The following is a 144,179-nucleotide window of genomic DNA, read 5'->3' on the forward strand; positions in this document are numbered from 1 at the left end:
GGAAGAAGATTATAAGTCCCTGTACTCTTCTGTCTGATAAAGGTCAGACCGTTTAAGCAGACCAGAGACATACTTATAAATAAGAACAGTGTCTGTGTTTGGACGAAGATGACCATCCAACACATGCATCCAACTAACAGATGGAATCTGAGCGATGACTTCAGAGAGTGCGGAGCATGTAAGCTTTGAGACAAGGTGTGCACGTATCACCAGGATCCAGAACTCCAGTCTCTGCATGTTGCTCATTGTCTTAAAGAACTAACAGATAAATATCAGGCATGGTCCCATCAGCGCTTATGTTTCTCCAAACACAAAGAAATCTCAGCACCACTAAGCAGAGACACAGTCGGACAGTGAAGAGGTGCATTTAGCAGATTACAGGTCAAACTAACTATTGGACTCACTTTCAAAAAGGTGTAATGTGGATATTATGTGTTTGCATAGAGGTGTAGAAGAATAAAGCTTCTGTTGATATACAGTAACTGTAACATGTATTATGTAACATAGATCAACACAAGAAAAACATGACAATCAGTCTGCCTGAAACTTGGTTGAATTAAATATTTTATGTTCCTGTTGCCGGGCAGACTCCAGCGACCCAGCGTACCTCCACATGAAAGATAATTTCCACCTGGTGGACGCCGGCTTACTGTTGAATGTCGCTTACCCATCATTTCTTGGAAACAAGAGAGATATTGACCTCATCATCGTTCCCGAGTTCAGGGCAGGGAACATCTTCGAGGTACTGTGTGTGTGTGCGTGTGTGCCTGCCTTTCTATTTATCAAGCAGCATCCTCTGGTGTTGAAAAAGTATCCTGCAGTTCCTGGAGTGTCCACTAGAGGCTGGCTGCAGAAGCACATGAAGTCACATCCACACCCATTCAAAAAGCCTGTTTTTACAGCAGACATGAACATGTTTACAGCCTGCTTCAAAAAACCAAATAGTTCTGATTCGCTCATGTCTCGACTCACAGAGTCTGATAGTGGCCAGAGATCATGCAGCTGAGCTGAGGAAGCCTTTCCCAGAGATAGACGAGAAGATCCTGAAGGAGAAAAACTGGCCGAGGGACTGCTACGTGTTCGAGGGGAAGAAGAAGACGAAGGAGCCCACCATCGTGTTCATGCCGCTCTTCAACAGAAAAAACTGCAAAGGTCTCACATGACAACACTTTAATCAGCAGAATTTTAAACACTCAAAAACGTCCTTGTGATCATCTTTGGTTTTATTCTGCTCCAGATGCAGAGGAGGTGAAAGTACAGATTGCCACGTTCTGCACCTTCCATTTGCCATACAGTCCAGAGATGATCGAGTCTTTGATGGAGATGCGAAAGAGAACATGAAAAGACACAAAGAAACTCTGCTGAGAGAGATCAGCAATGCAGCTGAACGCAGACACAGCAAGTGTTTCATCCTCTCCCTTTTCAAATCTGTCCTGCAGAGAATCTCTCTGATCATGCGATCCATTCTGATTATAAATAAAAGTCATTGTGAGACTTTGTTGAAATATCAGAAAGAGATAGAGTGCGATTGTTGAATTAGTTTGGACAATATTTGTTTCTTTTATTGCACATTGAGAGACTGGAATATTTGCCCATTCCTCCTTGCAAAACAGCTCGAGCTCAGTGACGTTGGATGGACAGCGTTTGTGACAGCAGTTTTCATCGGCTCCATCACTGAGTGCAGACGCACACACCAACACACACGCTGACACTGACACACACACCAAACTTTCCCCTCTGCCAATGCTCCTTATCACGCAATTAAACATATCATCTTCCTCCTTTCCCTTCCCGTTCCATAGCGCGACCATGGGTGTCATACATTTATCAACTTTCATCACACTCACCATTCAGGGCGTTGGATGCACGCGCCGTGGCGTCCCGTTCTGATACAAACAGAGGCGGTACATTTCCGCCAGGTAAATAGGCGGACGTGGCGCCGAATCACAATCACGTGACATTATTGATTGCTTGTGTGACAGGGCGGGCGTGGGGATTTTATGGATTTTCTCTAAAACAATAAAATAGACTACGGACAACGCCACCTGGGGACTTGCACCCCAGGAGATACACAAATATTAGAACCAAAACAGGAAAATTAAAGACACATAAGTTCGAAAAAACTGAAGAGGCAGAGTCGTTTTACCAAAATATAAAAAAAAAAAAAAAAAAGGTCTTTATTGTAATAAATCAAAAGGAAACAAAATGTAGGTTGAACCGAAGCTGCAGGGAATGAAAATTAAACAAGGACCAAATACTAATAAGTGAATTAAAATAATTGTTTATTTTAATACAAACTAAAATAGTCAAAATCAAATTTACTAGATACATCAAAACACTAATAAAAAAAAAGGAACAAACCAAAACTGAGCTTAAGCCACTTAGTTAAGAGGCAGACTACGCTGAGGAAGGTGCGGGGGTGCTACCACATACTCACCGTTGTGCAGCACAGCAAACCTCACAGCAAACCAAAAACGTCAGTGCCTTGTAATAGTGACCCAGTGCTCTTAACTCTCATGCGAAGTGGAGGAACCTCACCCTGGGTGACTAGCCTCTAAACATAGTGGCTCAGTGGCTGAAAGAAAAGCACAACAAATTAAACCAAACAGAGTAGAAAAAGAACAACTTCAGATGGTGGCAAAACTAAAGCAAACTAATATCAAAACTGAGGCAAAACTAGGCAAAACAGGGGCAAAACAGGGCAAAACAACAGCAGTTAAAACACCTAAAAAAGAAGAAAGACACCATTAATAAAAACACTGGTAAAGTGTAAAGTAAAACCAAGCCACCCTACTCACCAGGAACCCTTCCAAACAAATGCCAGGCTGATCTCAGGCACTCAGGTGCATTAAATATGCCGACCTGATTGATGAGCAAAGGGGGGAGGGGCAGGTGAGAGGCTGCGTTTCAGAGCAGCATGGTTGGATACCACAATCGTTTGTTTGTTTTAAATATATTGACAGAAATGTGGCTGTCTGGGGATTAAAAGGTTCAGGTAAAAAAAAAGGGTAAGTTAGTGGTGAGGCATCCACAGGGAGTTACATGTGGAAACTCCATTTATTTATTAGAAAATGTAAACGGTTTAGAAATTATGCAAATCATAATGCCCGGTGGGAGGGGCTTTTTCTTTAAAAGGAAGGCTGTTTGAGACCTTCTGGGTGGGAAGTCAAGTTACAGAGGAGGTAACAGCTAGAGGAAGAAAAGTTTGTTTGCTCACTATTCATGTTGGAGTTTTGTTCTGTAAATATTTTTTGGAAACATTTTTTTTCTATTTTTTTTTTGTTTTGGATTTTTCACATTTTTGTAAATATTGTGCACTTGTGGAGGCCGGTGAAAAATAAATCCACCAATCACAGTCTTCGACTACGCCCGTGTGTTTTTCAAACTGTTTTTTTGGGTGTTTAATAAGAGAACCCCGCCACACAGTTGTTTCCACAAATTCTCGATAGGATTCAGGTCTGGACTTTGACTTGGCCATTCTAACACCTGGATATGTTTATTTGTGAACCACTCCATTGTAGATTTTGCTTTATGTTTTGGATCATTGTCTTGTTGGAAGACAAATCTCCATCCCAGTCTAGGTCTTTTGCAGACTCCATCAGGTTTTCTTCCAGAATGGTCCTGTATTTGGCTCCATCCATCTTCCCATCAATTTTAACCAGCTTCCCTGACCCTGCTGAAGAAAAGCAGGCCCAAACCATGATGCTGCCACCACCATGTTTGACAGTGGGGATGGTGTGTTCATGGTGATGAGCTGTGTTGCGTTTACGCCAAACATAACGTTTTGCATTGTTGCCAAAAAGTTCAATTTTGGTTTCGTCTGACCAGAGCACCTTCTTCCACATGTTTGGTGTGTGTCCCAGGTGGCTTGTGGCAAACTTTAAACACTTTTATGGATATCTTTAAGAAATGGCTTTCTTCTTTCCACTCTTCCATAAAGGCCAGAGTTGTGCAGTATACGACTGATTGTTGTCCTGTGGACAGAGTCTCCCACCGCAGCTGTACATTTCTGCAGTTCATCCAGAGTGATCATGGGCCTCTTGGCAGCATCTCTGATCAGTTTTCTCCTTGTATGAGCTGAAAGTTTAGAGGGACGGCCGGGTCTTTGTAGATTTGCAGTGGTGTGATACTCCTTCCATTTCAATATTATCGCTTGCACAGTGCTCCTTGGGATGTTTAAAGCTTGGGAAATCTTTTTGTATCCAAATCCAGCTTTAAACTTCTCCGCAACATTATCTCGGACGTGCCTGGTGTGTTCCTTGTTCTTCATGATGCTCTCTGCGCTTTAAACTGACCTCTGAGACTATCACAGAGCAGGTGCATTTATACAGAGACTTGATTACACACAGGTGGATTCTATTTATCATCATTAGTCATTTAGGTCAACATTGGATCATTCAGAGATCCTCACTGAACTTTTGGAGAGAGTTTGCTGCACTGAAAGTAAAGGGGCTGAATAATTTTGCACGCCCAATTTTCAGTTCTTTATTTGTTAATACAGTTTGAAATATCCAATAAATTTTGGGCTTCCGGTGACGTCATGATAGGAACAACAGGTTAGAGACGAAGCTCCGTCAGAAAAAAAATAGAAAACTGTGACAACTATAGATATTTAAGGTCTTCAGATTGGAAATCAATATTTGAATAAGATGTCCTCCTCCTCGAGGAACAAAGGATCCGGAAAACAGGGGACTTTGAAAGAAACAAGCGATAAAATACCGAGTTCAGACAGCGCTAGCTTAAATGCTACTAGCCACAAGGTGTGCGATGTCGAGTCGCTGATGATAGAGGAAGTGAGAAAACTTCGCGAAGAAAATACTCAGGGGCATAAACAAACTGCACAGACCCTTGAACGCCTGGAAAAGGCCGTGGCCGATATGAAAGGGCAGCTTGGTGACCATCAGCAGAGGATTTGAGAGCTGGAAGGGAGAGTGAGCGGAGTGGAAGATGCGGGGGCAAGACAGCACCGCCTGCTACAGTACCTGCTTCAACGTGACAAACAACTCACGGATGTATGTGACGACCTACAAAATAGGTTGAGAAGAAACAACCTTCGAATATTCCAAATACCAGAGATGAGTGAGCAAGGTAGTGTGGCTGAGTTTGTGAAAGACTTGCTACCTGACCTGGACATTAAAATTGAAAGAGCGCACCGCTCGCTCCAGATCAGACCGACAAACCCAGCTGCACCCCCCAGATCAATCATCGTGAGATTCCTGGACGCTGCAGTGAAGGACATTGTTTTGCAGCAAGCATGGAGACAAGGACAGGTGATGTTTCAAGATAAGAGGATATTCTTCGATCAAGATTATTCTCCTGAGCTACAAAGCCACAAGCGAGTTAAGGTACACGCAGTCATCAAGCAGTTAAAGCAAAACGGCATACAGGCCAAGTGCCTATATCCAGCGCGACTGAAGCTCAAGATGGACTCAGGAGAAAAAGTTTTCCCCACGCTGATGAGCGCCGTGGACACTTTGAGAGAGTTGGGAGTCCAGGTGCAGTGTGGAGAGAAGGAGCGCATCAAAGAGAGACTGACTGAAGGATGGAACATCACCGCAAAGAGGAAGAGAAGCAGCATGCTGGCAGCATCGGATCTGAAGGCCATGATGGAGGAAGAGGAGGAGGGCGAATAGTTTAAACAAGGTATATGACACTTAAAACTATCTTAATGTGACTTGAGGCTGAGGTTACTAAACCTATAGAACTGAACTGAATGTATGGACCATGACTGAAGGCTATTAAAACATGATATAAAACCTCAAGGTGTCACAAAGTGTTAAAACAAAAGATAATATGTTCTGACGGAGGACTCTATGTTTACATGAGTGATTCACACTCACTAAGACCTTTTTTACACGTTAATGTAATATTGGTCATTATTGCACATTGTGTGCTATTTACCACAGAGGGGTCAGGTCACCACTCTCTGCCCCATTGTCACCGGGGGTCAGACATAGTTACAGTTTATGTTCTGTGTCTGGCTGGAAATGTGGAAGTTCTGTTCTGTGTTCTTAATGTTCTTATTCTGTTGTACCTGAGACAAGTGGTGAATTTCAGTTTGTTTAGTTTTATACACTGGGAGATGTATATATTTTTCTTTCTAACAGATGCTAATGAATGGACAGGCCTGTGTTACATGAAACAATATGTACAACGATGACATTACTTAATTTAATTACTTACAATATAAAGGGAATAAACAGCCCAATTAAAAGAAAAAAGTTACTGGGACAGCTGAAGAAAATGCACTGCTCCATAGCCTTACTTCAAGAGACACACCTTACAGAAATAGAACACAAAAAATTAAAAAGGGAATGGGTGGATCAAGTTTATAGTAGTTCTTATGGGAAACGCAAAAAGAGAGGGGTAGCTATACTGTTTAGTAGATCCGTGTATTTTCATTGTGAAAAGGTCTGTCAGGATACAGAGGGCCGCTATGTTATGGCTATAGGGACAATTGCTGGACTTAAAATAACGATTTTGAATGCTTATGCACCTAATGAAGACTGCCCTTATTTTTTCAAAAAGCTCGCACATCTAGTAGCAGACAATAGGGAAGGCATTTTTATAATGGGCGGGGACTTGAACTGTGTACTGAATAATAAATTAGATAAACTACCAATATCCTCAAAACCTCAAACCAGAATGTCTAAAAGTCTATTAAATATGTTGAAAGAACTAGGGTTAGTAGATGCATGGCGCCATCTTCACCCAAACGAGAGAGATTTCACCTTTATGTCACAAGTGCATGGAAGTTACTCACGGTTAGATCACATTTTAATTTAAAAAAAAGACATATATAGGGTTAAGAACTGTGCGATTGAATCAATGACCATTTCAGACCATAGCCCAGTTGTAATGGCACTAGACTTGGGATTGGAGCAGTGTATGAAGTACTGGAGAATTAATGTTTCATTACTGACAGATGTTAGAACCAGAGAAGAAATAAGGTCAGCTATACTTGAATATTTTGCTCTGAATGATAATGGAACAGTCTCACCCTCCATCTTGTGGGACGCAGGAAAAGCCACAATAAGGGGAAAAATAATATCAATAGGATCAAGGTTGAAGAAAGACAGACTTAAAAAACAAGTGGAATTAGAAACTGAAATTAAGAAATTAGAAGGTGAACATAAACAACACGGGAAACAGGAAGTGCTTGATAAACTTAAAGCAAATAGAACCAAGTTAGATGAGATATTAACATATAAGGCAGAGGGCGCCCTCAGGTTCATTGATAGAAAATACTACGAACTGGGAAATAAGGCCAGCAGGTTATTATCATTTCAATTACAGAAGGCACAAGCTAGCCCCATAGTTCCTAAAATTAAACAACCTTATTCTGATGATGTTGAAACAAGCCCAAATACTATATCAGATGCCTTTGCTAAATATTATGAACAACTATATAAGGGTCACTTAGAAGAATCAAAAGAAGAAAACATTTATTATTTCTTTAAAAATCTTAAGTTGGCCAAACTGACTGCTGATGAATCCTCTGCATTAGTAGAACCAATTAGAGAAAAAGAGATTAAAGAAACAATAATTAAATTAAAAAATAATAAGTCACCTGGAACAGAGTATATTACAAAGTATTTGTTAATGATCTCACTCCTGTATTATGCAAGCTATATAATTATGTTTTAAACTCGGGAAAACCTCCAGAATCATGGTCAGAGGCTATCATCACTGTCTTACATAAGGAAGGGCATCGTGTATATGGAGAACACTGAAGACAAAGAAGACCTTCAGGGATTTCTGGGTCTTTTGATCCTTTCTGGGGTCTACCGCTCCAGCAAAAATGCTCAGTCTGGGCGTGCAATCTTTTGGGCCACCATGCCTTTGAGGACATTCCACATCATCTCTAGAGTTATCTGTTTTGATGATTGCGACACCAGACCACTACATCTTGCTAGAGAGAAACTGGCTGCAAACGGACATGTGGGATAAGTGGGTGTGCCGCCTGCAGCTCATGTATAGCTGACGTGACAGTGGATGAACGCCTGATCCCATTCAGGGGTCGATATGCCTATCTTTAAATGTGCAGGTAGAGTCAAAAAACAACGTCACAAAAAAGGACATATCCTTCAGGTGCAGAAAAAAGAAAGTGGAAGAGGAGAAAAAAATGCCAAGATAAAAGTATGTTTGCATGACCTGGTAATGAAATGTTCATCAAAGAGATTTGTGTGTCCGTAATTAGCAAATTAGCTAGCTAGTTTAAAAACGGCAGGAATTTTCTCAGGTTGCTGGTGGTGCAGTGGAACTGCTCGTTTCTCTATTCAGTACATATGCTTCGCGCGGGCGGCCCGGGTTCACATCTGGCTTGTGGTGGTCCTTCCAGCATGTTTCTGGGTTCACATCTGGCTCGTGGTGGTCCTTCCTGCATGTTTCTGGGTTCACGTCTGGCTCGTGGTGGTCCTTCCAGCATGTTTCTGGGTTCACATCTGGCTCGTGGTGGTCCTTCCTGCATGTTTCTGGGTTCACGTCTGGCTCGTGGTGGTCCTTCCTGCATGTTTCTCCCCACTTTTTGACCCTATCCACAATCCTTTTCTGCAATAAAGGCTGTAATATGCGACAAAATAAATCTGAAATAAATAAATTTAAAAAAAAAGAAAAGCTAAATGTATCTTTTAACTGCCTGTTCAAATAGCAAAATATTCATGCCAAAGGAATTTAAATTTGGTAGACTGTGCTCTCTTTGTACAAAGTGAACATTAAATAATAACAATTCGGTGCAAAAGCGCCTAACGAATGCAGGCATGATGAATGGTTCATGTACAGTGCCTTGCGAAAGTATTCGGCCCCCTTGAACTTTTCGACCTTTTGCCACATTTCAGGCATCAAACATAAAGATATAAAACTGTAATTTTTTGTGAAGAATCAACAATAAGTGGGACACAATCATGAAGTGGAACAAAATTTATTGGATATTTCTTTTTTTTGAACTCTTTATTTAGACTTTTTCAGTTTAACATAGAACATTATCTGAGACACGATCAGTGGTGCGAGAAGAAAAAAAAACAAAAAAAAACAAACATGTTGCATACATAAATATTGCTAGATATGATGCAAATATACATCAAACATACATTACACATTGCAGTAATAAAGAAAAACAAACAGAAAAACATACAGACAGAAAAAATAAAAAATAAAAAATACAATAAATCAATTAAATAAATAAATAGATTCACTCCATATCAGGGCCCGTTTTTATTACTTAAGAAACCACCTCAACAACCCAAATAGTTCACAATATCAGGTATTTTCTGACCATGCTCCACCTCCGATCAAAAAGCTCCATTTTCAGCTGTAGTGATGCAGTCATTCTTTCCATAAGATACACCTGTCTCAACCTTTGCTTCCATTCAGCCACAGTTGGTGATTTAACCTTCTTCCAGTTTGCTGTTATATTTTTCTTGGCAACCAATAATAAAATATGCAGAACATATCTTTGTTCAGCAGTGAAAAGGTCGACCAGTATGACACCAAGTAAGTAAAACAGTACATTTGAAGGGATTTCTCTTTTCATAATTTTCTCAATTTCGTCTTTAATATTTTTCCAGTATTCAAAAATAACTGGACAGTCCCAGAATATGTGCGTATGATCTCCTGTTTTACCACATTGTCTCCAGCACAGAGCTGCTGAGGGATCTTTAACAAAATTTGAAATAGCCAAAGGAGTATGAAAAAATCTGGTTTTGAGTTTCCAGTCGAATTCCCTCCACTGCTGACTGTTGATACCTTTATGACTGCTGTTACAAAGTTTGTCCCAAAGTTCATCTTCTATTATTGTATTAGATTCCAATTCCCACTTTACCTTAATATTATAAGTATTCTCACAAAAGTCTGATGAAAGTCTTTTGTAGAGATGGGAGACATGTTTACTTAATGGAAGACGTTTTTCCAAGATTGTAATAAAATATAGTTCTATACTATTTGGGGTTTTGCCAATTCGTTCTTTTTCTTTATGATTTGTAATGTAGTGCCTAATTTGCAAATATCTATAGAAATCATTTGAGGGAAGGTCAAATTGTTCCTGAAGTTGGGTAAAGGACTTTAAGTGTGTTTCCTCAAATAACTGGTTAAAAATAATGAGACCTTTAGCTGCCCATCTCCTAAAGCCATGATCTGAAATGGAAGGTGGGAAATCAACATTGCCCACTATGGGCATAGCTCGAGACATTGATCCACTGTCTTTAAGCATCTTTTTAACTTCTGCCCAAACCTTTATAGTATGTTTTTTCCATTCATTTCCAATCCTCTTTTTATTGACATGTTTCAAATCCAAAAAAGGCAGGACAGATAACGGTGCACCTTTAACTTCACCTTGTTCTATTTGGGTCCACTTTGCTTCCTCGTCTCCGCTGATCCAGGTCACAATCGCTGCGAGCTGAGCTGCCCAGTAATAAAATTTCAAATTCGGCAATGCCAGACCTCCTTTAATTTTAGCCAAATAAAGTATTTTCAGTCTAATTCTGGGTCTCTTGTGTTGCCATATAAATTGAGATATTAATTTGTTTAACATGGTAAAAATGAAAACTGGAACTCTTATGGGCAGCAATTGGAATAAAAACAGGAGACGAGGAAGCAGATTCATCCTTATGGTTTCGACTCTGCCAAACAGAGACAGGGGGAGGACTTCCCAGCGGTTCAGATCGCTCCTTATTTGTTTAATTAGCTTATTATAGTTTGCTTCAAATAGTTTTGTGTTTTGAGGTGTTATAATAATTCCTAGGTACCTAAATCCTTGTTTAGACCAGTGAAATGACACTATGTTGTTAAGTTGATTTGGCCACACTCCTGATATCATCATTGCCTCTGATTTATTCTGATTAATTCTATATCCGGAAATGTCTCCATACTCTTTTAAACACTGCATGAGTCGAGGTATTGAAGTAAGAGGATGTTTCATAAAGAGCAAGATGTCGTCCGCAAATAAAGACATTTTATGAATTCTCCCCCCACCGTCCTCAACCCCCTCAATCTGAACGTCCTGCCGTATGGCCTCCGCCAGAGGCTCGATGCTAAGAGCAAAGAGGACGGGGGACAGAGAATCTCCCTGTCTTACTCCTCTCTCTATGTCGAAAAAATCTGAACAATGCCCATTTACTCTAATTTTCGATTTGGGATTCTTGTATAGCAACCGAAACCAACTAGCAAATTTTTGACCAAATCCCATCTCAATAAGTGTTTGTTCTAGAAATCTACCTGGTCAAATGCTTTCTCAGCATCTAAGCTGAGAAGCATTGACGCTTGTGTATCTTTTACCATAAGTGACTGCAGGTTTAATGCTCTCCTGATATTATTTGTCCCATGACGGCCTGATATGAACCCTGTTTGATCTGGATTTATTAGTTTCTTAATGTATTTTTGTATTCTAGTTGCCAAAATGGATGTTAATATTTTGTAGTCCACACATAAGAGACTAGGGCGATAACTAGAACACAGCAGCGGATTTTTCCCTTCCTTATTGGTCATTTCCAGCACTATCTTTAATATGTCATCTGACATAAACAACTTGAAAGCAGACTTTATGCTATCAGCTTGAGAAGCGGCATATCTTGTTGGCCCTCTGGGGCTCCCCTCCTTCTCTGCACCCAACATATGATGTCAATCGATTGACGGAACGGAGGACCAAAGAACATTTCCATCCTTGGACATGAAATGATCCTCAACTTCGTCAGGATCCTCTTCATCACTAGAAGTCCTTTCCGTTTCATAAAGATCTTCCTCATTTTCTGTAAGGTTTTCTTTTTGTGAAACCTCCTCTTCTTCTGAACATTCTTCATCGTCTTTCTCCTCCTCAAAAAGGGCTAAAAATTAGTGTATGTCCAATGTACTGGAAAGCGCAATAGTGTGACCCATTGCAGCACTACATGTCTTGAATTTCCCTCGGGATCAATAAAGTATCTATCTATCTATCTATCTATCTATCTATCTATCTATCTATCTATCTATCTATCTATCTATCTACAGTTGTGCTCATAAGTATTCATACCCATACTAAAATTAACTAATTCTCAATTCTTTTCTACAATTAAGCTTGGATGTTGCGGATACACCTATACTAAGGGAGACACAGTTGTTACACAACAATCCAGAACACATTTTAATTGGGCTGATGAGGATTATGTCATTTGTTATAGTATTTCTATTTTCACCCCTGTTCAAATGTATTCATACCCTTGTCCTTCTGAAGTACTAAGGTAAATATTTTTCCTGGTTCAGGTACTTTTTCACTCCATAGGTGTGTCCAATTAATTAATTAACAATTGAAAGTGAATATTGGTTGCCAGAAAGTTCACTGGCCCTATAAATTAAGGAGTATTGGTGAGTCCACTGTCAGTTCATCATCAATGCCAGACTCAACACCATGGTCAAGCAGAAAGAACTGAGTGAGGACCTAAGATCCCGTATTGTGGAGGCGCACAAGGAAGGTTTGGGTTATAAAAGCAATATCCAAGTGTTTTCAAGTCCATGCAGCCACAGTCCAGAGTATTGTTAAGAATTTTAAGGCATTCAACACAGTGAAGAGCCTTAAAAGACCTGGAAGGAAGCCCAAAGTGTCAGACAGACTTGCCAGAAAATTGGTTCGGGCCGCCACCATCAACCCACGAATCACCACCAAGGAGATGTTGCAGGGTATCAGTGACAAAGGAACCAGTATCTCCAGACAAACACTCCAGAGGACGTTGAACAGGGCAGGACTCCATGGACGCCGACCACGGAAGACTCCATTGCTCAAGCCTAACCATACAATATCGCGTCTTGACTTCGCCAAAGGTCACCTGAATGAAGAAGAGGCCTTTTGGTTGTCGGTTCTGTGGTCAGATGAGGTAAAGATAGAGCACTTTGGGCACAGAGATGTCGCTTTTGTTTGGCGAAAGAAGGGTGAAGCTTTCAAACCAAACAACACAGTGCCAACTGTCAAGCATGGAGGAGGAAGCATAATGCTGTGGGGCTGTTTCTCAGCGAGTGGGACCGGTAACCTCGTTAAGGTGGATGGCATCATGAGGAAGGAACAGTACATCAGTACCCTCCAAGAGAACATCCGACAGTCAGCGGCAAAGCTTGGTCTGGGGCCACAGTGGATCTTCTAACTGGATAATGACCCCAAACATACCGCCAAAATGGTCAAGAAATGGTTTGAGGACAACACAATCAATGTTTTGAAATGGCCAAGCCAAAGCCCCGACCTCAACCCTATCGAAAATCTGTGGAGGCAACTCAAGATGAAGGTCAAAGCAAGAAAACCAACCAATTTTCAGGACCTGGAGAGAATTTCAAAGGAGGAGTGGGCCAAAATCCCAGTGGACCTCGTAGTAAACTACAGGAGACGTCTTGAATCTGTAATAGCAAATAAAGGCTATGCCATTAAGTATTAAATCATGTTAGAAACAGGGGTATGAATACTTCTGAACATGACATTTTTTGCCAATTTGTTAAATAAAGCTGAAATAAGAATGAAATTTGTCAGCAAGACATATGTCATATTTGTGAAAGCCTATTTCAACCTTTTTATGTAATTAGTTGGAGAATAAATGAATTTAGCAAAGAAATACACAAGCAATAGCAAAACGATGCAAGGGGTATGAATACTTATGAGCACAACTGTATGTCCTATGACCCAGGAAGGCAACAGGTGCTATACATTTTTGATAAAACACAAATAATTTGTCATAATTTATTTTACTTGCTAAGACCATAGTAGGGGACCGTCCATGTAATTTTCAGGCAATTATCTTTAAGAAAACCGAAATTTAGACAATGTAACTTTTGATAACTGGTCAAATTGACCCGGGGACAATAGGTAGGGGTGATCGTGCCACTTCGCGCCGTTGTATGTATAGATAGGCAGGCTGCATGGTGATCCATGGCACCGCGCACGCATACACTTGCGAGCGGACCGCTGAGCCGCACGCTTACACGTGCTAGCGGCGCGCTGAGCCGAACCATGTTTTCTTTTTCTGATGTCTATATTAGACATCAGATTTTCAGCACAAAAAGCCCATTACAATAAATTCAATGTGACAATTACAAATATATGGACTCAAAGATGCATAAGCGTTTCTCTTATGAAGATTTGAACATGGTGGTTGAAATCAGAGTTCCTGAGTGGAGATATAAATGATTATCTTTTGTCAGGTCAGTTCTTGGTTACAGCTTCAACTCAACTCAACTTTAACTTCATTTGTCCCCGGAGGGCGATTTGTTGTATGGCAAAGAGAAGCAAATAGTTAGTCCTGTTGATTGTCTATCCAAGGTTTACGAGTTAATAATATACTCTCCCCAACACTTGTCAGAGAGGGAGAGACTTTTAAATCTTTAATTCGTTTCTTTGATCTTGATTGAAGGTATGTTTAATCAACCGACTGTTTTCTGAGTGTGGATTAAGAGCGTCTTTAAAGCTTTTTTTTAATTGGAGAGATCAGCACAATACAGACATTACAGAAGGAGGTCCATTTTAGAACATTTAACTCCCATTCTCACCCCACCCCCCATTACCAGGCCCACCAACCATGAAACAGACCAGCTGGACAGAGTGAACAAAGTCAGCTGATCTTCAGTCAGCAGTGTTTCTCAGACCGACACATCACACAGAGACACTGAAGAACCAGGAGACCAGAACCAGAGCCTAAACCCAGGATAGAGAGGTTCAGTGAATGTGGTGTTGAAGGTGTGGAGGTGGATCAGTGTGTCAGAGGAGACTCTGTAAAAGGACAGAGAGCCAGCAGGACAGTCCACATACACCGCTACTCTGTGAGAGACAGACGAGGAGGAGGAGGAGGAGATCTTTGTATCTCTGTTGTTGTGCCTGACAGAGTAACCTTCATCAGAGCAGATCAGACTCCAGGACTTATCATTATCTCCAAACAAACATTCAGCACTGGTTCCTTTTCTTCTGATTCCTCTGTAACTCACTGATACAGAAACCTTTCCTATCCACTCGACCTCCCAGTAACAGCGACCAGTCAGACCAGTCCTACACAGCAGCTGAGTCCAGAAGTTAAATCTGTCTGGATGATCAGGATATGGCTGATGCTCCTCCACACGTATCACCTTCCTGTTGTTGTCAGACAGTTTCAGGTCTCTGCTCACTGTGTTTGTGTCCAGTTTCAGCTCACAGGCATCTGATGGAGAATAAAGACACAACACAGCTGCAGGTTATCATCTGTTCATTCATCAAGAACTTTACAGACACCTACTGAGAAGAAAAATCCAGACCCTCAACAGGCAGTTCAAAAGAGCAAGTGGAGAAGAAAAGGGGCATAAAAGATCTAACCAATAGACTTTGAGGTCAACTGTGTGGACTTTGAAGAGCTGAAAGGTCAAGACTTCTGAGGAGGAAGAAGGAACTCAAGCGAGCTCAGTTCAGAAAGGTCCCATACAGGTTCACAAAACCCTGTTGGATGAAGAAAGTTCTGGGAAACGGAGCTGCTCCAAAGTTGACAAGGAGTTCCTCAAAGAGAGCCACAACGACCCTCTCTGGGGCCAGGCTTTAAGTATGTATAGGCAGCATTGCGACCCCAGTGGAGTTTGACACAAGGAAGGAAGTAAGTCATATCATATATTTCTAACTGCTTTCATTGCTTTTTATTTGTACAATCATGCATGCATTTTTTTATATAAACTCGTAATGTGATAAAGCCTGTGACCCTGCAGTGTTATGTTAAGGTGGTAATCGTATCACTCTGCCTAACTGCATGGCAGCTTCATAGCTGGAAGGTCAAGGAGAGATCACCATATCTTGAGCAAAAACCACATAAGAACTTGTGTGAGTGTATAATGCCTCTGCAAATTCTGAAAGCAATGCAACTGCAGTAATTTTGAGAGTTCTGATGCGGATGCAGCTGCATTGTTGACATTTTTCAAAGCTCTGGACGAAGACCCAGTTTGGCTATAAAAGGGCTGTGAAAAGTTGATTCTTGCTAAAGGCTTCATGCTATTCTGATTCTTAAAATTTGCTTTTTGGTTCTCTGAGACCGAATCTTTAAAAAACCCCAAGTGTCTACACACTAAACCTCGGGATGTAAGTATAAGCAGCCACACCACGGCACACATACAGTGGTATGCAAAAGTTTGGCCACACCTGTAAATTTCACGATTTTTCTTTTATAAGTCATTGGTTGTTTTGATAAGAAATGTCAGTTAAATATATCATATAGGAGACAAACACAGTGATATTTGAGAAGTGAAATAAAGTGTATATTATTTACTGAAAGTAATAATCAATCAATCAATCAATCAATCTTTATTTATATAGCGTCAATTCATAACAGGCACTATCTCAAGACACTTTACAAAAGCAGGTAAATGACCTTACAGTTTGTCTGTTAACATTAACAAAAGAGCAGGTAACAAGACCATGCTCATTGTTATGTTTACAAAAAGCAGGTAAAGGCCATCCTCACCAACAGTCCCAAGGAACCTAAGAGAGCTCAGGAGCTCCCAGAAAAAGGAGAGGTTAGAATATAAAGATAGTGACAAGCAGTAATAAGATATGAAAGCTGGGAGAGAAAGAGGGAGAGAGAGATAAGAGATCCTGGTTCCAGTTCCCCTGGTAGTCTAGGCCTATAGCAGCATAACTATGAGCTGGTCCTAAGCCAGCCCTAACTATAAGATTTATCACAAAGAAAAGTTTGAAGTCTATTCAAGTCCAATAGTGACATGAAAGCCGTGCTAAGACTGTCATTAACAACATCCACATGGATATTGAAATCACCTACAACAATTATTCTATCACTGCTAAGAACTATGTTTGATAGAAATTCTGCAAATTCAGATAGAAATTCTGAATATGGGCCAGGAGGGCGGTAAATTATGTAAACAAAATTAGGCATGTGCATAAATTTAGGCACCCTTGACATTTCATTGATTTCAATACCTTTAGCATTAATTATTGGAACTCAAAATTGGTTTGGTAGCCTCAGTGAGCCTTCAGCTCCATACACAAGTTAAACTAATCACGAGAAAGGGTATTTAAGTGTTTCTCCTCTTTGCATGTTCTCTGAATAGTCAAATTACCTGAAACAATGATTGCTCAACATCATGGTTTGGAGAAGGATACAGAAAACTACTTAAAAAATTTAAGCTCTCAGTTTGTGTGAGAAACATTGTGAGGAATTGGAAGAGCACAGGCACAGGTCTAGTTAAGGCCCTAAGTGGCAGACCTAGAAAAATCTCAGATAAGCACAGGCGAAGGATGGTGAGAACAGTCACCCAACAGACCAGCTCCACAGACCTGCAACATCATCTTGCTGCAGATGGTATCATTGTGCATCGTTCAACTATTCAGCAGCGCACATTACACAAGGAGATGCTGTATGGAAGTAAGTAATGCAGAAAAAGCCTTTTCTCTTAAACCACCACAAACACACTTGAGGTGTGCTAAAGCACATTTGAACAAGCCAACTTCATTTTGGAATAAGGTGCTGTGGACTGATGAAACTAAAATATCATAATTTGGGCAAACCAAGGGATGTTATTCATGGCGGAAAAAGAACACAGCAAGAAAAACACTTGCTACCTACAGTAAAATTTGGTGGCAGTTCCATCATGCTGTGGGTCTGTGTGGTCAGTGTAGGGACTGGGCATCTTGTTGAAGTTGAGGGATTCCACTCAATATTAGCAGATTCTTGAGAACAATATCCAGGAATCAGGGACAAAGTAGAAGTTGCGCCAGGGCTGGATCTTTAAATAAGACACCAACCCTAAACATTGCTTGAAATCGACTCAGGCATTCATGCAAAGAAATAAAATGGTCTGGAATGGCCATCTCAGTCCCCAGACCTGAATATCATTGAAAATTTCTGGTGTGATTTAAAACGGCTGTCCATGCTTAGAAACCATCAAACCTGACTGAACTGGAGATGTTTTGTAAAGAATAATGGTCTAAAATACCTTCCACAAGAATCCAGACTCTAATTGAAAGCATTTAGAGATTTTTCTGTAAAAGGAGGATGCACAAAATATTTAATTTAATTTTTCTTTTGGGGTGTTTACATTTATGCACATGCCTAATTTTGTTTACATAATTATTGCACACTTTCAGTAAACCATATACACTTGATTTCACTTCTCAAATATCACTGAGTTTGTCTCCTATATGATATATTTAACTGACATTTCTTATCAAAACAACCAATGACTTATAAAAGGAAAATTTACAGGGGTGCCTAAACTTTTACATACTAACTTTGACTTTACAAATGATACACACCTGGCATCCGAGTGAGGAGGGTTGCAGTAAATCCCTCTCTAGGGCCCCCAAACCTCCAGGGGCTAACAGGGTCCTAATTTAAGGGCTATACTTAAATCTAACTATTCTAGAAATTAATGTTAGGTATTTAATCCCAGGACCATGTGGTTTTATAAGTCTTTAGGTTTTATAAACCTTCTTGACTGGGTGCTAGAGGAGTAACTTTCCATAGCTCTAGTACTAAGACATAGTAGATGAGCAGCTGGTAGGGAGCGAGCCCGCTCATAGTTCTAGATAACAGTAGACTAGTGGGCAATGAACTTCTTTTCGCTAAAGGTAAAGTTATTCAGGACATGCAACAGTCCCAAAGGAGATAGATTTTGCCAACATCAGTGTTGAAGGGAAGATCGTTTTCACTGTCCTGGCTAAATGAATGACTACCTAAATGTTGGAAAAACAACTTAATCGACACAATGATTTAGAGGGGAGGTATACCACGTTAATCTGGTTGCTTATAACACACAGGTCCTCAACCAGCTGATGAGAGAGGCAAAAGTAAGTAAAGGCAACCAAACGGTTGTCTGGCTTGACTTGGTCAATGCATATGAGTCAATCCCTCATGACCTCATCAACACTGCGATGGACCATTACTATCCCCGATCACATCAGGAGTATGATCCCTGGTTATTTTGATGGCTTCAGCTTAAGGTTCAAGGCTGCCCATTTCACAACCCAGTAACAGGAGCTGAAAAAAGGGCTTTACATCAGATCTGGGCAGTTACAGCTTCCTCCATCATCAGTGGTCGAGGAGTACAAGGTGGCAAAGTGCTGGGTGGTGATGGTGTTCAGAGACTCTAGCGATGATAAGACCAGAAGCGCTGGCATCACCATAAGATTTGGACGCAAATAGGCTGCTGACTCTGTGGAGAAACTGACCCAAGGCAAAGAATAGACTTGGTACAAGATCAGGTCCGAGACCTGGAGTTCAGATTGCAAAGAGGCTGGACGAGGTGGAATCGGCCCAAATGGACGGTGACATGGCCTGAACTCTAGAGACTGGAGCCCTTCTACATCTCTTTCCTGCTTCGATCAGTGTATGACACCCTTCCAACTCCAACAAACCTGCACAGATGGGGAATGAGGGAGGACCCACTGTGCAAGTTATGTGGAAGGAGAGAGGAACACTGGCACACATACAGGCTGGGTGCAAGACTGCACCAAACCAGGGAGGATACACGTGGCCACAACAAGGTCCTCAGGGTCATGCCGAGATCTTAGACTGGGAGAGGAAAAAGGAAACACCAAACTCATAAGAGAGCAATAACCATGGCATTAATAAAGTTCATGAGGGAGGGTGAGAAGCCAGCCTCCTCCAAGAAGACCAGGAAGAGCCTCCTGCAGATGGCCAAAGAATGGCAGATGAGCGTGGACCTTGGAAAAAAGCTTCACTTCGCTGAATGCATCCAAATATCCCTGATACCTGATGTGGTCCTATAGCCCGGAGGGAGGGAAAGGTTCATACTGATTGAACTCACAGGAAGATGGCTAGGATCAAAGCGACCAAATACTCTGAATTGGTCCAGCACTGTTGTGTCAGCAGGCTAGCAGTGTCTGTATGGAACACACTTAAAAATACAAAAACAGAAACTCCATTTAGACTGAAATGTATCTTTTGACATGAGTTCAAAAGTGATGAGTCATGTCAACAAAAAGAAACCCCCTTTCATGAGGTTCAGGTGGATTTGATCCACATGATTTGATGGAAATAACTCAATGTAATCATTCTCATTGTCTGCCATTCACCATTGATCATTGTCAATGCAAACTGTTTCTGTTCTCATTGAAGGAAAGGAGCCTCGAGGGTGGAAGTCATGGAAAGTGATGGGAAGAAAGGAGGAGATGAAAACTTGTGATGTGAAATATGAAGCATTCCAAATGTTTGTGTGTCTATCTCTATCTGAAGTGTTGAAACGATTGTAAAGTGAAATTCAAAGTGATAATCAAGTGCTAAGATAATCACCATCAATCACAACCAATAGAATTGTATGGTTTACAGCACACACTTATTGTTACTTGAGCTCAACCATGAGCAGCTGCCCAGCAGACAACATCAAAACCAAAAATGTGCACAAAAAGTGCATGTTGTAAATCCTACATTTGTAATCTCTACAGTTATTCTAATCCCTGGATTATCACTTTTATTTCAGTTTACACCTTTATTTTGTAATATTTCAACTCTCTTCATCACCTTCACTTTTATCATCACTTTGTGTTACTTCCATCATCCAACATGTGCTGCTTTGTTCTGATGAAGAGAAATGAAAACACACTCACACTTCCTCAGACCAGGATCCAGTCTGTGCAGTCCACCATGATCCAATCTGGAGGAAGAAACCAGATCAGAATCTACTTCATCCACCTTCATTTAAATCACCATCAGACAAGAAGCAGAGTTCATCATCTTATTTTCACCTTGGTAATATCTCTAAGATCAGGCAGATCGCAAAATGATGCTGAAAAACTAGTTCATGCATTTGTTACCTTCAGATTGGATTACCGTATTTTCCGCCCTATAAGGCGCACCGTATTATTCCCACAATGACATTCTTGTGGCTATGGACAAAAAAAGCTCAGTGGTTGTAGTGCTACTGGACTTGACTGCTGCATTTGACACCGTGGATCATGCCATTCTCATCTCCCGACTTCAACACACTGTCGGTCTCCAGGGGGCGGTGCTCAAATGGTTCTCATCATATCTCACAAACAGGACTTTTTCAGTAATGCTGAATGACCTTACATTGTCGCCAACCCCTCTGTCAACTGGAGTACCCCAAGGTTCCATTCTGGGACCTATTCTGTTTGCACTGTACATGCTGCCACTTGGACAACTCATCACCAGACATAATATCCAGTTCCATTTCTACGCCTACGACCTTCAGATCTACCTTCCAGTGATCCTGAGCAACCGTTCTGCACTGGAACCTCTTCAAAACTGTCTTCAGGACATCAAAGAATGGCTTGCACAGAACTTCCTTCATTTAAATAAAGGGAAAACTGAGTATATTCTGTTCAGCCCTGACTCACCACAAAATTCACCCTGTTTTGACCCTGTAACACCTGAATTTGCTCTGTGAGAAACCTGGGTGTGATATTAGGCAATAGACCTGGCACCAGGATCTCTTATCTCTCTCTCCCTCTTTCTCTCCCAGCTTTCATATCTTATTACTGCTTGTCTCTATCTTTATATTCTAACCTCTCGTTTTTTCTGGGAGCTCCTGAGCTCTCTTAGGTTCCTTGGGACTGTTGGTGAGGATGGCCTGCCCAAACAACCCCCCGCCCCCCCCCCCAGGATGGCCTTCCCAGACCCCCCGCCCCCAAACCTATCCTATCCTATCCTATCCTTCTTTCTGCATCTTGTCCCATCTCCCCCATCACATTTTCAAGGCCAGCCCAGTTTAGCAGATGGCTGTTGACGGATGACGGATTCAGCTGAGCTCTTGTAATATAGCCATAAATAAGGTCCTTTACCTGCTTTTTGTAAACATAACAATGAGCATGGTCTCGTTACCTGCTCTTTCGTTAATGTTAACAGACAAACGGTAAGGTCCTTTACCTGCTTTTGTAAAGTGTCTCGAGATAACGCTTATGAATTGACGCTATATAAATAAAGATTGATTGATAAATAAAGATTGAATAGACTGAAATATGACAAACAAATATGTGCAGTGGTAAAGGTGAGTTTTTTCCACTAAGACTCCTTGCGAAGGTCAAACCATTCTTGTCCCGAGCTGACCTCGAAAAGGCCATTCACGCCTTCATCAGCTCGCGGTTAGACTACTGCAATGCCTTTTACGCTGGACTCAACCACTCTCTCCTCCAAAAGCTCCAACTGGTACAGAATGCAGCAGCACGCCTCCTCTCAGGCACCTCCAAACACTCACACATGACTCCAGTCCTCTGTTCCCTTCACTGGCTCCCGGTGTGGTACAGGGTGGACTTCAAAGTCCTTTTATTTGTCTTTAAAGCCCCGGCCACCTCAGTGAACTTTTAACCCTCTATAACCCAGTCAGGAATCTGAGCTCTGCAGATCTCACCACCTTGGTCATCCAAGGGGGGGTTGCTGTTTTAGGCCCTAAACTGTGGAACGCTCTCCCAGCTCACATCCAATCTGCCACCGAGCTCACAACTTTTAGGTCAGCGTTAAAAACCCATTTATTCAGGCTAACATTTCAAACATAGCCACTAATTGGACTGTTGCATTTTAATTTTAATTTTACTGTTGTGTTTTAATTATGTTTTAGTAGAATTGCTTTTGTTCTTGTTTTTACCCTGGAAAGCACCTTGTGCACCATTTGGTACTGGAAGGTGCTCTACAAATAAAATTTGATTGATTGATTGATTGATTTTAAGAATAGACTTAAAACTTTTCTTTTTCTTTGTTATATTCAGCAATGTCTATCACGTCACGTCGTGCATCTACTGCCCCTTTAGTCTATCATTCTCTGCGCAGATGGGCTCAAGTGCGTAAGCACTTCGGCTGGCAGGCTGGCTCTCTTTGTGCTCCAATTGTGGCAAACCATCCATTTCCCCCCTCACTCGATCATAACTCTTTCTTAGCCTGGCGAGAGAAAGGTATTATCTCATTTAAAGATCTGTATATAGCAGATACTCTTGCTTCATTTGACCAGCTTCGAGTGAAATTTGATTTAAAGAAATCACATTTTTTTAGATTTCTGCAGGTCCAGGATTGGATTCGCAACCACACGCCTTCATATCCTGCGCTCCCTGAACAGCAACCTATAAATACTCTTTTTCCAACAGCTCCATCTAACAAAGGCATAATATCCGCCATATATATGAAACTCTCCTCTTTACAGTTGGCATCTCTTGATACATTGAGAGCTGCATGGCAGGCTGATCTGAATTTACAAATTACAGATACTGAATGGGCAGACATTTTTTCAAGGATACACTCCTCGTCCATTTGTGCCAGGCACGGCCTAATTCAATTCAAAGTTGTACACAGATTTCACTTGTCCAAAGCCAGACTTGAAAGGATGTATCCAGCACTGGATGACTCGTGCAATAGATTTCGTGCAGTAGTTTCTCACCTGCAACTTTAGCCCATACATTCTGGTCCTGTCCGATGCTTTCGGGTTATTGGTCTTCTATATTCGATGCTCTATCCAAGATATTTAAAAAACCAATAAACCTAAATCCGCAATCGGCCATATTCGGGATTCAGCGTGAAGGTGATCATCTTCCGAGGACACAGTTCGATTGCATTGCTTTTGTTACCCTCTTGGCGAAGAGAATAATTTTACTTAATTGGAAACAGGCCTCCCCGCCCTCCTACAAATACTGGGTTAGAAATACATTACAACTTCTGAAACTTGAAAAGATTAGATTGGCTTTACGACGTCCTAATGATAATTTCAGCAGGATATGTTAGCCTTTTATTACTTTTCTGCTTGAACAAATGTGAGGTTTTTGCCCTTTAGGTCAGTTATGTATACTACCACTCACTGTCCTTGGAAGCCACATGTAATGTCTTTCTTTCTTTCTTTGTTGTTGTTTGTTTGTTTGTTTTTTTCTCTTTCTGCCTGTCTACAGGAGTGGGTTGTGGGAGCTGGGATAAAAAGGGGCTTGAAAAAAAAAGCTTGATGAGCCCTAACCCAAAAAATACCTTTTCTTTTTGATAAATCTTATAGTTAGGGCTGGATCAGGTATAGACCAGCTCAGAATTATGCTGCTATAGGTCTAGACTACCGGGGTCTGTCTGTACCTCAGCGTCTCCAGTCTGCAGTGTGGATCTTCCAGTCCAGCAGACAGCAGCTTCTCTCCTAGTTCTCCTGGATGATTGTAGCTCAGGTCCAGCTCTCTCAGGGGGGAGGAGCTTAGAGCTGAGGCCAGAGAAGCACAACCTTCTTCTGTAATCAGACAACCTGACAGACTACACACACACAAACGCACGCACACCCACATAAACAGAGCAATCAGAGCAATACCCCCTTCTTTTAAAATACATGGGAGCTATAGAACGAGCTCAGAGCTTTAATGTAGTAAGATATAGTAAAACTTTAAAGCAGTCATCAGCTGTACACTAACCTGAGAGTGTCCAGTCTACAGAGAGGACTCTTCAGTCCAGCAGACAGCAGCTTCACTCCTGAATCCTGCAGGTTGTTGTTGCTCAGGTCCAGCTCTCTCAGACTAGAGGACTGGGAGCTGAGGACTGAGGACAGAGCTTCACAGCTTCTCTCTGAGAGGTTACAGCCACTCAGCCTGAAGAGGATTCAAAAGAACACAAAGCATTACAAACCATAGTTGTTATTTCTGAATAAAGAGAACTACATTTAACCTGGATAGTTATGTGAGCACGTACAGAGCTTTGTTTGAAGCTTTGATCACAGGCAGCAGCCTCAGAAGAGCCTCCTCTGAAGCAGAGTATTTCTTCAGGTCAAACACATCCAGAGGTTTTTTGGATAACAGTAAGATGAAGACCAGAGCTGACCACTGAGCAGGAGACAGTTTATCTGTGGAGAGACGTCCTGATCTCAGGGACTGTTGGATCTCCTCCACTAGAGAACGATCATTCAGTTCGTTCAGACAGTGGAACAGATTGATGCTTTTCTCTGCAGACAGATCCTCACTGATCTTCTTCTTGATGTACTCGACTGTTTTCTGATTGGTCTGTGAGCCACTTCCTAGCTGCATCAGCAGATCTCGTATGTGACTCTGATTGGTCTGTGAGCCACTTCCTGTGTGTGTCAGCAGATCTCGTATGTGATTCTGATTGATCTCTAGAGAAAGACCGAGGAGGAAGCGGAGGAACAAGTCCAGGTGTCCATTTGGACTCTGTAAGGCCTGGTCCACAGCACTCTGATATAAAAGTGTTGGGTCAGGTTTTTCTCTGAATACTTTAGACCACCTGGATGTTGTTTGTTTCTCTGACATCAGATTGACTCCAGACTTGATGAAGGTCAGGTGGACATGAAGAGCAGCCAGAAACTCCTGAACACTCAGATGGATGAAGCAGAACACCGTGCCCTGGTACAGTCCTCTCTCCTCTTTAAAGATCTGTGTGAACACTCCTGAGTACACTGAGGCTGCTCTGATATCGATGCCACACTCTGTCAGGTCTGACTCATAGAAGATCAGGTTTCCTTTCTGCAGCTGCTCAAAAGCCAGTTTTCCCAGAGACTCAATCATCTTCCTGCTCTCTGGACTCCAGTGTGGATCTGTCTCAGCTCCTCCATCATACTTGATGTTCTTCAGTTTGGACTGAACCACCAGGAAATGGATGTACATCTCAGTCAGGGTCTTGGGCAGCTCTCCTCCCGCTCTGGTTTTCAGCACATCCTCCAGAACTGTAGCAGTGATCCAGCAGAAGACTGGGATGTGGCACATGATGTGGAGGCTTCGGGATGTCTTGATGTGGGAGATGATCCTGCTGGCCTGCTTCTCATCTCTGAATCTTCTCTTGAAGTATTCAACCTTCTGTAGATCAGTGAACCCTCTGACCTCTGTCACCATGTCAACACACTCAGGAGGGATCTGATTGGCTGCTGCAGGTCGTGTGGTTATCCAGAGGCGAGCAGAGGGAAGCAGTTTCCCCCTGATGAGGTTTGTCAGCAGCACATCCACTGAGGTGGACTCTGTGACATCAGTCAGGGTCTGGTTGTTTTTAAAGTCCAGAGGAAGTCGACACTCATCCAGACCGTCAAAGATGAACACAACCTGGAACTCTTCAAATCTGCAGATTTCTGCTTCTTTAGTTTCAGGAAAGAAGTGATGAACAAGTTCCACCAAGCTGAACTTTTTCTCTTTCAGCAAATTCAGCTCTCTGAAAGTGAATGGAAATGTGAAGTGTATGTCCTGGTTGGCTTTGTCTTCAGCCCAGTCCAGAGTGAACTTCTGTGTTAAGACTGTTTTCCCGATGCCAGCCACTCCCTTTGTCATCACTCTTCTGATTGGTTCATCTCTTCCAGGTGGGGCTTTAAAGATGTCTTCTTGTCTGATGGTTGTTTCTGCTCTGTCTGATTTCCTGGATGCTGTTTCAATCTGTCTGACCTCGTGTTCCTCGTTGACCTCTCCAGTCCCTCCCTCTGTGATGAAGAGCTCTGTGTAGATCTGGTTCAGAAGGGTTGGGTTTCCTGCTTTAGCGATCCCCTCAAACACCCACTGGAACTTCTCCTTCAGGTTAGATTTCAGTTTACAGTTGCAATCTGCAGTGACAGTTCCTGAATAAAGAAAGAAGTGAAATGAATGAACAGATCCTGATACAGATCACATGACCATCTGAGTTTGAACTTTAAACCTCTTTGTCCTTTTTCTAAAATATGAAATCTGTTCAGATGTTCTTACTGCTCTGCAGACAGTCAGCCAGCTCCTCCTGCTTCATTCTCCTCAGGAAGTGGAGAGTGATCTTCAAAAATGCCTCTTTACAGCTTCTCCTCTGCTCTTCATCCTCACTCTGACTCTCTAAGCATTCTGGGTAATCTGGACTCAGAACCCTCTGGACTCTCTTCAGCTCGTTCTTCACAAAGGTGACGATGTTCTCCTCCAGCAGCTGGAACAGAAGGAGACACTGGATATTTAATATATAAATAAAAAAACATTGTTTCTGTAGCTGCTTTTAAAAATGTGTTGTACACACCATAAATATAGAGTTCAGGTCTGCTTGATGCTGCTGGTTGGACAGATCACTCTGACCTTCAGAGCTCTGCTGAACTCTACAGAGAAAACTTTAAAATCAAGTATAATTAATGACAGCTTACTAAAGGTGTTTTGACAACAAAATGACAGGTCATGAATGGGGGTGATTTAACAGCAACATTACATCGACATGAACAACTGTGTAATCCTGCTATCAGAGAAATGACACCATGTTTGAACTGATGAACCTTCAGAAGAACAGAATGAAGAGTTCAACAACACATAAACACATAAAACAACAAGTTAAGATAAAGAATTCAAAGTCAGTGTGAGTCCAAGTTCATAAAAACATTTTCTTTTTTATCCACCACTTGCGTGTTTATCGTGTATGATTTTATTGATGTCTCTGGAACTCTGGAACAAAACACCAACTTGGATGCTCGGTGTGTATCAGTCTCTGGAACTGAGGAGGTAAGTGACAATCATGTGAAATAACTCTTTATCATATATATATACACACACACACACACACACACACACACACACAACTGGGCTGCAGCTAGACGTGCCCGGGCTGTAGTGGATGCAAAAACTCGGGCCTGGGAAGAGTTCAGGGAGGCCATGGAGAACTACTTTTGGATGGCCTTGAGGATATTCTGGCAAACCGTCCATCACCTCAGGATGGGGAAGCAGTGCTTTACCAACAGTGGAGTTGGAGAGCTGCTCCACTGCTGTATACAGTGAAGTTGGAGAGCTGCTGACCTCAAACTACTCTGTAGTTTTCTCTGAGCCCCTCCCAAATTTGACCAGTGATGACATGTATAGCCGCATGTCTTCAATCAACCGCTGGCTATCGAGGTGGTGTCCAGCAAACGATGTGGGCTTCATAGATAACTGGCAGTCCTTTTGGGGAAAGCCTGGTCTGCTAGCTAGAGATGGCATCCATCCTACTCTTGTTGGTGCAGCTCTATTATCTAGAAACGTAGCAGAGTTTATTAGTCCCAAACCCTGACAACTCATCAGAGTTCAGACCAGGATGCAGAGCTGCAGTCTTACACAATTCTCTGCGCTTCCTTTAGATCTGTTTACCTGCCACTATAGCTGTCCTTGTGACTGTAAATCTAACTGTAACTCAGTTAGATCCTCTTATAGCTGTAACCCTACTTCATAATCATAATCATAATGACTTAATCAAAATCAAAACTACGAATGCGATTTTGCAAACAAGTCTGACAATTAAATGTGGCCGACTAAACATTAGATCCCTAGCATCTAAATCTCTCCTAGTAAATGCTCTAATATCAGAGAATCATATTGATCTACTTTGCTTAACAGAAACCTGGCTTTCTCAGGATGAATATGTTAGTTTAAATGAATCCACCCCTCCCAGTCAATTAAATACTCATATAGCTCGAGACACTGGTCGAGGTGGTGGAGTAGCAGCTATTTTTAATTCTGGTCTTATAATTAATCCTCGACCAAAGCTGAATTATACCTCTTTTGAAAGTCTTGCACTCAGTCTTTCACATCCAGTCTCTAGAACTTTTCAGCCAGTTCTAATTGTTATAGTTTACCGCCCTCCTGGCCCATATTCACAATTTCTATCAAACATAGTTCTTAGCAGTGATAGAATAATTGTTGTAGGTGATTTCAATATCCATGTGGATGTTGTTGATGACAGTCTTAGCACGGCTTTCATGCCACTATTGGACTCTATTGGCTTAACCCAGGGTGTAAATAAACCTACTCATCGATTTAACCACACCCTGGATCTTGTTTTAGCTTATGGTATTAAAATTAATAACTTTTCTGGAAAATCCTCTGATCTCAGATCATTTCCTAGTAACCTTTGACTTCTTCTTACCAACCTTAACTCCTCTTAATAAAAAAGTGCTCTCTAGAAATTTAAATGATAATGCTGTAGCTAAATTTAAGGAAGCTATTTCAGCTGCTTTTGTTTCAGTACCATCCTGTAACCCAGTTGAAAAGTCCTATAATCCCTTTAGTCCCTCTCAGCTGGATCAGTTTGTAGATAGTGCGGTGGATTCACTTAGAGTTACTCTGGATTCAATCGCCCCCCTAAAACAGAAGCCAATCAAACGACAGAGATCAGCTCCATGGTACAACTTAGAAACCCGTACTCTAAAACTAATGTCACGTAAATTTAAAAGAATGTGACGCTCCACCAAAACGAAAGAATCTCGTTTCATTTGGCAAGATAGTCATAATAGATATATGAAAGCTCTACGGCAGGCCCGCACTGCCTATTACTCGTCTCTTATTGAAGAAAATAAAAACAATCCTAGATACCTCTTCAGCACTGTAGCCAGGCTGACAGAGAGTCATAGTTCATTTGAGCCATCTATTCCTTTAGCCCTTAGCAGTAATGATTTCATCAGCTTTTTTAATGATAAAATTCTAAACAGAGACAAAATTAGCAACTTACTACCTTTACTTAGTGCAGATTCCTCCTATAATTCAGATACAGCAGAAACGGTTCCAAATTCTGATACTAACCTCGACTGTTTTTTCCAATTAACCTCTCAGAACTAAACTCGATTATTTCTGCGTCTAATCCGTCAACCTGTCTTTTAGATCCAATCCCAACCAAGCTGTTTAAGGAAGTCTTTCCCCTAGTTGGCAGCTCCATACTAAATATTATCAATATATCTTTAGTGGCAGGTTATGTACCCCAGTCATTTAAAGTAGCTGTAATTAAACCGCTCCTTAAAAAGCCTACTCTTGATTCAGGAACTCTAGCTAACTATAGACCTATATCTAACCTTCCTTTTATCTCCAAGATCTTAGAGAAAGTGGTAGCTAATCAGTTGTATGATTTTCTCCACAACAACAGCTTGTTTGAGGAGTTTCAGTCTGGATTTAGAGTTTACCATAGCACTGAGACTAGTTAGAGTAACACATGATCTTCTGTTAGCCTCAGACAGGGGACTTCTATCTGTGCTCGTCCTGTTAGATCTTAGTGCTGCTTTTGACACCATCGACCATCAGATCCTGTTACAGAGACTAGAACAATGACTTGGAGTTACAGAGACTAGAATACTGACTTGGAGTTACAGGGACTGCCTTAAGTTGGTTTAGATCCTATTTATCAGACAGATCTCAGTTTGTGCATGTTCATGATGAGTCACCTATGTACACCAAAGTTAGCCATGGAGTGCCTCAAGGATCAGTGCTTGGTCCGATTCTATATACATTATATATGCTTCCTCTTGGTAGTATTATGAGAAAACACTCCATAAACTTTCATTGCTATGCAGACGATACTCAGCTCTACATAGCAATGAAGCCAGATGACACCAACCAGCTTCGTAAACTAGAAGCCTGCCTCAAGGACATCAGGACCTGGATGACCAGAAACTTCTTACTGCTCAACTCAGACAAGACTGAAGTTATAGTGATTGGACCTAAGAACCTCAGAGAGGCTTTTTCTGATGATATAACGGGCCTTAATGGTATCAGCCTGTCCTCGAGTACCACTGTTGAGAACTTTGGAGTTCTCTTTGATCAGGATATGTCCTTTGATTCCCACATTAAACACATTTCAAGGACAGCTTATTTTCACCTTGGTAATATCTCTAAGATCAGGCAGATCCTGTCACAAAACCATGCTGAAAAACTAGTTCATGCATTCGTTACCTCCAGGTTGGATTACTGTAATTCTATTTTAGCAGGTTGCTATGGTAAATCTCTAAAGACCCTTCAGCTAGTCCAAAACGCTGCAGCTCATGTTCTGACGAGAACTAGGAAAAGGGACCACATGACTCCTGTATTGGCTTCTCTCCATTGGCTCCCTATAAAATCTAGAATAGAATTTAAAATCCTACAAAGCTCTAAACGGTCAGACACCATCCTATCTTAAAGAGTTAATTGTACCGTACTATCCATCAAGAACATTACGTTCCCAAAATGCAGGCCTGCTGGTACCTACAGTCTCTAAATGTACTACAGGAGGTAGAGTCTGCAGTTATCAGACCTGCTGGTACCTACAGTCTCTAAATGTACTACAGGAGGTAGAGTCTGCAGTTATCAGACCTGCTGGTACCTACAGTCTCTAAATGTCCTACAGGAGGTAGAGTCTTCAGTTATCAGACCTGCTGGTACCTACAGTCTCTAAATGTACTACAGGAGGTAGAGTCTTCAGTTATCAGGCTCCTTTGGAATTGTCTACCAATCGGGGTCCGGGAGGCAGACACACTAGGTACTTTTAAGAATAGACTTAAAACTTTTCTTTTTGATATATCTTATAGTTAGTGCTGGATTAGGTCTAGACCAGCTCATAGCTATGCTGCTATAGGTCTAGACTACCAGGGGAACTGGCACCAGGATCTCTTATCTCTCTCTGCTTTCATATCTTATTACTGCTTGTAACTATCTTTATATTGATTACTAACCTCTCCTTTTTCTGGGACCTCCTGAGCTCTCTTAGGTTCCTCGGGACTGTTGATGAGGATGGCCTGCCCAAACACGACGCTATACAAATAAAGATTAAAGATTGAGAACTGGGGATGTAGTCGAGCGGTGGAAGGAATATGAGGAATCGAGGATCTCCACAATCCCACCGTGATCCTCGAAGTATTCCTTCCACTGAGGAAGGAGAGGCTGAGTTCTCAGAGGTAGACTCGTCCACCACCCAAGCCGAAGACACCGAGGTGGTTTGCAAGCTCCTCGGTGGCAAGACACTGGGGGTGGATGAGATTCGCCCTGAGTATCTTAAGTCTCTGGAGGTGCAGGGGCTGTCATGGTTGACACGCCTCTGGACTGGCAGACCAGGGTGGTGGTTCCTCTTTTCAAGAAGAGGGATCAGAGGGTGTGTTCCAACATTCTCCATCAGGTGCTCAAGGGTTCACAGGTGATCACCCTACCAGTCCACATGTGCTTTGTGGATCTGTAGAAGGCGTTTGACGGTGTCCCCACATAGCGTCCTTTGGGGGGTCCTCCGAGAGTATGGATCTGGTCCTTGTATGACTGGAGCAGGAGTCTAGTCCGCATTGCCGGCAATAAGTTGGACCTGTTACCGGTGCACGTTGGCCTCCGGCAGGACTGCCCTTTGTCACCGGTTCTGTTCAGTGCAGCCAGGTGCCAGAGGGGGTCCGGTTTGGGGACCATGGGATCTCGTCTCTGCTTTTAATGATGAATAGAGTATAGATATAAAGATAAAAATACAATAAGAATAAATATATAAATGTGGATACGATTTAATAGCAATAGAATGATAACAGTATATCAATGTTATATACTACTATACTAGCATAAGTACAAGAGTATCATATAATATAAATATAGATATGATATAATAACAGCATGATAACAGTGTAATATTATATACTACAGTGCAATGTATAGAGTATGGATGAAAATGTTTTAGTATAATAGCAGTAGCAACGATATGATAGCAGGATATACTGTATATTTACGTCAATCGTAGATAATACTGGTATGAATAACGTGGTCTGGCATGATGGGCTCCTGCTGTTGTACAGTCTGATGGCTGTGGGAACAAAGGAGCTTCTGAAGCATTCTGTTTTGCTCCTGGGGGGGATGAGGTGTTGGCTGAAGGAGCTGCTCATCTGCTACAGCTAGTCATGAAGATAGTTCGGTTGTTGATGGGGGGGGGGGGGGGACCCAGACCCACCGTCTGAGCACACCAGGATGGGGGTTGTGTCAAACCTATTAAAAAATAGGTTCAACTCAGCAGCAAAAACTGGGTCTCCTTCAGCTATGGACGCAGGCTTGCTACAACCAGTCATCTGCTTCATGCCATTCCACAAGTCCTTTGAATTGTTCTGACCCATCTTGGCCTCAATCTTCTCCTTGTAGCTGTTCTTAGCCTCCTTCAGCTTCTTCTTTAGAGTCTTTTGGATAGCCCTGAGCTCCTCCTGGTCTTCAGCCATGAAGGCCCTCTTCTTGCTGTTAAGAAGCCCTTTGATATCTTTATTGATCCATGGTTTGTTATTGGAGAAGCAGCAAACCTTTTTAGTAGGGACTATGGTATCCTCACAAAACCGGATATAGTCTGTAATGCAGTGAGTGAGTCCTTCAATGTCATCACTGTGTTCCTCCTGAAACATTTCCCAGTCTGCAGGGCCTCCTCTGTGTCTTTGGACCAAACCTTCACTGTCCTTTTTCTGGCCACCTGTTGTTTCACCAGGGGTCTGTAGGTGGTATCAAGGTGGATGAGGTTGTGGTCTGATTTCCCGAGGGGTGGGAGGGAAGAAGAGCTGTATGCTCCCTTCATATTGGCATAGTTAACATACTGTTGTTGGGGTTTTCAGGAGTGAATACCTGACCAACAGTTAGGTTGGGTTTTATGATGTAAAATTTAGTTGTCAAATTAAATTTAATAAGTTTATTTAATTATTAATATAAATCAATAATTGTTATTAAACTGAGTTTAATAAAACCTCGGAGCACCACCCTGTAAACAGGGAACAACCAAAATATTACAAATATCAGTCTCAAATTAATTAAATACCAATATCATTAATAATTAAACCGAAAGGTGTGTGTGTGCGTAAAGGGAGAGAGCCAGAGAGAGGGAGAGAGAACAGAGCGCACCTCGAAAGCTCAATCTCAGCCTGGAACTCACGCACAACTCAGAGCATAGTTAACTTCACTACCAGAAGCCAGTGGCCGAATTTGTATCAGACGGCGTTCACACTAGTCTTTCTGATAATGAGTCTATTACCCGGTTATGACGCGAGAGTTCACAGAGAAACACACGGGACGCAGCGTCACAAATAAAGAAAACAAAAGAGGTTTTACTCTCATAAAACCTAAGACACAGTGGTCAAACACCAAGCAAATATTATCACAGTTTCACAATAATAATCTGCACTCTGTTTATATTGTTAATACTTTAATTTATCCACATACTACCTCCATGGTGAAATACTCACAAGTGCCATTGTCTGTCGATTGTCTGTTGTTCGTTATTTGTTGTCCCAAATGTCATTAGTTAAGTTATTTGTTTTATAGTATCGTTTTTTATTGCTAGTTTTCTTAGTGCTCTTTTTATGCACTGCAGGTTTGCACTGGGGGTTGGGGGGATTGCAATTTCATCTGTGCTGTATGTTTAACATGGAGCATATTTGACAAATAAAGAACCTTGAACCTTGAACCTTGATAATAACTCAGTTATTAAACACACTCTCTATATCTAACTGCCCAGACCTAGCTAAGCCTCACTTGTAACCGTCTGTCCGCGGTTGATGAAGAAAGCAAACGGGGTCCTTGGGATGGTCTCCAGCCATCTCCCTGCAGTTGTATGGTGATGGCGGGGCGTCCAAGGGGTTGAGCAGGGCCGTGGTGTCCTCCTTCGATCGAAGTGATCTCCGTGGATGTCCTTTCTTCACAGGACGGAACAAGACGTAGTCCTTACGATCTCTCTCAATACCGTTTTAATACGGGAGAAATAAGACGCTCTTCTTGGCGATGCGTTCAAATGGATGATCTGAGCTCGGAATTCAGGGTGTCGGTATGCTTCAAGGCCTTGGGTTAGCTGCGCGCCAAAACTTTTAAACAAAGAGAAGTGTGCTGTGAAACAGGATGCAGAGAGTATCCCCGGACGTCGCCAGACGACGTCTGAAAGAGAGTGAACAATGGGAGGCAACCGGTTTTATCCCTCCCAAACTTCACAACCTATGTGTTAGGTGTGGCAAAGCATTCTCGGAGTGCTTGCAAGGCCTGCTGGGATAAAGAGTCTTTTGTCATGGTTCTCCAAAGGGACATCGTGAACTTTGTCATCCTGGCTGGACCCAACACTGTTTAAAGTTTGTGAGGACAGAGGGACCAAATTAAAGTTCCCGCTGATTAGTATGAGGGTACTGGGATGCTGAGTCTGTAGTCCTGTGATCACAGTGTGTATGACGTCACTCACGTTCGCAGCTACAGCTGATGACGGAGGAAAAGATTTAAATTTCCTGTCTCTCTCGATCCTCTCCCTAACTTTAGTACCGGCTTTCATCCCCCGGCAAATCCCTCTCCATTACTCCTCAGGGATGCGTGAAGTAGGAACACCGGTTCCATGCCTGAGGCACAGTAATTCCTCACGATTGTATGTGATCATTCCGGCAAGAAAAGAAAAGTCCCGGAAAAAAGTACCAAACTCCATTGAGTTATACTGCAACTAAAACGCTGCAGTAGTGCAGACAATTTTCCCAAAAAATGTCCAAAAAAATAACTCTTTATAACAAATAAGGAAAGAAGAGAGTCGGAGCTGCTGCAACAGGCTGCCGACTCTCAGCGCCCAGAAGAAGAAGATGCCTGGAAAAGACTGTGTTTAGATCAAAAGGGTAAATGGAAAATACAAGTCATCTCTTGTCTCTATTGCATAAGACATAGTGCTTGTAAATAAGATAGGATGTTGAGTGATCACTTAAATGTATTGAATTCATATAAATGAGTGACTAAAACACTAAAAAAGATACTACCCTCTCTTATATTGAATATTTGGGTGTGAACTTTACTGGGTCCAAATCTATTTGTAAACCATAACAGAATAATCTGGACAAGAATGGGCCCAGCCGACCGAGAAGTAGAAGCTAATGTTAACTCCCTGCGTTACGCTATCTCCTCCCAGGAAATCATGCTCGGACAACATGATCAGACTCTCCGTGGTCTCATGGATTCACTTCAAGTGATTTCCGCTAGCCTCATGAGTTAGGCTGGGGCGATCAGGCTTTGCAAGGTATATTTTTGAAGGGATTAAACAGGGCAGTTAAAGATAGCATGGTGTGGCGTCCTGAGACTGGCAGCCTTCAGGAGCTTATTACACTCGCTATAAAGATTGATAATCGCATTCATGAGAGGCGACGTGAACATTCTCGTTAGTGCTAGTTTTTCTTTTGTGGCTAGAATGGACCAGGTCCAGGACGATACCAAACGCCAGAATGCCATCCCATTCTCAGTGACCCAACCTGAGGTTACCATGCAGTTGGGACGTAATCGGTTGACTCCCGCCGAGAGAAATAGATGATTTTTGTTCAAACTTTGTATCTATTGTGGCGAAGAGGGGCACCATTTGTTTAATTGTACCAACCGGTTAAACTAGTCCCATTCGCAGCAGGGGTTCTGGTGAGTAGAGCGGAACTTCTTAATTCCCCTTGTAAATGCCTTAATTTGGAGGCGAGCATCCTAATTAATGGTAAACCTCTTACAATTTTGGCTCTTGTGGACTCAGGGCGAACTCCAATTTTATCGATTGGGAGTGAGTTCGTCAAGCAAGCATCCCTAGTCTACCCTCTTCTCAACCTCTCAAAGTTGACACCTTAAATGGCCAACAGCTGGCCCGGGTAGAGACTGAAACTTCTCGTTTTAGCTGGTAATCATCAGGAACAACTGCTTATCACATCATGCCATCCTCTCATGCACCTATAGTTTTAGGTCTACCGGGGTTTCAACGTCATAATCCTCTCAGCAGGTAGGATAACTGGTTGGAGTAATTTCTGTCACGCTAACTGTCTCACCTCAGCGTCTCCTTTGTGTAAATCTTCTTTGCGTCCTTCTCCCTCGGTACCGCCAGATCTGTCCCCAGTACCCTCTGTTTACCACAATCTGAGGTTTTCAGTAAAGAGAGAGCTCTATCACTTCCTCCTCACAAACTGTACAACTGTGCCATTAATTTGGGTCTCCGTTACCTACCAGTCATCTGTTCAATCTGTCAGCTCCTGAGAGAGAAGTGATTACATCACTGAGTCTCTCAACTCAGGTATCATTTGGCCTTCTTCATCTCGGTGCGGGTTTCTTCTTCGTGGACAAGAAGGATAAGTCTCTCTGTCCGTGATTTGATTTCAGGGGTCTGAATAACATTACCATTAAAAAAAAGTGTCCATTACCCCTCATTAGTTCCGCTGTTGAACCCCTTCACGATGCCACCATTTTCACAAAACTCGATCTCCACAACGCCTACCATCTTGTCCGCATCAGAGAGGGGGATGAATGGAAGAAGTCGTTCAATACTCCACTTGGTCACTTTGAGTATCTCGTGATGCCCTTTGGGTTAACCAATGCCCCCGCCGTGTTCCAGGCTATGGTTAATGAGATTCTCAGGGACTTCTTGAATCATTCGGTTTTCATTTACCTGGATGATATTTTAATTTTTTCACAGACTCTTGAGGAACACATTGTTCAGGTTCAGAAGGTTCTTCAAAGACTATTGGACAACAGGCTGTTTGTTAAACTGAGAAATGTGTTACGGATCCTCTGTTTTCTTTCTGGGATATATTTTAGAGAGCGGGCAGGTGAAGACCGATCCTGCAAAGATAACAGCGGTGATGGAATGGGACACTCCGAATTCACGCAAGCAACTACAGAGATTCCTGGGCTTCGCTAATTTCTACCGCAGATTCATCAGGAACTACTGTCAGGTTGTCCCACCTCTTACAAAACTCACTACCCTCACTGTTCCCTTTGTTTGGTCTCCTGCAGCGGAGAAGGCATTCCTGGACCTCAAGAGGAGGTTTTTGTGCAACCGGATCCTAAGAGACAATTCATCGTGGAAGTAGATGCTTCATTGGTTTGGGTGTGGTATTTTCCCAAAGAGCTTCTGGTGACCAGAAGCTACCCTCGTGTGCATTTTTCTCCCGTAAACTGTCACCTGCAGAGAGAAATTATGACTTCGGTAACCGGGAGTTGTTGGCGGTCAAGCTGGCATTGGAGGAGTGGCATCACTAGTTGGAGGGAACAGAGACATCTTTTGTGGTTTGGTCAGACCATAAAAACCTATCCTACATACAGACCGCCAAGAGACTGAACTCCCGACCAGCTCGTTGGGCGTTGTTTTTCACCTGGTTTCAGTTCACTGTCAAGTACAGACCAGGTAGCAAAAATATAAAACCCGACACATTCTCCAGACAGTTCACTAAGGACAATGAGACTTTAAGTTTACCTGACACCATTTTACCCCCGTCATGCCTGGTGGCTTTGGTAACTTGGGAGATTGAGTCAGTAGTAAAGAATGCTTAGAGGTCTCGCCCTGATGATGGTGGGGGCCCTGTTAACTGCCTGTTAGTCTCAGATTCTGTTCGCTCCCAGGTTCTCCAATGGAGACGTTCGTCCAGGTTTGCTTGCCACGAGGGAGTTTCTAGAACTACAGACTTGATTAAAAGACATTTCTGGTGGCCATCGATGAACATGGACATTAAAGAGTTTGTGCTAGCCTGTTCGGTATGTGCGTGGAACAAGGCTTCTCATCGTCGTCCGGTTGGTCTCCTCCATCCACTCCCAGTGCTAAGCCGTCCGTGCTCACACATCGCTCTGGACTTCATCACAGGTTTACCTGACTCCGAAGGTAACACAGTTGTACTCACCATTGTTGATCGTTTCTTTAAGTAGGCTCATTTTGTTGCTCTCCCCATATTGCCATCTGCCACTGAAACCGCTGAACTTCTCACAGTTCATGTCTTCAGGTTGTATGGTATTCCCATTGACATTGTTTCAGACCGAGGTCCACAGTTTATGTCTAAAGTCTGGAGAGCATTCTGCCAGGCACTGGGAGCTATGGTCAGTCCTTCATCGGGTTATCATCCTCAGTCTAATGGCCAGATGGAGAGGGCCAATCAGGACCTGGAGGCCATGCTTTGGTGCATCTGCGCACGAAGACCCAAGACCTGGAGTCAGCATCTGGCATGGGTGGAATACGCCCACAACTCCCTCACCTCCTCAGCATCAGGTATGGCACCGTTTCAATGCACCTTGGGTTACTTACTTCCGTTGTATCCCAGTCAGGAGCAAAACACTGCTGTTCCTTCTGTCCAAAGCAACCTGCGGCAGATTCGCAGGATTTGGAGGGAGGCTCGAGCCGCTTTATTAAGGACTAAGGAGCGCAATCAGAGGTTGGCGGCTCGTCGCAGGGTTCCGGCTCCTAAGTATACCCCAGGACAGAAGGCCCTGCTAGTTTGGGCCCCAGATGGGAGAAACCTGGGTTGCCCATGTGGGTCTAAGCTAGGGCCCATGTAATGCCCACCTTGAGCCCATCTGGGTTTGCCCACATTCAAAACGACACCAAAACTACAAATTAAAATAATATATTATTTTATTTTTTGTTGCTGTTTGATATGGGCCTGATTTAATAAAGGTTTGCATGTCTTGTGTGTGCAATCTGACCTACTAACAGTGTGCAGTGAGGATTTGGTCTTTCATACAAGCAAAACATATATTGTCTCTTTAGTACGTTTGCCTTAATGAATATGCAATATGGAGCGTTTGCAGTGATTGTGAGTGTGTCGCAAATAGCTTTGTTGGATGGTCGATATAGTTTTTACTGTCACCAAATTCTAGTTTGTGACAGGTGAATTTTGCCAGGTGAGTTTCTTGTAGAAGGCATATATCTGGTTTTAATTATTTAGTTGATTGAATACTTTAATCCCTCTTGCTTGGAAGCCACTCCAACAGATTTTCCAGTTTAGGAATTTAAGTGGAGTCATGATTTAGATTTATGGTAAGAATGTGGAGGGTTTCTTAGCGTATGCGTGTTTGTACGTGTGTATGCGTCTATGTGTGAGGAGTGTGTGTGTGATAGAGAGAGAGTGTGTGGGTGTTCAGTTAGAATATGTTTGTAATATGTTTTATCGACCCTCCGTTACCAAATGAAAAGATCATGGGACCAAATGTTCAGTACACCCCCATGACACCATCCCTGATGGAGTCAACATAACTCAGTCCCTGGTTCTCCTTCCCAGAACCCCATGAAGAGCTCTGTTCTGCAGAACGAGGTCATCAAAAATTCCCACACCTCTCCATGGCTCTGCGCACCAAAGACCCTGACTGCCCTGGGCGCTGAATGGACTGTGTGCACAGTCTGATTTTCTGTGCCTCATTCAACACAGCCTCAGCTGCTGGCCCAAACACTTCCGTAGGAGCTATGGCAGCTTCCAATACAGCACCCCAGTCTACATCTGCTAACCCTGGTTGGCTCAACCAGATGTGACGCCACACCATGGTCAGCTGTGCCAAGGAGTTCCCAAGCACCCTGGCCTGCGAGCTAGCATCACCGTATCCACCACCCTTTCCATCTCTGGAAGGAGGTTATATGGGCTCCTGGACTCCAGGTCCCGTATCAGGCCCTCCAGATAAACCAGCAGAAGGGCAATAGTGTTTGCTTGTCCAGACGCCATGGCTACGGACTGGAAAGCCTTCAGCACCAGCCCATCCATTGTGCGGCACTTGATATTTGGGTGACGGGCCACTCTGCTACCTGTGGTTGGGGCCCCAGCCAACAGTGCAAAAGTTGGCCCCACCTTCGACACCCCATCCAGGCAGTGCTCTGCGGCCTGGCTCAGGACGCTAAGGGCCAAGCGGGGTGCTATAGCCTCCCTTGGGTGGGCCCATGACCTCTGCATGTGTTGCAAAAAATCCTTGTACACAGGCAGGGGAGCCTGTCTCTGGCTCCTAGGGTCCCTGGCCAGAGCAGAGGTTTTCGATGGAGAACACGGTGGAGGATGCCCTGCAGCCACGGCCTCCCGTGAGAGCAGAGCCTCAACTGAAAGATCACAGGACCCTGGACAGTCCACGCCACCCTGGGCATTAGCCCCCACATAGTTGACCCCCGCGTAAGCCTCTATCTGCCCAGAGAAGCCACAGTCAGAGCTGTTGGTCTTATCAAGATTGTCTGAGGTAGCAAGGGACACAGCATCAGGATGCGGATGCATGGAGGAATCTGCCGGAGCAGATCAAAAAGGTGTTGTTGATTTGCAGCCATGCATTCGATGGTCCTACGCATATCCTCCAATTGCCTCTGCATGAGGTCAACCCATGAGGGTCTACGAAGAAAAGCACACCCGCAGCAATTAAACATGTAAAAGAAAAACCAACATGCAATTACACACTTGATCTATTAAATTCAAAGGAGAAATTACCTTCATTAGCTTTGAAGCATGAAAACATTTTAACCTTCCAAATAAAATGTTTTAGTTTTCTGGCGCACAAGCAACTGACTTATCATACAGTGCAAACCTCAATCCACGTTACTCTTATGTAAAGCCTTTAATGCAACAGAAGCCGAGGGGCTGCTCAAACATGCACCCAGAAGCACGAGCATTTCTTTTTACAAGGCTGGCGTTCTAACCAGCACGCAATGATAATTAGCCCGGAAAAACTCCAAGGGGGTGCCAGTAAAAAAAAAACTTTAATTTCCCTTGGGATCAATAAAGTATCTATCTATCTAGTACATGGCAGCCCAACAATCAGCTGATCGTAAGGTTTTAACAAGCCGGTATAAACTGTCCCGAACAGGAGGATAGAAAGAGGACGAGTGTGTGGGTGCACATCATACATGTATGGCGGGTGACGTTGCACCTACAGGTGTGATTAATTTGGTATAATGCTTCTGATTCGAGGTGGATAGAGTTACAGGTTCACTGAAATAAAATAAAACAAGAAGAACCAAATAACAGAAGGTAAGGGATCTGTTTTGGGGGCAGATTTTCCAGAATTTCTCAGTTTGGGATCAATAAAGTATATCTATCTATCTAGATCATTCTTAATGTGTAATGTTGGACCATCTTTACCTCTGAGCAGAGGAGATGACTCATATTTTCAGAACTCTCCAAAGTCAAACCCCTTTGCTGCAAGTCACTGGTACCACTCTCAGTCACAACTCTTTGCTGCATATCATGTCACAGTCTCTTCTCCCCACATTCGTCGTCTCTCCTCAGCTAAAATAACAATTCAAAAACTGGGTTTCAGCTTCCAAACCTCATCTTCCTCTGAGAAACCACTGAAACGCTTTGAAGATCTTTGTCTGCAGTCTTCATGATGCATCTGTTCAGTGGTGTCCTCACAAGATCACAGGACCAAATGTTCAGTACACCACCCTGACATCCTCCCTGATGGACTCAATGTTCCTCAGCTGGACTCAAGAACCATTTATTAAAATCATGATGCAGGTATTAAAGTCTGATCTGTGCAGAGAGCTTTAGGATGGGATCAGATCATTGTTCATGTTCACAGTTCATTTGTTCTCTCAGTGTTGAATGGTAAAGTGTCCAACATGATGAGCAGCAGCTTCAGTCTGTGAAGTCAGCTGCTGCTCTCATTACTGGATGTGATATTGTCAAAGACTCAAACACACTGACATGGTTTATCATGTTCACTTCAGCTGACTGTTGTACAGGTGAACAATGGGCTGCCACCTCCACCATTAGATACTGATGACAGACTACAAAGTGCTGGACCACCACATGAATCTTCAAACAAAGTCAGGAGATAAACTTCACTTTTCAGAGCTCACCTTCCATCAGCACCACGTCCATCTTTAAAGTCAAAAAAATTTTCTATGGAGCGGTCACTCTTCATGGACACACAGCTGGGTCCAGGACAGTCGGCTCTCTGTTCCTGCATCCTGATACAACAAACAACATTATTAATTACTGTGAGCAGCAGGAGTCTTAAGACAACAAGAAGAAACGAATAATAGAAGGTAAGAGATCAATAAAGTAGATCTATCGATCTAGATCATTCTTAATGAGTAACCTCTAAACAGAAAAGATGCCTAATACTTTCAGGAATTTCATCATCATCATCACCTCACTGTCGTTCTACAAACATCAGATCTACCTGCTTTACCTTCATCATTATCATTATCATCTACTTGGTTCACCTGGTATTCTGATATTCTGTTCTCTGATAGTCAATGGTATATTCCTCTCAGATATTTTGTCCTTGTTAGCCTGATTTCCCAGCTGAAGTACTAAACTAGTTTTAGGTTCTGTGTGTATTCAGTCTGTAAACTGGACATGAATAACTCTTCTTTAAAGTCGGTCATCATCTTGTTCTAATTTGATGAAATGTTATAAATGTTTTTACTTGAACTCTTTTCTGTCTTTGTTCTGCTGAAACATTTGAATTAATCCTCCAGAGTAGGCTTCACTGCAGGAGTTATAAAAAAACCCTTCAAACAGGTCAAACGAGTCATTCATGAAACACAAACACAGTCCGCTGATTGAAAGCATTACAACAACTTCTTATGAATTTGTTCAGATTGAGTTTCACACACACACACACTGATTGGTTTGAATTCAAATATTTAAATCACAGAAGATAAAGTGATGAACTCAATGAAAGAGACTTACTGAGTGAGCTCGCTTTCAATCGACCTGTTAGCATGTTAGCACAGCCTGCGTGCTGACTAAGGATCATTGCGTTTCCTTCACTTCTACTGTAGTCAGAGCAGCTAATGAACCTGGTGGCTAACAGTAATTAAACTGTCTCTAACCTTCAAAAAGGAGAACAGATCTGCGTCACAAACAGACTTCAAAGTCACAAGGAAATCCCAAAGTCTAATAATCGCAACAGAGAATCAAAGATCACAGCTTTATACATTTTTATTGAAGGAAGCAAGTTTATTTTCTCAGAGGATTTACAAAGATTGATCCTTTACTGCTTTGATATCGATGCTGTATGGGATCAATTGCCTGTTAATAAGATTTTGAATTTGTAGAGAGGTTCTGTACCTGTACAAGTATTTTGTGCACACAGGTAAGGTTTACACGTGCAGAAAACATTTGTAGCTGTAGAAATATTCTGTACATTCAGTACTGATGAAAATCTTAAGACCAGTTAGAAAATTGCAAGAATGTGCATTTTGCAATGTTGGATCTTTACAAAGTTCCAAGTAGAGATTCAAGATACAAAAAGAAGAAATGGGAGCAAGAAACCAAAAGTTTTGAGCAGGCAATTTATTGAAAAGAACAATTTAACTGAAATAGGCTGTTCAAACCCTGAAAACCCCCTCAAAACAGAGAAACAGAAAAAGTAAGAAAAGGACTAGTAATGAGGAGCTCCACCATTATTGTGGATCACTTCAAAAATTAATTTTGGCAGCCTTGATGTGAGTTTTTCCCAGAAGGCTAGTGGGGACGTTGCTCCAAGTGGTGATGATGGCTTCACAGGGCATCCAATGTCTGGAACTGATGTCCATTTTTGTAAACTTCCCTCGCCATCCATCCCCAAATGTTCTCAATTGGATTTAGATCAGGGGAACATGCAGGATGGTCCAAAAGAGTGACCTTATTCTCCTGGAAGAAGTCCTTTGTCAGGCAACATTGTGAACTGCAGCATTTTCCTGTTGAGAAACCCGGTCATTCCCACACAGACGAGGGTCCTCAGACATGAGGGATGCCTGTCGCAACATGTCCACATAAGCAGCTGCTGTTTGACGCCCCTGCACAACCTGAAGCTCCATTGAAGGAAAAGGCACCCCAGATCATGATGGCACCCCCTCCACTGTGCCGCGTAGGAAACATTTCAGGAGGCATCTCCTTGTCATGCCAGTACTGTTGGAAGCCATCCAGATTAAATTTTTTCTTGTCAGAGAATAAAACTTTCTTCCATCTTTGAATGTCCTGTGTTTGGTGCCTCCATTTTTTTTTTCTCACTCCTCATCTGCACTGCTGACCTCAGAGTCAGCCTCCAGTTGGACACTTTAATGCATATTGATAGTAACCTTACTGAGCACTGGTCACTTTAATGATAATCACCCTAATCATGTCTGGTTTCATCCTACTGTTGTGTTATGCTACATCTGTAATGGTTGACATGATCACTCTAACTAGGTCAAGTTTCACTCTATTGTCTTCAACACTTAATGCTAATCTGCTACTCAATAGTTGGGTACTTTAATGGCAATCACCCTAATCACTCCTGGTTTCAGCTTATTGTTCTGGACACTTAATGCTAATCACTGCTCCTTTATGCTGCTGAGCACTTTAATGGCCCAATTTGCATTCCTGCATTGACTGTTTAATGACTGTACTCACACCGCTGGCACTACCTCAAACAACTCTGTACATGCACATGTAACTAGTTTCTAGAAGCTCAGCACTTTGTTTCTAAGGCTCTTTAACTGTTTACAGGTCTCTTTTAACCAGCACATGTTTTTCTCTCCTTCACAGGTTATGTACATTATGCTATATAAGTTTAAGTCTAATGCTAATGCTAACTGCACAGGTTTAACCTGTAATTAGGTTTACTCAGTCACGTAGAGGCTGCTAAATCTTGTTTGGGGGATTATTGTATGCAGTGGGGAGGGGGGACAGCGGGTGTGTATTGTAACTATTGTCTTATGTCCTGCCTGTCTGTATACTGCTACTGGATGCCTTGAATTTCCCTCGGGATCAATAAAGTATCTATCTATCTATCCTTTGAAGCCCTTCTCTTGCAGATGCCGTCTGATGGTAACTGGGCTGCTGTCAGCACCAGTAATGGCCTTAATTTGGGACGAGGAGCGTCCTGTGTCTTGATGGACAGCCAATCTGATCCTCCGTCTCAGCGACGGTGAGATTTTTTTGGGTCTACCACTTCACTTTTTAGTTCCATAACCAGATCTTGTAAGAAATGCAAAATGACTGTCTTACTGCACACAACCTCAGTAGCGATGGCACATTGTGAGAGGCCTTGCTTATGCAGCTCAGCAATCCTAAGACGTTCAAAGGCAATGAGCTTTTTTTCTTTTGCAATCAAGAGATCTTGACAGTTTTATCATTTCACAGAAAATAGAACAGAATAAAAGATTTTGCCTTTTAAAAGCTGTGGTCTTAAACTTTTGATCAACTGATGAACAGCCTATGTCACCTAAATTGTTCTTTTCAATAAATTGCCTGTTCAAAACTTTTGGTTTCTTGCTCCCATTTCTTCTTTTTGCATCTTGAATCTCTACTTGGAACTTTCTAAAGATCCAACATTGCAAAATGCAAATTCTTGCAATTTTGTAACTGGTCTTAAGATTTCGATCAGGACTGTATGTAAAACAATTTTATTGTGACTACATGGCTTTAACCTTGAAAAGACGTTTTCTGCTGCAGGTGAGCAGAGAGAGAGAGAAAGAGTGATGTCTACTGTTAAAACTTGTGGTTGTTGAATTAATCTGTGCATATATTATTTTACTTCTACTCTAAATGTTCGTTTTTCAAATTAACTTAATTGAGTTTTTTTTACAATACAATTGTGACTAAACACAAACATTTTTCTGTGGGAGAGACCTGTCACAGAATGGCAGGCAGAATACAGGGGAGGAGGGTCCAAATGCGGTAAACAAAATCGAAAATCAAAATCAAAAGGCAAAAACACAAAACAAAAACTTACTCAAAACTAAATCCAGAAAGGCAGGGAACGACAGACTACAACTACTCAAGACAAACTGACTATCAGAGACAAAGACAATGAACCGACAAGAGGATCAGAACACACAGAGACTATATAGACAGGGGTAATCAGACACAGGTGAGACTAACGAGACAGGTGAGGAACATCAGGGTAATCACAAAGGCGGGAAACACAAGGAACAAAGAACACAAGACCAGAACACTGAAGACAAGTACAAAGTAAAACCCAACACTGACACCACCACCTAAACCAGATATACAAAATAAAACAGGAAACACTAAAAACTAGACTTAAATCACAAGACAGAAAATAAACTTTCAGGTAACATAGGAGGACACAGGGAAACACACTAAAGACTAAAAAGTAAACACAAGACTAGGAAACATTAAAATACACAAGCTAAACAATCAACACCAGGAAACAAACAGAACACTAAGGACAGAATGAAAACCAAAACAAGATTAAATAGAACCAAACCATGACAAGACCTTTCAGAAGGAAGGGAGAAAAGTAAAGAATGAAACAGAACAATAATAGATATAATATCTCACATTACTGTACAACACTGGCTGTAGGTTCCCTGAACATTGATCATTTGGACATTCATGACTCTTCTATCATTTCTGTCATTATACGTTCATATTTTGATTTGGTTGAATTCCAACATTTATATTCTCCTGTAACTCTTCTGTCAGCCAGGCCAGCAGGGGGCCCTCCAGACAAACTCTGAATCACAGCAGTGGCTCAAAGTTTTCAATGACAGTAAGAAACCTCTCTTAGTACCCGATCACACAGACGTTTTCCTTTGGTACAGTACGCTCTTCTTTGCTGCTGCAAGATGCATTTTTCCTGCAATTTTTGGTCTCAGTGCATCATTTTCACTCAAAGCAGCCAATCAAATCCAGTAAGAGGTTTGACCACCACTATTTATGACACTATTTTTCCCCTCCTGGTGCAGAAGCATCTTTTCCACATATTTTGTTTGGTCGCCTGTTTGCACACGCAGCCCTGCTCCAAAGGTGCACCCTGCTGTGATTTTTGAGGTGCAACGTGTCTCTGTGATCAGGTCCTAAGAGGGCCATATCTGACTCTCATTGCTCTGCTAAGAGTCACATGACTCCTCTGAAAAGTTTGTCAATGAAAGTCAGTGAAGGAAAAGGAAAACAAATCCATGTGAGAGTGAAAACAGAGGAGCAGTAGTGGAGCAGATAGAGACAATGAACTGTAACAGTAAATAGCTGAATCCTGCAAGTCTAGTCTAAACTATTGGGAAGAGATGTTCTTTAGATGTTGAAAATAAGACTTCTGTTATCTCTGAAAATAAATGTTCATATGGAGCACTTTTTTGTAGGTGTCAGATTTTTGATCATATAATGATGAATAGTTGGAGGACCCCTGAATTATTGCTTCGGGGTCCTAGTGACTGAAGCCTCCCCATTGGTTAGGTCAATGTGACACAGCTGATTAGAAGGAGACATTCAGTAAGAGCTGATAACTACAGCAAAGTGTGTCTTTATAAATCTATCTACTAGAATCACACAGCACACCCTGGTGTCACTGCTGTGATTCAAACATAGTTATAGATATGCAGAAGAAGCTCTCTGCTCTGGGTGCAGACAGACCAGTGTTTGTGTTGCTTGGCAACCGTCCAGTTTCAGAGAAGTAGTGGAACCAGTTGATCTGATGGAGTGATTTTTTTTAGTTCTGACTCCACACCCTCCCTCTGCTGTGTAACACTGTACTGTTAGCATGTTAGCATAGCCTGCATGCTAACTGAGGATCATTGTGTTTCCTGCACTTCTACTGTAGTCAGAGCAGCTAATGAACCTGGTGGCTAACTGTTAGCTTACAGCTCTTTAGACACTCAAACAGAGAGTCTTGAAAACAGGTAAAAGTGTCTCTTACCTTCAACAGAGAACAGATCTGCGTCAGAACAGGAAAGAGTCAGAGTCCAAACTACTGAGAGCAGGAAACAGCAGAGCTGGTTCATCAAGTCAAGTCATGACAAGTTTTTTTCAATCGCACATTTAAAAACAGTATCAGCAAAAGAAAAAGCTTCACAGGTAATTCTTTAAAAAAGAAGGAATAATGGAGAAAGACATTAAAGATAAGAAGAGGAAAACAACTGTTTGGGTTTTGCAGGAGCTAATACGTAGTCAACATTTATGTTGGGTTTATAAGTAAAATTTGGTTAACAAATTAACATGAATAATTATCTTTACTTAATTATCAATAAAAATCAATATTTTTTATTAAATTGAGTTTAATAAACCTAGAGGGCACTACTCTGAGAAAACAATATTAATAATATTACAATATCAGTCTCTAATTAATTAATTAAATTTCAATATTATTAATGATTAAGAATCTGTATTTAATTGAAGGCATGAACTCCGAACACAAAGCCCTTTCAATGTCTGTCAATGTAAACACACAGTAATCACAAACAACTGCTCTTAAAATTATAACAGAATGTTTTAACAAAGAAACATCAAGTTAATCAATGAAACTCAATCAAACAAATAACTATTATAAACTAAAAAACAGACAACAAAGGATAACAAAAAACATAGCGTGTGTGTGTGTGTGTGTGTATGTGTGCAAGAGAGAGAGAGGAAACCAAGATGGTGGAGAGGGACAAAGCACCATGTAGTCACATCACATGGTCAAGATGGTGGACAACAAAGGGAGCCATGTGGTCACCCCATGAAATAGCTGACGCTCCCTGAGCTGAGTTCAGTAACTATAACTTAAACACCAGAAAGCCAGTGGCCGGACTTTGATTCAATGGTACACTGGTCTTTTTGATGGTGGAAGCAGTTAACTGAAAGTAAACTATCATAGCATTGAATAAAAACACAGCGGTGAACACAGTGGTTCCACACAATAAAACAAATGCAGCAGCTTACAACAGATAATAAACAGAATTTGATGCCAACAATAATACACAATTAGTGGTTCAGTTGTTACTAAAGAAACCTATTTTTAAAAGCTATTTCTGGCCAGACCAAAATCTCTTACTGTGGATCACTCCTCGTGAGTGTTGCAAGGCTCGATTGGTCTCCACTTTGTTGAATGTTCAGCAAATCAGCAACTTCAGGCAGGTTTCCTTCGTGGCAGATGTAGGAGTAGGTAGCAGGATTCAGATATTGGACTTGAGCTTTGCTCTAACCCTCGCACTGTCCTCTGGGTCATTTTGACCCGGGTGGATATCTTGCAGTTTTTATTTATTTAATTATTTGTCACTCTCCCCCGCCCCACATCAATCAAACAATAATAATAATAATAATAATAACAATCATAATAATTCAATAATTTCATCAGAGTGGAGGCATCGTCGTCTCCCTCGTCGTCTCCCTCGTCGTCTCCTTTGTCCTCTCCCTCATCCTCTCCATCTTCTCCCTCGTCTTCTTCCCCCTTGTCCTCTTCTTCTTCATCTCCCTCGTCCTCCTTGCATCCGGTGCCGTCAGGGGCTCAACCATATTCTCCTTCCCCCCAAGGGCCAGAAGGTACCTGTCGCAAGTTCAGGCCATGCTGGCGGTCTCGTGGCGTGATGCGTTGCTTATGCGTCACAACGTTATTTGTTGTATTGTTTTTGGGGATTTCTTATTTTTTTTATTCCCTTCATTTCATTGGATTTATTAGTATTTTTTGTAGGAGAGGAGAGGGAAAAGCTAAGCTCCGGGAAGAGCCAGGAAAGAATGACACAGAAAACAGTTAAGAATGCGTCACATTACATTGCCTGGCAGTGCAAGTTTGATACCTAACTAATGGAACCATCTTTGTTAGCAGAGCAAAATAAAACCTCCTCCACATATTTCATCATTCAACATTAAACTTAGTTTGAACTGTTGTGTATAAGCAATATCACACTCAAGGTTAAGATGTTGTACTGAATATTGTCATGGCTATGACTGTCTTTGGCACTTGGCCTGTAACTTAACCACAGCTGTGACAATATCCCATGTAACATTGTTACCTTTCATGTGATAATGCTTTTTTGTCCAGAGTCCTCCTCTCTACCACTGTCACCAGTGAGTCCAGCTCTGAGCCCACCACAGAGCCGGCCCTCCTCACCAGTCTGTCCAGGCGTGCTGCGTCCCTCTTCTTGCAGCTTCCTCCCCAGCACACCACGGCGTAGAAGAGGACGCTGGACACCACAGACTGGTAGAACATCTGCAGCAGCTTTTTGCAGATGTTGAAGGACCCCAGCCTTCTCAGGAAGTACAGACGGCTCTGTCCCTTCCTGCAGGTAGTGTCCATGTTAGGCGACCAGTCCAGCTTGTCATCCAGCTGCAGCCCCAGATACCCGTAGGTCCTGACCACCTCCACGTCAACCCCCCCGATGGAAACAGGTTCTAGATGTGGTTTATTCCTTCGGAAGTCCACCACCATCTCCTTGGTCTTGGAGGTGTTTAGCTGCAGATGGTTGGCACTGCACCACGTCACAAAGTCCTCGATCAGGCTCCTGTACTCCTCCTCCTGTCCATCCCTGACACAAGCAACTATCGCAGTGTCGTCCGAGTATTTCTGTATGTGGCAGAGCTCAGAGTTATTCTGGAAGTCAGAGGTGTACAGGGTGAACAGGACAGGGGAGAGTACAGTCCCCTGTGGTGCTCTGGTGCTGCTGACCACAGTGTCAGATGTGCAGTCCTTCAGTCTGACGTACTGTGGTCTCTCTGTGAGGTAGTCCGTGATCCACCTCACCAGGTGCGAGTCCACCCTCATCTCGGTCAGCTTGTCTCTCAGTAGGAGGGGATGGATGGTGTCAAAGGCGCTTGAGCAATCAAAGAACATGATTCTGATCACGCTGCTCCCTTTGTCCAGATGAGAGTAAGCCCTGTGTAGAAGATAGAGGATGGCATCGTCCCCGCCCACCTTTGACTGGTATGCAAACTGCAGGGGATCCTGTGCGTGTTGGACCTGGGGTCTGAGGTGTTGGAGCAGCAGCCGTTCGAAGGTCTTCATAACGTGGGATGTCAGAGCGATTGGTCTGAAGTCGCCTGGCTCACTGGGGTTTTTCTTCTTGGGGACAGGGGTGAGGCACGAGGTCTTCCAGAGCACAGGAACCTTCCCGAGCCGCAGGCTCATGTTGAAGATGTGCTGAAGTGGCTCCCCCAGCTCAGCAGAGCAGGCCTTTAGCATCCTGGAACACACCTTGTCCGGGCCTGCTGCCTTCCTGGGGCGGAGTCTCTTCAGCTCCTTGCTCACCTGGTCTCTGGTGATGGTGGGGTGGAGGGGGGATAGATTGTCTCTGGAGGTTGTATCTGTTCTGGTGGAGGTGTTGGGGGGAGTGAGAGGGGGGGGGGGGTGTGTAGAGGGGTGCTGGGGGGACAGGCACTGGCTGCAGCGACGGGGCTGTCGAACCTGTTCAAAAACAAGTTGAGCTGGTTTGCTCTCTCAGGGTCCCCGTCTTCTGCGTTGTTATTTTTCTTCTTGCAGCCTGTGATGGTTTTCATGCCCTCCCAGACCTCCCTCATGTTGTTCTGCTGCAGCTTCTGTTCTACTTTCCTTCTGTACTCCTCCTTTGCCTCTCGGAGTCTGACCTTGAGTTTCCCCTGCACACGCTTCAGCTCTGCCTGGTCTCCCTCCTTGAATGCCCTTTTCTTCCTGTTAAGGATCTCCTTGACATCGCTGGTGATCCAGGGCTTGTTATTCGGGAAGCAGCGCACAGTTTTAGTGGGAACCACAACGTCCATACAGAAGTTCATGTAGTCAGTTGTGCAGTGTGTGACCCCCTCAATGTCATCACCATGGGTCTCTTGCAGGGCACTCCAGTCAGTGGTCTCAAAACAGTCTCTGAGAGCGTCCTCTGCCTCAGGAGACCACTTTCTGAAGGTGCGAGTAGTTATCGGTTGTCTCTGGATCATAGTTTTGTACTGTGGCTTTAGTAGGACCAGGTTGTGGTCGGACTTACCCAGAGGTGGTCTATTGTCCTGTTCTTCCTGGTGGGACAGCTTACAAACTGGTGAAAGTCCGGTAGTGTGAAGTTCAATGTAACATGGTTAAAGTCCGGGTGCAGCGTTTGTAATCTTGAGGTGGTCGCGTGGATGACGTCACACGCAGTCTCGGCGTACGCACGGGGTGGAACGTAAACAGCAACCACAATCGCGTGAGAGAACTCCCTGGGCATGTAGTAAGGACGGAGACCCACCGCCAGCAGCTCGATGTCTTTGCTGCACGTTGTCTCCTTCACCATAATATGTCCATGGTGGCACCATCTGTTGTTAATAAAAAGCGCGAGTCCTCCTCCTTTCCGTTTGCCGCTGCGTTTCGTGTCTCTGTCCGCTCGCACTGTAGTAAAGCCTGGTAGATCCACATTAGCGTCCGGGGTGTTTTGAGTCAGCCAGGTTTCTGTGAGGCACATTAAACTGCACTCTCTAAATGTCCGGTTGTTCCTCACGAGAGCAGCCAGCTCGTCTGTCTTGTTGGTTAGACAGTTTACGTTCCCCATAACTATCACCGGAACCGAGGGCTTGTACCTCCATCGCTTAGCCGCTAGCTTAGCCCTTACCAGAGCCCCGGCTCGACAGCCTCTGTACCGCCGCCTCAGCTCCTCTGGTATCGGGTGAACGATGCCGGCTTGTCCCGCTGACCGGAGCGAGAGCAGCGTTTCCCTTGAATAAGAAAGTTTTCCGCTGCTGTTTCCACGAAAGCACGAAAAAGTATCCATAGGATACATAAAGTTATACACTGAAGGTGTACTATAAAAACTATATAGTATAGTACTATAAAAACTAAAAAAGTAGAAGTTGGCACAGAGCCACAACAAACGAAAAACATATCAGACGAGTTTGACAGGGACGGAGCTACTGAATGTGCGGCCACTCACGTCGGCGCACAGGTGAGAATGGAAAATATTAGGGTGGATTCATTTCCTTCTTTTTTAATATAGCTTTTAATGTTTTTTAGAAATACTAACCTCCCAGGGCCTCTCCTACAGGTTTTTTTTTTAAAAGATTTTTGGCCTTTATTATAGAGGAAAGTGGAAATCAGGGAGAGACATGCGGGAAGGGAGTCACAGGCCGGACGCGACCCCGGGCCGCCCGCGTGAGGACAGAGCCTCAATACTTGGGTACGCGCGCAGTGCCGCTGCAGGTCGACCCTCTGTGGGCTGGGCTACCCTCCTTCTTTTAACTGCGACTTTAAATCTTTTAAAATATTTATTTCATACCCTACTCCTCCTCTATGGGATTGTAATTTATTTATGTTTTACTATCAATGTGTCTCATGCATGTTCTTAAACCTCCCTCCCCTTTTTTACATTTTATAGAATTATTGATTTTAAAATGTATTTAGCACTTTTTGTCTTGCATAATGTTTTAGCACTTCTAGACCCCTATGAGGATTTGGACCTTTTAAATCTAATTTAACTTACATTTTATTTTTAATGAATTTATGAGGAGGTACCTGACTGCAGAGGGCGCGCTCTAAAACACCTTTAACAAGTAATAAAAACATCCTTTTTAGAGAAACCTTGTTCTGCTTTATGAAATTTTATTGGAACCCCAATCCCCCTCCCCCTTTCTTCATTCGACTTATTTTACTTTCTTATCCTTTTAAAATGAAATTAAAAAAGATCTTTTTTATTTTATGAACTGGATCCTAATGTTTTAACAGCTGTAATATATGTTTTTACAATTTTACTAACCCATGTGTTTTTTTATGAGTGTGGTTTTCGATTTATGTGATTTCAAGCACTTATTTTACTTTTCCTCTTTTTAACATTTTTAGCACTTATTCTTTTATTTTGTAGAAACATTTAAATTTGATTTGTATCAGGGCTTTTAATTCAGTTCAGGGCACTTACAAATAGGATCTTTATTTGATCTGTTTTAAATTATTTATTTATCTATTTTATCTATTTATATTTTAATTTCCACCCTTTGTAGGACAATAAAATCATAAAATTTTATCAGAGTCCCTGGGACATGGCAGGTTTTTAACCAGATACAGAGGTCCGCCGACCTCTCCTGCACGCTGGTGTGGTTACCCTTTTTATCTGAAACCAAATTTTAAGATTGTCTTAAAAGGGTTTTAGTAAAGCCTTAATGGTTTTTAAGCAGGTTTTTTATTTTTTTGAACCAATATGTCTCTTAGTATTTCAAGCTTCACAGTACAAATACATAAACAGAGTTCCGCTTTCAAAAAGCTTTATATTTATCCATTGTATAGAAAAAAAAAGAAAGATAAAAAACGCACAAAAACAGAAATGAACATGAAACCTCTTGGCAAGTCCTATGCTTACGCATAAAATGACAATAGAGGACCATAATCAGATCAACATTGGGTATATGTGCAGAAATATCCCCTATTCACCTTTTTAAATCAAACATCTCATTACCCTATAGAGAAAGTCCAAAATAGGGGATCGCTGGAGACCACCTTCTTTCAATTAAGTCCATAGACAAGTTGAGCTTCGCTGTTATTTTTTCCATAGTGTATACCTTGATGAGTCGTTCTTTCCATTGCTCATTAGTAGCGGGTAGTGGCTTAAGCTAAGACATCGTCATCAGCTTTTTTGCTACCACTGCAAGGATTCTGAACAGATAGTTTGTCTTTACACCCAGAGTCGTAAGGAAGCACACTTAAAACAAAGATCAGTCCCTCCTTAGATTTACCTGCAAAATTTTACAAATTTCTGCTCTAATCCCATCCCAAAATCCTACTAATTTAGGACAATCCCAAAAAATGTGTGTCTGATCATCTATTTGCCCACATTTCCTCCAACAAAGGTCGTAGTCGTAGTCTTATCAAATTTGGAAATAATTGATGGGGTTTTAAAAAATCGGAGATTGACTTTCCAGATAAATTCTTTCCATGTTGGGCTACTGGTCAATTTATGTCCATCTTCACATATTTGTTCCCAGATATAATCTTCAATCACAATATTCATTTCCAGTTACCACTTCTCCTTCATCTCAAGAGTGCCCACAGAAATTTTTCATGATCTTCATGAAAAAAAGTTCTAAGTCCGAGGGCTGGGATGTAAGAAGAGACCATTCTTTATGAGCCGTTAGATACCACCTCAACTGCAAAAACCTAAAGAAATCTGACGAAATCAAGTTATTAAGTTATTAAATTTGATCTGCAGTTGACTAAATGACTTTAAAGTTTCCCCCTCGAATAAATCGTTAATGAAAATAAGATTTTTATTTCCCCATTCCTTAAATCTCAAGTCAAGTTGTCTAGGTAAGAAATCTATCAACTCCGAAATTTTCATTGCCCTAGATATAGATTGAGGGGTGCTGATCTTCTTTCTAATGGCATCTAAAACCCTATGTGTGCATTTCATCCAGACATTTGAGATTTTGTTCTTTATCCAGACCTCCTTTGAGCAAAGTGCAAATGTTTGCAAAGAAACTCCAGGCCAAGAACTCTGTTCTAAAGTCAGCCACGTTGTTTCTTCATTTTGTTTAAGCCATTCAACCGCCCCACAAAACTGCGCTGCCCAGTAGTATAATTTAAAACTAGGAACATTCAGACCACCATGTGCCTTACCACTGGTCAAGCGTATAAATTTGATTCTGGGTTTCTTTTTCTGTCAAATAAAAGAACAAATAATTTTTTGTATCATTTTAAATTTAGAAGCTGAAATCCAAGTGGGAAAGGACATAAATAAATATAATAACCTGGGTAAAATGTTCATTCTGATTGTCTCAATCCTACCAAAAAGGGATAATGGCAAAATATCCCATCTTTCCACGTCCTTTCATATTTGTTCAATTAATTTGCCATAATTTAAATCATATAGTTGAGAAATGTCCGTGGAAATAGTTATCCCTAAGTATCGAAACCGTTGTAATGACCACTTAAACCTGACCTTATCATTAAGTTCTGTTGGCCAACACCCCTTCAGCATCATGGCTTCAGATTTTGACTCATTGACTTTATAGCCTGAGACCTCACTAAATTTTGTCAAACATTTTAGAAGTTCAGGAACAGAAACATATCCTTGACGATTTCCTCTTTTTAAAGGGAAACTATCTGAAATATGACCATTGACACACCTCTAGAGGTGGGATTTTTGTATAGTACTATAGTAGGCAAACTAGCCCATTGCCTTTAAGACGTACTTCAAAAACTGCCAGTCCACCCGATCGAACGCCTTCTCAGCGTTAAGGCCGAGAAGCATTGATGATGATGATTGTGACCGGGAGGTTGAAATTATGTTTAGAGTCCGTCTTATGTTGTTTATGCCCAACCTTTTAGGAATTAACCCCGTCTGATCTGCTTTAATTAACTTATTAATGATCTGTCTCCTCGCCAGCACAGCACTTAAGATCTTAACATCATTACATAGTAAGCTTATTGGTCAATACGAAGCACATTGTGTAGGATCCTTCCCTTCTTTATATATGACTGAAATGATCGCCTATGCCCATGTTTTTGGAGGATCCTTAGCATTTAAAGCATAGTTATAAACTCTTTGTAAAAGCGGGGTAATTACAGCTTGAAAATGTTTATAAAACTCCGCCGGGAACCTATCGGGCCTGGAGATTTATTGTTCTTAAGTTTCCCAATAACAAATTTTATTTCTTCTTCCGTAATGGGTTCAACTATAGTTCTAGATTCTTTCGGGTCTAGTTTAGTAAGATTGATTTGGTGAAGAAATTGTTGAATCTTCTCAGATTTGCTGGAGGGGGATGTTGAATCGTACAGTTGTTCATAATATTTAGAAAATGCATTTGTTACTGCCTTAGGATGAGACACTAAAGTCTTTGAGTTTGGAGATGCAATTTTCTGTACTGTTCTACTTGCTTGTGATTTTCTTAATTGAAAAGCAAGCAACCTACTAGCTTTATTTCCCTGCTCACAATACTTTTGATTAGTGAAGCGCAAAGCTCCTTCTGCCTTATATGTAAGTAAATCATTTAGCTGTTGTCTGTAATTGCATAGATCCGTAAGAATGTTGTTGCTGTTTGGTTTTTTTGTGTTCATTTCTCTAATTTTTTAATTTGTTTGTCTTATGATTTCTGGTTCTTCTCACACTCTTTTTTTTAGTTTTGAGGACAATGATATAATTTTGCCTCTCAACACTGCTTTCGCTGTGTCCCATAAAATAGAAGGGGAAATCTCATTATTATCATTGACGTCCATAAATTTCTTAAATTCGTCTTTTATATATTGAGCCGCTTCTGTATTATTTAAGAGCGACACATTTAATCTCCATAATCTAAAAGGTTTATCTTCACCCACCCTGAATGACAATACCACTGGACCATGATCTGAAAGAGTTTGAGATTCAATATGAATGTTTTCCACTTTGTGCGCCTCTTGTTTGGAAATACAAAAAAGTCAATTCTGGAGTGACTCCTGTGAACTCTTGAATAATGAGTGTAATCTCTGACCTTGGGGTTCTTAACACGCCATATGTCAATAAATCCAAATTCTTCTAGCATATTACATAGTGCTTTAGATTTTGATGTTTTGATATTTTTGTCCAAGTGGAAACTAATCTAAATGACTGTTTACCACACAATTGAAGTCCCCTCCCATTATAATCATTCCTTTTGAATCTCCTGCTAAACGTTGAGCCACCTCCTTGAAGAATCCTGGATCCTCCTCGTTAGGCGCATAAACATTCATGAGTGTCAATACTATCTCAATATGTCAATATTCAATGTTAATTTGAACAGACAGAGAGGAAGTTGCTTTACCTGCTTTTTGTAAAGTGTCTCAAGATAACACCTGTTATGAATTGACACTATACAAATATTGATTGATTGAATGAATACGGTTTCACGCATAGAACCTATAACCATAATCCAGCGACCTTTTTTATCTTGGAGAATCTTTTCTGGAGTGAAACATAAAGATTTATGACAGAGAATCACCACTCCCCTTTTTTTAAGTTTTCATATGAAGCGCTAAAGACTTGTCCCACCCACTCCCTTTTCAATTTAGCATGTTCTTTTTCATTCAAGTGCGTTTCCTGCAAAAACCCTATTGAGCAGCTCAGCCTCTTCAATTGTGCCAATATTTTTTTCCTCTTTATAGGGTGATTCAAACAGTTCACATTGTAATTAACACATTTCAAGGTGGTCATATTGTCTTGAAAACAAAATCAGCCATAACTCCATCCTATCCGTCTTGGTACCATTATCACAAAAAATTATAATTACATTCACTTTGCAGAGAGTTAAGGAACATAACAGTTTCCAAAACCAATCTGTAACACAGTAGAACTTCCAAAGACACTGTGGGTTAGCCTCATAAAGAGAACATATGATTAACAACTTATAGGTAATCCACCCCGGATACATCATGAACAGGGAGACGACTAGAATCTCTGTCATGAACACACATAATGTAACCTATGTTCCCTGAACGGCTCACAAAGCACCTGCAGCCTCCCGCCACACGCTGTGATAAAAGTGCTTGACGGCCGTCACTTCCGGGTCAGTAACCTCTGCTCCGCTGTGACCGACTGCACACTGCTGCATGAGCCAAATGATTTTTATAAAACTTGCTACTTTTCGTTAGCCGCGATAGTCGCGTTAGCCGCAATAGCCGCGATAGTCGCGTTAGCCGCGATAGTCGCGTTAGCCGCGTTAGCATCGAACAACGCATCGAGTATGCTAACAGAAAGCTAACAGCCATTGAAATACATATGACCCTGTTAGCTCACTGAATGAATGAAGCTATTGATTTATTTTGATTGTTGCGCAACTGTTTTGATAACTGATGATTAAGGTTGGAAAGAGTCTGTTTTTTGTAAAGACTCAGTACTGATGAAATGTTACTAGTAACTGATTGATGATATTGATTGAATTTCTGCTTATATTCAATGTGTTCACTGCAATAAAGTGTTGTTGAATAAATCTGATCTGATCATCTGATCATCACCTAGTCCAAAGGAAAGGTTTGATATTTGCAGTATGAATGATTTCTGCTTACATTTACATCATACCAGTTATTTTATCATGTTTTATTCCAGGTTTGTGTGTGTTAATAAAATTGTCTGACTTTTCAGCATAAAAAGGTGTTTTGTGTGAAGAGGGCTTGAGTGAGTGCACATTCCAGCATGTGTTTGGTGTGGCCTTTCAAAGTGAATCACTCACTAACTCAAACATAGGTTTAGTTTAAAGCCCTGAACAGTTAAGTACTCACCTACTTTTATATAGGTTGAGTGAGCCTTGATTCTTAATCACCTAAATTGTATTCTCCTTAAAAAGAATTGGTTACTAGACTAGATGTCAGTTTGTTATAAGAAACAGGCCAGGTGTCTTCCCCTACAGATTGGACAAAGGATTCTGGAGTATGATGCACCAATGAGAAAACCACACATCAAGAGACGCATTTGGAAAGATGCCCCTATTGGACAAAGGAAACCGCACATTCTTGAATGCATAATTTGGTTAGATAATCTCTGTCTAATGTATAAAAGGGTTCAGAGAAAGATAGTCGGGGCTCAGACTTCATAAACTGACCAGGTATCTGTCTGTGGTCAGGGACACGTAGTGTTGAACCCAGAGACTCTGTAACTTGTATTCTTGATTCATCGGGTTAATAAACTCTGATAACCTAAAAGAGACGTCTCCAGTCATTCCTCTCATCCCATCAAAAGAATGCGCAGAGATTTGAGGTAATTATTTAGAGGAGTCAGATTTCTATTAACAACATTTAGGAAAAGGATTAAATAGGGCAACTTTTATCCTTCAATGTGATGATTTGATAATGATTTATGTGAAACTTATGGGTTTTCCTGACCTTGTTTTCAGATCAGGTTTTTTTCCCCCCCTGCTCCATGATTCCTCTTCTAGAGATGGCGAGCTGAACTGGTAGGACTTTATTTATTCTTTTTTTTTTTTTTAAACTCTACAAATTCCACCAGGAGCCATGCTCTTCTCAGTGGATATTGATGCTCTCTATACAAACATAGACACACAACTAGGTCTGATATCAATTAGACAGGTCTTCAAAAAATATCCTGATTCGAATAGATCAGACGAGGCCCTTCTCCAGCTTTTGAACCTTGGTCTGACGAGGAATGATTTTGAGTTTAACTCCAGGTCTTATTTACAGGTCCACGGGACAGCCATGGGGAAGAAGTTCGCCCCAGCCTATGCAAACCTATATATGGCAGACTGGGAAGAAACTGTCTTCCCCAAGTGCTCAAAACTCCTTATATTTTATGGCAGATACCTGGACGATATATTTGGAGTCTGGATTCGCACAGAATCACAAGTCCATCAAGGTTAAATATAATCTACAGGGTGAACAGATTAAATTTTTGGACACACAAGTTTTTATCATGAAGGACTCTACAGAAAAGTGGAAACTAGGAACCAGAGTGTCCTTTAAGCCAACAGACACTCACGCTTTACTGCACAAGTGCAGCTTCCATCCTAAACATACCTTCAAAGGAATTTTTAAATCCCAATTTATAAGGTTTAACAGGATTTGTACAAAACCTGAGGACACGGAGGTGGCCACACAAACACTTTTTAAGGCACTCTTAGTTAGAGGCTACAGTAGGTCCTTCCTGCGTTTAATTAAAAGTGAGGTGCAGCAGAACTTTGGGGGAGAACAGGGGACCACCCCTGTTCAAAATAAAAGAATGATCCCTCTGGTGTCCACCTTCTCTACAGTAGCACTAAAGCTGAATACCATCCATCCATCCATTTTCTACCGCTTATCCGGGGCCGGGTCGCGGGGTCAGCAGTCTAAGCAGAGACACCCAGACTTCCCTCACCCCAGACTCCTCCTCCAGCTCTTCCGGTGGGACCCCGAAGCGTTCCCAAGCCAGCTGAGAGACACAAAGCACATGTGGACTGGTTGGGCAAACTCCCATGAACCCTCGAGCACCCGCTGGAGAGTCTAGAGCTGGTCCAGTGTTCCACGGCCAGGACGAAAACCGCATTGTTCCTCTTGAATCCAAGGTTCGACTAACAGCCGGAACCTCCTCTCCAGTACCCTGGAATAGACTTTCCTAGGGAGGCTGATTCCCCGGTAGTTGGAACACACCCTCCGGTCCCCCTTCTTGAAAAGAGGGACCACCACCCCGGTCTGCCAGTCCAGAGGCACTGTCCCCGACCTCCACGCGATGTTACAGAGGCGTGTCAACCATGACAGCCCCTGCACATCCAGAGACTTCGGATACTCAGGGCGAATCTCATCCACCTCTGGTGCCATGCCACCAAGGAGCTTGCCAACTATCTCGGTGACTTCGGCTTGGGTGATGGACGAATCCACCTCTGAGCACTCAGCCTCTGCTTCCTCAGTGGAAGACGTGAAGGTGGGATTGAGGAGATCCTCGAAGTATTTCTTCCACCATCCGACTACATCCCCAGTTGAGGTCAGCAGCTCCCCACCTCCACTGTAAACAGTGTTGGTGAAGCACTGCTTCCCCCTCCTGAGGCGATGGACGGTTTGCCAGAATTTCCTCGAGACCAACCGAAAGTCCTCCTCCATGACCTCCCCGAACTCCTCCCAGGCCTGAGTTTTTGCCTCCACGACCGCCCGGGCTGCGGAACGCCTGGCCTGCCGGTACCCGTCAGCTGCCTCAGGAGTCCTATGCGCTAGCAACGCCCGATAGGACTCCTTCTTCAGCTTGACGGCCTCCCTTACTTCCGGTGTCCACCACCGGGTTCGGGGATTACCGCCACGACAGGCACCAGAGACCCTGCGACCACAGCTCAGAGCAGCTGCTTTGACAATGGAGGTGGAGAACATGGTCCACTCGGACTCAATGCCCCCAGCCTCCCCCGGGATCTGTGAAAAGCTCGTCCGGAGGTGGGAGTTGAAGACCTCGCTAACAGAGGGACCCTCACTACACGTTTGGGCCTGCCGAGTCTGACTGGCTTCCTCCCCTGCCAGCACATCCAACTCACCACCAGGTGGTGATCAGTTGACAGCTCAGCCCCTATCTTCACCCGAGTGTCCGAGACACACGGCCGGAGGTCAGATGACACGACCACAAAGTCTATCATCGACCTCCGGCCTAGGGAGTCCTGGTGCCATGTGCACTTATAGACATCCCTGTGCTCGAACATGGTGTTTGTTATAGACAGACTGTGACTAGCACAGATGTCCAATAACAGAACACCACTCTGGTTCAGATCAGGGAGGCCTGATTCCTCCCAATCACCCCACTCCAGATCTCACTGTCGTTGCCCACGTGAGCATTGAAGTCCCCCAGTAGAACAATGGAGTCCCCAGTCGGAGCACTGTCCAGCAACCCTCCCAGGGACTCCAAGAAGGCCGGGTACTCCGCACTGCCGTTCGGGTCGTAGGCCAAAACGACTGTTTAGAGACCTGTCCCCTACCCGAAGGCGTAGGGACACGACCCTCTCGTTCACCGGGGTGAACTCCAACACCTGGCAGCTGAGCTGTGGGGCTACGAGCAAGCCCACACCAGCCCGCCGCCTCTCACCGCTCACCCCTCTCAAGGAGCTGGGTTCCAGAGCCCAAGCAGTGCGTGGAGGTGAGCCCGACTATATCTAGCCGGTACCTCTCAACCTCCTGCACAAGCTCAGGCTCCTTCCCCCCCAGTGAGGTGACGTTCCACGTCCCAAACGCCAGAAGCTGCATCCGGGGATCGGGTCACCGAGGCCCCCGTTGTCGACTGCCGCCCGATCCACACTGCACTTCCTCTGTGGATGGTGGGTCCACAGGAGGACGGGCCCGCGTCGTCCTTTCGGGCTGAACCCGGCCGGGCCCCACGGACAAAGTCCCGGCCACCAGGCGCTCTCCTGCGGGCCCCAACCCCAGGCCTGGCTCCAGGGTGGGGCCCCGGCTCCGCCATGCCGGGCGACGTCACGGTCCTATTTATGTTTTTCATCATAGGGGTTTTATGAACAGCATTTAGTCTGACCCGTCGCCTAGGACCTGTTTGCCTTGGGTGACCCTGCTGGGGGCTCAAAGCCCCCGACAACATAGCTCCTAGGGTCATTCGAGTGCTCAAACTCCCCCACCATGATAAGGTAGCAGTTCAGGGGGGAGTAAAGCTGAATACATCGGTGAAAACTCACTTTGAAAAATTAAAACTTGTGGTTCAGCCTTTCTCTGATTATAGGATTATATCAGTCTTTAGACACAATAAGACTTTCAAAGATCTGCTAATTCATGCCTCCTTGGAGAGCGAGAAAAAAGTTGTGGGCAACACTCATTTCAAAACGATCAAAAATGTGACTAACAAATTCACGGAGCTGGGTGCTCCAGTGTGGAAGACTTTCCAGCAGAACTCTTCAAACCTCGTGTATTTGATTGAAAGTAGAAGTTGTGAGAAACTGTACGTGGGACAGACACAAAACAAGCTGCTACAACGATTTAAACAGCACTTGTACCATGTTGATGGAGATATTGAGATGACTGAGCTCTACATGCATTTTCATGAACACGGGGCAGAGAATTTATTGATCTCAGGCCTAGAATCAGGGACGGGTTATTCGGTAGCTCAGAGAATAATAGCAGAAAGACGTTGGATCACAAAACTAAAAACAGTGGTGCCAAACGGTCTGGATGAGATGAAATAAAATCACACTCTGTTTTCTGACTCTGGACTGGAGACTATGTGTCGTTTAAAGTCATGCTGATATGGCCCAGCCTACCATCAATGGTATTCTGGGCCTGAGATCTTTTCATTTCTCATCTTCTGTACTCTTTTGTGTTTGAGTGAGTTAATGATTAAAAGTTATCAAAGTGGTTGGACCATGTGAGCCCGTGGCTTGTGTACGTTCGTATGAACGACATGCAGCCTCCTAAGGAGGCCTCTCTTTCCTTTACATAACCCTACAGAGAGCTGTGATCATTTATAAAGATGTTAAACATGTGACTATATCAGATTGTCTCTCAGACAGAGAGCTGTGATCTATTTATAAAGATTTCAGGAAGAACATTAAATTCTGCTTCTTCTGCTTTCTGAAAGTGAAAGCTTTTTATTTTCAAACTTTGTTTTTTGACTTTATCAGAGAGAGAGAGAGATTAGTTTAAAAAACCTTTATTTACTTTTCCAAGAGAAGTCAGATTACTTTCTCACCAACAGCAAACAGACAAAAATCAACACCAAGAATCAAACATGACCTAAAGAAACACATCAGATGTCAACCAGAGACCCTTAGAAACAGATCCATAAAGTTTAATCCAGATTAAAGGGATCAGATGATCCAGGATCAGGTGATCCGGCTCACTTTGATCCTGTTTGGATCACCCTGATCCAGGTTCAGATTTAAGGATCATCAAATCCAGATGATCTTTTTTCATCACTTCTTTTTGATTGGTGAGATCAGCACAATACAGACATTACAGAAGGAGGTCCATTATCCCCCCCCCCCCATTACCATGCCCCCCAACCATGAAACAGAGTGAACAGAGTCAACTGATCTTCAGTCAGCAGTGTTTCTCAGACCGACACATCACACAGAGACACTGAAGAACCACGAGACCAGAGACTAAACCCTGGATAGAGAGGTTCAGTGAATGTGGTGTTGAAGGTGTGGAGGTGGATCAGTGTGTCAGAGGAGACTCTGTAGAAGGACAGAGAGCCAGCAGGACAGTCCACATACACTGCTACTCTGTGAGAGACAGACGAGGAAGAGGAGGAGGAGGAGGAGGAGATGTATGTTCTTCTTTTATTGTGCCAGACATAGTTACCTTCATCAGTGCAGTTCAGACTCCAGGACTGATCATTATATCCAAACAGACATTCATCACCTCCTCTCCTTCTGATTCCTCTGTAACTCACTGATACAGAGACCCCTCCTCTCAACTCGACCTCCCAGTAACAGCGACCAGTCAGACCAGTCCTACACAGCAGCTGAGGACACCAGTATTTAAATCTGTCTGGATGATCAGGATATGACTGAAGCTCCTTCACACCTGTCACCTTCCTGTTGTTGTCAGACAGTTTCAGTCTTCTGCTCACTGTGTTTGTGTCCAGTTCCAGCTCACAGGCGTCTGATGGAGAGAAGGAGACACAACACAGCTGCAGGTTATCATCTGTTCATTCATCAACAACTTTACTGAGAGTCCATCAAACAGTTTGTATTCAGCACTGAATGATGTTTGACACCACTGAAATGTAATCATCCACTTCTTTTTTTTTTAGACTTTATTTTGCAGTTTTCCATGAACAAACATACAATTGTCGAACATAGACACAAAGACAATAAATAAAATTAAAAAAAATAAAATGTATATATATATATACCCACCCCCCACCCCTCAAGGCTCGTAAATGGAAATAAAATCAAATAAACAAAAAAATACAAGAGCAAATACAAAAATAGTCGGACAGGGACCTCTCATCATATGTTGAGTGGATTGATACTTCAAGCACGTTACAAAACCTTTTTAATTATTCAGTACAACTGACGTTAAGTATGTTATTGAAAGGGGAAACCTTCTACAAATTCTATAAAGGGACTCCAGGTCAACGTGAAGTTTCTGTAGGCTTTACATATCTTATATCTCAGTTTCTCCAAAGGTAGAAAAGATAGTACATCCCTCATCCACTGCAGGAACGACGGGGCTGAACTTGATTTCCAATTAAGAAGTATAAGTCTACGTGCGAGCAGGGAGGCAAATGCCAAAGCATTTGCTTGTAAATGTGATATTTTGTGACCTGGGGGTGACACGCCAAAGATGGCTGTGTGATAGTCTGGTGTTATGGTCTGACCGCAGATTTTGGAAAGTACATCAAATATCTGTCTCCAATAGTCATTGAGGGAGGTACATGACCAGAACATGTGTCCTATTGTGGCGGGTACATAACTGCATCTCGGGCAGCCAGGGTCTGCAGTGGGAAAGAGTTTGGATAGTTTATCTCTTGAGTAGTGCAGGCGGTGGAGTACTTTAAATTGAATTAAACCATGGCGTATACACAATGACGAGGTATGAATACGTTTTAGACTACAATGCCACATATCATCAGAAAGCTCAATCCCCAAATCTTTTTCCCATGCCTTTTTAGTTTTATCCCATGATATTGGTTTCAAGTCTCCTGTCATTTTGTAAATTACAGATACACGTTTCTTCTCATAAGGATCCAGCTCTAGAATTGCATCTAATTCATTCTTAGGTGGTGGGAAAGGAAATGAGGGAAACTCTTTTCTGGTAAAGCTGCGTATTTGAAGAAATCTAAAGTAGTGTGATCTGGGTATATTGTGGTCATTTTCGAGTATTACAAAAGAAATAAACACATCATTAGGGTATAAATCACCAAAGAATATCAAACCATTTCTGTGCCAGTATTGGAAGGCATTGTCGAACCCAGATGGAAGAAAGAAGTGGTTAGCTGCTACTGGAAAATACCTGCTATACTGCTTTAAATCAAAATGTCTCCTAAACTGTAACCATATCCTAAGTGAAGTTTTGACAACCGGGTTTGTGAATTGTGTACTACAGTTATGTGGCAGCGACGATGTGAGTGTTGGTAAAGGGTCAGATAGTAGTTCCATATGAACCCAGTCCGGGCCCTGCTTATTCTCATATGTGTAGATCCAATGAGTTAATTTTACTATGTAAGCAGCCCAGTAATACCAAAGAAAGTTAGGTAGTCCCAGCCCACCAGCATCTTTAGGAACTTCCAGATACATCTTTTTCAGCCTCGGATTAGATTTGTTGCAAATAAATGAAGAAATTATTCTATCTAACTGTTTAAATGTTTCCATAGGGATAAATATGGGGATCATCTGAAACACATATAGAAATCTAGGTAGGACTGTCATTTTGACTATATTAATACGACCTGCTAATGAAAGTGGTAAAGTTGACCATTTCCCGAGGTCTCTTTTTGTTTGCTCTAATAATGTCTTAAAGTTGTGTTTCTCCAAGTTCTCTATCTTATGAGTAACTTTAATGCCTAGATAAATTAACATATTGCACTCTAATTTGAATGGGAATTTGGAATAATCTCCATCTGTGTGGTCAATTGGAAAAAGCAGGCTCTTTGAATAGTTCAGTTTATAGCCTGAGAGGTGTCTGAAATTTTCTAACAACGACACTAATTTCGGAATTGATGCTGTTGGGTTAGATATGTACAGAAGCAGGTCGTCTGCGCATAGCGCCACCTTATGGACTTTGCTGCCACGGGAGATACCGGTGATACCCTCTTCTGCTCTAAGGGCTATAGCAAGGGGCTCAACTGCCAGGTTGAACAAATATGGAGAGAGACCGCAGCCCTGTCTGCAGGACCTGTGAAGGGAGAAGTAGTCAGAGATATTGTTGTTGGTTCGCACAGCCGCCGTGGGTGCGTCATATATTATTCTAATCCATGTTAAAAATGATGATCCAAAACCAAATTTTTCCAAGACAGCAAACAAGTACTGCCATTCAACGCGATCAAATGCTTTTTCAGCATCCAAGGAGATCACCACTTCTGGGGCCCCCTCAGGTGCCGAGTGTGGGGTGTACAGAATATTAAATAATCTACGCATATTATAAAATGACTGTCTACCCGGAATGAAGCCCGTCTGATCCGGGTCAATGATTATTGGAATCACTCTGTCTATACGGGTGGTTAATATTTTTGTGAGAATTTTATAGTCACAGTTTAAAAGGCTTATTGGGCGGTACGAGCTGCATAGTAAAGGGTCTTTGTCTTTTTTGAGTAGTACTGAAATTATGGCCTGAGTCATGGTTTGGGGCAATTTCTGCTGATCAAAAATGTCCTGGTAGAGCTGACTAAGTATCGGTGCTAGTTTATCTACAAATTCCTTGTACATCTCAATTGGAAACCCATCAGGGCCCCCAGCCTTTCCGCTCTGCATTGATTTAATTGCCTGCATTACTTCGTCTGTTGTGATCCGTCTGTAGGCTGTCTTCTGGGGTAATTGTTGGGATGGTCAGTCCCTCTAGGAGTGTAATAATATCAGATGGGTCGTCTGGTGGTTCCGATTTGTAAAGATTCACGTAGAATTGTTTGAACTCATGGTTTATTGTTTCAGGGTTGGTGGTATTCTCCCCCTGCTTTGTTCGGATTTCAGGAATAATGTTTACCGCTGCGGACTGTCTAATTTGGTGGGCTAGAAGTTTTCCAGCCTTCTCCCCGTGTTCATAGAATTTTTGTTTTGATTTGAAAAACAACTGTTCTGTTTGTTTGATAGAAAGGTTATCAAATTCAGTTTTTAACAGCAGCTTTTCTCTATAGAGCTCGGGCGTTGGTGCATCAGCGTATTTACGGTCCATCTCTGCTATGCTGTGTGACAGGTCACTAAGGCGCTGTTTGCGCTTCTTTCTTTCATAAGCTGTATAGGATATTATCTGGCCCCTGAGGTAGGCCTTAAGGGCCTCCCACACTGTGGTTAATGGCATATCTGGTGTCAGATTGAATTCCAAAAAACAGCCGATTTGTTGGGAGATGAATTTCTTGAAGATTGATGAAGAGTCCTTAGATAACAACAAAGGATCAAGCCGCCACGTGCGGCGTGGTCTGGTGTACTCTGGGAAGCATATACCCAGCTGCACTGGGCTGTGGTCAGAAATTACGATTCTATTTACTGGCAATCCTTGACCATAGGGAGAGTTCTGCTATCTACAAGAAAAAAGTCGATCCTGGAGAAAGTATGGTGAACTGGGGAGAAAAAGGAATATTGCCTAGTGGTTGGGTTGTTTCTCCGCCAGGGGTCAAAAAGTGTGTATGCATCTATAAATGACTGGATAACCGCACCGGAATTTGAGATCTTACTGTTAGGTCTAGGGTTCGATTTGTCTAATTTGGGGTGTAAAACACAGATAAAATCGCCCCCCATTATCAGTTGATTGTTATTAAGATCTGGTAATGTTGCTATAAAGTTAGTGAAAAAAAGTGGGTCATCCCAGTTGGGTCCGTGTACACTAGCTAGTGTGATTTGGATACCATACAGTTTGCCAGTCGCTATGACATATCTACCCCTGGAGTCACACACAGTCTGTGATGGATTGAATGGGATGCCTTTTCTAATCAGGATCGCAGCGCCTCGTGTTCTTTCATCGTTTTTGGAACAGAATAATTGCCCTACCCAAGCTTTTTTTAGTTTTGTGTATTCACTTGATCTTAGGTGGGTCTCCTGTAAAAATATGATATCACTTCTTAATGCTTTTATATGGGCAAACACCCTACTTCGCTTCACCGGGTTATGGATTCCCCTTATGTTCCAACTCAGAAAACGGATGTGACCTGGTTTACATGTATCAGACATTGCGTTTTTGCGGCAAATAAGAAAAGTAAGAAAGCGGGAGTAAGTCCCTGTCTAACTACAAAACTAAAACTAAAACTGAGCCTTAAATCCCTATGCTGATCTACTAAACCTGTCCAGATCGCACTTCTCTTTTCTAGCATTGTGCTGCAGATAACAATCTAACCTATCCTCCTAACAGGTCCCAACTGAGGCGAACTATGATTATGTAAATTGGATCGCGATAAAAATAAATAAATAAATTTAAAAAAAAAACAAACAAAAAAACATTTGTATATCTTCAACAACAGAGAACAAACCAAGGTACCCTGTATGGCCCTCCCCTCCTATTAAATAGTTCTCCTGGTACTTTGTTAACACACATCCCTCTATTATATCTGTATGTCCAAAAAAAAAATGTCTTCTGTGCATTTGCCCAAAATGTCAAACATACCATTCCGACATACTTAAGAAGTGAAAAAGCCACTCTATGGCGAACATTGTGCTTCGGATAACAGTAAATCAAAAATAATAAATACGCAAGTGGCTATAAATAAAAACTACTCAAGAGGTTCATGTCAGTAGTTATTATGGTGTTTACATTTTACTCAATAGGGCACTATATTCAAATTGTATGCGCAAGTATGCACACATACCTGCACAGGCTACATACTTAAACAGAAAAATTAAATAAGATAGGAGAGGAGTAGAGTCTGTATATTGTATCTTAAGCACCAGGCTCTAAGCGTCCACAAAATATGCCAGTATTACCTGGGGGCCTCAAGTGTCTTTGGGCTTCAAGCTCTGTTTAATATATTCCACCGCCGGCGCTGGATCCTCAAACCGCCTCTCCTGGCCAGTGGAGTCGGTGATGTGGAGAACCGCGGGGAACCGGACGCCAAACTTGACATTCTGGCAGCTCCGGAGTAGGCATTTAGCTTCGGCAAATGCAGCTCTCTTCTTCGCCACTGTCGCCGTGTAGTCTGGGAATATTCTCACTCTCTTCTCGCGCAGGGTCAGCGGAGCTAGGCGGGTCGCTGCACGGAAGATTTCTTCTCGTTCCCACAGATAGTGAAATCTGATCATGATGACTCTTGGAGGCTCCCCCTCGTTAGAGCGTCGGGTACTGCGGTATGCTGCATCCAAGGTTGGGGTGAATTTGAGGCCCAACAGCTCCTGCAGTAGCTTAACGATACTCGCAGTGGGCCGCTGTCCCTCACACGATTCAAGACCTTCTTTCATCCCAACCAGACGCGCACAGAATCGGCGCTGCCTCCCGTCCATTTCTTCCAGGTTCTGGTGGAGTGAGTTGACTTCCGCTCTTAGCATGGTGACCTCGTTTTCCATCGTAGCCGCTCTGTTTGTATATATATTCAGGCCAGACTCCAATTCGCTCAGGAGGGTCTCTTGTTTCGTCACGTCTTCCTGAAGCGCGTTAATCTTAGTGTTCAACTCGGCTGTACTTGAGTCTATCCGTGCTAAAATCCTGCTTTCGCTCTTTGCAATGGCAGCCATGACCGCAGTTAGGTCTAAAGCGTCCTCTTCTGAAGAATCTTCATTCGCAGACGTGGTTTCGGCTGGATTCGAAGCTTTAGCCGAGGCCTCTCTCTGGTGGCGTTTTCCTTTCGGCATTTTATCATTTAGTTGTATATTATAAAAAGATGGAGCCACCAGTATGATACACTGATGTCATTCAGTCGCCAGAGACAGCCGTTGTTCTCTGAGGTTGTTTTTTTTTTAAAGCGTTATTTTTGAAAAAGGTTCGCCCGGTCGGGAGCTCTGTGCAAACACGTCCTTACATATCGCTGCTCGCTAGCGCCCCCTAATCATCCACTTCTAATCAACTTCACATGGAGTTACCATGCTGTAATCAAATCCTCATTTTACACTCAATAACTCCATTTAAAAAGTCCTCTTCTGTTTTTAAATCCACTAAACTGTCAGATTACAGACATGATGTGTAAATGAACAAGCTCCTTTATTTGATTGTTTTTAATAAGCTTTATTTGACTCTGTTTTCAAACATCACATCCAAATTAGTGTAAAAATACAAACTTTATTCAGTGTGTTTGAAGATAGATAGATAGATAGATAGATAGATAGATAGATAGATAGATAGATAGATAGATAGATAGATAGATAGATAGATAGATAGATAGATAGATAGATAGATAGATAGATAGATAGATAGATAGATAGATAGATAGATAGATAGATAGATAGATAGATAGATAGATAGATAGATAGATAGATAGATAGATAGATAGATAGATAGATAGATACTTTATTGATCCCGAGGGAAATTCAGGCCATCCAGTAGCAGTATACAGACAGGCAGGACACAAGACATTGGTTACAATACACACCCGCTGTCCCCCCTCCCCTCTCTATACAATAATCCCCCAAACAAGATTTAACAGCCCCTATGTGACTAAGAGTAAAGGTTAAACCTGTGCAGTTGGCATTAGCATTAGACTTAAAACTTATATAGCATAATGTGCATAACCTGTGAGGAGAGAGAAACATGTGTGCTGGTTAAAGAGACCTGTAGACAGTTAAAGAGCCTTGGAAACAAGGGCTGACCTTCTAGAAACTAGTTACATGTGCATGTACAGAGGTCTTTGAGGTAGTGCCAGAGGTGTGAGTACAGTCGTTAAACAGTCAATGCAGGGATGCAATTGGGCTCAGCAACATAAAGGAGCAGTGATTTGCGTTAAGTGTCCAAAACAATAAGGTGAAACCAGGAGTTATTAGGGTGATTGCCAATTAAAGTACCCAACTATTGAGGAGCAGATTAGCATTAAGTGTTGAAGACAATAGAGTGAAACTTGACCTAGTTAGGGTGATCATGTCAACCAGTACAGATGTAGCATAACAATACAGTAGGATGAAACCAGACATGATTAGAGTGATTATCATTAAAGTGACCAGTGCTCAGTAAGGTGACTATCAATATGCATTAAAGTGTCCAACTGGAGGCTGACTCTGGGTCAGCAGTGCAGATGAGGAGTGGGAAAAAAAGTGAAAAAAGAATCCAGAGTTCACCGTGTGCTTCTTCCCTGCCGTGACAGTGAAGTGTTGTACAGTCTTATGGCCAGGGGGACAAAAGAGTTCTTGAGTCTGTCCGTGGAGCACGACTGTGACAGCAGTCTGTCACTGAACATGCTCCTCTGACCGGTGAAGGTGCTGTGCAGAGGGTGGTGTGTGTTGTCCATGATGGAGAGCATTTTGTCCAGAGACCTCCTCTCTGCCACTGTCACCAGTGAGTCCAGCTCTGTACCCACCACAGAGCTGGCCCTCCTCACCAGTCTGTCCAGGCGTGCTGCGTCCCTCTTCTTGCAGCTTCCTCCCCAGCACACCACTGCGTAGAAGAGGACGCTGGACACCACAGACTGGTAGAACATCTGCAGCAGCTTTTTGCAGATGTTGAAGGACCCCAGCCTTCTCAGGAAGTACAGACGACTCTGTCCCTTCCTGCAGGTAGTGTCCATGTTAGGCAACCAGTCCAGCTTGTCATCCAGCTGCAGCCCCAGATACCCGTAGGTCCTGACCACCTCCACGTCGACCCCCCTGATGGAAACAGGTTCTAGATGTGGTTTGTTCCTTCGGAAGTCCACCACCATCTCCTTGGTCTTGGAGGTGTTTAGCTGCAGATGGTTGTCACTGCACCACGTCACAAAGTCCTCGATCAGGCTCCTGTACTCCTTTATTGAAGGTGCACAGGTGATAAGCATTGTCCTCGAGAAAATCCTCAGGCAAGCATGGATTGTTTTATAATGCCTGCACGTACCAGGGAGGCCCGTTGCCTATTCTTTGCTGCAAAACGGGCTGGCTCCCCTCTTTCCGCCCCTTTGCAGGGAAAGCAGAGAGAGGTAACTGCTTCCACTATGGGAAAAGGGGAATGTTTAGGTGCCTGGCAGGTGCCCTGGCCCTCCCCTGTTGGGACACCCTCTGTGCTTTAGTCCACTTTTGGTCCCAACTCTTCTCCCACTCTGGGGCTCAAAGTAGAGCATCTCAGTATATTTTGTTCTGAGGACGATGGCTTGTCGAGTGGGCAGAAACCGCCGCTAGCACCTCTAGGGGTGAACTTTTGATGAGGTCATTGGCAGGGCAGCCAGGGCTCTGAATATCGCCCTACCTCAAGACACTGTATCCACCATTTCCAGGTTCGACCTGGACCTGTTGTGCCAGAAATTTTGCACTCCGGCAACAACACATAAATGGTCGCCTGCATGTTGAAGGCTTTCAGACATGCATGACAAGGATCAGGTCGCCTGTGGAGCTCTCCCCCAGGTAGATCTGGCTATCTCCCCGTTAATTTCCCCTTCCACCTCACTCCTTGGCAAAGCTACCTGCTCTAGCAGGAATTGCAGAGTAATGGATGGTTTGCTGGCTAAGCTCCACAGGGCCATGGCTAATTAGACCCGTCTGGCTAACACTGGATCCATTGTGTTCCTTTATCTTCATCAGTTGTCGGCTCAACTGCAAGACGGTTCGGGGGAACCCAGCATTGCCGGCGAGATTCAATTAGCCTCTCAGTGCCTCTCCTCTGTAATGACAGAACAGGCAGAAGCAGCAGGCTGCTCTATGGCTTCCTTTTGGATTGTGTAAAGCCATCTTTGGCTATCCAATCTCAGCTCAAGCAGGGAGATAGGGATTGCTTGCTTAAAGTGCCGGTGGATCCCTTAGCAATGTTTGGACCTCAGGCATCTGCATTGCTCCAGCAGGCATGGTAGGGTCGCCGCTGTGCGCAGGAAATTTCAAGGGACCTGACTAGGCACTTCAGGGGCTCTAGACAGACAAGGCCTCCACTCTGGACGCCTTCCGTCGGCGTAGTAATTGCCAACGGGGGAAAACTGGAAGGCTGTTTGCGAAGGCTCAGGGGCCATCTCGGTGCCCCCCTCCTTCCTGACGGTTCCAGAGCAATGGCATGCCAGACAACAATCGGGGAGCCTGGTTAACCTTGGGGGCGGATCAGTGAGTGGTGTCTACAATGACCCGCAGCTACCGCCTTTAGTTTTATCACAAACCTACCGTGACAAGATTGCCAACCTTCACCACTGTAACCGATCTTCAGCATGCGCAGATACTGCGGGAAGAACTGTCCACTCTTTTAGAGAAAAGGGCCATAAGAGAAGTGGAGCCAGAGAACCAACAAGCCAGGTTTTTCTCCTGTTAATTTTTGGTTCTGATGCGAGACGGGGGTCTTTGACCAATTCTGGACCTCCGGAGGCTCAACCAGTTTCTTTGGCCCCTGAGGTGCAGGGTTAGGGTTAGGTTCCCAGGGTGAGTTAGGCCATCACTGCCGGAGATTGGTTTCCACCATAGATCTCACGGATTACTTCCAGATTCCCATCTGGAAGTGCCATTGGCGCTTCCTGAGGTTCAGCTTCGACAGCAGAGTGTTCAAGTTCTGTGTCCTGCTTTTCAGAATATCTCTTGCTCCCCGAACGTTTGCCAGATGCATGGATGCAGTACTGGCCCCCATGAGGCAGCAAGGGCTCAGGGTCCTGAATTATCTGGACGACTGGCTTATTTGTGCCTCCTCGGAGGAACAATGTGGCCTCCATGTGACTCCTCTCCTGAACCACATTCAGGAGTTGGGTTTTCGACTGAAATGCATGAAAAGCACTCTGCAGCCTTCTCAGGTTGCCATGGTTCTGGACTCCAGGAGGGTGACAGTTTCACTAACACCAGAGAGAGTACAGTGCTTCAGACATTGCCTCAGTCACTTCAGGCTTCATTCCCAGGTCACTTGGGGGCTCTGGCTTCGTCTAATGGGTCTCATGGCTGCCATGGTGCAGGTGGTTCCTCTTGCCCTCTTGAATATGCGACCGGTACAGAGGTGTCTGCTAGGTCAGGGATTGCATCCACAGAGATATCACCAGACAAGGGTGATATCTCATGTCCTGCAATTCTTGCAGTCTCAGCTCGAGGCTCGAAAATCAGCTGTTACGCTATCCCTGTAGCAAGTAAGGCAGTTGAACTTGGTGAATATGCGCTTACTGAAGACGGCTGTTTCTTAATTTCACATTTCCTCAGGGGTGCCCGGAGGCTTTACAATCCACAGGAGGGGACTCCCAGTTCCACCTAGGGACCTGGATCTAGTCCTCAGTTCCTCGGGATCAATAAAGTATCTATCTATCTATCTATCTATCTATCTATCTATCTATCTATCTATCTATCTATCTATCTATCTATCTATCTATCTATCTATCTATCTATCTATCCATCCATCCATCCATCCATCCATCCATCCATCCATCCATCCATCCATCCATCCATCCATCCATCCATCCATCCATCCATCCATCCATCTTCTACTGGCTGTAACCTCTGCCAGAAGAATAAGTGAGCTCCATGCACATGTAAATACCCCACTTCCTGATATCACTGTTTCACAATAAAAGTCTGTCATCGACATTTAAACGTGGAACTTTTGTTGTGAAGACCTTGCCGGATATAGAATGTGTTATTATCGATTGGGAGACGTTTCAGCGGTTCGCATATTTGGGAGGCGTTGCCGAAGTGGGAAATGATTTAACAATTTGAGGTGACTTTTTCACGTTAACCTAAATATTGGTGTGGACATTTCAGCCATCGTTTGAGATTGGTATGGACATGTCCATATGGTCCATACGCAAATCTACGCCTATGCCTCCGACCCAACACAGCATTTCTGCCTAAGGTCTTGTCTGAGTTCCATCTGTCCATCTGTGGTCGAGTTGCGGTCACTCTCCTCTTGCAAAGATGGTCAGGAGGGAGAGCAGAACCAGTCTGTCTTGTGTCCGGTCAGGGCCCTGGCTCAGTACATCTGATGGACACAAGCTTTCAGGACGTCTGACCAACTCTTCATTTGCTTTGACCATGGACATTTGGGCCAGCTCTAGTCAAAACCTCAACTATCTCACTGGGTTGTGGAGACTATCCAGCATACTTATGTCCTCTCGGGTGTGCCTGCTCCATCTGGGATTTGGGCACACTCGACATGCAGTGTGGCTACCTTGTAGGCCTTGTGGCGTGGTGCCTCACTCGCTGGCATTTGCTTCGGCCACATGTTCATCAAAATCAACATTTTCCAGATTCTACTGGCTCAATGTGGCAGCCAGTCCCTCCTTTGGGGAGCGGGTGCTGGGTGTAACTTCTCGGTAGACAACGGGGTCCCTTGGTCAACCTAGCGGTTGTAGGCTGACCTGAGTGGCCTCTGTTCACGGGCTTGGTGGGGTCTTGCCCATGTTCTAAGTCAGTCTTGCGTCTTGCAGACTGGCTCATTCAGCCCCTCTGCCTCCTAGGCTTGGCCTTTGCATCTTGCGGCGCCTTGTCCTGGTTGGCATGTAAATAGTGTATATTTGTAAAAAGTTCATTCTTTGCACACTGATGTATGGGATTGAGTTGCACGGTCTCCTAGCGGGGTGTTTTATAGAGTTACCCTGTACATAGAATGTAACAGGGTGGAGAGATAGTCTCCACTGCTCTCTGGATAAATCATGAAAAGGTTCTGATCAGTACATCACATGCAGCACACGTCTGGAGAAGACATTGGATAAATGCTATGGTTCAGCAGCTGACACACACAGATCTGTCCCCCTCTCCCCTCCGGTTTCTGCTGATCACCATACCATCCTGCTTGATCCAGCAGACACTCCTGTTATAAGGAGCATCAAGCAGTGGACCAACGAAAGCATCCTCACACTCCAAGGATGCTTTGAATCCACTGACTGGGATAACCTCTTGGCCCCCTCTGATGACATTAATGAACACATGGACACTGTTTCATCGTCCTTCTGTGTTGACAACATCATAAGATAAGATAAGATAATCATTTATTCATCTCACGAGCGGAGAAATTTACAGTATTACAGCAGCAAAGCAGGATAGCAGAAGAAAATCACATCCAAATGCAAAGAAAATTAAAATAGATAAAAATATAAGTGTAGAAAAAACATGCATCAAAAACAGTAATCAAGAGCTTGTACGAAAACGAGATGTGCATCAATTAAAGAGCTATTATAAAACGTGCCTCAGAAAGGAACAGTTGAAATGCCAGTAACTTAAAGATGTAAGTCTGTATAAACAGTATGGACACTAACATGCACACAGTGCATATAAGGAGGGAATGTTATTGCACAAATTGTCCCATAAATAAATATTGCAATGCAATAAAAATACAGATACGATCAGGTGACATCTTATAACATTATTATTGCACAAGAAGAAGTAGTAAATTGTCCAGTTTGGTGTGTTTTATGATCTACTGGGAGCAGGCTTGGTTAAACAGTCTGACTGCAGCAGGAAGGAAGAACCTGCGGTATCTCTCCTTCAGACACCGCGGGGGGCGGAGCCTGTCACTGAAGGACCTGCGGTATCTCTCCTTCAGACACCGCGGGTGGCGGAGCCTGTCACTGAAGGAGCTGCCCAGTGCTGTTACAGGACCATGCAGGGGGTGGGAGACGTTCTCCATCAGGGATGAGAGCTTCTTCATCATCCGCCTATCTCCCACCACCTCCACAGGGTCCAGGGGGCAGCCCAGGACCTCCACAGGGTTCAGGGGGCAACCCAGGACAGAGCTGGCCTTCTTCACCAGTTTGTTCAGTCTGTTCCTTTCTGCAGCCGTGGTGCTGCTGCTCCAGCAGTCCACTCCGTAAAAGATGGCTGATGCTACCACTGAGTCATAAAAAGTCTTCAGGAGTGCTCCCTGCACTCCGAATGACCTGAGTCTCCTCAGCAGGTGAAGTCTGCTCTGTGTTGTCAGTCCAGTTTATAGTTCAGGTGAACACCCAGGTACTTATAAGAGTTCACTATCTCAATGTCCTTTCCCTGGATGTTCACCGGTGTGGGGGAAGTGGGTCTGCGTCTGCGAAAGTCCACCACCAGTTCTTTGGTTTTAGCCGCGTTGATCTGGAGGCAGTTCTGCTGGCACCAGTCCACAAAGTCCCTGTTGAGTTCTCTGTATACCCCCTCGTCCCCATTGGGAATTATCCCCTCCATAACAGTCACAATCTACCCAAAAACAAACCATGGATCAGCCCTTGCCCTTAACCCTTACCCTAACTCTTGTGTAATATTTCAACTCTTGTGAGTTCCCATCACCTTCACCTTTCTCATCATCTTTGTGTTACTTCCAGCCCTCATCTAGCATTTGCTGCTTTTTTCTGATGAAGAGAAATAAAAACACACTCACACTTCCTCAGACCAGGTTTCAGTCTGTCTAGTCCACCATGATCCAACCTGGAGGAAGAAAACAGATGACAATCTACTTCATCCATCTTCATTTAAATCACCATCAGACAAGAAGCAGAGTTCATCATTCAGAAACAGTGAGACAGCTTCTGTGTGTCTGTCTGTACCTCAGTGTCTCCAGTCTGCAGTGCGGATCCTCCAGTCCAGCAGACAGCAGCTTCTGTCCTCCTCCTGGATGATTGTAGCTCAGGTCCAGCTCTCTCAGGGGGGAGGAGCATAGAGCTGAGGCCAGAGACGCACAACCTTCTTCTGTGATCAGACAGCCTGACAGACTACACACACAGACACACATGCAATAGATCAATAAGCAAGTTCTCTTACCTGCTTTTTGTAAACATATCTGTGAGCATGGTCTTTTTTACATGGTCTTTTGTAAAAAAAATAAATAAAATAAATTAAGATTTATTTTTGTGCTTTTTGTGCCTTCATTGAAGAGATAGGACAGTGTATAGAGATGTTAATCAGGGAGAGAGAGTGGGGATTGACATGCGGGAAAGGAGCCACAGGATAGAGTCGAACCCAGGCTGCCTGCAATGAGGACTAAAGCCTCCATATATGGGGACGTGTGCAGTACCAACTGCACCACCAGTGCCCCTCTTTTGTAATGTTTACCTTTACCTTTCTTTTCGTGAAGTGTCTTTAGATAACGCATGTTATGAATTGATACTATACAAATAAAGATTGACATGCACACACATACACATTAGGCTTCACATCCATTGGTCCATTCTCAGTTGTTTTACCAGTAACATCTAGTCATAACCATGCAGATGAACAGAAACAACTTTATAATCTGATCAGCTGTACACTAACCTGAGAGTGTCCAGTCTACAGAGAGGACTCTTCAGTCCAGCAGACAGCAGCTTCACTCCTGAATCCTGCAGGTTGTTGTTGCTCAGGTCCAGCTCTCTGAGACTAGAGGACAGGGAGCTGAGGACTGAGGACAGAGCTTCACAGCTTCTCTCTGAGAGCTGACAGCCACTTAGCCTGAAGAGGATTCAGAAGAACTCAAATGAAAACAATTACAAACCATAGTTGTTATTTCTGAATAAAGAGAACTACATTTAACCTGGATAGTTATGCGAGCACGTACAGAGCTTTGTTTGAAGCTTTGATCACAGGCAGCAGCCTCAGAAGAGCCTCCACTGAAGCAGAGTATTTCTTCAGGTCAAACACGTCCAGATCTTTTTCTGAGGACAGTAAGATGAAGACCAGAGCTGACCACTGAGCAGGAGACAGTTTATCAGTGGAGAGACGTCCTGATCTCAGGGACTGTTGGATCTCCTTCACTAGAGAACGATCATTCAGTTCATTCAGACAGTGGAACAGATTGATGCTTTTCTCTGCAGACAGATCCTCACTGATCTTCTTCTTGATGTACTTGACTGTTTTCTGATTGGTCTGTGAGCCACTTCCTAGATGCATCAGCAGATCTCGTATGTGACTCTGATTGGTCTGTGAGCCACTTCCTGTGTGTGTCAGCAGACCTGTTGTGTGACTCTGATTGGTCTGTGAGCCACTTCCTGTGTGTGTCAGCAGACCTCGTATGTGATTCTGATTGGTCTCTAGAGAAAGACCAAGGAGGAAGCGGAGGAACAAGTCCAGGTGTCCATGTGGACTCTGTAAGGCCTGGTCCACAGCGCTCTGATATAAAAGAGTTGGGTCAGGTTTTTCTCTGATTACTTTAGACCACCTGGCTGTTGTTAGTTTTTCTGACATCAGATTGACTCCAGAGTTGATGAAGGTCAGGTGGACATGAAGTGCAGCCAGAAACTCCTGAACACTCAGATGGATGAAGCAGAACACCTTGTCCTGGTACAGTCCTCTCTCCTCTATAAAGATCTGTGTGAACACTCCTGAGTACACTGAGGCTGCTCTGATATCGATGCCACACTCTGTCAGGTCTGACTCATAGAAGATCAGGTTTCCTTTCTGCAGCTGCTCAAAAGCCAGTTTTCCCAGAGACTTAATCATCTTCCTGCTCTCTGGACTCCAGTGTGGATCTGTCTCAGCTCCTCCATCATACTTGATGTTCTTCAGTTTGGACTGAACCACCAGGAAGTGGATGTACATCTCAGTCAGGGTCTTGGGCAGCTCTCCTCCCTCTCTGGTCTTCAGCACATCCTCCAGAACTGTAGCAGTGATCCAGCAGAAGACTGGGATGTGGCACGTGATGTGGAGGCTTCTGGATGTCTTGATGTGGGAGATGATCCTGCTGGCCTGCTCTACATTTCTGAATCTCTTCTTGAAGTATTCAACCTTCTGTAGATCAGTGAACCCTCTGACCTCTGTCACCATGTCAACACACTCAGGAGGGATCTGATTGGCTGCCGCAGGTCGTGTGGTTATCCAGAGGCGAGCAGAGGGAAGCAGTTTCCCCCTGATGAGGTTTGTCAGCAGCACATCCACTGAGGTGGACTCTGTGACATCAGTCAGGGTCTGGTTGTTTTTAAAGTCCAGAGGAAGTCGACACTCATCCAGACCGTCAAAGATGAACACAACCTGGAACTCTTCAAACCTGCAGATTCCTGCTTCTTTGGTTTCAGGAAAGAAGTGATGAACAAGTTCCACCAAGCTGAACTTTTTCTCTTTCAGCACATTCAGCTCTCTAAAAGTGAATGGAAATGTGAAGTGTATGTCCTGGTTGGCTTTGTCTTCAGCCCAGTCCAGAGTGAACTTCTGTGTTAAGACTGTTTTCCCGATGCCAGCCACTCCCTTTGTCATCACTCTTCTGATTGGTCCATCTCTTCCAGGTGGGGCTTTAAAGATGTCTTCTTGTCTGATGCTTGTTTCTGCTCTGTCTGGTTTCCTGGATGCTGTTTCAATCTGTCTGACCTCGTGTTCCCCGTTGACCTCTTCAGTCCCTCCCTCTGTGATGAAGAGCTCTGTGTAGATCTGGTTCAGAAGGGTTGGGTTTCCTGCTTTAGTGATCCCCCCAAACACACACTGGAACTTCTTCTTCAGGTTAGATTTCAGTTTACGCCGGCACTCTGCAGCAAATGTATCTGAATGACGAAAGAAGTTAAATCAATGAACAGATCCTGATATAGATCACATGACCATCTGAGTTTAAACCTCTTTGTCCTTTTTCTAAAATATGAAATCTGTTCAGATGTTCTTACTGCTCTGCAGACAGTCAGCCAGCTCCTCCTGCTTCATTCTCTTCAGGAAGTGGAGAGTGATTTTCAAAAATGCCTCTTTACAGCTTCTCCTCTGCTCTTCATCCTCACTCTGATTCTCTAAGCATTCTGGGTAATCTGGACTCAGAGCCTTCTGGACTCTCTTCAGCTCGTTCTTCACAAAGGTGACGATGTTCTCCTCCAGCAGCTGGAACAGAAGGAGACACTGGATATTTCCTATAAAGTGGTAGAACTCAACATGTGGTTCATGTGTCAGTCTGAAGGTCAGCTGCTCTAAACACAACAATAACTTAGCATTACATTCTTCTAATGGTAGTTTATGAAATAACACACCATAAAGATGGAGTCCAGGTCTGTTAGATCCTGCTGGTCTGATGGATCTCTGTGAACCTGGGAGCTTTCCTGTTGAACTCTGTGACAGGACATATTACACAAGAAAACAATGGGTCATAAATGATGAAGCTCTGAGCCAAGATATGAGTCTTTGAACCACAGAGTCAGAACATTCACTGGATTTTTAATTCTTACCCTCCATCAGCATCACGTCCATCTTTAAAGTTCATAAGACGACCCTTAGACCAGTCACTCTTCATGGACACACAGCTGGGTCCAGGAGAGTCTGGTCTCTGGTCCTGCATCCTGATACAAACAAACAGCTGCTTCATGAACAAAGATCATCTTTAATCAGATTGTTCCAGTTCAAACTAGCAGATGGATCATCAGTAATCAGGAGGCAGAGCTAAAGTTCTCCACAGTTCTGTTTCTATTAGAACAGTATCTCACTCAGAATACAGCCAACACTGTGTCTGTCCTCACATTCTTCAGACTGATGAAATCAAAGTTCACAGAAGACGACTCAAACAGAAACACAGCTCAGAAAGATGCCAGCAGGAACAATAAAGGTTAGAAGTCCAACCTGCATTTTCAGAGAGAAAGAACTCAGGCTAGCTACAGACAGATGAAGATACTGCCATTGACCACCAGGGGGGGGACAGAAGGAAAACCTCAACATGATGATCCACAGGACAAAGATTTATAAAAGAATGATTACAGATCAAATGAATCCTCAATAAGGCCCACAACTGAGACTCAGAAGTAGATTAAGATGACCATGAATATCATGAATACAGAGCTTACTGTAAGTCCACAAGCTGCCCTAAACTACTATCAGGATACAGAACTGATCCAGATCCAGGACCTGTCCTTTTACAAGTTCAGCGACCTCAGCCTGGAACTCTCTTTTGGGACAAAGTCTTCAGACTGACACCACTTCAGAGGGCAATAACTGCTGCTTGCACTGTGGGAAATTACCTAGACTCTCAGGAGACATCTCTGAACAGAGGTGTCAGAGAGCCACAGGAGGGCCTCCTCCTTCGCAGACAGCACCATACGAATGTCAATGTTATTTGATTATCACAGAGTCACTGTCTCCAGACAGACAGAATACACTAAACTTTAAACAACCATTGTAATGTAAGATCACCATTTGTTAAGTGTAAGGTCACCTCCCCATATCTCTCTGTATTGTATAAAAGGACTTGTAATGTAAAGGTTCGGGAGAAGATGCTCTGGCCTCTCCTCCATGCTGCACGTATTAAAAGAGATCTGATTCAAGCGCCACCGTGAATTTTCTTCTTGAGAATTAGCAACTCTCCACCTCGTAAAAGGAGAATTTTCCACGACAGCACCATCACAGTAGTTTATATCTTGTGATGATGTTGATCAAGACAGCAGAGTCAGTCCAGTATCTGGATCCAACTGGGTTTGTAAAAACCAGAGGTGGGACAAAGTCATTGTCTTACAAGTCCCGACTAATAACAAGTCAGAAATCCTAACCTTTGAATTTCAAGTCCTTAACAAGTCATTCGCTCTCTTCACCAATTTAAATGTCATTTTATACAACACGAATATCTGTTACGTTAACAAAAAATGATTATTTATCCTATTTCTTCAAATCAAATAAAAAGATCAGTGTGACGGAGTGTGACTCTCTGTTTGTATCAGAAAGCGTCTGTGTGGAGAAGTTCACAGACTACAGCGGGCTGTGAGATAACGTCACAATCGTTTAGGTTGTGATTGCTGATCAATGTAGACACGGTGAACGGAGAAAAGTCCAAACAACCATTTCACTGGATCACATGTGTTTCTGACCTTAAAGACTCAACCTGTATGGATCATGTATGTTCCATTGTGCGAAAACTTACAGCTGGCTTTCCTGTGTGTGTATGTGTGTGAGAGAGAGAGAGTGTGTGTGTGTGTGTGTGTATGTGTGTGTGTGTGAGAGAGAGAGTGTGAGTGTGTGTGTGTGTGTGTGTGTGTGTGTGTGTGAGAGAGAGAGAGTGTGAGTGTGTGTGTGTGTGTGAGAGAGAGAGAGTGTGTGTGTGTGTGTGAGAGAGAGAGTGTGAGTGTGTGTGTGTGTGTGAGAGAGAGAGAGAGAGAGAGAGAGAGAGAGAGAGAGAGAGAGAGAGAGAGAGAGAGAGAGTGTGTGTGTGTTTGTGTGTGTGTGAGTCTGTCTGCCATACAGCGGCTGTGGCTCAGTTGGTAGAGTCGTCGTCCCTCAATCGGAAGGTCGAGGGTTTGATCCCCAGCTCCTGCTAGGTGTCCGATGTGTCCTTGGGCAAGACACTTAACCTCAAATTGCTCCCCCTGCTGCATCTGGGGCGTATGAATGTGCGTGAATGGAATTAATTACTATTAATTATTATTATTTACTGGATGGTCCACATAACCAGCCATCAGTGGGAATGGGTGTGAATGGGTAGGTGTGATCTGCGGTGTAAAAAGCACTTTGAGTAGTCGGAAGACTAGAAAAGCGCTATACAAGCTCAAGTCCATTTACCATCTAAAGTAACACCTTCAAACCTCAAGTATTTTCAAGTTGTTGAATGAGTCATTGGTGTTATAGTCCAAGTGAGGTCACGAGTCATTGGTGTTATAGTCCAAGTGAAGTCACGAGTCATTGGTGTTATAGTCCAAGTGAGGTCACGAGTCATTGGTGTTATAGTCCAAGTGAGGTAACGAGTCATTGGTGTTATAGTCCAAGTGAGGTCACGAGTCATTGGTGTTATAGTCCAAGTGAAGTCACGAGTCATTGATGTTATAGTCCAAGTGAAGTCACGAGTCATTGGTGTTATAGTCCAAGTGAGGTCACGAGTCATTGATGTTATAGTCCAAGTGAAGTCACGAGTCATTGGTGTTATAGTCCAAGTGAAGTCACGAGTCATTGGTGTTATAGTCCAAGCGAAGTCACGAGTCATTGGTGTTATAGTCCAAGTGAGGTAACGAGTCATTGGTGTTATAGTCCAAGTGAGGTAACGAGTCATTGGTGTTATAGTCCAAGTGAGATCACGAGTCATTGGTGTTATAGTCCAAGTGAAGTCACGAGTCATTGGTGTTATAGTCCAAGTGAAGTCACAAGTCATTGGTGTTATAGTCCAAGTGAGGTCACGAGTCATTGGTGTTATAGTCCAAGTGAAGTCACGAGTCATTGGTGTTATAGTCTAAGTGAAGTCACGAGTCATTGGTGTTATAGTCCAAGTGAAGTCACGAGTCATTGGTGTTATAGTCCAAGTGAAGTCACAAGTCATTGGTGTTGAACTCCAAGTCACGTCGCAAGTCTTTCATGATTTTGTACAGTCCAGTCCAAAGTCATCAAACCTGCGAGTGGAGTCTGACTTCAGTCCAAGTCCTATGACTCGAGTCCACACCTCTGGTATAACCAGTGAGGAGCTTTAAAGATCTTTGTCTGCAGTCTTCATGATCTGCTCACCAGAGTCCTGCCAAGATCACTGGACCAAATGTTCAGCACCATGACATCATCCCTGATGGAGTCAACGGGCCTCAGCTGGACTCAGGTAGCCTTCACTAAAACATGACTAATGAATGGTAAACAACATGATGAGCAGCAGCTTCAGTCTGTGAGGTCAGCTGCTGCTCTCATTGCTGGATGTGATGTTGTCAAAGACTCACAAACACACTGACATGGTTTATCATGTTCACTTCAGCTGACTGTTGTACAGGTGAACAATGGGCTGCCACCTCCACCATTAGATACTGATGACAGACTACAAAGTGCTGGACCACCACATGAATCTTCAAACAAAGTCAGGACATAAACTTCACTTTTCAGAGCTCACCTTCCATCAGCACCACGTCCATCTTTAAAGTCAAAAAAATGTTCTATGGAGCGGTCACTCTTCATGGACACACAGCTGGGTCCAGGACAGTCGGCTCTCTGTTCCTGCATCCTGATACAAACAAACAACATTATTAGTTACTGTGAGCAGCAGGTGAGACACTGATGATGATGATGATGATGAAGGTGGAGTGATGCTGTGACATGGAGAAGAGTCATAGGCTGGATCCCAAGTCCCTTATTTGCACCGAGTGTCCTCCGAGTTGTCTCCTCCACTTGCGCCTTAGCCCCGCCCACCAGAGATGCACGGAGGAAACGAAGCCGAGGTGAAAGGACCGAGGAAATCAGCTTTAAGACACATGAGACGTTGTTTCCTCGACAGCGTCACATGACGCGACATCAGCTGATTACGTTCAGCTGTCAATCAGCTGAACAGCTGTTTATGTCCACACACACAAACACACACTGTATTATTTCTAATCAAACACACATAGTTACAGTGTTTCGTCTCTTTACCTGATAAAAAAGGACAGTTTCTACCGACTAAAAGATTTCATTTTGAATTGTCTATAATTATTGATTATTATTAAACAGTTTGGACTTAACCTAGCCTGTATTTAGACAACGAACTCTATATTTTATAAACACAGATATTTATGTGTCAGGATACTGAAAATGATTGATTAGAATCTAAATGATGAAACTTTGTGAAGATAAATAAGTGAGAATATAAAACGGACTCCCTCTTCATCAAACTGTCATCCTCATCATCATCAGACATTCAAACAGTCTGAGGGATGATGAACAGAACATGAAGGATGTATTGACTTGATAGAAGTTCTCGAGCTTCATATTTGGCTGTTAATCTTCATGTCAGACTCTTTTTAATCCCAGCTCATCACAGAGCGACTCTTTACAAACTCAATGATGTTCATCATCTGTTTAAATGTCCGACGCTCCGTTTAGCCTCTTTTTAATGTCCGTCTTTTCTTCCGTATTAAACTCCGCTCATGTTGAGAAGTTTCACTGAAGTCTGATCCGCTGCAGCGTCCAATCAGTGAGTGATATACGAGAAGGGGGCGTGTTTGTCAGTGAAAAGACTTCCGTGAAGTCAGCTCTCGTGTCTCCTCGGTCATCGCTCCTCGGATCAGCCTCCTCTCTCCTCGATCCTCTCTCTTCCGTTCGCTATAAGAGCTTTGGGACGATCCTCAACATGGCGGCTTTGGAACTACTTCCTGTTCGGCCGAGGACCGAGGACCGAGGAGACTTGGGATCCACGCATGGACAGTTAGAGATGGTGATCTCACCACAGAGCTTCCTGTTCCTCACACAGAGAGGTTTTAGAGGAAGGGACTCCCTCCTCTGTGTCCTCACACTAATTCATAGCAGAGCGCCCCCTGCTGGAAGAGCTGACCTCTGTGAAGAACCATCATTAAACAGTTAGTACATCTTTAAATCTAAATCTTCACAGTTAAACTGGTCATCCGTGGAGCTTGACTGGGACAAAAATACAACAAACAGACAAAAGCACCCTGACATGCACACACTGCAGGATTCCCAAAAACCACCGTGAAACTCAACAGTTAGCACCATGGACTAGAGGAGACCTGGTTACTCTCCCTCTCTCTTCTGACTGACTTCCTGCTGATTACACACTTTTCCCCCTCCACCTGTGGCTGCATGTTAGAAGATACTGCTGCAGAAGAAAATGTTCCAACTAGGGAGGCATCGATTATGGATTTAGACATCCTGATTATAGTCTGAGAAAGAATCCGGATTTCACCATTATCATGATTATTTAGCATGAATTTCTCAACATGACTAATGTATGAAATCACATGAACAGGCTTTGTGACATTTGACTTTTTAAAAATAAAAATAATAAAGTAATCAAATAATCCAGAATGAAATAATAAAGGTAGATAAAAAGTCTCTCCCTTTGAATTGGAAGCATTGTGGAACATTTCTCTACTTAAATAATTTTAATATATTTTTTTCATGATTTATATTCAAACGATTAAAAATAGATGTCATTGAATAAATAACTGAAAAAAAAAACTAAACCGCTATAAAATAAAAAAGCCAATTTCAATATATAAAGAAAGAAGCCAAGGCTTGTCAAGACCTACTGTCATTCTTCAACATTAACAAATGCAAAGTCCAATAAAATAAACTAAATGGACAGTGCAAAAAAAAAAAATCCAATCAAGCTATTAAGAAAAACAGAACAAAACAAAAAGGGTAACCCTTACCCTAACCCTACTCTAAACAATGGATATACACTCAACAAAAATATAAACGCAACACTTTTGTTTTTGCTCCCATTTGTCATGAGATGGACTCAAAGATCTAAAATTCATTCCAGATACACAATATTACCATTTCTCTCAAACATTGTTCATAAATCTGTCTAAATGTGTGATAGTGAGCACTTTTGCTTTGCTGAGACAATCCATCCCACCTCACAGGTGTGCCACATCAAGATGCTCATCAGACACCATGATTAGTGCATAGGTGTACCTTAGACTGTCCACAATAAAAGGCCACCCTGAAATGTGCAGTTTTTGCTTTATTGAGGGTCTGGGGACTCAGAACCAGTCAGTATCTGGTGTGACCACCATTTGCCTCATGCAGTGCAACACATCTTCTTCGCATAGAGTTTATCAGATTGTCAATTGTGGCCTGTGGAATGTTGGTCCACTCCTCTTCAATGGCTGTGCGAAGTTGCTGGATATTAGTGGGAACTGGTACGCGCTGTCGTATACGCCGGTCAAGCACATCCCAAACATGCTCAATGGGTGACATGTCCGGTGAGTATGCTGGCCATGCAAGAACTGGGACATTTTCAGCTTCCAAGAATTGTGTACAGATCCTTGCAACATGGGGCCGTGCATTATCTTGCTGAAACATGAGGTGATGTTCATGGATGTATGGCACAACAATGGGCCTCAGGATCTCATCACGGTATCTCTGTGCATTCAAAATGCCATCAATAAAATGCACCTGTGTTCTTCGTCCATAACAGATGCCTGCCCATACCATAACCCCACCACCACCATGGGCCACTCGATCCACAACATTGACATCAGCAAAGCGCTCACCCACACGACGCCACACACGCTGTCTGCCATCTGCCCTGAACAATGTAAACCGAGATTCATCCGTGAAGAGAACACCTCTCCAACGTGCCAGACGCCATCGAATGTGAGCATTTGCCCACTCAAGTCTGTTACGGCGACGATCTGGAGTCAGGTTAAGACCCCGATGAGGACGACGAGCATGCAGTTGAGCTTCCCTGAGACGGTTTCTGACAGTTTGTGCAGAAATTCTTTGGTTATGCAAACCAATTGTTTCAGCAGCTGTCTGAGTAGCTGGTCTCAGACGATCTTGGAGGTGAACCTGCTGGATGTGGAGGTCCTGGGCTGGTGTGGTTACACGTGGTCTGCGGTTGTGAGGCCGGTTGGATGTACTGCCATATTCTCTGAAACGCCTTTGGAGACGGCTTATGGTGGAGAAATGAACATTCAATGCCCGAGCAACAGATCTGGTTGACATTCCTGCTGTCAGCATGCCAATTGCACGCTCCCTCAATGCTTGCGCCATCTGTGGCATTTTGCTGTGAGACAAAACTGCACATTTCAGAGTGGCCTTTTATTGTGGGCAGTATAAGGTACACCTGTGCACTAATCATGGTGTCTGATGAGCATCTTGATGTGGCACACCTGTGAGGTGGGATGGATTGTCTCAGCAAAGCAAAAGTGCTCACTATCACACATTTAGACAGATTTATGAACAATGTTTGAGAGAAATGGTAATATTGTGTATCTGGAATGAATTTTAGATCTTTGAGTCCATCTCATGACAAATGGGAGCAAAAACAAAAGTGTTGCGTTTATATTTTTGTTGAGTATATATTTTGTAAATTTTAAAAAATTGAATCATATTCAAACTTTGCTTAATTGTTTCGTCATCATCATCCCACAAATGGAAATACATATACTTTTTAAATTGGTCCAAGTATATTGTTGTTTTAAGTTTAGTTTCCCTCTAAAGTTTTAACCCCCCCGTCTGTCTTTGAACAGTGTTTGTTTGTTTACAGGTAGCAGTTTATGATTTACGTTATACATTATTTGTGTAGTCTTAAATTCTACTAGATCCTCAAACTTTAAGGTGTGATTTTAAAAACAGTATTATGGTGTGTTCATAACTGTTGAGACCTTTTGCTCAAGAAAAAAAGAGTCTCAAGAAAATGAGTCTGATGTGTTTTATTAAAATAGAAAACAACTTTAAGTTTCATTCATGCTCAGACATGTTATGCTGTGTGCACATGCGCAGCTGCGGTAAAACACTTTAATTATGGCACCTGGTAGTCACTTTCACTCAGTCCATCAGCACATAGCCCGTTGGTATGCAATTGCTACTACTCACACTGCCTAATAACCTGTTAAAGTCACTTACATGTGTGTGCACTGTACATCAATGTGTCTGTTAGCTGGCAGAGAGTAGCTTGTTAGCCTGGAGCTCACAAGACGCGATCGCTCGGCGACGCGGAAGCTGTATAGCATTAGGCTATCATTATTAGCCAGTTGTGGGAGTCTGATTGTTTAGAGTAATTTGCTGGTTTCTGGTGGTGGTGGTCATGGTGGTGGTTTGGTGATTCATGGTGTAGCGCCACGTCATTATGTTGCGTTTGTGCGTGTAAATCACTTGGAAGAAGCACGGGTGACATGGGTTCGGTGACAGCGTCCATAACAACGGAGTCCATAGCAACCAGTGATGGTTGCTGTGCGCATGCTCCTCTGGTTGCTAGGCATTCTGGGAAATGTAGTTTATATTGTTTAAACCAGATTTACTACATTTTTTAAATTTCATTATTATAGTATATTATTTGAATAATATTTTTGAAAAATATTTGTTATTGTTTGTTGTATTTCAGGTTGATGACCTGTGGTCATTTAATTAAAAATAAAATTAAGGATAAAACACAAGTTATGACATTGTGTGCTTCCTGATAAGCCTTTATGGAGGGTTAAGGAATGGATAAGTCCGAACAATAACATTGTTTACTATATGAATGGCTCTTTTTTAGGCTGATTGACAGCTGAACGTGATCAGCTGATGTCTTGTCATGTGTCGCTGTCGAGGAAAGGATGTCTCATGTCTCTTAAAACTGATTTCCTGGGTCCTCTCTCCTCGGCTTCGTTTCCTCCGTGCATGTCTGTTGGGCGGGACTAAGACGCAAGTGAAGGAGACAACTTGGAGGACACTTGGTGCAAATAAGAGAACTGAGACACAGAGATTGTCAGTGTAGAAGTGGTTTCATGACAATGACTCACTTCCTCTTAACCAGAGGGGAGGGGGGCTGACACTGTACAGACGTGACAGGACTAGCCTTCTGTCAATTTAACTCAACCAACCAATGAATAGCTGTCTCTGATTTATGGGTTACAATTGTTGGACTGTTACAGTCCAACAGTCACACTGTGAAGAGGAACTTCTAATATGTGAACAACAGAAGTCAAAGTGATTCAACTTTACTGTGAGAAATGTCTCCAAGCAGAACTGAGACGTAAAACACTTCCTAAACCTCTCACTGACTCTTTCAGGATTCCTGTGTTTGAACGATCAAAGTGTACAGTCTCTCACTTGTTCTCATGTTTCACAGATTCAACATTACTCTTACGTTTGTTTACCTGAACTCAGTCAGAGAGCCTCAGTCCTATTTATTTATTTGTTCGTTTAAAAGAGCAGTTGTAATTCTGCTCAAAAGGAGTGGGCCGAAGCAGAAGCTTATCAGCGCCCACCCCCGAAATCATTACAAAAAGAATTTACATCAAAATGGTGCAAAAAACCAAAGTTTCAAAGTGCGAAGCATTAGAGCACAGGAACACCGAGTGGGGAAGAAAAAAATAAAAATAAAAATAGAGCAGCATGCACACTTACACACAATGTACCCGTTTGAGCTTTAATTTTACATCAATGCAAATTGATTCAACTGCTCCCCCAAGAGGCAACGCGTTTCTTCTTCTCTATACTTATCAAAAGTCTTTTGTTTGTATTTATATCTGAACAGTATAAATATATGTTATATATATATATATATGCTCTTATATGTGAACATTGTTTCAAATCCCTCTTCAAATTATTCCACAATTGTACCCCAATAACTGTCGGGCTAAAACTTTTCAGGGTTGTGCTATGTTTCTGAATCCTATAGTTTAATTCATCTCATCATTCATAACGACCCTTACGTTCTTGGAACCTTCTATTTGGCTTGGTAGCAGTTTGTAACTTTCTTTGTATAACATCTGTACAGTTTGGAACTCAAAAATGTCACAAAACTTCATAATCTTTGATTTTAAAAATAATGAGTTTGTTTGGTCCAAAAACCCACCTTTATGAATTAATTGAACAGCTCTTTTTTGTAGCATTACTAGTGGTTTTAATGTGCTTTTATAAGTACTGCCCCAAAGCACAGTACAATAATTTAAATCGGGTAGTATGAGAGAACAGTATAAGGTATGTAGAGCTTTGATGTTTAAAATGTGCTTTGCTCTTGCTATTACTGCAATGCTTCTTGATATTTTGGAAGATATGAAGCTTAGCGAAAGTTCAGTAAGGAAGACTTTAAGTGATCCACAATCAGGTTTCTCAGCCACCCTTTTTTCACGCTATCTCAACGCAAGCAATGTTCATGCTGGCAACGCATCTTTCACAGGCATATCTCTTTTGGCGGCAACGGATATTTACAGTGCATAGAGGACTCTGTTGGAAAATATGTTCTAATCCATCTCACTATTCAAGCTTTTCATTCAGAATAGAAAATGCATCCTCCGCAACTTCTATCATCGAAGCGCAAACTTCTCTGAAACCTTGTCATGTAAACTAACGTAAATACCTGGTGGCAGTGGTCTTTAGAATTCTACCATCCGTTTGTTTGCTTTTGAAAAATTCTACTTCTTGTTCTGATCAAATATTCTGAATTTAGGATATTTTGTACTACTCGCTTAAATGCAAGGAGGACCCTAAGTATCAAATGTTTAGCGGCTTAATTATTTCTAACCAACAGTTTTTCTTTTTTCTGTCATAAAAGGTCTAATTTTCTCTTGTTATTTATCTTTGCAGTGAATCACTATAAGTTGGGGTTTTCATCGACATTGAAGGAAGGCATGGCAGTCCCTTAAACAAGCAGCAGCATCTAGTCCTCCGCAAATTCAATGTATGGCAAAGGTTGGCAAAGCATCAGTCACAGCCATATCGTTGGCAAATCACCTTTCACAAGTATATTACGTGGTATAGCTTATTTAATGGGTATAGAGGTATTTGTAGTAACATCTTTCACGAGCACAATCTCAATGCTTGGCTCACAGGTGTAATTCTTCTGTGGCAAAGAATCTTTAAATGGGCATAATGGATTCTGTTGGAAATCTCAACGCTAGATATCTTTCAGTTTGCAAACCATCAGTGCCTGCAGTGAATCACTATAAGTTGGGGTTTCGTCTACATTCAAGGAGGGCATGGCAGTCCCTTAAACAAGCAGCAGCATCAAGTCCTCCGCAAATTCAATGCATCAGTCACAGCCTAATTGTTAACAAAGCATCAGTCACAGCCGTAGCATTGGCAAAGCATCAGTCACAGCCATATAGTTGGCAAAGCATCAGTCACAGCCATATCGTTAGCAAAACATCATGATCAGCCATATCGGTGGCAAATCTCCTTTCACAAGTATATTATGTGGTATAGCTTATTTAATGGAAATAGAGGTCTCTGTTGTAACATCTTTCACGAGCATAATTTCAACGCTTGGCTCACAGGTGTAATTCTTCTGCGGCAAAGCATCTTTAAATGGGCATAGTGGATTCTGTTGGAAATCTCAATGCCAGATATCTTTCAGTTTGCAAACCATCAGTGCCTGCCATATCGTTGGCAAATCATCTTTATCAGATCAAATGTTTAGTGGCTTAACTATTTCTAACCGTTTCTTTTTCTTTTTCTGTGAGACATATCCTTGGAAAATCATCAGGCCAGCCATATCATTGGCAAATCACCATTAGTGACATATTGTTGGCAAAACATCAGGTCAACCTTATGTCGGCAAATCATCAGGTCAGCCATATCATTGGCAAATTATCATTAGCGGCCATATTGTTGGCAAATCAGCATTAGCAGCCATATCGTTGGCAATGCATCCCAACTTTATCATCCCAATAAAGCATCTATCTATCTATCTATCTATCTATCTATCTATCTATCTATCTATCTATCTATCTATCTATCTATCTATCTATCTATCTATCTATCTATCTATCTATCTATCTATCTATCTATCTATCTATCTATCTATCTATCTATCTAAAGGGTCCGCCCCTTTTCTTTTGGGGGATCTATCCTACTGACGAGCAGATCATCATCACTAAATCGCATCTTCCACCACATAGAGTCCAAGCGCCAAACTTTTCTGTCAGATCTCATTTTGTCAATCACACTTTCACTGTAATAAATTCATTCTTAATATCACTTGTCTCTCCTGATTAAAACTAAGCTTGGTGAAAGTTCAGTAAGGAAGACTTTAAGTGATCCACAATCAGGTTTCTCAGCCACCCTTTTTTCACGCTATCTCATTTCCGCTGTCATTCTCGAGCTGTCAGTTTGGGCCGTCCGTGGGTTAATCAGCTGTTCTGTCCCGGACCTCATCTAACCAATGGCACAGCGTTCGTTCTTTGTTTTCGGCCTATCATCGTTCAGCTCTCCTTTTAAAAATGATCCTTTTTCTTCCCTAGTTCTTTCAAGCTGGCTTTGTGCGCCCCTCCACCTCCCCATCACCATCATCTTCAGAAGCAGAGTCAACTCCCATCAATTCTTCTCCCACTCGGTCTCATCAAACCATCAGTCCTCCACCACCAGGGTCTGGACTCCATGGGGGGATCTATCCTAATGACGAGCAGAACTTCATCACTACATCGCATCTTCAACCTCATAGAGTCCAAGTGCCAAACTTTTCTGTCAAATCTCATTCTGTCAATCACACTTTCACTGTAATAAATTAATTCTTAATATCACTTGTCTCTCCTGATTGAAATATATTTAATGCGAGCTTTCCAAGTAATTCTATCGTCTATAATCACTCCAAGGAATTTAATTTCATGCACCCGCTCGATAATAACACCCTCTATCTGAATTGCTTCCTGAGTATTGAAATTACAGTTACCAAATGTCATTATTTTGCTTTTACTCAGATTCAAAGATAGTTTGTTTTGTTTGAACCACTTATCAACACTCTTGAGTTCCAAGTTAACAATCTGACAGTCATTGTAAATCATCTCCTGAAGCAAAGATATTTGTATCGTCTGCAAACAAGATGAATCTAAGAATTTGAGATGTCTTACACATGTCGTTTATGTACATGATAGATAGATAGATAGATAGATAGATAGATAGATAGATAGATAGATAGATAGATAGATAGATAGATAGATAGATAGATAGATAGATAGATAGATAGATAGATAGATAGATAGATAGATAGATAGATAGATAGATAGATAGATAGATAGATAGATAGATAGATAGATAGATAGATAGATAGATAGATAGATAGATAGATAGATAGATACTTTATTGATCCCGAGGGAAATTCAAGGCATCCAGTAGCAGTATACAGACAGGCAGGACACAAGACATTAGTTACAATACACACCCGCTGTCCCCCCTCCCCTCTGTATACAATAATCCCCCAAACAAGATTTAACAGCCCCTATGTGACTAAGAGTAAACATAATTATATGTTAGACCTGTGCAGTTAGCATTAGCAATTAGACTTAAAACTTATATAGCATAATGTACATAACCTGTGAGGAGAGAAAAACATGTGTTGGTTAAGAGAGACCTGTAAACAGTTAAAGAGCCTTAGAAAACAAAGTGCTGGCCTTCTAGAAACTAGTTACATGTGCATGTACAGAGGTGTTTGAGCTTATGCCAGAGGTGTGAGTACAGTCGTTAAACAGTCAATGCAGGAATGTAAATTGGCTCACCAACTTAAAGGAGCAGTGATTTGCATTAAGTGTCCTAGACAATAAGCTGAAACCAGGAGTGATTTGGGTGATTATCGTTAAGTACCCAACTATTGAGGAGCAGATTAGCATTAAGTGTTGAAGACAATAGAGTGAAACTTGACCTAATTAGGGTGATCATGTCAACCATTACAGATGTAGCTAAACACAACAGTAGGATGAAACCAGACATGATTAGGGTGATTATCTTTAGAGTGACCAGTGCTCAGTAGGGTGACTATCAATATGTATTAAAGTGTCCAACTGGGGGCTGACTCTGAGGTCAGCAGTGCAGATGAGGAATGAGAAAAAAGTGAAAAGAAAAAAAGAGTTCAGGGTTCACCGTGTGCTTCTTCCCTGCCGTGACAGTGAGGTGTTGTACAATCTGATGGCCAGGGGGACAAAAGAGTTCTTGAGCCTGTCCGTGGAGCACGGCTGTGACAGCAGTCTGTCGCTGAACATGCTCCTCTGCCCGGTGAAGGTGCTGTGCAGAGGGTGGTGTGTGTTGTCCATGATGGAGAGCATTTTGTCCAGAGACCTCCTCTCTACCACTGTCACCAGTGAGTCCAGCTCTGTGCCCACCACAGAGCTGGCCCTCCTCACCAGTCTGTCCAGGCGTGCTGCGTCCCTCTTCTTGCAGCTTCCTCCCCAGCACACCACTGCGTAGAAGAGGACGCTGGACACCACAGACTGGTAGAACATCTGCAGCAGCTTTTTGCAGATGTTGAAGGACCCCAGCCTTCTCAGGAAGTACAGACGACTCTGTCCCTTCCTGCAGGTAGTGTCCATGTTAGGCGACCAGTCCAGCTTGTCATCCAGCTGCAGCCCCAAGTACCCGTAGGTCCTGACCACCTCCACGTCGACCCCGCCGATGGAAACAGGTTCTAGATGTGGTTTGTTCCTTCGGATGTGCACCACCATCTCCTTGGTCTTGGAGGTGTTTAGCTGCAGATGGTTGTCACTGCACCACGTCGCAAAGTCCTCGATCAGGCTCCTGTACTCCTCCTCCTGTCCATCCCTGACACAAGCAACTATCGCAGTGTCGTCCGAGTATTTCTGCATGTGGCAGAGCTCAGAATTATACTGGAAGTCAGAGGTGTACAGGGTGAACAGGACAGGGGAGAGCACGGTCCCCTGTGGTGCTCCGGTGCTACTGACCACAGTCTCAGATGTGCAGTCCTTCAGTCTGACGTACTGTGGTCTCTCTGTGAGGTAGTCCGTGATCCACCTCACCAGGTGCGAGTCCACCCTCATCTCGGTCAGCTTGTCTCTCAGTAGGAGGGGATGGATGGTGTCGAAAGCGCTTGAGAAATCAAAGAACATGATTCTCATCACGCTGCTCCCTTTGTCCAGATGAGAGTAAGCCCTGTGTAGAAGATAGAGGATGGCATCGTCCACGCCCACCTTTGCCTGGTATGCAAACTGCAGGGGATCCTGTGCGTGTTGTACCTGGGGTCTGAGGTGTTGGAGCAGCAGCCGTTCGAAGGTCTTCATAACGTGGGATGTCAGAGCGATTGGTCTGAAGTCGCCTGGCTCACTGGGGTTTTTCTTCTTGGGGACAGGGGTGAGGCACGAGGTCTTCCAGAGCACAGGAACCTTCCCGAGCCGCAGGCGCATGTTGAAGATATGCTGAAGTGGCTCCCCCAGCTCAGCAGAGCAGGCCTTTAGCATCCTGGGACACACCTTGTCTGGGCCTGCTGCCTTCCTGGGGCGGAGTCTCTTCAGCTCCTTGCTCACCTGGTCTCTGGTGATGGTGGGGTGGAGGGGGGATAGATTGTCTCTGGAGGTTGTATCTGTTCTGGTGGAGGTGTTGGGGGGAGTGAGAGGGGGGGGGGGGGGGGTGTGTAGAGGGGTGCTGGGGGGACAGGCCCTGGCTGCAGTGACGGGGCTGTCGAACCTGTTAAAAAACAAGTTGAGCTGGTTTGCTCTCTCAGGGTCCCCGTCTTCTGCGTTGTTGTTTTTCTTTTTGCAGCCTGTGATGGTCTTCATGCCCTCCCAGACCTCCCTCATGTTGTTCTGCTGCAGCTTCTGTTCTACTTTCCTTCTGTACTCCTCCTTTGCCTCTCGGAGTCTGACCTTGAGTTCCCCCTGCACACGCTTCAGCTCTGCCTGGTCTCCCTCCTTGATTGCCCTTTTCTTCCTGTTAAGGATCTCCTTGACATCGCTGGTGATCCAGGGCTTGTTATTCGGGAAGCAGCGCACAGTTTTAGTGGGAACCACAACGTCCATGCAGAAGTTCATGTAGTCAGTTGTGCAGTGTGTGACCCCCTCAATGTCTTCACCATGAGTCTCTTGCAGGGCACTCCAGTCAGTGGTCTCAAAACTGTCTCTGAGCGCCTCCTCTGCCTCAGGAGACCACTTTCTGAAGGTGCGAGTAGTTATCGGTTGTCTCTGGATCATAGTTTTGTACTGTGGCTTTAGTAGGACCAGGTTGTGGTCGGACTTACCCAGAGGTGGTAGGGGGTGGCAGTGTAGGCGTCCTTCACGTTTGCATACAGGAGGTCTATTGTCCTGTTCTTCCTGGTGGGACAGCTTACAAACTGGTGAAAGTCCGGTAGTGTGGAGTTCAATGTAACATGGTTAAAGTCCCCTGAGATGGCGATGAGAGCATCCGGGTGCAGCGTTTGTAATCTTGAGGTGGTCGCGTGGATGACATCACACGCAGTTTCGCCGTGTGCCCGGGGAGGAATGTAAACACAGACCACGATCGCGTGAGAAAATTCCCTCGGCATGTAGTAAGGACGGAGACCCACCGCCAGCAGCTCGATGTCTTTGCTGCACGTTGCCTCCTTCACAGTAACATGTCCATGGTGGCACCATCTGTTGTTAATAAACAGCGCGAGTCCTCCTCCTTTCCGTTTGCCGCTGCGTTTCATGTCTCTGTCCGCTCTCACTGTAGTGAAGCCCGGTAGATCCACGTTAGCGTCCGGGGTGTTTTGAGTCAGCCAGGTTTCTGTGAGGCACATTAAACTGCACTCTCTAAATGTCCGGTTGTTCCTCACAAGAGCAGCCAGCTCGTCTGTCTTGTTGGTTAGACAGTTTACGTTCCCCATAACTATCACCGGAACCGAGGGCTTGTACCTCCATCGCTTAGCCGCGAGCTTAGCCCTAACCAGAGCCCCGGCTCTACAGCCTCTATACCGCCGCCTCTGCTCCTCTGGTATTGGGTGAACGATGCCGGCTTGTCCCGCTGACCGGAGCGAGAGCAGCGTCTCCCTTGAATAAGAAAGTTTTCCGCTGCTATTTCCACGAAGGCACGAAAAAGTATCCATAGGATACATAAAGTTATACACTGAAGGTGTACTATAAAAACTTTATAGTATAGTACTATAAAAATATAAAAGTAGAAGTTGGCACAGAGCCACAACAAACGAATAACATATCAGACGGGTACGACAGGGACGGAGCTACTGAAAGTGCGGCCACTCACGTCGGCGCACAGGTGATTAAACAATTTTGGGCCCAGAATGGACCCTTGAGGTAAACCACACACTATTTTTTGACAACTCGACTGATAATCACCTAATTTCACATATTGTTTTCTATTTTTTAAATAACTGGTCACCCACTGTAAAGCTACCCCCTAATTCCATAATATTCTAGTTTTTGATTAATATATTAGGGTTAGGGGTTGGGGTTAGCATTTGTTTATTGTATCAAATGCTTTACTTAAGTCAAAAAATAACCCCATTGCATATTTCTTGTTATCTACAGCATTAGTTATTTCATCAATTATATCAAAGAGAGTGTGTGAACAGGATTGAGAAACAAGACCTGTCTGAAGAGGACAGACTCCTCTTCCTTCCTCTTTTTTCTCACTGTCTTCTTAGCATGTTAGCATAGCCTGTGTGCTAACTCAGAGTGACTGTATCTTCTTCTGTAAGAGCAGCTAATGAACCTGGAGGCTAACTGTTAGCTTACAGATGTTTAACACTTAAACTAAACAGAGAGTCTTAATAGTGAAAAGTGTCTCTTACCTTGGGATATATATTACAGGCTCTGCCTTCAACACGGAGAACAGATCTGCATCACAGCAGGAGAAAGTGAAAGTAAAAAGTCAACAGGGAAATACCAAAGGAGGATGTTTATCACCATAGCAACGGGTTTCAAATGTCACACAGTTCATTTGTCAGATCAATGTGTTAGAATAATAGGCCTTTTTTACTTATCCTCAAGTGTTGTTGGATAAATCAGATAAGGCATAGATTGTCACGGGCAGAGGAAGAGACCCAAACACAACGACTCAAATTGGCAGGCAGTTTCAATCCGTTTATTCAGTCCAGTGGTCGATACACAAAAAATCCAGGCAAAGGTAATAAACACAGACACTTATACTGAAAGGGGGTGGAGTTAACAAGCCACAGGTGAGACACATCAGGTAATCAGACAGGAGGGAAACAAGGAACAAAGAGCACAAGACCAGAAACTGAGGACAAGTACAACGTAAAACACAAACACAAGACATGATACCAGAGGAAAACAGGAACAAACTAACCCCTAAACCCGGGGATGTGACATAGATGACCCAGTACAAAGGACGGGTTTGATATTCACAGTATGAAGGATTTTTGCTTACATTAATATCATACTAGTTATTTTGTCATGTTTTATTCTAAGTTTTTGTGTTTTAATCATCTGTTTAGTATATAAAGGTGTTTGTGTGAAGAGAACTTGACTCACCTATTCTAACATAGGTTTAGTTTAAAGTCTTAACAGTTAATCACTCATTTGTTCTAATTTAGGTTTAACGTGAGCCTTGACAGTTAATCACCATTAATGGTCTTTTCCTTAATAGGAATTGGTTATCAGACAGTTTATGAAAAGAAACAGGTAGAAAGTGTATGCCCCTACAGATTGGAGAAAGGATGCGGGAGTATGATGCACTAATAAGATGCAAGACCAATGTGATCCACACATTTGGAGACGCACAATTTGTAGTGCTGCCTCAACCGGAAGGAAACTACACTTCTGAAAATGCATAATTTGATCATCTCTGCCTAGTGTAGCGTTCAGGGAAAAATAGTCGGGGCTCAGACTTCATGAACTGATCCAGCATCTGTCTGTTGTCAGGGACGCGTAGTGTTGAACCCAGAGACTCTGTAACTTCTATTCTTGATTCATCAGGTTAATAAACTCTGTTAACCTGAAAGAGACGCCTCCAGTCATTTCTCTCATCCCATCAAAAGAATGCGCAGAGATTTGAGGTAATTATTTAGAGGAGTCAGATTTCTATTAACAACATTTAGGAAAAGGATTCAATAGCAACTTATATCCTTCACTTGGTGACCCCGACGATGGGGGATGAGGTTTGACGGAGGACGTAAGTATTGATTAATTTATGAATTGTTTTTAAAAAATATGTTTCATTCAAATGTATTAATTTCTTAAGGTAGTAGAAGGACTGCATTGAAGTCTGTTGTACAACGTCCAGACCTATCCAGACACCGAGAGGCCTCACAAAAACCAAAGGTGAACACAAACCTTTTCCATAAAATTGTGCACATTGGAAAATCTAAATTATCGTTGTCTGGTTTGGGTATAGACGGTGTTAATGTCTAAATTTAGAAAATTGAATCAAGAATACAAGTAAGCGATCGAGCAGAAAGCCGCGCGAGGAGAAAGGCGATCGAGCAGAAAGCCGTGCGAGGAGAAAGCCACACGAGGAGAAAGCTAGCTGGGTTGAATGTTGGGCTGGGTCTTTTCTTCTGACACTGAATGACAATGTAAAGAAGGCAACAGGTTGAGCGCTGGTCATTTCAGTCGACAGAGAACTGTGTGTGGGATCATTGGGGAGGCGGTGAATCAGCAGAAGTGTATTAAAACTGTTTGTGAGTCTGGGATAGAACCCCCAGTGACTGGCCGCAGTTGTCATTAGGACTGCTGTAGAAGCTTGCCAGTTAGGACTCCAAATAGAGCATTGCGTCGATACATTTTCTGCTGTTCACGTGTATATAGTGTTTTCTGTTGTGTGTTAACTCGGACAGAAGTTCTGTTCCTTAAGTTCAAGGACAAATATTTAGAGATATATATTTTTTTATTCCGTTCATTGCACTTCCTTTTTCTTTTCTCTAACTGGTTCAGAGAGTGGAAAGGGGAAAGGTAGGGGCTTTTTCTTCTACCCTGTTACCAGTATTTTGAGCAACACCTTTAGCTCTACCTGGTAAACCCGTGAGTAGATGTGTGTGTGTGCTGGAGGAGTTTTTGGATGTGTGTGTGTGAGTGCTGTGCTGAGTAGGTGTGTGTGAGTGCTGTGCTGAGTAGATGTGTGTGTGTGTGTGTGCTGTTGATGTCTGTTGATGTGTGTGTTTGTGTGCTGTGTGGTAAATCATGTGTGTGAAGGCCTGTGTAATTATTTTGTTTCAGTGTGATTGATAAATAGAATTTTTGTGTTATTAAATAGGCAATAATAGTGGAACATTTACTGAAGGAGAGGAGTAGATCTTTTAAAACTCTTCTAAAAGGTTTAAAATAGATAAACTATACATTTGCATAGTTAAAAGGAGGAGTGCCTTTTTAACTGCTAGAAGATTCATTTTGGGTTTTGGCTGTTGATTGGAAGAGTGGGGCTCTGGTCTGTGTGCTTGTTGACTCTGTGCACTGGGTTGATCAGTATCTTTAAAGGAGAGATTAGATAGGGTGTTTTACAGGAGAGAAGACGGCCCCACCCTTTCTTAGCCCATTCAGTATCATCCCACAGTCCTCACTGTTGTTGCTTTGTTTTTATGTAGTTAAATGTGTTCATGTTTTATAGTGTTTTTCTTGTTGTTATAGTGACGTATTATGTAGCTAAATTTAAGCATTGATTGTTTCAAGGAGCGTAGGAAATGAGGTAGCTGTCGTAGATCACTAGTACTTATTTGCATGAATCTATTATGCAAACAACCCATTCTGACTTAGTTTTTTACATTCTTAAAATAGAAAACCAAAAATTACTTTATTTTGGCCCCATAGCTGAGAAAATAATTTAAACTTTATAATATGTTCACCTTGCTGACATTTCAACTATTTCTAGACTGTTTACAAGTGATGTTTAAAGAATTAGACTGGAAATTTAACTGACATCAATGACAAAGTGTACACAAAAATTAAGTCAACTTAGATGGTGCTACACTTGTTGGCATGTTCTTGATATGAGGTTGTACTGGGGGGGGCGCTTCAGTTCAAACAAGCAGTCCTAGTAGCAGGCCTAGCAGAATGAGTAAAAGCAAAACTAGTTGAAATGCCTGGTTTTAATAGTGTATCGCTCCCCATATGGGAGATACACGTCTTACATCACTTACGCTCACATAAACAACAGCAAACAGCAGATGATAGAGTTAATAAGACTTAGAGCTGCACCTCTTAAAGATGCAGCTTCAAGAGGCAGAGGCTATTTTATGATGCAACCAAATACAAGCCATCCAAATAAGCGCTGGTGTTTAATCTAGAGCAACCATATGTACAGCAGCCATATCACTCTTGTGGGAGGAGTACAGGGTACAATTTCAATCTGTACAGGCGTGCTTACAGGAGATATGGTGGACTTGGCTGGTGTGGGTTTGCTCCAGGTCCACAGAATCAAGGATGTTTTTATTGTGGGACACTCGACCACTGGGCCAGACACCGCCCAGGACAGTGGGCTGCTCCGGCCCTCCCTCACAGGGCCCTCAGAAGCAGTAAGCAGCATGGTTCTTATCAGTACCGGACTCCTAATGGACAAGGAGCCACCCAGGTGTGACAGCAGCCTGGTTAAATGTCAAGGGTCATCCAGAGTGCTTTAAGGGAGAGGGTTTGGCAGAGCCCCTCCTCACAATGACTGTTGAATTCATGCAGCTCTGTGGTTGACACAAGACTATGTTACTCCACTCTCACTGGTGATGTTTCACAACCTTCAATCTTCATCGCAATGTGTTCCAGTAGTGGAGTTCACGGGTACACCAACGACCATTCCCAGAGACACTTGAAAAAGGGGACATTCTTGCTTTTTACAACTTTTGGAAAACTTGGGTGCAGTCCATCCAGCCTTTAGTCCCTCCAAAAGACCTGTACCACGTCACTTTAAATTACATTCGCACTCCCAACTTTGTGTATCATGACGCTTTTGAAGCATGTTGTTAACTCTCACTGGTGTATTACCTCTCTCTGTATTCTTATGGGCCTAGAGGGTGTTGTAGCTGCTGTTCATTTGACCTCTAACAAACAGAATGGTTTTAATTCTCAGAATATTTTACTCCATTCTTCTTAGATGTTTCTGAAAAAGGGGGTGTTGTTAATGCGGCCCTTTTTCAGAAAAAAGGGGGATATAAACGGGTATTGATGCATAATATATGCAGTGGCTGTTGTAAAAGCCCTTGCAAAGACAACACATAGTGTGACTTTCTTCATCCTTATCTAAAGCATTCACCGTGACAAATCTCAGACAAACAAAGTTGTAAATAGTTTTGTTCCATCCACACATTATTTACACTGCAGAAGGCATCAACATAGCTGACTAAATGAACCTTAACTTCTTATATCTGTGAAGAACAAGTCCAGAAATATGTAAAACTAAGGGCTAATTTGTCAAATGTGTATATTGCTCATTTAGAGGTAAACGTTTTTTACAGATGTCTGTTGTTTTAGACATCCAGAGAAACTGTTCCGCTTACCTCTGAGTAAACTAGAAAAGTAGAAGATTCCCTTCATCACAAAAAGTAAAACTAGATATAGCATTGAAAGCAGCAAAAGGTGACATAGATAGACACTTTAATGATCCTGAAGGAATAATTTAAAGGTAATAGTGAGTGAAAGAAGGTGACAGAAAATAAAAGTGGTTCAGATGAACCTGTTGATGGATGTGAGGAAGCGAATGTGAGGATGCAGTTAGAAGGAGGTTTGGAGATTTAATGTCTATTTATATTTTGTTTTTGTTAATGGGGTACAAAAGAATATGTTTGCAGGTTACATCTCTGTAAACATTTTCCTTCAATGAATAAAAAAAAGAGACAGTAAATGAGTAACTTTTACTGACAGTAGATTTTCAATGACCTAGTTTTTACTTTCATTTGAGTGCATGTTTAGACCGACTTTGAGTATTTTAGTAAAATATTAATAAAAAATAGTACCTTTATTTGAAAGAATACTTTAGTTCTCTTTATACCTCTGACTGAGGGTCATTTGAGATTTAAATGGCCTGTGGAGATGGTGTGAAAGACTGATGGTAGCACACTAAGATCTGCTGGTCTGATTACTTCTCTCAAGATGTTTTTTGTGTTTTTAACTTTAAGCCACATGAAACTTCACATTTTTTTGGTGAGTATTTTCATTCATTATTCCTGTAATATATTCATATTCAGTGACAGTGGGTCTAAGGGGGACGCCCCTGGATCTCACCAGACTTGAATATGGATTTTATTATAGGGCTCTAATTGTACTCGTAGCTTCTCTTTCTATATGTATATGATAATAATAATTAATTAATACTCATTTTTTGTTTAATGATTATTATTGACATGTTTAAGAATGGATCAGGACAGTTTTGTGTTGTATTTTTTCTCTTTTTGTTCTCCTTTTCTCTTGTGCTATCTTTCTCTTAGGATTCAGAGGCAGGCGCAGTGATCTTGCAAGTTCTCAATATCTTCACCTCTCCAACACCATTGAACACGTGTTTAACAGACGTAAATGATTAATTCCTTTAATGCAGGTAGATTTCACCACTACCAGACCAGATGACTGGACTACACAACCCCAGGATGTGAGTGGTAATAAAATGAAGCCCACCATTGTAAAATTCTCAGTTTGTAGATGAATAAAGGATTATCTTATCTTACCTTATTCAGTTTATCAGGGCTTATTGCCTTTGATTGCATGTTAATGCTCAGGCCTTGTTATTCAGGAACTTAACATTGATGCTTATGAAGAAGACTCTTTTATATTGACCTCATGTTTAATGAGGTCAAAAGGGGGAGTTGATAGAATATTAGGCCTTTTTCTGCTTATAATCAATGTGTTTACTGCAATAAAGTCACCCGGTCCAAAGGAAAGGTTTGATATTTACAGTTTGAATGATGTTCGCTTACATTTATATTATACCAGTTATTTTATCATGTTTTATTCCAGGTTTGTGTGTGTTAATAAAATTGCCATACTTTTCAGTAAGGTGTTTGTGTGAAGAGGGCTTGCAGAAGTGACTGCACATTCCAACATGTGTTTGATGTGGCCCTTTAAACTGAATCACTCACCAACTCAAACATAGGTTTAGTTTAAGGCCCTGAACAGTTAATCACTCACCCACTTTTATATAGGTTGAGTGAGCCTTGATTCTTAATTACCGAAATTGTCTTCTCCTTAAAAAGAATTAGTTACTAGACGAGATGTCAGGTTGTGATAAGAAACAGGCCAGGTAGGATGTGTCTTCCCCTACAGAAGGTGAAAGGATTCGGGAATATGATGCACCAATGAGAGAAGGGGAACCACTCATCCGAAGACGCATAATTTGGAAGTTGCCCCAATCGGAGGAAGGAAACCGCACATTCTTGAATGCATTATTTGGTTAGATATTCTCTGTCTAATGTATAAAAGGGTTCAGGGAAAGATAGTCGGGGCTCAGACTTCGTGAACTGATCCAGCATCTGTCTGTTGTCAGGGACGCGTAGTGTTGAACCCAGAGACTCTGTAACTTCTATTCTTGATTCATCAGGTTAATAAACTCTGTTAACCTGAAAGAGACGCCTCCAGTCATTTCTCTCATCCCATCAAAAGAATGCGCAGAGATTTCAGGTAATTATTTAGAGGAGTCAGATTTCTATTAACAACATTTAGGAAAAGGATTCAATAGCAACTTTTATCCTTCACAACATCAATAGCTTGTTTAACCAAGCTCGTGCTCGGAATGGATCGCAGCATGGACTGTTGATGCAGCCATCATGGACCACACAATACATTAAACAGATAAACACAGTCTGTGCTGGCTGAAAGCCCAAATCTTTCTTTCTTATTTGCACATTCAAACATGTTGATGTCCATTGGGCTGGGGGAAAGGTGTCTCTCCTCAGTTCACACAAGGGTGTGGCCTATCAGGGTTTGGAGGCCAGCTGCTCCTCACCGCGGTGAAGGGGTCACTCTGCTAACACGCCATTCAAGAGTCAAACGGCCACAGGCATGTTATGTGCTTGCTCCGGCAGCACATATAATAAATTGGATTCGATACAGAGAAGATTAGCATGGCCCCTGCGCAAGGATGACACGCAAATTCGTGAAGCGTATCCACATTTTGAGCTGCCCTGTGTTGTCCCGAGCAGCTCTGGACACCCCGGAGTCACGAATGTAGTGTCATTGGTTGGAATATCTGGCATTCCTTGCCACCTTTCCCAGTCCATGTCATGACTGTGCCACTACAGGCAGGAAGCAAGCAAAGCCTTGTGCAGAAGCTGTGGTGCAGGTCATGGAGAAAACATTGCCCTGGTGCGTGCCTTGCGGGACATGTGAATGAAGGCTTTGCTTGCTACTCTTATCAAATTTTACATCCCCGGATAGAGCTTCTGAAGAATCTTGAAAAGGCTGAAGCTCATGCCCCGCCCTATTTGTGCATGTCTTAAAAATAAAGCCAGAACTGAAAGGAAGCGCCAACATGCGCTCTACCACTGAGCTACATCCCCTGTGCTGGCCAGAAAAACACAAGACAGTCGGCCCTCCGGCACTGTCGATTGGGCCAAAAATGACATTGTTCGTAACTCATGAGTAGAGCACTCGCTGACGATACAATATGTTGAAAAGCTAAACAGATTCTGTGTGTAAGATTCTCAGCTGATCTGGTTCAGATCAGCTGAGACACTTTCCGTCCAATAAATCAGAGGCTGATTGGTGTCATGGGATTGACGCGGTAGGCGAGCGTGTCAGCGCTCGGGAGATAGTATTGTCTTTGTGAGCAACTGACCTGCTTTTCAGGATCAAACTCCAACAGCTCAGCAGAGGCAACATTAGTAACAACGTTGTCGGCAGGATTCCCACCCACGCGTGGTGAACCCAATGGATTTCAAGTTCACCGCATTGACCACTCGGACACAACAGCCGTTGCCCTGTCCCTTTGCACGCCTTTTCGCTGTACCTCTCCTCCACTGCAAACACTTTGCAAAAGGTGTCTGTCAACCAAATAGCGGTTGAAGGTTCAAATCATTCTTTCTATTTTGCAAAATGTAAAGAAGCCTGTGGAAAGAATAACAGGACAGTAAAATGTTCATCTGCTCCCATCTCTGTCTCTCATGACCAGTGGCAGCATTTGACTGGGGGATGTCATTTTGATATTACAGAGTAAGCCTTAATAAGACATGGATGGAAAGTGGGACAGGTCATGGGAAGTGCCTTGGCCTTTGCAATAAACCACCAACCATTGTGTCAAGCGCCTCCCATATCTCATACTGATGAGATGCAGCAAAGAGGAACAAGAGCCACTTGCGTACTCTGGGAGACGTGGGCAATTCAGATACCATGGCTGAGAATGGAACCCAGGTCAACTGCTTGGAAGGCAGCGATGCTAACCACTATGTCACTATGGCAACATTAATAGCTTGTTTAACCAAGCTCGTGCTCGGAATGGATTGCAGCATGGACTGTCGATGCAGCCATCATGGACCACACAATACATTAAACAGATAAACACAGTCTGTGCTGGCTGAAAGCCCAAATCTTTCTTTCTTATTTGCACATTCAAACATGTTGATGTCCATTGGGCTGGGGGTAAGGTGTCTCTCCTCAGTTCACACAAGGGTGTGGCCTATCAGGGTTTGGAGGCCAGCTGCTCCTCACCGCGGTGAAGGGGTCACTCTGCTAACACGCCATTCAAGAGTCAAACGGCCAGAGGCATGTTATGTGCTTGCTCCGCCAGTACATATAATAAATTGGATTCGATACAGAGAAGATTAGCATGGCCCCTGCGCAAGGATGACACGCAAATTCGTGAAGCGTATCCACATTTTGAGCTGCCCTGTGTTGTCCCGAGCAGCTCTGGACACCCCGGAGTCACGAATGTAGTGTCATTGGTTGGAATATCTGGCATTCCTTGCCACCTTTCCCAGCCCATGTCATGACTGTGCCACTACGGGCAGGAAGCAAGCAAAGCCTTGTGCAGAAGCTGTGGTGCAGGTCATGGAGAAAACGTTGCCCTGGTGCGTGCCTTGCGGGACATGTGAATGAAGGCTTCGCTTGCTACTCTTATCAAATTTTACATCCCCGGATAGAGCTTCTGAAGAATCTTGAAAACGCTGAACCTCATGCCCCGCCCTATTTGTGCATGTCTTAAAAATAAAGCCAGAACTGAAAGGAAGCGCCAACATGCGCTCTACCACTGAGCTACATCCCCTGTGCTGGCCAGAAAAACACAAGACAGTCGGCCCTCCGGCACTGTCGATTGGGCCAAAGATGACATTGTCCGTAACTCATGAGTAGAGCACTCGCTGACGATACAATATGTTGAACAGCTAAACAGATTCTGTGTGTAAGATTCTCAGCTGATCTGGCTCAGAGGACACTTTCCGTCCAATAAATCAGAGGCTGATTGGTGTCATGGGATTGACGCGGTAGGCGAGCGTGTCAGCACTCGGGAGATAGTATTGTCTTTGTGAGCAACTGACCTGCTTTTCAAGATCAAACTCCAACAGCTCAGCAGAGGCAACATTAGAAACAACGTTGTCGGCAGGATTCCCACCTACGCGTGGTGAACCCAATGGATTTCAAGTCCACCGCCTTGACCACTCGGACACAACAGCCGTTGCCCTGTCCCTTTGCCCGCCTTTTCGCTGTACCTCTCCTCCACTGCAAACACTTTGCAAAAGGTGTCTGTCAACCAAATAGCGGTTGAAGGTTCAAATCATTCTTTCTATTTTGCAAAATGTAAAGAAGCCTGTGGAAAGAATAACAGGACAGAAAAATGTTCATCTGCTCCCATCTCTGTCTCTCATGACCAGTGGCAGCATTTGACTGGGGGACGTCATTTTGATATTACAGAGTAAGCCTTAATAAGACATGGATGGAAAGTGGGACAGGTCATGGGAAGTGCCTTGGCCTTTGCAATAAACCACCAACCATTGTGTCAAGCGCCTCCCATATCTCATACTGATGAGATGCAGCAAAGAGGAACAAGAGCCACTTGCGTACTCTGGGAGACGTGGGCAATTCAGATACCATGGCTGAGAATGGAACCCAGGTCAACTGCTTGGAAAGCAGCGATGCTAACCACTATGCCACTATGGCAACATCAATAGCTTGGTTAACCAAACTCGTGCTCGGAATGGATTGCAGCATGGACTGTCGATGCAGCCATCATGGACCACACAATACATTAAACAGATAAACACAGTCTGTGCTGGCTGAAAGCCCAAATCTTTCTTTCTTATTTGCACATTCAAACATGTTGATGTCCATTGGGCTGGGGGTAAGGTGTCTCTCCTCAGTTCACACAAGGGTGTGGCCTATCAGGGTTTGGAGGCCAGCTGCTCCTCACCGCGGTGAAGGGGTCACTCTGCTAACACGCCATTCAAGAGTCAAACGGCCACAGGCATGTTACGTGCTTGCTCCGGCAGCACATATAATAAATTGGATTCGATACAGAGAAGATTAGCATGGCCCCTGCGCAAGGATGACACGCAAATTCGTGAAGCGTATCCACATTTTGAGCTGCCCTGTGTTGTCCCGAGCAGCTCTGGACACCCCGGAGTCACGAATGTAGTGTCATTGGTTGGAATATCTGGCATTCCTTGCCACCTTTCCCAGCCCATGTCATGACTGTGCCACTACGGGCAGGAAGCAAGCAAAGCCTTGTGCAGAAGCTGTGGTGCAGGTCATGGAGAAAACATTGCCCTGGTGCGTGCCTTGCGGGACATGTGAATGAAGGCTTTGCTTGCTACTCTTATCAAATTTTACATCCCCGGATAGAGCTTCTGAAGAATCTTGAAAAGGCTGAAGCTCATGCCCCGCCCTATTTGTGCATGTCTTAAAAATAAAGCCAGAACTGAAAGGAAGCGCCAACATGCGCTCTACCACTGAGCTACATCCCCTGTGCTGGCCAGAAAAACACAAGACAGTCGGCCCTCCGGCACTGTCGATTGGGCCAAAAATGACATTGTCCGTAACTCATGAGTAGAGCACTCGCTGACGATACAATATGTTGAAAAGCTAAACAGATTCTGTGTGTAAGATTCTCAGCTGATCTGGCTCAGAGGACACTTTCCGTCCAATAAATCAGAGGCTGATTGGTGTCATGGGATTGACGCGGTAGGCGAGCGTGTCAGCGCTCGGGAGATAGTATTGTCTTTGTGAGCAACTGACCTGCTTTTCAGGATCAAACTCCAACAGCTCAGCAGAGAAAACATTAGTAACAACGTTGTCGGCAGGATTCCCACCCACGCGTGGTGAACCCAATGGATTTCAAGTTCACCGCATTGACCACTCGGACACAACAGCCGTTGCCCTGTCCCTTTGCACGCCTTTTCGCTGTACCTCTCCTCCACTGCAAACACTTTGCAAAAGGTGTCTGTCAACCAAATAGCGGTTGAAGGTTCAAATCATTCTTTCTATTTTGCAAAATGTAAAGAAGCCTGTGGAAAGAATAACAGGACAGTAAAATGTTCATCTGCTCCCATCTCTGTCTCTCATGACCAGTGGCAGCATTTGACTGGGGGATGTCATTTTGATATTACAGAGTAAGCCTTAATAAGACATGGATGGAAAGTGGGACAGGTCATGGGAAGTGCCTTGGCCTTTGCAATAAACCACCAACCATTGTGTCAAGCGCCTCCCATATCTCATACTGATGAGATGCAGCAAAGAGGAACAAGAGCCACTTGCGTACTCTGGGAGACGTGGGCAATTCAGATACCATGGCTGAGAATGGAACCCAGGTCAACTGCTTGGAAGGCAGCGATGCTAACCACTATGTCACTATGGCAACATTAATAGCTTGTTTAACCAAGCTCGTGCTCGGAATGGATTGCAGCATGGACTGTCGATGCAGCCATCATGGACCACACAATACATTAAACAGATAAACACAGTCTGTGCTGGCTGAAAGCCCAAATCTTTCTTTCTTATTTGCACATTCAAACATGTTGATGTCCATTGGGCTGGGGGTAAGGTGTCTCTCCTCAGTTCACACAAGGGTGTGGCCTATCAGGGTTTGGAGGCCAGCTGCTCCTCACCGCGGTGAAGGGGTCACTCTGCTAACACGCCATTCAAGAGTCAAACGGCCAGAGGCATGTTATGTGCTTGCTCCGGCAGTACATATAATAAATTGGATTCGATACAGAGAAGATTAGCATGGCCCCTGCGCAAGGATGACACGCAAATTCGTGAAGCGTATCCACATTTTGAGCTGCCCTGTGTTGTCCCGAGCAGCTCTGGACACCCCGGAGTCACGAATGTAGTGTCATTGGTTGGAATATCTGGCATTCCTTGCCACCTTTCCCAGCCCATGTCATGACTGTGCCACTACGGGCAGGAAGCAAGCAAAGCCTTGTGCAGAAGCTGTGGTGCAGGTCATGGAGAAAACATTGCCCTGGTGCGTGCCTTGCGGGACATGTGAATGAAGGCTTCGCTTGCTACTCTTATCAAATTTTACATCCCCGGATAGAGCTTCTGAAGAATCTTGAAAACGCTGAACCTCATGCCCCGCCCTATTTGTGCATGTCTTAAAAATAAAGCCAGAACTGAAAGGAAGCGCCAACATGCGCTCTACCACTGAGCTACATCCCCTGTGCTGGCCAGAAAAACACAAGACAGTCGGCCCTCCGGCACTGTCGATTGGGCCAAAGATGACATTGTCCGTAACTCATGAGTAGAGCACTCGCTGACGATACAATATGTTGAACAGCTAAACAGATTCTATGTGTAAGATTCTCAGCTGATCTGGCTCAGAGGACACTTTCCGTCCAATAAATCAGAGGCTGATTGGTGTCATGGGATTGACGCGGTAGGCGAGCGTGTCAGCACTCGGGAGATAGTATTGTCTTTGTGAGCAACTGACCTGCTTTTCAAGATCAAACTCCAACAGCTCAGCAGAGGCAACATTAGAAACAACGTTGTCGGCAGGATTCCCACCTACGCGTGGTGAACCCAATGGATTTCAAGTCCACCGCCTTGACCACTCGGACACAACAGCCGTTGCCCTGTCCCTTTGCCCGCCTTTTCGCTGTACCTCTCCTCCACTGCAAACACTTTGCAAAAGGTGTCTGTCAACCAAATAGCGGTTGAAGGTTCAAATCATTCTTTCTATTTTGCAAAATGTAAAGAAGCCTGTGGAAAGAATAACAGGACAGAAAAATGTTCATCTGCTCCCATCTCTGTCTCTCATGACCAGTGGCAGCATTTGACTGGGGGACGTCATTTTGATATTACAGAGTAAGCCTTAATAAGACATGGATGGAAAGTGGGACAGGTCATGGGAAGTGCCTTGGCCTTTGCAATAAACCACCAACCATTGTGTCAAGCGCCTCCCATATCTCATACTGATGAGATGCAGCAAAGAGGAACAAGAGCCACTTGCGTACTCTGGGAGACGTGGGCAATTCAGATACCATGGCTGAGAATGGAACCCAGGTCAACTGCTTGGAAAGCAGCGATGCTAACCACTATGCCACTATGGCAACATCAATAGCTTGGTTAACCAAACTCGTGCTCGGAATGGATTGCAGCATGGACTGTCGATGCAGCCATCATGGACCACACAATACATTAAACAGATAAACACAGTCTGTGCTGGCTGAAAGCCCAAATCTTTCTTTCTTATTTGCACATTCAAACATGTTGATGTCCATTGGGCTGGGGGTAAGGTGTCTCTCCTCAGTTCACACAAGGGTGTGGCCTATTAGGGTTTGGAGGCCAGCTGCTCCTCACCGCGGTGAAGGGGTCACTCTGCTAACACGCCATTCAAGAGTCAAACGGCCACAGGCATGTTCGTGCTTGCTCCGGCAGCACATATAATAAATTGGATTCGATACAGAGAAGATTAGCATAGCCCCTGCGCAAGGATGACACGCAAATTCGTGAAGCGTATCCACATTTTGAGCTGCCCTGTGTTGTCCCGAGCAGCTCTGGACACCCCGGAGTCCTCGTTGTCACGAATGTAGTGTCATTGGTTGGAATATCTGGCATTCCTTGACACCTTTCCCAGCCCATGTCATGACTGTGCCACTACGGGCAAGAAGCAAGCAAAGCCTTGTGCAGAAGCTGTGGCGCAGGTCATGGAGAAAACATTGCCCTGGTGCGTGCCTTGCGGGACATGTGAATCAAGGCTTCGCTTGCTACTCTTATCAAATTTTACATCCCCAGATAGAGCTTCTGAAGAATCTTGAAAAGGCTGAAGCTCATGCCCCGCCCTATTTGTGCATGTCTTAAAAATAAAGCCAGAACTGAAAGGAAGCGCCAACATGCGCTCTACCACTGAGCTACATCCCCTGTGCTGGCCAGAAAAACACAAGACAGTCGGCCCTCCGGCACTGTCGATTGGGCCAAAGATGACATTGTTCGTAACTCATGAGTAGAGCACTCGCTGACGATACAATATGTTGAACAGCTAAACAGATTCTGTGTGTAAGATTCTCAGCTGATCTGGCTCAGAGGACACTTTCCGTCCAATAAATCAGAGACTGATTGGTGTCATGGGATTGACGCGGTAGGCGAGCGTGTCAGCACTCGGGAGATAGTATTGTCTTTGTGAGCAACTGACCTGCTTTTCAGGATCAAACTCCAACAGCTCAGCAGAGGCAACATTAGAAACAACGTTGTCGGCAGTATTCCCACCTACGCGTGGTGAACCCAATGGATTTCAAGTCCACCGCCTTGACCACTCGGACACAACAGCCGTTGCCCTGTCCCTTTGCCCGCCTTTTCGCTGTACCTCTCCTCCACTGCAAACACTTTGCAAAAGGTGTCTGTCAACCAAATAGCGGTTGAAGGTTCAAATCATTCTTTCTATTTTGCAAAATGTAAAGAAGCCTGTGGAAAGAATAACAGGACAGAAAAATGTTCATCTGCTCCCATCTCTGTCTCTCATGACCAGTGGCAGCATTTGACTGGGGGACGTCATTTTGATATTACAGAGTTAGCCTTAATAAGACATGGATGGAAAGTGGGACAGGTCATGGGAAGTGCCTTGGCCTTTGCAATAAACCACCAACCATTGTGTCAAGCGCCTCCCATATCTCATACTGATGAGATGCAGCAAAGAGGAACAAGAGCCACTTGCGTACTCTGGGAGACGTGGGCAATTCAGATACCATGGCTGAGAATGGAACCCAGGTCAACTGCTTGGAAAGCAGCGATGCTAACCACTATGCCACTATGGCAACATCAATAGCTTGGTTAACCAAACTCGTGCTCGGAATGGATTGCAGCATGGACTGTCGATGCAGCCATCATGGACCACACAATACATTAAACAGATAAACACAGTCTGTGCTGGCTGAAAGCCCAAATCTTTCTTTCTTATTTGCACATTCAAACATGTTGATGTCCATTGGGCTGGGGGTAAGGTGTCTCTCCTCAGTTCACACAAGGGTGTGGCCTATCAGGGTTTGGAGGCCAGCTGCTCCTCACCGCGGTGAAGGGGTCACTCTGCTAACACGCCATTCAAGAGTCAAACGGCCAGAGGCATGTTATGTGGTTGCTCCGGCAGCACATATAATAAATTGGATTCGATACAGAGAAGATTAGCATGGCCCCTGCGCAAGGATGACACGCAAATTCGTGAAGCGTATCCACATTTTGAGCTGCCCTGTGTTGTCCCGAGCAGCTCTGGACACCCCGGAGTCCTCGTTGTCACGAATGTAGTGTCATTGGTTGGAATATCTGGCATTCCTTGACACCTTTCCCAGCCCATGTCATGACTGTGCCACTACGGGCAAGAAGCAAGCAAAGCCTTGTGCAGAAGCTGTGGCGCAGGTCATGGAGAAAACATTGCCCTGGTGCGTGCCTTGCGGGACATGTGAATCAAGGCTTCGCTTGCTACTCTTATCAAATTTTACATCCCCAGATAGAGCTTCTGAAGAATCTTGAAAAGGCTGAAGCTCATGCCCCGCCCTATTTGTGCATGTCTTAAAAATAAAGCCAGAACTGAAAGGAAGCGCCAACATGCGCTCTACCACTGAGCTACATCCCCTGTGCTGGCCAGAAAAACACAAGACAGTCGGCCCTCCGGCACTGTCGATTGGGCCAAAGATGACATTGTTCGTAACTCATGAGTAGAGCACTCGCTGACGATACAATATGTTGAACAGCTAAACAGATTCTGTGTGTAAGATTCTCAGCTGATCTGGCTCAGAGGACACTTTCCGTCCAATAAATCAGAGACTGATTGGTGTCATGGGATTGACGCGGTAGGCGAGCGTGTCAGCACTCGGGAGATAGTATTGTCTTTGTGAGCAACTGACCTGCTTTTCAGGATCAAACTCCAACAGCTCAGCAGAGGCAACATTAGAAACAACGTTGTCGGCAGTATTCCCACCTACGCGTGGTGAACCCAATGGATTTCAAGTCCACCGCCTTGACCACTCGGACACAACAGCCGTTGCCCTGTCCCTTTGCCCGCCTTTTCGCTGTACCTCTCCTCCACTGCAAACACTTTGCAAAAGGTGTCTGTCAACCAAATAGCGGTTGAAGGTTCAAATCATTCTTTCTATTTTGCAAAATGTAAAGAAGCCTGTGGAAAGAATAACAGGACAGAAAAATGTTCATCTGCTCCCATCTCTGTCTCTCATGACCAGTGGCAGCATTTGACTGGGGGACGTCATTTTGATATTACAGAGTAAGCCTTAATAAGACATGGATGGAAAGTGGGACAGGTCATGGGAAGTGCCTTGGCCTTTGCAATAAACCACCAACCATTGTGTCAAGCGCCTCCCATATCTCATACTGATGAGATGCAGCAAAGAGGAACAAGAGCCACTTGCGTACTCTGGGAGACGTGGGCAATTCAGATACCATGGCTGAGAATGGAACCCAGGTCAACTGCTTGGAAAGCAGCGATGCTAACCACTATGCCACTATGGCAACATCAATAGCTTGGTTAACCAAACTCGTGCTCGGAATGGATTGCAGCATGGACTGTCGATGCAGCCATCATGGACCACACAATACATTAAACAGATAAACACAGTCTGTGCTGGCTGAAAGCCCAAATCTTTCTTTCTTATTTGCACATTCAAACATGTTGATGTCCATTGGGCTGGGGGTAAGGTGTCTCTCCTCAGTTCACACAAGGGTGTGGCCTATCAGGGTTTGGAGGCCAGCTGCTCCTCACCGCGGTGAAGGGGTCACTCTGCTAACACGCCATTCAAGAGTCAAACGGCCAGAGGCATGTTATGTGGTTGCTCCGGCAGCACATATAATAAATTGGATTCGATACAGAGAAGATTAGCATGGCCCCTGCGCAAGGATGACACGCAAATTCGTGAAGCGTATCCACATTTTGAGCTGCCCTGTGTTGTCCCGAGCAGCTCTGGACACCCCGGAGTCCTCGTTGTCACGAATGTAGTGTCATTGGTTGGAATATCTGGCATTCCTTGCCACCTTTCCCAGCCCATGTCATGACTGTGCCACTACGGGCAGGAAGCAAGCAAAGCCTTGTGCAGAAGCTGTGGTGCAGGTCATGGAGAAAACATTGCCCTGGTGCGTGCCTTGCGGGACATGTGAATGAAGGCTTCGCTTGCTACTCTTATCAAATTTTACATCCCCGGATAGAGCTTCTGAAGAATCTTGAAAACGCTGAACCTCATGCCCCGCCCTATTTGTGCATGTCTAAAAAATAAAGCCAGAACTGAAAGGAAGCGCCAACATGCGCTCTACCACTGAGCTACATCCCCTGTGCTGGCCAGAAAAACACAAGACAGTCGGCCCTCCGGCACTGTCGATTGGGCCAAAGATGACATTGTCCGTAACTCATGAGTAGAGCACTCGCTGACGATACAATATGTTGAACAGCTAAACAGATTCTGTGTGTAAGATTCTCAGCTGATCTGGCTCAGAGGACACTTTCCGTCCAATAAATCAGAGGCTGATTGGTGTCATGGGATTGACGCGGTAGGCGAGCGTGTCAGCACTCGGGAGATAGTATTGTCTTTGTGAGCAACTGACCTGCTTTTCAAGATCAAACTCCAACAGCTCAGCAGAGGCAACATTAGAAACAACGTTGTCGGCAGTATTCCCACCTACGCGTGGTGAACCCAATGGATTTCAAGTCCACCGCCTTGACCACTCGGACACAACAGCCGTTGCCCTGTCCCTTTGCCCGCCTTTTCGCTGTACCTCTCCTCCACTGCAAACACTTTGCAAAAGGTGTCTGTCAACCAAATAGCGGTTGAAGGTTCAAATCATTCTTTCTATTTTGCAAAATGTAAAGAAGCCTGTGGAAAGAATAACAGGACAGAAAAATGTTCATCTGCTCCCATCTCTGTCTCTCATGACCAGTGGCAGCATTTGACTGGGGGACGTCATTTTGATATTACAGAGTTAGCCTTAATAAGACATGGATGGAAAGTGGGACAGGTCATGGGAAGTGCCTTGGCCTTTGCAATAAACCACCAACCATTGTGTCAAGCGCCTCCCATATCTCATACTGATGAGATGCAGCAAAGAGGAACAAGAGCCACTTGCGTACTCTGGGAGACGTGGGCAATTCAGATACCATGGCTGAGAATGGAACCCAGGTCAACTGCTTGGAAAGCAGCGATGCTAACCACTATGCCACTATGGCAACATCAATAGCTTGGTTAACCAAACTCGTGCTCGGAATGGATTGCAGCATGGACTGTCGATGCAGCCATCATGGACCACACAATACATTAAACAGATAAACACAGTCTCTGCTGGCTGAAAGCCCAAATCTTTCTTTCTTATTTGCACATTCAAACATGTTGATGTCCATTGGGCTGGGGGTAAGGTGTCTCTCCTCAGTTCACACAAGGGTGTGGCCTATTAGGGTTTGGAGGCCAGCTGCTCCTCACCGCGGTGAAGGGGTCACTCTGCTAACATGCCATTCAAGAGTCAAACGGCCACAGGCATGTTACGTGCTTGCTCCGGCAGCACATATAATAAATTGGATTCGATACAGAGAAGATTAGCATGGCCCCTGCGCAAGGATGACACGCAAATTCGTGAAGCGTATCCACATTTTGAGCTGCCCTGTGTTGTCCCGAGCAGCTCTGGACACCCCGGAGTCCTCGTTGTCATGAATGTAGTGTCATTGGTTGGAATATCTGGCATTCCTTGACACCTTTCCCAGCCCATGTCATGACTGTGCCACTACGGGCAAGAAGCAAGCAAAGCCTTGTGCAGAAGCTGTGGCGCAGGTCATGGAGAAAACATTGCCCTGGTGCGTGCCTTGCGGGACATGTGAATCAAGGCTTCGCTTGCTACTCTAATCAAATTTTACATCCCCAGATAGAGCTTCTGAAGAATCTTGAAAAGGCTGAAGCTCATGCCCCGCCCTATTTGTGCATGTCTTAAAAATAAAGCCAGAACTGAAAGGAAGCGCCAACATGCGCTCTACCACTGAGCTACATCCCCTGTGCTGGCCAGAAAAACACAAGACAGTCGGCCCTCCGGCACTGTCGATTGGGCCAAAGATGACATTGTTCGTAACTCATGAGTAGAGCACTCGCTGACGATACAATATGTTGAACAGCTAAACAGATTCTGTGTGTAAGATTCTCAGCTGATCTGGCTCAGAGGACACTTTCCGTCCAATAAATCAGAGACTGATTGGTGACATGGGATTGACGCGGTAGGCGAGCGTGTCAGCACTCGGGAGATAGTATTGTCTTTGTGAGCAACTGACCTGCTTTTCAGGATCAAACTCCAACAGCTCAGCAGAGGCAACAATAGAAACAACGTTGTCGGCAGGATTCCCACCTACGCGTGGTGAACCCAATGGATTTCAAGTCCACCGCCTTGACCACTCGGACACAACAGCCATTGCCCTGTCCCTTTGCCCGCCTTTTCGCTGTACCTCTCCTCCACTGCAAACGCTTTGCAAAAGGTGTCTGTCAACCAAATAGCGGTTGAAGGTTCAAATCTTTCTTTCCATTTTGCAAAATGTAAAGACGCCTGTGGAAAGAATAACAGGACAGAAAAATGTTCATCTGCTCCCATCTCTGTCTCTCATGACCAGTGGCAGCATTTGACTGGGGGACGTCATTTTGATATTACAGAGTTAGCCTTAATAAGACATGGATGGAAAGTGGGACAGGTCATGGGAAGTGCCTTGGCCTTTGCAATAAACCACCAACCATTGTGTCAAGCGCCTCCCATATCTCATACTGATGAGATGCAGCAAAGAGGAACAAGAGCCACTTGCGTACTCTGGGAGACGTGGGCAATTCAGATACCATGGCTGAGAATGGAACCCAGGTCAACTGCTTGGAAAGCAGCGATGCTAACCACTATGCCACTATGGCAACATCAATAGCTTGGTTAACCAAACTCGTGCTCGGAATGGATTGCAGCATGGACTGTCGATGCAGCCATCATGGACCACACAATACATTAAACAGATAAACACAGTCTGTGCTGGCTGAAAGCCCAAATCTTTCTTTCTTATTTGCACATTCAAACATGTTGATGTCCATTGGGCTGGGGGTAAGGTGTCTCTCCTCAGTTCACACAAGGGTGTGGCCTATTAGGGTTTGGAGGCCAGCTGCTCCTCACCGCGGTGAAGGGGTCACTCTGCTAACACGCCATTCAAGAGTCAAACGGCCACAGGCATGTTACGTGCTTGCTCCGGCAGCACATATAATAAATTGGATTCGATACAGAGAAGATTAGTATGGCCCCTGCGCAAGGATGACACGCAAATTCGTGAAGCGTATCCACATTTTGAGCTGCCCTGTGTTGTCCCGAGCAGCTCTGGACACCCCGGAGTCCTCGTTGTCACGAATGTAGTGTCATTGGTTGGAATATCTGGCATTCCTTGCCACCTTTCCCAGCCCATGTCATGACTGTGCCACTACGGGCAGGAAGCAAGCAAAGCCTTGTGCAGAAGCTGTGGCGCAGGTCATGGAGAAAACATTGCCCTGGTGCGTGCCTTGCGGGACATGTGAATCAAGGCTTCGCTTGCTACTCATATCAAATTTTACATCCCCAGATAGAGCTTCTGAAGAATCTTGAAAAGGCTGAAGCTCATGCCCCGCCCTATTTGTGCATGTCTTAAAAATAAAGCCAGAACTGAAAGGAAGCGCCAACATGCGCTCTACCACTGAGCTACATCCCCTGTGCTGGCCAGAAAAACACAAGACAGTCGGCCCTCCGGCACTGTCGATTGGGCCAAAGATGACATTGTTCGTAACTCATGAGTAGAGCACTCGCTGACGATACAATATGTTGAACAGCTAAACAGATTCTGTGTGTAAGATTCTCAGCTGATCTGGCTCAGAGGACACTTTCCGTCCAATAAATCAGAGACTGATTGGTGACATGGGATTGACGCGGTAGGCGAGCGTGTCAGCACTCGGGAGATAGTATTGTCTTTGTGAGCAACTGACCTGCTTTTCAGGATCAAACTCCAACAGCTCAGCAGAGGCAACAATAGAAACAACGTTGTCGGCAGGATTCCCACCTACGCGTGGTGAACCCAATGGATTTCAAGTCCACCGCCTTGACCACTCGGACACAACAGCCATTGCCCTGTCCCTTTGCCCGCCTTTTCGCTGTACCTCTCCTCCACTGCAAACGCTTTGCAAAAGGTGTCTGTCAACCAAATAGCGGTTGAAGGTTCAAATCTTTCTTTCCATTTTGCAAAATGTAAAGACGCCTGTGGAAAGAATAACAGGACAGAAAAATGTTCATCTGCTCCCATCTCTGTCTCTCATGACCAGTGGCAGCATTTGACTGGGGGACGTCATTTTGATATTACAGAGTTAGCCTTAATAAGACATGGATGGAAAGTGGGACAGGTCATGGGAAGTGCCTTGGCCTTTGCAATAAACCACCAACCATTGTGTCAAGCGCCTCCCATATCTCATACTGATGAGATGCAGCAAAGAGGAACAAGAGCCACTTGCGTACTCTGGGAGACGTGGGCAATTCAGATACCATGGCTGAGAATGGAACCCAGGTCAACTGCTTGGAAAGCAGCGATGCTAACCACTATGCCACTATGGCAACATCAATAGCTTGGTTAACCAAACTCGTGCTCGGAATGGATTGCAGCATGGACTGTCGATGCAGCCATCATGGACCACACAATACATTAAACAGATAAACACAGTCTGTGCTGGCTGAAAGCCCAAATCTTTCTTTCTTATTTGCACATTCAAACATGTTGATGTCCATTGGGCTGGGGGTAAGGTGTCTCTCCTCAGTTCACACAAGGGTGTGGCCTATTAGGGTTTGGAGGCCAGCTGCTCCTCACCGCGGTGAAGGGGTCACTCTGCTAACACGCCATTCAAGAGTCAAACGGCCACAGGCATGTTACGTGCTTGCTCCGGCAGCACATATAATAAATTGGATTCGATACAGAGAAGATTAGCATGGCCCCTGCGCAAGGATGACACGCAAATTCGTGAAGCGTATCCACATTTTGAGCTGCCCTGTGTTGTCCCGAGCAGCTCTGGACACCCCGGAGTCCTCGTTGTCACGAATGTAGTGTCATTGGTTGGAATATCTGGCATTCCTTGACACCTTTCCCAGCCCATGTCATGACTGTGCCACTACGGGCAGGAAGCAAGCAAAGCCTTGTGCAGAAGCTGTGGCGCAGGTCATGGAGAAAACATTGCCCTGGTGCGTGCCTTGCGGGACATGTGAATCAAGGCTTCGCTTGCTACTCTTATCAAATTTTACATCCCCAGATAGAGCTTCTGAAGAATCTTGAAAAGGCTGAAGCTCATGCCCCGCCCTATTTGTGCATGTCTTAAAAATAAAGCCAGAACTGAAAGGAAGCGCCAACATGCGCTCTACCACTGAGCTACATCCCCTGTGCTGGCCAGAAAAACACAAGACAGTCGGCCCTCCGGCACTGTCGATTGGGCCAAAGATGACATTGTTCGTAACTCATGAGTAGAGCACTCGCTGACGATACAATATGTTGAACAGCTAAACAGATTCTGTGTGTAAGATTCTCAGCTGATCTGGCTCAGAGGACACTTTCCGTCCAATAAATCAGAGACTGATTGGTGTCATGGGATTGACGCGATAGGCGAGCGTGTCAGCACTCGGGAGATAGTATTGTCTTTGTGAGCAACTGACCTGCTTTTCAGGATCAAACTCCAACAGCTCAGCAGAGGCAACAATAGAAACAACGTTGTCGGCAGGATTCCCACCTACGCGTGGTGAACCCAATGGATTTCAAGTCCACCGCCTTGACCACTCGGACACAACAGCCGTTGCCCTGTCCCTTTGCCCGCCTTGTCGCTGTACCTCTCCTCCACTGCAAATGCTTTGCAAAAGGTGTCTGTCAACCAAATAGCGGTTGAAGGTTCAAATCTTTCTTTCTATTTTGCAAAATGTAAAGACGCCTGTGGAAAGAATAACAGGACAGAAAAATGTTCATCTGCTCCCATCTCTGTCTCTCATGACCAGTGGCAGCATTTGACTGGGGGACGTCATTTTGATATTACAGAGTTAGCCTTAATAAGACATGGATGGAAAGTGGGACAGGTCATGGGATGTGCCTTGGCCTTTGCAATAAACCACCAACCATTGTGTCAAGCGCCTCCCATATCTCATACTGATGAGATGCAGCAAAGAGGAACAAGAGCCACTTGCGTACTCTGGGAGACGTGGGCAATTCAGATACCATGGCTGAGAATGGAACCCAGGTCAACTGCTTGGAAAGCAGCGATGCTAACCACTATGCCACTATGGCAACATCAATAGCTTGGTTAACCAAACTCGTGCTCGGAATGGATTGCAGCATGGACTGTCGATGCAGCCATCATGGACCACACAATACATTAAACAGATAAACACAGTCTGTGCTGGCTGAAAGCCCAAATCTTTCTTTCTTATTTGCACATTCAAACATGTTGATGTCCATTGGGCTGGGGGTAAGGTGTCTCTCCTCAGTTCACACAAGGGTGTGGCCTATTAGGGTTTGGAGGCCAGCTGCTCCTCACCGCGGTGAAGGGGTCACTCTGCTAACACGCCATTCAAGAGTCAAACGGCCACAGGCATGTTACGTGCTTGCTCCGGCAGCACATATAATAAATTGGATTCGATACAGAGAAGATTAGCATGGCCCCTGCGCAAGGATGACACGCAAATTCGTGAAGCGTATCCACATTTTGAGCTGCCCTGTGTTGTCCCGAGCAGCTCTGGACACCCCGGAGTCCTCGTTGTCACGAATGTAGTGTCATTGGTTGGAATATCTGGCATTCCTTGACACCTTTCCCAGCCCATGTCATGACTGTGCCACTACGGGCAGGAAGCAAGCAAAGCCTTGTGCAGAAGCTGTGGCGCAGGTCATGGAGAAAACATTGCCCTGGTGCGTGCCTTGCGGGACATGTGAATCAAGGCTTCGCTTGCTACTCTTATCAAATTTTACATCCCCAGATAGAGCTTCTGAAGAATCTTGAAAAGGCTGAAGCTCATGCCCCGCCCTATTTGTGCATGTCTTAAAAATAAAGCCAGAACTGAAAGGAAGCGCCAACATGCGCTCTACCACTGAGCTACATCCCCTGTGCTGGCCAGAAAAACACAAGACAGTCGGCCCTCCGGCACTGTCGATTGGGCCAAAGATGACATTGTTCGTAACTCATGAGTAGAGCACTCGCTGACGATACAATATGTTGAACAGCTAAACAGATTCTGTGTGTAAGATTCTCAGCTGATCTGGCTCAGAGGACACTTTCCGTCCAATAAATCAGAGACTGATTGGTGTCATGGGATTGACGCGGTAGGCGAGCGTGTCAGCACTCGGGAGATAGTATTGTCTTTGTGAGCAACTGACCTGCTTTTCAGGATCAAACTCCAACAGCTCAGCAGAGGCAACAATAGAAACAACGTTGTCGGCAGGATTCCCACCTACGCGTGGTGAACCCAATGGATTTCAAGTCCACCGCCTTGACCACTCGGACACAACAGCCGTTGCCCTGTCCCTTTGCCCGCCTTGTCGCTGTACCTCTCCTCCACTGCAAACGCTTTGCAAAAGGTGTCTGTCAACCAAATAGCGGTTGAAGGTTCAAATCTTTCTTTCTATTTTGCAAAATGTAAAGACGCCTGTGGAAAGAATAACAGGACAGAAAAATGTTCATCTGCTCCCATCTCTGTCTCTCATGACCAGTGGCAGCATTTGACTGGGGGACGTCATTTTGATATTACAGAGTTAGCCTTAATAAGACATGGATGGAAAGTGGGACAGGTCATGGGATGTGCCTTGGCCTTTGCAATAAACCACCAACCATTGTGTCAAGCGCCTCCCATATCTCATACTGATGAGATGCAGCAAAGAGGAACAAGAGCCACTTGCGTACTCTGGGAGACGTGGGCAATTCAGATACCATGGCTGAGAATGGAACCCAGGTCAACTGCTTGGAAAGCAGCGATGCTAACCACTATGCCACTATGGCAACATCAATAGCTTGGTTAACCAAACTCGTGCTCGGAATGGATTGCAGCATGGACTGTCGATGCAGCCATCATGGACCACACAATACATTAAACAGATAAACACAGTCTGTGCTGGCTGAAAGCCCAAATCTTTCTTTCTTATTTGCACATTCAAACATGTTGATGTCCATTGGGCTGGGGGTAAGGTGTCTCTCCTCAGTTCACACAAGGGTGTGGCCTATTAGGGTTTGGAGGCCAGCTGCTCCTCACCGCGGTGAAGGGGTCACTCTGCTAACACGCCATTCAAGAGTCAAACGGCCACAGGCATGTTACGTGCTTGCTCCGGCAGCACATATAATAAATTGGATTCGATACAGAGAAGATTAGCATGGCCCCTGCGCAAGGATGACACGCAAATTCGTGAAGTGTATCCACATTTTGAGCTGCCCTGTGTTGTCCCGAGCAGCTCTGGACACCCCGGAGTCCTCGTTGTCACGAATGTAGTGTCATTGGTTGGAATATCTGGCATTCCTTGCCACCTTTCCCAGCCCATGTCATGACTGTGCCACTACGGGCAGGAAGCAAGCAAAGCCTTGTGCAGAAGCTGTGGCGCAGGTCATGGAGAAAACATTGCCCTGGTGCGTGCCTTGCGGGACATGTGAATCAAGGCTTCGCTTGCTACTCATATCAAATTTTACATCCCCAGATAGAGCTTCTGAAGAATCTTGAAAAGGCTGAAGCTCATGCCCCGCCCTATTTGTGCATGTCTTAAAAATAAAGCCAGAACTGAAAGGAAGCGCCAACATGCGCTCTACCACTGAGCTACATCCCCTGTGCTGGCCAGAAAAACACAAGACAGTCGGCCCTCCGGCACTGTCGATTGGGCCAAAGATGACATTGTTCGTAACTCATGAGTAGAGCACTCGCTGACGATACAATATGTTGAACAGCTAAACAGATTCTGTGTGTAAGATTCTCAGCTGATCTGGCTCAGAGGACACTTTCCGTCCAATAAATCAGAGACTGATTGGTGTCATGGGATTGACGCGGTAGGCGAGCGTGTCAGCACTCGGGAGATAGTATTGTCTTTGTGAGCAACTGACCTGCTTTTCAGGATCAAACTCCAACAGCTCAGCAGAGGCAACAATAGAAACAACGTTGTCGGCAGGATTCCCACCTACGCGTGGTGAACCCAATGGATTTCAAGTCCACCGCCTTGACCACTCGGACACAACAGCCGTTGCCCTGTCCCTTTGCCCGCCTTGTCGCTGTACCTCTCCTCCACTGCAAACGCTTTGCAAAAGGTGTCTGTCAACCAAATAGCGGTTGAAGGTTCAAATCTTTCTTTCCATTTTGCAAAATGTAAAGACGCCTGTGGAAAGAATAACAGGACAGAAAAATGTTCATCTGCTCCCATCTCTGTCTCTCATGACCAGTGGCAGCATTTGACTGGGGGACGTCATTTTGATATTACAGAGTTAGCCTTAATAAGACATGGATGGAAAGTGGGACAGGTCATGGGATGTGCCTTGGCCTTTGCAATAAACCACCAACCATTGTGTCAAGCGCCTCCCATATCTCATACTGATGAGATGCAGCAAAGAGGAACAAGAGCCACTTGCGTACTCTGGGAGACGTGGGCAATTCAGATACCATGGCTGAGAATGGAACCCAGGTCAACTGCTTGGAAAGCAGCGATGCTAACCACTATGCCACTATGGCAACATCAATAGCTTGGTTAACCAAACTCGTGCTCGGAATGGATTGCAGCATGGACTGTCGATGCAGCCATCATGGACCACACAATACATTAAACAGATAAACACAGTCTGTGCTGGCTGAAAGCCCAAATCTTTCTTTCTTATTTGCACATTCAAACATGTTGATGTCCATTGGGCTGGGGGTAAGGTGTCTCTCCTCAGTTCACACAAGGGTGTGGCCTATCAGGGTTTGGAGGCCAGCTGCTCCTCACCGCGGTGAAGGGGTCACTCTGCTAACACGCCATTCAAGAGTCAAACGGCCACAGGCATGTTACGTGCTTGCTCCGGCAGCACATATAATAAATTGGATTCGATACAGAGAAGATTAGCATGGCCCCTGCGCAAGGATGACACGCAAATTCGTGAAGCGTATCCGCATTTTGAGCTGCCCTGTGTTGTCCCAAGCAGCTCTGGACACCCCGGAGTCCTCGTTGTCACGAATGTAGTGTCATTGGTTGGAATATCTGGCATTCCTTGACACCTTTCCCAGCTCATGTCATGACTGTGCCACTACGGGCAAGAAGCAAGCAAAGCCTTGTGCAGAAGCTGTGGCGCAGGTCATGGAGAAAACATTGCCCTGGTGCGTGCCTTGCGGGACATGTGAATCAAGGCTTCGCTTGCTACTCTTATCAAATTTTACATCCCCAGATAGAGCTTCTGAAGAATCTTGAAAAGGCTGAAGCTCATGCCCCGCCCTATTTGTGCATGTCTTAAAGATAAAGCCAGAACTGAAAGGAAGCGCCAACATGCATTCTACCACTGAGCTACATCCCCTGTGCTGGCCAGAAAAACACAAGACAGTCGGCCCTCCGGCACTGTCGATTGGGCCAAAGATGACATTGTTCGTAACTCATGAGCAGAGCACTCGCTGACGATACAATATGTTGAACAGCTAAACAGATTCTGTGTGTAAGATTCTCAGCTGATCTGGCTCAGAGGACACTTTCCGTCCAATAAATCAGAGACTGATTGGTGTCATGGGATTGACGCGGTAGGCGAGCGTGTCAGCACTCGGGAGATAGTATTGTCTTTGTGAGCAACTGACCTGCTTTTCAGGATCAAACTCCAACAGCTCAGCAGAGGCAACAATAGAAACAACGTTGTCGGCAGGATTCCCACCTACGCGTGGTGAACCCAATGGATTTCAAGTCCACCGCCTTGACCACTCGGACACAACAGCCATTGCCCTGTCCCTTTGCCCGCCTTTTCGCTGTACCTCTCCTCCACTGCAAACGCTTTGCAAAAGGTGTCTGTCAACCAAATAGCGGTTGAAGGTTCAAATCTTTCTTTCCATTTTGCAAAATGTAAAGACGCCTGTGGAAAGAATAACAGGACAGAAAAATTTTCATCTGCTCCCATCTCTGTCTCTCATGACCAGTGGCAGCATTTGACTGGGGGACGTCATTTTGATATTACAGAGTTAGCCTTAATAAGACATGGATGGAAAGTGGGACAGGTCATGGGATGTGCCTTGGCCTTTGCAATAAACCACCAACCATTGTGTCAAGCGCCTCCCATATCTCATACTGATGAGATGCAGCAAAGAGGAACAAGAGCCACTTGCGTACTCTGGGAGACGTGGGCAATTCAGATACCATGGCTGAGAATGGAACCCAGGTCAACTGCTTGGAAAGCAGCGATGCTAACCACTATGCCACTATGGCAACATCAATAGCTTGGTTAACCAAACTCGTGCTCGGAATGGATTGCAGCATGGACTGTCGATGCAGCCATCATGGACCACACAATACATTAAACAGATAAACACAGTCTGTGCTGGCTGAAAGCCCAAATCTTTCTTTCTTATTTGCACATTCAAACATGTTGATGTCCATTGGGCTGGGGGTAAGGTGTCTCTCCTCAGTTCACACAAGGGTGTGGCCTATTAGGGTTGGGAGGCCAGCTGCTCCTCACCGCGGTGAAGGGGTCACTCTGCTAACACGCCATTCAAGAGTCAAACGGCCACAGGCATGTTACGTGCTTGCTCCGGCAGCACATATAATAAATTGGATTCGATACAGAGAAGATTAGCATGGCCCCTGCGCAAGGATGACACGCAAATTCGTGAAGCGTATCCACATTTTGAGCTGCCCTGTGTTGTCCCGAGCAGCTCTGGACACCCCGGAGTCCTCGTTGTCACGAATGTAGTGTCATTGGTTGGAATATCTGGCATTCCTTGACACCTTTCCCAGCCCATGTCATGACTGTGCCACTACGGGCAGGAAGCAAGCAAAGCCTTGTGCAGAAGCTGTGGCGCAGGTCATGGAGAAAACATTGCCCTGGTGCGTGCCTTGCGGGACATGTGAATCAAGGCTTCGCTTGCTACTCATATCAAATTTTACATCCCCAGATAGAGCTTCTGAAGAATCTTGAAAAGGCTGAAGCTCATGCCCCGCCCTATTTGTGCATGTCTTAAAAATAAAGCCAGAACTGAAAGGAAGCGCCAACATGCGCTCTACCACTGAGCTACATCCCCTGTGCTGGCCAGAAAAACACAAGACAGTCGGCCCTCCGGCACTGTCGATTGGGCCAAAGATGACATTGTTCGTAACTCATGAGTAGAGCACTCGCTGACGATACAATATGTTGAACAGCTAAACAGATTCTGTGTGTAAGATTCTCAGCTGATCTGGCTCAGAGGACACTTTCCGTCCAATAAATCAGAGACTGATTGGTGTCATGGGATTGACGCGGTAGGCGAGCGTGTCAGCACTCGGGAGATAGTATTGTCTTTGTGAGCAACTGACCTGCTTTTCAGGATCAAACTCCAACAGCTCAGCAGAGGCAACAATAGAAACAACGTTGTCGGCAGGATTCCCACCTACGCGTGGTGAACCCAATGGATTTCAAGTCCACCGCCTTGACCACTCGGACACAACAGCCGTTGCCCTGTCCCTTTGCCCGCCTTGTCGCTGTACCTCTCCTCCACTGCAAACGCTTTGCAAAAGGTGTCTGTCAACCAAATAGCGGTTGAAGGTTCAAATCTTTCTTTCTATTTTGCAAAATGTAAAGACGCCTGTGGAAAAAATAACAGGACAGAAAAATTTTCATCTGCTCCCATCTCTGTCTCTCATGACCAGTGGCAGCATTTGACTGGGGGACGTCATTTTGATATTACAGAGTTAGCCTTAATAAGACATGGATGGAAAGTGGGACAGGTCATGGGATGTGCCTTGGCCTTTGCAATAAACCACCAACCATTGTGTCAAGCGCCTCCCATATCTCATACTGATGAGATGCAGCAAAGAGGAACAAGAGCCACTTGCGTACTCTGGGAGACGTGGGCAATTCAGATACCATGGCTGAGAATGGAACCCAGGTCAACTGCTTGGAAAGCAGCGATGCTAACCACTATGCCACTATGGCAACATCAATAGCTTGGTTAACCAAACTCGTGCTCAGAATGGATTGCAGCATGGACTGTCGATGCAGCCATCATGGACCACACAATACATTAAACAGATAAACACAGTCTGTGCTGGCTGAAAGCCCAAATCTTTCTTTCTTATTTGCACATTCAAACATGTTGATGTCCATTGGGCTGGGGGTAAGGTGTCTCTCCTCAGTTCACACAAGGGTGTGGCCTATTAGGGTTTGGAGGCCAGCTGCTCCTCACCGCGGTGAAGGGGTCACTCTGCTAACACGCCATTCAAGAGTCAAACGGCCACAGGCATGTTACGTGCTTGCTCCGGCAGCACATATAATAAATTGGATTCGATACAGAGAAGATTAGCATGGCCCCTGCGCAAGGATGACACGCAAATTCGTGAAGCGTATCCACATTTTGAGCTGCCCTGTGTTGTCCCGAGCAGCTCTGGACACCCCGGAGTCCTCGTTGTCACGAATGTAGTGTCATTGGTTGGAATATCTGGCATTCCTTGACACCTTTCCCAGCTCATGTCATGACTGTGCCACTACGGGCAAGAAGCAAGCAAAGCCTTGTGCAGAAGCTGTGGCGCAGGTCATGGAGAAAACATTGCCCTGGTGCGTGCCTTGCGGGACATGTGAATCAAGGCTTCGCTTGCTACTCTTATCAAATTTTACATCCCCAGATAGAGCTTCTGAAGAATCTTGAAAAGGCTGAAGCTCATGCCCCGCCCTATTTGTGCATGTCTTAAAAATAAAGCCAGAACTGAAAGGAAGCGCCAACATGCGCTCTACCACTGAGCTACATCCCCTGTGCTGGCCAGAAAAACACAAGACAGTCGGCCCTCCGGCACTGTCGATTGGGCCAAAGATGACATTGTTCGTAACTCATGAGCAGAGCACTCGCTGACGATACAATATGTTGAACAGCTAAACAGATTCTGTGTGTAAGATTCTCAGCTGATCTGGCTCAGAGGACACTTTCCGTCCAATAAATCAGAGACTGATTGGTGTCATGGGATTGACGCGGTAGGCGAGCGTGTCAGCACTCGGGAGATAGTATTGTCTTTGTGAGCAACTGACCTGCTTTTCAGGATCAAACTCCAACAGCTCAGCAGAGGCAACAATAGAAACAACGTTGTCGGCAGGATTCCCACCTACGCGTGGTGAACCCAATGGATTTCAAGTCCACCGCCTTGACCACTCGGACACAACAGCCATTGCCCTGTCCCTTTGCCCGCCTTTTCGCTGTACCTCTCCTCCACTGCAAACGCTTTGCAAAAGGTGTCTGTCAACCAAATAGCGGTTGAAGGTTCAAATCTTTCTTTCCATTTTGCAAAATGTAAAGACGCCTGTGGAAAGAATAACAGGACAGAAAAATTTTCATCTGCTCCCATCTCTGTCTCTCATGACCAGTGGCAGCATTTGACTGGGGGACGTCATTTTGATATTACAGAGTTAGCCTTAATAAGACATGGATGGAAAGTGGGACAGGTCATGGGATGTGCCTTGGCCTTTGCAATAAACCACCAACCATTGTGTCAAGCGCCTCCCATATCTCATACTGATGAGATGCAGCAAAGAGGAACAAGAGCCACTTGCGTACTCTGGGAGACGTGGGCAATTCAGATACCATGGCTGAGAATGGAACCCAGGTCAACTGCTTGGAAAGCAGCGATGCTAACCACTATGCCACTATGGCAACATCAATAGCTTGGTTAACCAAACTCGTGCTCGGAATGGATTGCAGCATGGACTGTCGATGCAGCCATCATGGACCACACAATACATTAAACAGATAAACACAGTCTGTGCTGGCTGAAAGCCCAAATCTTTCTTTCTTATTTGCACATTCAAACATGTTGATGTCCATTGGGCTGGGGGTAAGGTGTCTCTCCTCAGTTCACACAAGGGTGTGGCCTATTAGGGTTGGGAGGCCAGCTGCTCCTCACCGCGGTGAAGGGGTCACTCTGCTAACACGCCATTCAAGAGTCAAACGGCCACAGGCATGTTACGTGCTTGCTCCGGCAGCACATATAATAAATTGGATTCGATACAGAGAAGATTAGCATGGCCCCTGCGCAAGGATGACACGCAAATTCGTGAAGCGTATCCACATTTTGAGCTGCCCTGTGTTGTCCCGAGCAGCTCTGGACACCCCGGAGTCCTCGTTGTCACGAATGTAGTGTCATTGGTTGGAATATCTGGCATTCCTTGACACCTTTCCCAGCCCATGTCATGACTGTGCCACTACGGGCAGGAAGCAAGCAAAGCCTTGTGCAGAAGCTGTGGCGCAGGTCATGGAGAAAACATTGCCCTGGTGCGTGCCTTGCGGGACATGTGAATCAAGGCTTCGCTTGCTACTCATATCAAATTTTACATCCCCAGATAGAGCTTCTGAAGAATCTTGAAAAGGCTGAAGCTCATGCCCCGCCCTATTTGTGCATGTCTTAAAAATAAAGCCAGAACTGAAAGGAAGCGCCAACATGCGCTCTACCACTGAGCTACATCCCCTGTGCTGGCCAGAAAAACACAAGACAGTCGGCCCTCCGGCACTGTCGATTGGGCCAAAGATGACATTGTTCGTAACTCATGAGTAGAGCACTCGCTGACGATACAATATGTTGAACAGCTAAACAGATTCTGTGTGTAAGATTCTCAGCTGATCTGGCTCAGAGGACACTTTCCGTCCAATAAATCAGAGACTGATTGGTGTCATGGGATTGACGCGGTAGGCGAGCGTGTCAGCACTCGGGAGATAGTATTGTCTTTGTGAGCAACTGACCTGCTTTTCAGGATCAAACTCCAACAGCTCAGCAGAGGCAACAATAGAAACAACGTTGTCGGCAGGATTCCCACCTACGCGTGGTGAACCCAATGGATTTCAAGTCCACCGCCTTGACCACTCGGACACAACAGCCGTTGCCCTGTCCCTTTGCCCGCCTTGTCGCTGTACCTCTCCTCCACTGCAAACGCTTTGCAAAAGGTGTCTGTCAACCAAATAGCGGTTGAAGGTTCAAATCTTTCTTTCTATTTTGCAAAATGTAAAGACGCCTGTGGAAAGAATAACAGGACAGAAAAATTTTCATCTGCTCCCATCTCTGTCTCTCATGACCAGTGGCAGCATTTGACTGGGGGACGTCATTTTGATATTACAGAGTTAGCCTTAATAAGACATGGATGGAAAGTGGGACAGGTCATGGGATGTGCCTTGGCCTTTGCAATAAACCACCAACCATTGTGTCAAGCGCCTCCCATATCTCATACTGATGAGATGCAGCAAAGAGGAACAAGAGCCACTTGCGTACTCTGGGAGACGTGGGCAATTCAGATACCATGGCTGAGAATGGAACCCAGGTCAACTGCTTGGAAAGCAGCGATGCTAACCACTATGCCACTATGGCAACATCAATAGCTTGGTTAACCAAACTCGTGCTCAGAATGGATTGCAGCATGGACTGTCGATGCAGCCATCATGGACCACACAATACATTAAACAGATAAACACAGTCTGTGCTGGCTGAAAGCCCAAATCTTTCTTTCTTATTTGCACATTCAAACATGTTGATGTCCATTGGGCTGGGGGTAAGGTGTCTCTCCTCAGTTCACACAAGGGTGTGGCCTATTAGGGTTTGGAGGCCAGCTGCTCCTCACCGCGGTGAAGGGGTCACTCTGCTAACACGCCATTCAAGAGTCAAACGGCCACAGGCATGTTACGTGCTTGCTCCGGCAGCACATATAATAAATTGGATTCGATACAGAGAAGATTAGCATGGCCCCTGCGCAAGGATGACACGCAAATTCGTGAAGCGTATCCACATTTTGAGCTGCCCTGTGTTGTCCCGAGCAGCTCTGGACACCCCGGAGTCCTCGTTGTCACGAATGTAGTGTCATTGGTTGGAATATCTGGCATTCCTTGACACCTTTCCCAGCTCATGTCATGACTGTGCCACTACGGGCAAGAAGCAAGCAAAGCCTTGTGCAGAAGCTGTGGCGCAGGTCATGGAGAAAACATTGCCCTGGTGCGTGCCTTGCGGGACATGTGAATCAAGGCTTCGCTTGCTACTCTTATCAAATTTTACATCCCCAGATAGAGCTTCTGAAGAATCTTGAAAAGGCTGAAGCTCATGCCCCGCCCTATTTGTGCATGTCTTAAAAATAAAGCCAGAACTGAAAGGAAGCGCCAACATGCGCTCTACCACTGAGCTACATCCCCTGTGCTGGCCAGAAAAACACAAGACAGTCGGCCCTCCGGCACTGTCGATTGGGCCAAAGATGACATTGTTCGTAACTCATGAGCAGAGCACTCGCTGACGATACAATATGTTGAACAGCTAAACAGATTCTGTGTGTAAGATTCTCAGCTGATCTGGCTCAGAGAACACTTTCCGTCCAATAAATCAGAGACTGATTGGTGTCATGGGATTGACGCGGTAGGCGAGCGTGTCAGCACTCGGGAGATAGTATTGTCTTTGTGAGCAACTGACCTGCTTTTCAGGATCAAACTCCAACAGCTCAGCAGAGGCAACAATAGAAACAACGTTGTCGGCAGGATTCCCACCTACGCGTGGTGAACCCAATGGATTTCAAGTCCACCGCCTTGACCACTCGGACACAACAGCCATTGCCCTGTCCCTTTGCCCGCCTTTTCGCTGTACCTCTCCTCCACTGCAAACGCTTTGCAAAAGGTGTCTGTCAACCAAATAGCGGTTGAAGGTTCAAATCTTTCTTTCCATTTTGCAAAATGTAAAGACGCCTGTGGAAAGAATAACAGGACAGAAAAATGTTCATCTGCTCCCATCTCTGTCTCTCATGACCAGTGGCAGCATTTGACTGGGGGACGTCATTTTGATATTACAGAGTTAGCCTTAATAAGACATGGATGGAAAGTGGGACAGGTCATGGGGAGTGCCTTGGCCTTTGCAATAAACCACCAACCATTGTGTCAAGCGCCTCCCATATCTCATACTGATGAGATGCAGCAAAGAGGAACAAGAGCCACTTGCGTACTCTGGGAGACGTGGGCATTTCAGATACCATGGCTGAGAATGGAACCCAGGTCAACTGCTTGGAAAGCAGCGATGCTAACCACTATGCCACTATGGCAACATCAACAGCTTGGTTAACCAAACTCGTGCTCGGAATGGATTGCAGCATGGACTGTCGATGCAGCCATCATGGACCACACAATACATTAAACAGATAAACACAGTCTGTGCTGGCTGAAAGCCCAAATCTCTCTTTCTTATTTGCACATTCAAACATGTTGATGTCCATTGGGCTGGGGGTAAGGTGTCTCTCCTCAGTTCACACAAGGGTGTGGCCTATTAGGGTTTGGAGGCCAGCTGCTCCTCACCGCGGTGAAGGGGTCACTCTGCTAACACGCCATTCAAGAGTCAAACGGCCACAGGCATGTTACGTGCTTGCTCCGGCAGCACATATAATAAATTGGATTCGATACAGAGAAGATTAGCATGGCCCCTGCGCAAGGATGACACGCAAATTCGTGAAGCGTATCCACATTTTGAGCTGCCCTGTGTTGTCCCGAGCAGCTCTGGACACCCCGGAGTCCTCGTTGTCACGAATGTAGTGTCATTGGTTGGAATATCTGGCATTCCTTGCCACCTTTCCCAGCCCATGTCATGACTGTGCCACTACGGGCAGGAAGCAAGCAAAGCCTTGTGCAGAAGCTGTGGCGCAGGTCATGGAGAAAACATTGCCCTGGTGCGTGCCTTGCGGGACATGTGAATCAAGGCTTCGCTTGCTACTCATATCAAATTTTACATCCCCAGATAGAGCTTCTGAAGAATCTTGAAAAGGCTGAAGCTCATGCCCCGCCCTATTTGTGCATGTCTTAAAAATAAAGCCAGAACTGAAAGGAAGCGCCAACATGCGCTCTACCACTGAGCTACATCCCCTGTGCTGGCCAGAAAAACACAAGACAGTCGGCCCTCCGGCACTGTCGATTGGGCCAAAGATGACATTGTTCGTAACTCATGAGTAGAGCACTCGCTGACGATACAATATGTTGAACAGCTAAACAGATTCTGTGTGTAAGATTCTCAGCTGATCTGGCTCAGAGGACACTTTCCGTCCAATAAATCAGAGACTGATTGGTGACATGGGATTGACGCGGTAGGCGAGCGTGTCAGCGCTCGGGAGATAGTATTGTCTTTGTGAGCAACTGACCTGCTTTTCAGGATCAAACTCCAACAGCTCAGCAGAGGCAACAATAGAAACAACGTTGTCGGCAGGATTCCCACCTACGCGTGGTGAACCCAATGGATTTCAAGTCCACCGCCTTGACCACTCGGACACAACAGCCGTTGCCCTGTCCCTTTGCCCGCCTTGTCGCTGTACCTCTCCTCCACTGCAAACGCTTTGCAAAAGGTGTCTGTCAACCAAATAGCGGTTGAAGGTTCAAATCTTTCTTTCTATTTTGCAAAATGTAAAGACGCCTGTGGAAAGAATAACAGGACAGAAAAATTTTCATCTGCTCCCATCTCTGTCTCTCATGACCAGTGGCAGCATTTGACTGGGGGACGTCATTTTGATATTACAGAGTTAGCCTTAATAAGACATGGATGGAAAGTGGGACAGGTCATGGGATGTGCCTTGGCCTTTGCAATAAACCACCAACCATTGTGTCAAGCGCCTCCCATATCTCATACTGATGAGATGCAGCAAAGAGGAACAAGAGCCACTTGCGTACTCTGGGAGACGTGGGCAATTCAGATACCATGGCTGAGAATGGAACCCAGGTCAACTGCTTGGAAAGCAGCGATGCTAACCACTATGCCACTATGGCAACATCAATAGCTTGGTTAACCAAACTCGTGCTCAGAATGGATTGCAGCATGGACTGTCGATGCAGCCATCATGGACCACACAATACATTAAACAGATAAACACAGTCTGTGCTGGCTGAAAGCCCAAATCTTTCTTTCTTATTTGCACATTCAAACATGTTGATGTCCATTGGGCTGGGGGTAAGGTGTCTCTCCTCAGTTCACACAAGGGTGTGGCCTATTAGGGTTTGGAGGCCAGCTGCTCCTCACCGCGGTGAAGGGGTCACTCTGCTAACACGCCATTCAAGAGTCAAACGGCCACAGGCATGTTACGTGCTTGCTCCGGCAGCACATATAATAAATTGGATTTGATACAGAGAAGATTAGCATGGCCCCTGCGCAAGGATGACACGCAAATTCGTGAAGCGTATCCACATTTTGAGCTGCCCTGTGTTGTCCCGAGCAGCTCTGGACACCCCGGAGTCCTCGTTGTCACGAATGTAGTGTCATTGGTTGGAATATCTGGCATTCCTTGCCACCTTTCCCAGCCCATGTCATGACTGTGCCACTACGGGCAGGAAGCAAGCAAAGCCTTGTGCAGAAGCTGTGGCGCAGGTCATGGAGAAAACATTGCCCTGGTGCGTGCCTTGCGGGACATGTGAATCAAGGCTTCGCTTGCTACTCATATCAAATTTTACATCCCCAGATAGAGCTTCTGAAGAATCTTGAAAAGGCTGAAGCTCATGCCCCGCCCTATTTGTGCATGTCTTAAAAATAAAGCCAGAACTGAAAGGAAGCGCCAACATGCGCTCTACCACTGAGCTACATCCCCTGTGCTGGCCAGAAAAACACAAGACAGTCGGCCCTCCGGCACTGTCGATTGGGCCAAAGATGACATTGTTCGTAACTCATGAGTAGAGCACTCGCTGACGATACAATATGTTGAACAGCTAAACAGATTCTGTGTGTAAGATTCTCAGCTGATCTGGCTCAGAGGACACTTTCCGTCCAATAAATCAGAGACTGATTGGTGTCATGGGATTGACGCGGTAGGCGAGCGTGTCAGCACTCGGGAGATAGTATTGTCTTTGTGAGCAACTGACCTGCTTTTCAGGATCAAACTCCAACAGCTCAGCAGAGGCAACAATAGAAACAACGTTGTCGGCAGGATTCCCACCTACGCGTTATGAACCCAATGGATTTCAAGTCCACCGCCTTGACCACTCGGACACAACAGCCGTTGCCCTGTCCCTTTGCCCGCCTTGTCGCTGTACCTCTCCTCCACTGCAAACGCTTTGCAAAAGGTGTCTGTCAACCAAATAGAGGTTGAAGGTTCAAATCTTTCTTTCTATTTTGCAAAATGTAAAGACGCCTGTGGAAAGAATAACAGGACAGAAAAATTTTCATCTGCTCCCATCTCTGTCTCTCATGACCAGTGGCAGCATTTGACTGGGGGACGTCATTTTGATATTACAGAGTTAGCCTTAATAAGACATGGATGGAAAGTGGGACAGGTCATGGGATGTGCATTGGCCTTTGCAATAAACCACCAACCATTGTGTCAAGCGCCTCCCATATCTCATACTGATGAGATGCAGCAAAGAGGAACAAGAGCCACTTGCGTACTCTGGGAGACGTGGGCAATTCAGATACCATGGCTGAGAATGGAACCCAGGTCAACTGCTTGGAAAGCAGCGATACTAACCACTATGCCACTATGGCAACATCAATAGCTTGGTTAATCAAACTCGTGCTCGGAATGGATTGCAGCATGGACTGTCGATGCAGCCATCATGGACCACACAATACATTAAACAGATAAACACAGTCTGTGCTGGCTGAAAGCCCAAATCTCTCTTTCTTATTTGCACATTCAAACATGTTGATGTCCATTGGGCTGGGGGTAAGGTGTCTCTCCTCAGTTCACACAAGGGTGTGGCCTATTAGGGTTTGGAGGCCAGCTGCTCCTCACCGCGGTGAAGGGGTCACTCTGCTAACACGCCATTCAAGAGTCAAACGGCCACAGGAATGTTACGTGCTTGCTCCGGCAGCACATATAATAAATTGGATTCGATACAGAGAAGATTAGCATGGCCCCTGCGCAAGGATGACACGCAAATTCGTGAAGCGTATCCACATTTTGAGCTGCCCTGTGTTGTACCGAGCAGCTCTGGACACCCCGGAGTCCTCGTTGTCACGAATGTAGTGTCATTGGTTGGAATATCTGGCATTCCTTGCCACCTTTCCCAGCCCATGTCATGACTGTGCCACTACGGGCAAGAAGCAAGCAAAGCCTTGTGCAGAAGCTGTGGCGCAGGTCATGGAGAAAACATTGCCCTGGTGCGTGCCTTGCGGGACATGTGAATCAAGGCTTCGCTTGCTACTCTTATCAAATTTTACATCCCCAGATAGAGCTTCTGAAGAATCTTGAAAAGGCTGAAGCTCATGCCCCGCCCTATTTGTGCATGTCTTAAAAATAAAGCCAGAACTGAAAGGAAGCGCCAACATGCGCTCTACCACTGAGCTACATCCCCTGTGCTGGCCAGAAAAACACAAGACAGTCGGCCCTCCGGCACTGTCGATTGGGCCAAAGATGACATTGTTCGTAACTCATGAGTAGAGCACTCGCTGACGATACAATATGTTGAACAGCTAAACAGATTCTGTGTGTAAGATTCTCAGCTGATCTGGCTCAGAGGACACTTTCCGTCCAATAAATCAGAGACTGATTGGTGACATGGGATTGACGCGGTAGGCGAGCGTGTCAGCACTCGGGAGATAGTATTGTCTTTGTGAGCAACTGACCTGCTTTTCAGGATCAAACTCCAACAGCTCAGCAGAGGCAACAATAGAAACAACGTTGTCGGCAGGATTCCCACCTACGCGTGGTGAACCCAATGGATTTCAAGTCCACCGCCTTGACCACTCGGACACAACAGCCGTTGCCCTGTCCCTTTGCCCGCCTTGTCGCTGTACCTCTCCTCCACTGCAAACGCTTTGCAAAAGGTGTCTGTCAACCAAATAGCGGTTGAAGGTTCAAATCTTTCTTTCTATTTTGCAAAATGTAAAGACGCCTGTGGAAAGAATAACAGGACAGAAAAATGTTCATCTGCTCCCATCTCTGTCTCTCATGACCAGTGGCAGCATTTGACTGGGGGACGTCATTTTGATATTACAGAGTTAGCCTTAATAAGACATGGATCGAAAGTGGGACAGGTCATGGGATGTGCCTTGGCCTTTGCAATAAACCACCAACCATTGTGTCAAGCGCCTCCCATATCTCATACTGATGAGATGCAGCAAAGAGGAACAAGAGCCACTTGCGTACTCTGGGAGACGTGGGCAATTCAGATACCATGGCTGAGAATGGAACCCAGGTCAACTGCTTGGAAAGCAGCGATGCTAACCACTATGCCACTATGGCAACATCAATAGCTTGGTTAATCAAACTCGTGCTCGGAATGGATTGCAGCATGGACTGTCGATGCAGCCATCATGGACCACACAATACATTAAACAGATAAACACAGTCTGTGCTGGCTGAAAGCCCAAATCTCTCTTTCTTATTTGCACATTCAAACATGTTGATGTCCATTGGGCTGGGGGTAAGGTGTCTCTCCTCAGTTCACACAAGGGTGTGGCCTATTAGGGTTTGGAGGCCAGCTGCTCCTCACCGCGGTGAAGGGGTCACTCTGCTAACACGCCATTCAAGAGTCAAACGGCCACAGGCATGTTACGTGCTTGCTCCGGCAGCACATATAATAAATTGGATTCGATACAGAGAAGATTAGCATGGCCCCTGCGCAAGGATGACACGCAAATTCGTGAAGCGTATCCACATTTTGAGCTGCCCTGTGTTGTCCCGAGCAGCTCTGGACACCCCGGAGTCCTCGTTGTCACGAATGTAGTGTCATTGGTTGGAAGATCTGGCATTCCTTGCCACCTTTCCCAGCCCATGTCATGACTGTGCCACTACGGGCAAGAAGCAAGCAAAGCCTTGTGCAGAAGCTGTGGCGCAGGTCATGGAGAAAACATTGCCCTGGTGCGTGCCTTGCGGGACATGTGAATCAAGGCTTCGCTTGCTACTCTAATCAAATTTTACATCCCCAGATAGAGCTTCTGAAGAATCTTGAAAAGGCTGAAGCTCATGCCCCGCCCTATTTGTGCATGTCTTAAAAATAAAGCCAGAACTGAAAGGAAGCGCCAACATGCGCTCTACCACTGAGCTACATCCCCTGTGCTGGCCAGAAAAACACAAGACAGTCGGCCCTCCGGCACTGTCGATTGGGCCAAAGATGACATTGTTCGTAACTCATGAGTAGAGCACTCGCTGACGATACAATATGTTGAACAGCTAAACAGATTCTGTGTGTAAGATTCTCAGCTGATCTGGCTCAGAGGACACTTTCCGTCCAATAAATCAGAGACTGATTGGTGACATGGGATTGACGCGGTAGGCGAGCGTGTCAGCACTCGGGAGATAGTATTGTCTTTGTGAGCAACTGACCTGCTTTTCAGGATCAAACTCCAACAGCTCAGCAGAGGCAACAATAGAAACAACGTTGTCGGCAGGATTCCCACCTACGCGTGGTGAACCCAATGGATTTCAAGTCCACCGCCTTGACCACTCGGACACAACAGCCATTGCCCTGTCCCTTTGCCCGCCTTTTCGCTGTACCTCTCCTCCACTGCAAACGCTTTGCAAAAGGTGTCTGTCAACCAAATAGCGGTTGAAGGTTCAAATCTTTCTTTCCATTTTGCAAAATGTAAAGACGCCTGTGGAAAGAATAACAGGACAGAAAAATGTTCATCTGCTCCCATCTCTGTCTCTCATGACCAGTGGCAGCATTTGACTGGGGGACGTCATTTTGATATTACAGAGTTAGCCTTAATAAGACATGGATGGAAAGTGGGACAGGTCATGGGAAGTGCCTTGGCCTTTGCAATAAACCACCAACCATTGTGTGAAGCGCCTCCCATATCTCATACTGATGAGATGCAGCAAAGAGGAACAAGAGCCACTTGCGTACTCTGGGAGACGTGGGCAATTCAGATACCATGGCTGAGAATGGAACCCAGGTCAACTGCTTGGAAAGCAGCGATGCTAACCACTATGCCACTATGGCAACATCAATAGCTTGGTTAACCAAACTCGTGCTCGGAATGGATTGCAGCATGGACTGTCGATGCAGCCATCATGGACCACACAATACATTAAACAGATAAACACAGTCTGTGCTGGCTGAAAGCCCAAATCTTTCTTTCTTATTTGCACATTCAAACATGTTGATGTCCATTGGGCTGGGGGTAAGGTGTCTCTCCTCAGTTCACACAAGGGTGTGGCCTATTAGGGTTTGGAGGCCAGCTGCTCCTCACCGCGGTGAAGGGGTCACTCTGCTAACACGCCATTCAAGAGTCAAACGGCCACAGGAATGTTACGTGCTTGCTCCGGCAGCACATATAATAAATTGGATTCGATACAGAGAAGATTAGCATGGCCCCTGCGCAAGGATGACACGCAAATTCGTGAAGCGTATCCACATTTTGAGCTGCCCTGTGTTGTCCCGAGCAGCTCTGGACACCCCGGAGTCCTCGTTGTCACGAATGTAGTGTCATTGGTTGGAATATCTGGCATTCCTTGACACCTTTCCCAGCCCATGTCATGACTGTGCCACTACGGGCAAGAAGCAAGCAAAGCCTTGTGCAGAAGCTGTGGCGCAGGTCATGGAGAAAACATTGCCCTGGTGCGTGCCTTGCGGGACATGTGAATCAAGGCTTCGCTTGCTACTCTTATCAAATTTTACATCCCCAGATAGAGCTTCTGAAGAATCTTGAAAAGGCTGAAGCTCATGCCCCGCCCTATTTGTGCATGTCTTAAAAATAAAGCCAGAACTGAAAGGAAGCGCCAACATGCGCTCTACCACTGAGCTACATCCCCTGTGCTGGCCAGAAAAACAGAAGACAGTCGGCCCTCCGGCACTGTCGATTGGGCCAAAGATGACATTGTTCGTAACTCATGAGTAGAGCACTCGCTGACGATACAATATGTTGAACAGCTAAACAGATTCTGTGTGTAAGATTCTCAGCTGATCTGGCTCAGAGGACACTTTCCGTCCAATAAATCAGAGACTGATTGGTGACATGGGATTGACGCGGTAGGCGAGCGTGTCAGCACTCGGGAGATAGTATTGTCTTTGTGAGCAACTGACCTGCTTTTCAGGATCAAACTCCAACAGCTCAGCAGAGGCAACAATAGAAACAACGTTGTCGGCAGGATTCCCACCTACGCGTGGTGAACCCAATGGATTTCAAGTCCACCGCCTTGACCACTCGGACACAACAGCCATTGCCCTGTCCCTTTGCCCGCCTTTTCGCTGTACCTCTCCTCCACTGCAAACGCTTTGCAAAAGGTGTCTGTCAACCAAATAGCGGTTGAAGGTTCAAATCTTTCTTTCCATTTTGCAAAATGTAAAGACGCCTGTGGAAAGAATAACAGGACAGAAAAATGTTCATCTGCTCCCATCTCTGTCTCTCATGACCAGTGGCAGCATTTGACTGGGGGACGTCATTTTGATATTACAGAGTTAGCCTTAATAAGACATGGATGGAAAGTGGGACAGGTCATGGGAAGTGCCTTGGCCTTTGCAATAAACCACCAACCATTGTGTCAAGCGCCTCCCATATCTCATACTGATGAGATGCAGCAAAGAGGAACAAGAGCCACTTGCGTACTCTGGGAGACGTGGGCAATTCAGATACCATGGCTGAGAATGGAACCCAGGTCAACTGCTTGGAAAGCAGCGATGCTAACCACTATGCCACTATGGCAACATCAATAGCTTGGTTAACCAAACTCGTGCTCGGAATGGATTGCAGCATGGACTGTCGATGCAGCCATCATGGACCACACAATACATTAAACAGATAAACACAGTCTGTGCTGGCTGAAAGCCCAAATCTTTCTTTCTTATTTGCACATTCAAACATGTTGATGTCAATTGGGCTGGGGGTAAGGTGTCTCTCCTCAGTTCACACAAGGGTGTGGCCTATTAGGGTTTGGAGGCCAGCTGCTCCTCACCGCGGTGAAGGGGTCACTCTGCTAACACGCCATTCAAGAGTCAAACGGCCACAGGCATGTTACG

The 144,179-nt window shown here is 44.4% G+C and overlaps 1 protein-coding gene across 1 annotated transcript; it reads right to left on the bottom strand.

Moving 5' to 3' along the window:
• Positions 1–14,522: 14,522 nt before the first annotated feature.
• On the bottom strand, positions 14,523–81,846 carry LOC306836590 (NLR family CARD domain-containing protein 3-like). The gene is made up of 7 exons (XM_079363764.1): positions 81,789–81,846; positions 81,438–81,642; positions 24,585–26,442; positions 24,311–24,484; positions 23,988–24,155; positions 20,537–20,583; positions 14,523–15,134 (listed from the first exon to the last, which is right to left on the bottom strand). Exons 1-7 carry the CDS (start codon positions 81,789–81,791, stop codon positions 14,584–14,586), a joined length of 3,006 nt encoding a protein of 1,001 aa, XP_079219890.1. The 5' UTR covers positions 81,792–81,846; the 3' UTR covers positions 14,523–14,583.
• Between the last annotated feature and the right edge of the window lie 62,333 nt (positions 81,847–144,179).

Source organism: Symphodus melops (assembly GCF_947650265.1).
Source record: "Symphodus melops genome assembly, chromosome: 1".
Taxonomy (NCBI): Eukaryota; Metazoa; Chordata; class Actinopteri; order Labriformes; family Labridae; genus Symphodus; species Symphodus melops.

Bases quoted from the DNA above. Each gene is read 5' to 3' on its own strand.
- LOC306836590 (XM_079363764.1), bottom strand. The intron at 26,443-81,437 runs GTAAGAACATCT...TTCTTTATTCAG, and splicing joins GGCTGACTGTCTGCAGAGCA to GAACTGTCACTGCAGATTGC. The intron at 15,135-20,536 runs GTGAGTGTGTTT...ATTCTCCATCAG, and splicing joins GGATCCTGGTCTGAGGAAGT to ATGCCTGTGAGCTGAAACTG.